Source organism: Schistocerca serialis, chromosome 9 (assembly GCF_023864345.2).
Source record: "Schistocerca serialis cubense isolate TAMUIC-IGC-003099 chromosome 9, iqSchSeri2.2, whole genome shotgun sequence".
Lineage (NCBI taxonomy): Eukaryota > Metazoa > Arthropoda > Insecta > Orthoptera > Acrididae > Schistocerca > Schistocerca serialis.
Window position 1 is genome coordinate 102,728,750 of NC_064646.1, and position 144,179 is coordinate 102,872,928.

General features: G+C 40.4%; 2 protein-coding genes and 1 non-coding gene across 5 annotated transcripts; 2 read left to right on the forward strand and 1 right to left on the reverse strand.

Moving 5' to 3' along the window:
• Positions 1–2,951: 2,951 nt before the first annotated feature.
• Positions 2,952–8,338, forward strand: LOC126418507 (deoxyuridine 5'-triphosphate nucleotidohydrolase-like). 2 transcript variants are annotated; one of them, XM_050085301.1, is made up of 4 exons: positions 2,952–3,425; positions 3,570–3,706; positions 3,860–4,002; positions 8,148–8,338. In XM_050085301.1, the coding sequence occupies exons 1-4, from the start codon at positions 3,322–3,324 to the stop codon at positions 8,202–8,204; spliced, it is 441 nt and encodes a 146-aa protein (XP_049941258.1). In that variant the 5' UTR covers positions 2,952–3,321; the 3' UTR covers positions 8,205–8,338. The 2 variants fall into 2 exon arrangements, with proteins under 2 accessions (XP_049941258.1, XP_049941257.1); XM_050085300.1 differs by having other exon boundaries at positions 2,953–3,425; positions 3,857–4,002.
• Positions 8,339–28,268: 19,930 nt separating this feature from the next.
• LOC126418505 (CD2 antigen cytoplasmic tail-binding protein 2 homolog) lies at positions 28,269–119,237 on the reverse strand. 2 transcript variants are annotated; one of them, XM_050085297.1, is made up of 8 exons: positions 119,035–119,237; positions 116,417–116,545; positions 84,430–84,644; positions 83,714–83,880; positions 57,785–57,932; positions 45,499–45,674; positions 42,552–42,801; positions 28,269–29,295 (listed from the first exon to the last, which is right to left on the reverse strand). In XM_050085297.1, exons 3-8 carry the CDS (start codon positions 84,581–84,583, stop codon positions 29,108–29,110), a joined length of 1,083 nt encoding a protein of 360 aa, XP_049941254.1. In that variant the 5' UTR covers positions 84,584–84,644; positions 116,417–116,545; positions 119,035–119,237; the 3' UTR covers positions 28,269–29,107. The 2 variants fall into 2 exon arrangements, with proteins under 2 accessions (XP_049941254.1, XP_049941253.1); XM_050085296.1 differs by lacking the exon at positions 116,417–116,545.
• On the forward strand, positions 39,044–39,118 carry Trnal-caa (transfer RNA leucine (anticodon CAA)). Its single transcript has one exon. It is a non-coding gene; the product is annotated as a tRNA-Leu (tRNA).
• Positions 119,238–144,179: the final 24,942 nt, after the last annotated feature.

Sequence of the window (144,179 nt, forward strand, 5' to 3'; positions counted from 1 at the left end):
TATATATATATATATATATATAAACATATATATATATACTCTATGATAATATGGTATAGATTGTATTAGCACTGCTCGCAGACAAATGAATATCTTTCAAATAGTCCTTATTTTCATGGGGGTGAAAGCTTTATGGACGAAGAGGCAACAAGCCACGTAGTTCCATTCCAGACCACTAGAGGCACTAGGGGTCAAACGAAGCTGGCATTGACCAATGAGAGCCACGGAACAAGAAAAAAGAGAAACACAACTCCCGTCTTAAAAGTGGGAAACACAGATCGACAGCAGTGCCTCAAGTGGTATTGAGATGGACTAAATGGTTCAAATGTCTCTGAGCACTATGGGACTTAACTATTGAGGTCATCAGTCCCCTAGAACTTAGAACTACTTAAACCTAACCAACCTAAGGACATCACACACATCCATGTCCAAGGCAGGATTCGAACCTGCGACTGTAGCGTTCGCGTGGTTCCAGACTGTAGTGCCTAGAACTGCTCGGACCGAGGGAGGTGGCGTAGTGGTTAGCACACTGGACTCGCATTCGGGAGGACGACGGTTCAATCCCGCATCCGGTCGTCCTGATTTAGGTTTTCCGTGATTTCCCTAAATCGCTCCAGGCAAATTCCGGGTTGATTCCTTTGAAAGGGCATGGCTAACTTCCTTCCCTAATCCGATGAGACCACAGACATCAGTGCAGAGCAATACGATAGAATATTTCAAAACAACCACCATTGGAGTTTAGACAGCTCTCACCACGGGGGTGAAAGTTTTATGGGCGAAGAGGCAACAAGACACGTAGTTCCATTCCAGACCACTAGAGGCGCTAGAGGTCAAACGAAGCTGTCATTGACCAATGAGAGCTGTCTAAACTTCAGTGGTGGTAATCCGATGAGACCACAGACGTCAGTGCAGAGCAAGACGATAGAATATTTCAAAACAACCACCATTGGAGTTTAGACAGCTCTCACCACGGGGGTGAAAGTTTTATGGGCGAAGAGGCAACAAGCCACGTAGTTCCATTCCAGACCACTAGAGGCGCTAGAGGTCAAACGAACCTGTCATTGACCAATGAGAGCCGTCTAAACTTCAGTGGTGGTTGTTTTGAAATATTCTATCGTCTTGCTCTGCACTGACGTCTGTGGTCCTCAGTTACAGTCGTCTTTGTATTTGTTTCATATTTACATACTACTCATATTCATTGTAAACTAATTTTGTAATTGAAATTCATAAAGTTCACTATGGAATTGAAGAGATTCCCTGTTGAAAAATGTCCACAATTAATTGTAAGGTAAGACATTTAATTTTTCATTAAGTAATCTCATAGCCTATAAATGAAATTTATTCTCTTCTATCGTGAATTAAGCAGTGTGGTGTCCGTTTGTTTATTTAAATAACTTTGATATGTCTGCAGTAGTTTTATTTAATGAAGACTTTTATGTTTTTTCAGAATATTCAACACAACAGATTGACATTGAAACACTCTTGCAAGTTCCCCGGCTGTTCATCTGGCTATTATGTGGGTTCAATGGAGGAAATTTGAAACAAGCATTTCTACAGGTTTCCAAAACAACCTCAAGAGTTGCTTCTAATGTCATCAGATGTGAACTGTGCCTCTTATTTTGTTTATGAATATCATTTTTTCGAAGAAGATCTTATGAATAAAAGTAGGCATAGGCTAAACAGGGGTGTGTTTCCAAAACATGTGACATGTGTTGCTTGTGAAATTGCCAAAATCGGTAGTGAATCAGGTGACACTGTTGTTAATAGTGAATTGGGCCTACTAAGCACTAGTGGTGCTATGGCAACTGTTCATTTTACAGCTGCTACTACCAGAAGTGAAATTGGTGTTAATGAACAGTTAAAAGCAAATTTTTGTTGTGTGCTTGAGAAATAAAAAGTAAGTTTTGTTTTTATTTCACTGTTTTTATCCACCTTTCCTGCTTTTGGTTCAAAATGGTTCAAATGGCTCTGAGCAGTATGCGACTTAACATTTGAGGTCATCAGTCGCCTAGAACTTAGAACTAATTAAACCTAACTAGCCTAAGGACATCACACACATCCATACCCGAGGCAGGATTCGAACCTGCGACCGTAGCGGTCACTCGGTTCCAGACTGTAGCGCCTAGAACCGCACGGCCACTCCCGCCGGCCCTGCTTTTGGTACTTGATATTGATGTCTTCTTTTTTGTGTTGAAGCATTTACAGTAGTAAGATGTAGCAACCTTTAAGAAACTGATGGTCAGTAGTGCAAGTTTGCTGGGCAGTTACTCAGAACTCATAGTCCTGAAACATAGTTGTAACAAATTTTAGAATTCTTCGTTAATTAATACTGTGATAAATATTTCTTAATTAAACCTCTTTAACTGCTGCTTATTCTCTTAATAATAGGCATTTTTTTCTCCATTGATACAGCATTTTGTATGACGTAAAAATTATGGCATTATTCAGGAATATTTGCAGTTCAGTTTAGCTGCTGCAATGTTATTTTTCTTTTGCTTCAATTATTTACACTACAAGCTTGTTTCGACTTACTCTCAGTTTCAAGTGTTGCATCTAGTTCTTATGAACCATAAAACATGCTGGAGCTTTTACATGTTGATAGATAACAATATAAGCATGTCAGTTTAAAAGTCTATTTTTGACGTTTGTGCCTGACAGTCGCCGCTCCTATCATGTTTTCTTGTCTGTCAGACGCAAACGTCAAAAATAGACTGAAAATATTACTGAATAGGTTTCTCTCTGTTGTAGTACAGTGTACTATAGCTGTGTTTCGATTATTTTATTATGATGCCAGCCAAAATAATTACATAGCACGCCCAGAAAAATAAGATAATAGAACTAAAAGAAAAATGAAAACCTACAACGTAAGTAAACTAGTGGTTGTTGGGAGGGGGGGGGGGGGGGAGTGGATGCAACCCGCAATGTTTTTTTCTATTTTAGTCCATCTCCATACCACTTGAGGCGCTGCTGTCGGTGTGTGTTTCCCACTTTTAAGACGGGAGTTGCGTTTCTCTTTTTTATTGTTCTGTGTTTATTTTATCCGCTTCTGGCAGCAGTAGCGAAATCGTGAGCTTATAGTATCCAAACACTCAAACAGTATGGGTTCGTTGTCGTAGTAGAATAATACACGCTGGGCTGTGACGTAAGAAGTCGGAGATGTGTGCATTAAATGCGATAGGAAGAAAGCTTTAAAAAGTTGGTTACGCATGAATATTCTTGCTGTTACATTCACGGAACATAAGCCCCTTTTTCTCAATGAATTCATAGCCGAACACACACCTACTGTTAATCGTTAACTGCTGACAATTGTTGGTATATAAAATGACAGGACGGAGGAATGCAATATTGAAATTTGTGAAACTGACAGAGAACGCATTTTCGCCGATAAAACTTTCACCCAAATCTGCGGGTTATGATCTCAGGAGGTGCATCTCTCACTTACTTGCTACCAATTAAAATCCTACACCGCACATTAGTTAAGCACCATTTGGCAGAGTAGTCTTTTATAAACAAATAAAGATTGTCACAGAAGAAGCGCCCTATACTTATTTTTATTATTTTAATTGCAGCGCTTACGATCTTTGTGTGTCACCGCACGGGAAGGAACTAGTGAAAATAGACATTAAGGTACAGCTTCCTGAGGGATGTTATGGTAGAATTGCACCGAGATCAGGCCTTGCACTAAACTATCACATTGATATCGGAGGTAAATGACTTTCTCTGATACTTATGAGAGTTTTGTAATGGAAGCAATGGAAAATTCTCGTGCATTTCAGTTTTCCCCACCTCTCCCAGGTTGATAAGTGATCTCTTACAATATGTATGCTATTTATGCTCTGTATTATTGCTTCCGCAGCAGGTGTTATTGATGAAGATTATCGTGGCAATATTGGTGTGCTACTGTTCAACCATTCTGACAAGGAATTTGTTGTGAGACGAGGTGATCGCATAGCACAGTTAATTTGTGAGCAGATACTATATCCAGAATTGGAGGAAGTACAGGTAGGTGAATGTTGCAGGTCACTGTAATGTCAGCCAGTGTGTTGTTGCTTCACCAGTAATTTCTCTCTGTTCTTTATTACCTTCCTGTTTCTACCATCTGAGTTATCTGCACAAATATTAACTGTTTTGTCCAATTCCAAACTTTCCTTGGTTTGTACCAGGATTTTTGGAATTTTCTTTCCTTTAATTCAGGTTTATTCACAATTTTCTTGTTAATTTATAAATTATATATTATTTTTTTGAATGTAGGTTGTGATGACAGGCTGATCAGTAATATATCCCGTGGTCTAGGTTAGTTTGAAAGGTGACAAAGTGGTAGTTTAAATGTGAGTTGTCATAGGCTTCGAATATGAATGCAAATACAAAATAAATATTGTGGTAACAGGTTGAACTGTAGTGTAGTCTGATATCTAAGTTCTCTCTGTATTTGGAACACTTCCTGTTATAAAAATTCAAACTGTGAGGTAAATTAAGAAAGGTCAATGGGAGTAAGCCACATTACTAGTGGATAGATGAGGAAAAAGCAAAATGAGGTAAACAGAAGCACACATTAGCATTACATGTGATGGGACCAAATATATGTTGGAGAGCAAGCTGCATCTAATAAAACAGGTATTGGAGGCCCTGCAAGTATATTTTCTGATACAATGTAGTATGTGCCATCAATGCACACATATTCCTGCACACTTTTGTTTGCTGAAAGCATTATGGTTGTCCTGCCAGTGTAAAAAGCATCATGTAATATATTACTCAGATAGTTGTAAAAATCTGCACAAATCAATGTGGTCATTTTGTTAAACCCTGTAATGGTTGTGTGATACATGAGTGTAGTTACGTAGGTGTGGTCCATTTGGGAAAAGTTGGACTGTGGTACTGTAAGATGTGACATGATATAGAGTTGCTGCCTAATGTTTACTGTCAGGAGGCAAAATGTATAGTATCACAGATACACTCACGAAAACTAAAAGTCATAACACTGCCTAGATTTTATAGTTCCTTTGTCAATTTTTTTGTTTGTTTGTTTTTTATGGGTATCATAAGTTTTTCCCGTTTCATATTTGGCTCGTTAACTGCCACCTATCCCACAAATCTGTTTAAAATTTTGTCTGTTGCAGTTCTTTGTTATAGAAAAGATCTAGTAGAACTAAATACCTTTGGATTGAAGAAGACCAGTCACAGAAAGTGAAAGTGTTGAGTTGCTGAAAGGCACACACAAAAGAAAGAAAACTTGCTTGCTTTTGCTGTTGTTATTTGTCGAACTAAAGTAAAAATACACACAGAAACACATGGTGCCAAAGCTGTATTTCAGCAGGTGGACTGGTTGTGGTGGGGATAGTGTCAGGTGGGGTGGATGGAAGGAGAGAGAAGCAGGAAGAGGGACTAAGAGAGAGGAGGTAGGAATGCAGGAGAGCTCCGTCAGAGCTTTGATAATCTCTCATCCTGCCCTATAATAAGGGGCATCCTATCCAAGATCCTTCCCATCCTATTCAAGTTGTGCGCCGTCACCCTCCCAACATACAAAACATCCTAGTCCATCCCTATGCAACTCCTACTACCAGCCCCATTGCCACAGGGATCAGAGACCCAAGGTTCAAGATGTGCCCAATCCACTCACCCAGCACCTCCTACTTCAGTCCCGTCATAGGCTTATACTGCCCCTGTCAAAGCAGCCATGTCATATACCAATTCTGCTGAAAACACTGCACAGCTCTTTATGTCAGCATTACAACCAACAGCTGTCCACCAAGATGAACTGCCATAACCACACTATCGCCAAAAACAAAATTGGCGACCCAGTCGGCACAACGTGCAGCTGAGCACAACATGCTCAATTTCAATGGCTGTTTCACAACCTGGGCCATCTGCATCCTTCCCTCCACCACCAGCTTCTCTAAACTACGCAGATGGGAGTTATCCTTACAACACATCTTCCACTCCCATAATCATCCTGGCCTCAGTCTCAGATAACACACTGTGTCTGCAGCCTCCACTCAACAGTTTCTCCTTCCTTAGTCCTGTCACCCCATACCAGTTCACATCACCTTCAGTGTGAGTCACTCCCCACCAGCTACTGTGATACATGCCTAGCACATATTCCTGCTACCCTCCCTCTCACATTCTTAGTAGGCTTACCGATTGTCTCCCTCCGAGCTGTTAGCCACCCACCCCCCAGTCCCTCTCTGTCCACCCCCGCCATCAGACACTACTCCACCACAACTGGTCCACCAGCCGAAATACAACATTGACACTGTTAGTCCAGACGGCATGAATTTCCATGGCATGCCTCCTTCCTTGATCCAAATTCTCACTGCTGCCGTAGTCTACTTTAAATTCCCTCTTACAAAGGGGGAATTAAAAGTAGAGTGGGGCAGCAGTGAGAATTTGGATCGAAGAGGCAGGTGTGCCAGAGTAATCTGCACAGTTGGTGAACTGCTTTGCCCAGATGTCTTAGATGGTGGAAACCAGAGTTCGATTCCTGGCTGTGATACAAATTTTCACTCACCATTTCAGTCTGTATGCATAAAATCATATGAGACCAGTCACATCTCTGAAATTGTCTCATTTGGCGTGCACGTGTGTGTGTGTGTGTGTGTGGGGGGGGGGGGGGGGGTTGCATCTACTTTAAAAGATATTGTATGGTTCACATTAATGTCTGTTATCTGAAATAAAATATTTTTTTTAAAAAATAGTAATTAATTTAAATGTTGGACTTTTTTTTTTTTTTTATAACTTGTTTTCATGTTCACAATTTGCCAACAGAATCTGAATAAATAAAATAAATTTACTGGTGCTGACAGTTCACACCTTTTCCACTGCCAGATGTGTGCATGTATTAATTTTACTTTTGTCACGAGTATGTATCTGCAACAGCTGGTCTGTCTACAACAGCTAAATTTTTACAAATAATGTTTCCGATCGCAGACACTGCAAAGATGTGTGGAAACAATAAAAAATTCCACTGTACTCATTCCTTACAACGAGCAATTTTTCAGCAGCTGAAACATCCATGAACCAAAATACACAGCAGATGTCTATTCCCAATATTAATAAAGGAAGAAAACTCGTTTAATCACCATCTAAATTGAGTGAACCAACTCATTGCTGAAAGTTACGTACAACAGTTGAGACTATTGCAGCTTAATCTTATAGTATAGTGTCTCCTTCACAAGAAAACTGGAAAAAAAATTATATATATATATATATATATATATATATATATATATATATATATATATATATATATATATGAAGGTAACACGTATCAAGCAGACGAATATGCCCCTGGGTTATGATTTAGAAGCCACAGAAGGTAAATGATAAAACCAGTCAAAAAAGCAACTGAGTATCTCCTACTCTAAATTATTGTAATGGTGCCATTTTACTAAAATATTCATAATCAACGTTTTCTTTTATACACACTTTCATAAGAGATAACATTTCAGGTTTACTGTTGATACCAGTTCCTCCAGAACCATGCTCCCATGCATAAAACTATCTCTAATGTTTTATTGCTTTACAGGTGAGTTAAATATATTGTGTTAAGCATGTAGGATGTTTGGTTGAAGACATCATTTCCCCCTAACAGTGTGTTGTGCAATTATATAATTTTGCAGGTATATTCAGTGATATCTGTGAATAGTGTCTGCAAAATGTATTATGAATAGAGCTTGTAGTAAAGAAAAAATAAATTAAAACTTCATGCCTAATTGTGAAGTTTTACTGCATGAACAATAAAAATTTAGTAAGCAATAAACTCGTATATGATTGAAATTGTGTAAAGATTGTTGGAAAATGCTCTCATTCTGAAATACTTGATGAATATAATCTGTGTAATTTGCACGATGTGAATTGCACTGCCTCAAGATGTAGTACACAGTTTGTAATTTGTCTTATTATGTTAAACCTTTAACATAAGATTATAACTCTTAATGACTAGATTTGGCAGCATTTTACATTTGGTCAGTAGTTATATGAAATACTGAAAATCAGATGTTTGTTTCCCCTTGAATCTGTCATCTGGACAGCCTGCAAATGGTGTTGGGTGACCTATTTAGTTGGATAATTACCACCAGGATTACACAATCTCTGTTCATACTATATTAAACTGGGAGTAAATGTATTTTTTTTTTCTTTCTTTTCTGTAGGAGCTGGATGACACACAGCGAGGATCCATGGGTTTGGGCTCAACAGGTATAAAGTAATTGTTATGAATAAAAATTATTTCTTATTGTTTTCAGTATTATTGCATTAGGGTATAGTCAGTACACAGTACAGGATGACAGTCTCTTGTATATTGTTTATCATTCTGTAATTAAAGAAACTGATGCAAAACTAACTCAAGTTCTTTTACCCCCACTGCCTTCACTTATTAACACTAACTTCTGCAAAAAATTGTAGCCAGATTCCAGTATATATAATACTTTCCATTAGGACTGCAACTGTGCTAAAACTCCACATGAGGCTTCCAGATGCAAACTGCTGTAAATCCACTTTTTCTCAAAAATGTGTTGGTGCCCCCATTTTGTTCTCTGTGCTGCCATCTATTGATTACGCTCTTAAAACACGAACAAAGCAGCTTCTTTGTGCCCTAAAATGTACCTCGAAAACTGTCGACAGATGCAAAACTCTGTCTTTCCACTTCTGGTTGCAAAGCAAAACTGAGTGAATCCATTGTATGATAAAGAAGCAGAACTTGGTGTATCATTAGCAAGCACCATTATTAAAAATGTTTGAAGATGCAAAACTCGCTTTGTACACATTGCGTATTTTGTTCGAATAACACAGCCTTCCCAGCTTATTACTTCATAAACTTTACTTTTGAGCCTATGGGTGGCAATTTGTCCGTGCTGCAGACTAATGTGAAACAAAAATCAGTAGCTTGTCAACTGTTACCTAGCCATATTGGCACATTTTTCTTGGCTTGACTTGTTTGTCAGTGCATGGAGAGCATTTGTGGTATTGTTGTTGGATAAAATACGAAGAGTGCTTTATCATTTCCTCCATAATCATGGATGTTATTGATGGAAGACATGTACAATCAGTTCCAAAAGGAAAAGGCTGTTTAAAATCGGCCAATTCGTCTGACTGGAGGAGGAACAAAGCAAAACGCATGAGGTAAGATTTAGTCCTCAACCCTAGTATTTTGTGCTATTTCACTGCCTGGACGTAACAACAACTTCATTAACAACATTTCTGAAAACAGTAAGTTACACCGTGATGTTTTAGGTGTATGTTAATATAAATTACGGTGATTTCATATGGCTGCAGTCAGGAACGATTTCCTTGAACGAGCAGTGCATCATTGATTTTATAATCATTTGTTTAGGAAAACATAGTACAGCATATGATTTTTAAGTGCGTTATCCTAGCTTTCTCCTTATTAGTACTGTTCTTTGATAGATATTCCACAAGTGGGTTTTCAGTTCGTCCCCACTTCAAGCATGCGTCATCAGTACACCAGTGTGCAAGAGCATCAATGCAGGATATAAGGAGATCATATCAGGCCTTTTATAAAGTTGCAGACAAAATTAAACAGGACGAGTTTATAATAATACACACATCAGCTGAATCTCCAAGGAGGCATCGGATTGAAGCAGCAGATCCCAGGGAAAACATAAATACTTCAGTCAGATATTATTTACCCCATCTGAAAGCCGTAAACCAAACTCAGCAATCGCGCATGGGCCAAAAGGTGTTTACTAGTGTTCTTGGCATATCAACAGCGAGAATACAAAGAATCTGTAGGCGGTACTTACAGACAGGAGAAGCTCCAATTGAAAGACGAGGTGGAGACCGAATGGCGAATATTCATCAAGGAAAACGAGGTGCAGTTAAGGAGTTTATTAAGAGGGCTGAAACCAGTGCAATCACACTACTGTCATGGAAAAAAACATCAGTAGACACTTTATGTCCAGTGAATTATCGATTGCAAAGCTTTGGAAAATATTTAATGCAGATTCAGAAAAAACTGTGGATAAAGTTACATAAGAGTTTTTTCAGATCTAGTTTTGTATCTGATTATAATATCAGTTTTGCTTCCCCAGCAACCGACTGTTGCTCAGTGTGCGTCAGTTTCGAACAAAAAATAAAGCAATTAACTCATACAACTGAAGAAGAGGTGAAGAAACAAGAACTGACATCACAACTTGCTTTACACAAAGCTAAGGCAAATGCTTTTTATGATATACTGAAAGTTGAGGACAATGGTGAAATAACCCTGACATTTGACTGCCAGAAAAACCTTCCACTGCCTAGACTGCAAGATCAAAGTGCTTATTGTACACTTCAAATGTACAGGGTTATTACAAATGATTGAAGCGATTTCACAGCTCTACAATAACTTTATTATTTGAGTTATTTTCGCAATGCTTTGCACACACATACAAAAACTCAAAAAGTTTTTTTAGGCATTCACAAATGTTCGATATGTGCCCCTTTAGTGATTCGGCAGACATCAAGCCGATAATCAAGTTCCTCCCACACTCAGCGCAGCATGTCCCCATCAATGAGTTCGAAAGCATCGTTGATGCAAGCTAGCAGTTCTGGCACGTTTCTTGGTAGAGGAGGTTTAAACACTGAATCTTTCACATAACCCCACAGAAAGAAATCGCATGGGGTTAAGTCGGGAGAGCGTGGAGGCCATGGAATGAATTGCTGATCATGATCTCCACCACGACCGATCCATCGGTTTTCCAATCTCCTGTTTAAGAAATGCCAAACATAGTGATGGAAGTGCGGTGGAGCACCATCCTGTTGAAAGATGAAGTCGGCGCTGTCGGTCTCCAGTTGTGGCATGAGCCAATTTTCCAGCATGTCCAGATACACGTGTCCTGTAACGTTTTTTTCACAGAAGAAAAAGGGCCGTAAACTTTAAACCGTTAGATTGCACAAAACACGTTAACTTTTGGTGAATTGCGAATTCTCTGCACGAATGTGTGAGGATTCTCTACCGCCCAGATTCGCACATTGTGTCTGTTCACATCACCATTAAGAAAAAATGTTGCTTCATCACTGAAAACGAGTTTCGCACTGAACGCATCCTCTTCCATGAGCTGTTGCAACCGCGCCGAAAATTCAAAGCGTTTGACTTTGTCATCGGGCGTCAGGGCTTGTAGCAATTGTAAACGGTAAAGCTTCTGCTTTAGCCTTTTCCGTAAGATTTTCCAAACCGTCGGCTGTAGTACACTTAGCTCCCTGCTTGCTTTATTCGTCGACTTCCGCGGGCTACGCGTAAAACTTGCCCGCACGCGTTCAACCGTTTCTTCGCTCACTGCAGGCCAACCCGTTGATTTCCCCTTACAGAGGCATCCAGAAGCTTTAAACTGCGGCATACCATCGCCGAATGGAGGTAGCAGTTGGTGGATCTTTGTTGAACTTCGTCCTGAAGTGTCGTAGCACTGTTATGACTGACTGATGTGAGTGCATTTCAAGCACGACATACGCTTTCTCGGCTCCTGTCGCCATTTTGTCTCACTGCGCTCTCGAGCGCTCTGGCAGCAGAAACCTGAAGTGCGGCTTCAGCCGAACAAAACTTTGAGTTTTTCTACGTATCTGTAGTGTGTCGTGACCATATGTCAATGAATGGAGCTACAGTGAATTTATGAAATCGCTTCAATCATTTGTAATAGCCCTGTATGTGTATAAGTTTACTATCTGTCAAGGACTGTCTGGTTCACAGCAAAACAAGGGGAACACATTTTTATACACATGGAAAGAAACAGACTTTGCAAAGGGATCCAATGAAATTGTCTTGTGTACATCACAGGTTAACATCTACAGACCTAACTGACATCCATACCATCCGACTGATGTCAGAGAGTTGTGGAGGGCAAAACAAAAACGAGACATGTTGGGTATGCTGTGCTATTGGCTAACACAAGAAGCTCCTGTCAACGTGAAACGAGTGAAGATATTCTATCCAACGGTCGGACATTCGTTTCTACCACCCGACAGAATTTTTGGCCGAATAGAAAAGGTTCTCAGGTCTAAAGTCACAATACCTCACCAACTGTGTACAATGGAGTGTTTGAGGATCACGTAATAGTTTTGCAATTAGGAGCAGATGTCAACAATCTGTGTTGGAAAGATGCAGTTGCTGATGCCATTAAGCCACCTCGTCAATGGCACTTCAGATTTGCCCCTGTAAAACGGGTTTGTGATCACCAGAAGTAAACAAAGAAATGCACTAGTAAGAGGTGAAGTGGTTTATAGAATGGCTGCTGGAGAAGGAAGAGGGATATGCAGATAAGGCTAAGCCTACTCGTCCATGGAGCCAAACATTATCAGAATCGGAAGAGCCTTAAAGGAAGTTAAAGTGAGGGATATTGAATTCCTGCTCAAAAAGCATTTCGGGTGCACTTGGAAAGAAAACAAAAATCTTGCTTTCTACAAGAATGTAATCCATTTTCAGACAGTTGGGAACAGTGCGGATGAAGATTCAGACTTTGAAATTCATCCATAGTACAATGAGTTGCTAGTGTAATTTAGAGGGGACGGAACAGGACTTGAAAGCTTGTAACGTCTTAACTACTTTCAAACTGTTGTTTAATGTCACATACTTTGTAATCACATTCAGTTTTAGTCATTAAATCTTTTATTAAGATGTGTCTTTATTTTTATGTTATGATAATATATGCACATTGATCTCTACAGAAGCAAACTCTGTGATCCCTGGGAACAGAGGCAAAACTCGGTGAATCCAAATTATTTTAGGTAATAACTACCAAAATAAAAGCCAAATATTTCAAGAATTGTCAGAAATATACTCCTTAGGTAAACATAAATCTCTGCTGAAAAGGAATTTCGAATATCTGCCATATGAAGTAAGTAAGAAGTGTTTCGTATCCTGAAAAAAATTTTCTAGTGCACTCACTGCATTTAGCTTCTGGATGCCCCACATAAAATTTGAACAAAATTGAATTGGTAGATTCATTGTGTATGCGTAGTGTACTGACAACTCTCTCATTACAGGTCAAAGTATAGTGCAGCACAATTTTACAAGACCCAAAATGTATACATGTTAGTAGCTGTTGTTCAAACTGTTTAGGATTTTCATAATATATATCATCAGGTGCCCAGTAACTATCTGTGGTGGAAATATTATAATTACCAGTACAAAGCAAAAATAATCAGACATGTACCTGGCATGCATGGTGTGGTATACCCAATCAAACCAGTCAGAGATATAGTTTTAAAAATGTTCATTTTCTCAAATTCCCTTATGCTTTCCAGCACTGGGGTAACCTCACTCAATCCAATTCAATGTATCCTTACACAATCTCTTCATTTCCACAATTGTTTTTCCACAGCTTTATCCCAATTTCTCTACTCTGCCCTCCTAAGTGATGTCTAGTGTTCCTCGCCCAGCTCCTCCCTGTACACACATTTCACATACTTGTTTAGCTTTTCTTTCTTCTCCCATTCTCTCATCATGCGCATAGCACTTCAAATGATGCTCCTCAACTACCACACTTACCTACTGCTCTCCTCATAAACTTCATTTCTGTGCCAGTACAGATATACAGCTCCAAGACATAAGTTTTGGCAAGCATCACCTATTTTTCATGCGCTCAAAAAAGAGAGAGAGAGAGAGAGAGAGAGAGAGAGAGAGACAGAGAGAGAGAGAGACTGTTGAGACACTGAAAACCATGGAAACTTTTAGTTCTCACACACACACACACACACACACACACACACACACACACACTCTTCTTTTGTGAATGTTTGTGTGTTTGTACATACGTAAAAGACAGAGTGGAAGCTACAATCCTAGTGTGATTTTCTGATCTCTTAAAACTAATAGTTACAAACGCCATTTTCCAGAGGGATTTGAGCTGGAAAAACTGTCAGAAATAGAACTGCAATTTTTAAGTGAGGCTGGCCCCACACCACTGGAATATATACCACTGCTGCACTGGCACACCGCTCGAGGTTACCCCTAGCAGAACATGCATCGGGCTATTTCTCTGCAGGAATTCCAGCTGCTTAAGTGGTTACATGAGCAGTTTTTCACACAATGCTCAATCCGTCACATAGTCCTGACCAGGCCATTTCAGTAATGGTGTCCAACATAGATTATGTGGACAGTGAGCTGTAAATTATGTATGTGCAAAAATATTGTGTACGTGTGGCATAAGATGCTCAGACTATAAAAACAGGAGTCTGATGAGCAAGTCATGGCAAGCAATTGCCATAGCACTTGTTGGGGGAAAATGTAAGAATTAAGTTGTTAAGCACAAAAACTATGTAAAAAAAGTTTAATTTTTTAGTTCACACATATTTACAGGAAACTTCTTCAGTTACCAGTCAGAACAACGATTTATGATTTGCTCTGTGCACCAGTTTAGTCAAGACATTGAACCATGATGGACAGAAAAAGACTGCAAAGTGATCTCTGACAAATTATCCACTTGTTTTGCCTCTAGTTCTGCATGCAGGCATACTTGTCAACTGACATGTTAGTGTGTCCTCAAAGTTGTGATGAGCAACAATCCTCAAATAATTTTGGCATACACATGTTCAAACAATAGTGTTAATAAAGTCAACATTCACATGTTAGCCAGTGCAAAATCCTCCATTTATTGGCTAAAATGCCAAATTCTGTAGTTGAAAACATTTCTTCTTCCTTTTTTTTTTTTTTAAAAAAAAAAAAAAAAAAAGGTCAAGCCTTTTGCTGAAAAAAATCTTACGAGATTTCCACATAGGCAGAGTCTCTCATCAGCCACAAATACAATGTAAGGGGTGTATCACTAGGACAGCTTGGAACAGATTTCGACTCTGGTAAATTTAATGACAGCGGGTAAATTCTTTTCCCTGGGCCAGTTGTTTCAAACAAATTTGAATCCACTTCATGCATGTAACCTCCCACATCAATGTATCTGAAACAGTATTTGTTATGTGCCACAATTACTACAACAATCAGAAAGAACTTTTCGTAGTTGAAAAATTCACTCACCCTAAATGGTCTGTAATTCTGAAGTTTTTACCATCAATAAGCTCCGCACAATGAGGAAAATTGGCCTTAATCTCTAACATTTGATTGACTTCTATCCAGTCTTCAGTTGTTGGTTGTCTCATGAACTCTTCTGAGTATCACACATGTCAACCCTCATATCATGAACAACACTTACAACTGATGAACAGCCGAGTACAAACTCGAAATGGAGTACACGGAATGAGTTTCAGGAGTCTAGATACCCAAAAATTAATTGGGAATTATAAGAAGTGTACTGTAATTGATATATATGTTATTTTAGGTAAGAAGATACAGAAATGTTGGAAAAGCAAAAAAGATAGCTACCTGCAAACCTTAAAAATACAGAAATGTAGAAGTGGAGATGTCGCAAAAATTAAAAAGCCTTATCCAAATTACAAGCAAATACCGTTTCTTGGGACATGTCTTCAATTGAGAGAGTGAGTAAGTCAGACATATTAAAAATGTATCTCTAACGTTCCAGTACTTTCAATCTCTGCAACACCGAAAAAAGATTTTTGCAGGGCACTGAGAAGCAAGGGTGCCCACATCTGGGGCCAAGGGGGGCTGGGGTGTCTGTGGCCCCTCCCTCCCCTAGCTCTTAGGGAAAGGAATATATATATATATATATATATATATATATATATATATATATAATAGAGGGAAACATTCCACGTGGGAAAAATATATCTAAAAAGAAAGATGATGAAACTTACCAAACAAAAGCGCTGGCAGGTCGATAGACACACAAACAAACACAAACATACACACAAAATTCTAGCTTTCGCAACCCATGGTTGCCTCGTCAGGAAAGAGGGAAGGAGAAGGAAAGACAAAAGGATATGGGTTTTAAGGGAGAGGGTAAGGAGTCATTCCAATCCCGGGAGCGGAAAGACTTACCTTAGGGGGAAAAAAGGACAGGTATACACTCGCACACACACACATATCCATCCACACATACACAGACACAAGCAGACATTTGTAAAGGCCTAGAGATGTCAGTCGGGGCAGATGTACAGAGGCAAAGATGAAGTTGAAAGACAGGTGAGGTATGAGCGGCGGCAAATTGAAATTAGAAATTAGCGGAGATTGAGGCCTGGCGGATAGCGAGAAGAAAGGATATGCTGAAGGGCAAGTTCCCATCTCCGGAGTTCTGACAGGTTGGTGTTAGTGGGAAGTATCCAGATAACCCGGACGGTGTAACACTGTGCCAAGATGTGCTGGCCGTGCACCAAGGCATGTTTAGCCACAGGGTGATCCTCATTACCAACAAACACTGTCTGCCTGTGTCCATTCATGCGAATGGACAGTTTGTTGCTGGTCATTCCCACATAGAACGCTTCACAGTGTAGGCAGGTCAGTTGGTAAATCACGTGGGTGCTTTCACACGTGGCTCTGCCTTTGATCGTGTACACCTTCTGGGTTACAGGACTGGAATAGGTGGTGGTGGGAGGGTGCATGGGACAGGTTTTACACCGGGGGCGGTTACAGGGGTAGGAGCCAGAGGGTAGGGAAGGTGGTTTGGGGATTTCATAGGGATGAACTAAGAGGTTGCGAAGGTTAGGTGGACGGCGGAAAGACACTCTTGGTGGAGTGGGGAGGATTTCATGAAGGATGGATCTCATTTCAGGGCAGGATTTGAGGAAGTCGTATCCCTGCTGGAGAGCCACATTCAGAATATGATCCAGTCCCGGAAAGTATCCCGTCACAAGTGGGGCACTTTTGGGGTTCTTCTGTGGAAGGTTCCGGGTTTGAGGAGATGAGGATGTGGCTCTGGTTATTTGCTTCTGTACCAGGTCGGGAGGGTAGTTACGGGATGCAAAAGCTGTTTTCAGGTTGTTGGTGTAATGGTTCAAGGATTCCGGACTGGAGCAGATTCGTTTGCCACGAAGACCAAGGCTGTAGGGAAGGGACCGTTTGATGTGGAATGGGTGGCAGCTGTCATAATGGAGGTACTGTTGCTTGTTGGTGGGTTTAATGTGGACGGACGTGTGAAGCTGGCCATTGGACAGGTGGAGGTCAACGTCAAGGAAAGTGGCATGGGATTTGGAGTAGGACCAGGTGAATCTGATGGAACCAAAGGAGTTAAGGTTGGAGAGGAAATTCTGGAGTTCTTCTTCACTGTGAGTCCAGATCACGAAAATGTCATCAATAAATCTGTACCAAACTTCGGGTTGGCAGGCCTGGGTAACCAGGAAGGCTTCCTCTAAGCGACCCATGAATAGGTTGGCATACGAGGGGGCCATCCTGGTACCCATGGCTGTTCCCTTTAATTGTTGGTATGTCTGGCCTTCAAAAGTGAAGAAGTTGTGGGTCAGGATGAAGCTGGCCAAGGTAATGAGGAAAGAGGTTTTAGGTAGGGCGGCGGGTGATCGGCGTGAAAGGAAGTGCTCCATCGCAGCGAGGCCCTGGACATGCGGAATATTTGTGTATAAGGAAGTGGCATCAATGGTTACAAGGATGGTTTCCGGGGGTAACAGACTGGGTAGGGATTCCAGGCGTTTGAGAAAGTGGTTGGTGTCTTTGATGAAGGATGGGAGACTGCATGTAATGGGTTGAAGGTGTTGATCTACGTAGGCAGAGATGCGTTCGGTGGGGGCTTGGTAACCAGCTACAATGGGACGGCCGGGATGATTGGGTTTGTGAATTTTGGGAAGAAGGTAGGGGTGCGGGGTGTTGGTGGGGTCAGGAGGTTGATGGAGTCGGGTGAAAGGTTTTGTAGGGGGCCTAAGGTTCTGAGGATTCCTTGAAGCTCCGCCTGGACATCAGGAATGGGATTGCCTTGGCAAACTTTGTAAGTAGTGTTGTCTGAAAGCTGACGCAGTCCCTCAGCCACATACTCCCGACGATCAAGTACCACAGTTGTGGAACCCTTGTCCGCTGGAAGAATGACGATGGATCGGTCAGCCTTCAGATCACGGATAGCCTGGGCTTCAGCAGTGGTGATGTTGGGAGTAGGATTAAGGTTTTTTAAGAAGGATTGAGAGGCAAGGCTGGAAGTCAGAAATTCCTGGAAGGTTAGGAGAGGGTGATTTTGAGGAAGAGGAGGTGGGTCCCGCTGTGACGGAGGACGGAACTGTTCCAGGCATGGTTCAATTTGGATAGTGTCTTGGGGAATTGGATCATTAGGAGTAGGATTAGGATCATTTTTCTTCGTGGCAAAGTGATATTTCCAGCAGAGAGTACGGGTGTAGGACAGTAAATCTTTGACGAGGGCTGTTTGGTTAAATCTGGGAGTGGGGCTGAAGGTGAGGCCTTTGGATAGGACAGAGGTTTCGGATTGGGAGAGAGGTTTGGAGGAAAGGTTAACTACTGAATTGGGGTGTTGTGGTTCCAGATTGCGTTGATTGGAATTTTGAGGTTTTGGAGGGAGTGGAGCTGGAAGTGGGAGATTGAGTAGATGGGAGAGACTGGGTTTGTGTGCAATGAGAGGAGGTTGAGGTTTGCTGGAAAGGTTGTGAAGGGTGAGTGAGTTGCCTTTCCGGAGGTGGGAAACCAGGAGATTGGATAGTTTTTTAAGGTGGAGGGTGGCATGCTGTTCTAATTTGCGGTTGGCCTGTAGGAGGATGCTCTGAACAACAGGTGTGGATGTGGGAGAGGAAAGATTGAGGATTTTTATAAAGGATAGGAGTTGATGGGCGTGGTGATTGGCTGAGTGGATGTGTAGGTGAAGGATTAGGTGGGTGAGGGCAATGGATTGTTTGGTTTGGAACTGGTATAGGGACTGATGGAAAGAAGGGTTGCAGCCAGAGATGGGAACTTTAAGTGTGAGGCCTTTGGGGGTGATGCCAAATGTCAGACAAGCCTGAGAAAATATAATATGGGAGTGTAATCTGGCTAGGGCGAAGGCATGTTTGCGGAGGGAATGTATATAAAACTTAATGGGGTCGTTGTGAAGGTGTTGTGAGGGTGACATGGTACTAGAAGGTGGAAAGTGGAACACGAGGCTGAAATGAAAATGAAAATAAATATGAAAAAATATATGGGGAGAGATAAAGGTAAAATTAGAAAGCAAATGGAGATCTGGTGTGAAAAAAGGCGAAAAAGGGTTGGTTAGGGCTGGGCTATGTTGATCCTGTGGTGAACTTGTGTAGGTAGATAATGATGTGCATAAAGGTTAGGTGGTTGTGTTGCCGCCAAAACACGTTAAAGGGTGGAGAAATTCGGGAAAATTTCGAAAAAACTACGTGAGGATGTATTAGTGGTGGCAGATTATGGAAATGAAGCTAACAATTGTTTGATGAAGAAATAATGACGTTAAAACCTGTGGGAAGCGGCTAAAAATGATCGGTGATGTGAGAAAAACGGAAATGAGCAAAAGTTATTAAAACTGCCGAAAGGGTTGTTTAATAGCTAAAAGGAACTGTTTGTGGACTGGAAACGGTGGATTTTATAGCAGCAAAGCGGGAAAAAAAAAAAAAAAAAAAATTTTTTTGGTTATGGTTTCGAAGTGATTTACGTATTATTACGTATTATTGAGTGTATATCGACGGGATAAAATTGTATACTGGATTACGGTAAAAAAGGGAGAAGGTGAATAGAAAGTGAAACTGCTGGCAAAAACAGAAGGAGGAAATAAGACGACAGAAAAGACTTCGAAATGTAACAGTGACAATAACAATAACGATAACAATAACAAACGTGATTGTTAGGAAACTTACTCAAGACCCTTTAGAACACGAAATCTCAATGTAATTAAAAATAATGTAGGACAATCTCACCAGAATGCAGATCTCGATGAAATGTTTCTACTGTCATACATTCCAGTGCCAAAGAAATTCAGACAAATTAGTTTTGAAATGAAATTTTTGCAATGGGTTCTATTTCAGAAAGATCCTCAAATGCCCGAGCACAACTTCATGTCACCTTTGTTAACCTTCTTTCATGTTTCAGTCAAACTCCAGTAAAAAAGAAAAAAAATCCACAGTTGAAAGTAATGTGGGATTTTCAGTTTTGTAATATGATAAATCTCAGTATAACAAATATTGTGATTAAATTCTTTCTAGAGTGTCAATAAAACTCAGTTTATAGTAATTGCTAGCGTACCTTCTGCACACACATTCCCTGTATTTGTTTTAGAAATGTCAGTTCTCACCAAAGAAAGCAGTTTTTTGAATGAACTGGTGGACATTTGACAACACTTCACAGGATATACCTTTAGTTCCTTAAATTGGAGAATAAACTTTAGTTGATTTGTCACTTGGTGTATGACAGATCCACCATTTCCTCTGGTATCTTTCACTTCACCGAAGACAACGGCAATGATGAATAAGTAATAAATACGATACAAATACTGAATTAACATTGCTGTTCTCGCAAAGTTGCCTCTCTGCCATGTACACTAGGCTGACTGCCAATACCTAGCAGTTTTCCCTGCTCTGTGGGGTTGCCACACTTGTTAAAATTCCTGCTGTATTTTTCCCTGCTCAAATCCCACACAATATATTACACGTGTGGCCCTACACTGTATACCTATGCATTGTGAGGTTCCAACCAAGTATGCTGCAGCATCTTTGGAGGCCTTTATTTACACCCAGCATTTGCTCATTCATAGTCCTGTCAAGTAATGTTAAAATTTCTAAAGCTTCATTGGTACACATTGTTTACAGTTTATTTGTATAGTTTTGTTCCTCTTACAGTTATTGAGGCAGATCTGAATACACTGGATGGTGGCAAGGTGTAAACTAAAAGAACTACATTGCTGTTCAGTTTGTTTTGAGGCTGTTGTTTTAAGGGTCATTATAAGCTGTTGAATTATGGAGATGCCATGCTGAACAAGTATATAGCTAGTACATATACTGAAGGTGATGTATGTATCATTTTATGGATTCAGTTTGTAATCTACTAAGTCAAGTACACTAAGTACACTAGTTTGACTGGTGGTAACACCTGAAGTTTCTTTTGCTGCATAAGTGTAACTTATTAATTTAAGTATACTTAGTTTGAAGATTTGCATGGTAAATATTTGAAATGACTCAGTCACTTTAATACTGATATCAGTGACCATGACACAGTTTTAGCAACAATTATTACTGAACTACAAAAAAGTGTTTGAAACACAAAAATTGCGCAAAGGCAATAACAAATCTGTGTACTCAATGCTCTGGTACCACATGGTTGTGGATTGTTGAAAGGTCTCTCTACACACTGCATAATGCAACATAGGACTCAGCTGTGGAATCTAGAACAAAGAAATACATACATCTGTCTGTCGGCTAAAGTTCAAAAGTTGGTATGATCGTTTAACTTAACTTCCGGAAGACAAAAACCAAATTTCAGGAACAGTTTTCTGCTGTCACGTTTAATGTTAAGGGCTGAAATGGTTTAGCTAGATCAGTCAAATATTACGTTACGTTTGGAAATCATCTGTTATGCTTTCTGAATGAGTCAGCATAATGGATGATTCTCTTAAATTAAATATTAGAGGTAGACAATTTCATACTCAGTGTAATATACCTACTGCTTCACTGTACAGAGTGTCACTCCATCTACATTAGTCGAAAATTTTTACCAACAAGATGTAACCTGAGAACCCAAACATTTTTCAAAAATGGTTACATGCAATTACACGAGAGCGAAAATTTACTGTGGAAATCTAAGTTCAACAACTAGAAAAATCATTAGAAAATCATTAGATGAACGTCGGCCGAAGAACCCGAGACAGAAGCCAATAGGCAGTTTGTCAACAAGTGGCCACGAAAGCCTTAACAATTTTGTATTACGCCTCTTCGGGGAGGAGATTTGCAGATTGTACCGACGCCTTGACCAACGACGGAAGAAGAAAGCGTGACTGATGTCCTCTCTCGCCTTTCTGTCACGGTGCTGAGATGAATGTGCTACACCGAAGTCCTTGAGGTGTAAGCGCCTATTCACTACCGCCCAAGCACATCGTATCTACGACAGAATGGAACGAGCTTTTCTTCGTGAGTGAATACATACAACACGGAGAGACTTGGCAAGAACGGATCAGGAACTTCTGGACATTTTCTATCAACTAAGTAGCAGAATGCATCGAGACGACTGGGACAAGATCGACAGCATCACTCACAGGAGCATGCAGAACGAACTCTAGCGCTGCACCAAGCGACAGAAGAAAAAGTTTGAAAGATGCCAGAAGCATACCGACAAGGCGATTCCCGACATGTCACACACAGTGGCCAACCTCACTGAACGACAATTGACCGAAGAGGAAGTGTGTGTACTTCAAAAAGGAGGGAATTTCGCTATCATCCCGAGACCTATACCTATGGAGGATATCATTGCCAACATCGAAGCAGCCATTCAGACCCTTCCTTGTGAAAGGGCAGAGGAAATACGCACGGAAACAGCCAGGATACTGCGCCGAGCAAAACCACCAGCTTGCAACTTGAAGAAAGAAGAGGTACAAGCCATTAAGAATCTCAACGCCGACAAGAGTATATTGGTACTGCCTGCCGATAAGGGGAATGCGACCGTCGTAATGAATACCGAAGATTATGAGCAAAAGATCGGAGACCTATTAGATCCGACGACGTACCAAAAACTAAGCGCAGATCCGACGCAGCGTATCACAGGGAATACGAATCGATTAATCAAGGCGTCTTCTCTGCCAGCGGACATACAGAGAAACCTGTGCAACACAGAAGCCCTACCACCTCGGCTGTATGGATTACCCAAGATCCATAAGAACAACGTTCCACTGAGACCGATCGTTAGTGCTCCTGGATCACCGACATATAAACTGGCAAAACACTTGGCCTCTCTGCTCCAGCCACACGTGGGGAAGACCGACACATACATTAAGGACTCGGGACATTTCATTGAGAAACTGAAGAAACTGAAACTTGCACCAAACGACATCTTGGTCAGCTTTGATGTTGTTTCGTTATTTATGAAAGTGCCACTCAGTGACGATCTGGAGCACATCGGTTCCATTTTCCCGCAGGACATCAGAAAGCTCTTCCATGCATGTCTCACCACGAGCTATTTCACGTGGAATGGAGATTTCTACAAACAGCTGGAAGGCGTGGCCATGGGTAGTCCTGTCAGTCCAGTGGTGGCCAACTTCTTCATGGAACAATTCGAAGCACAGGCACTGGACTCGGCGACTTGCAAACCTAAAGTGTGGTACAGGTACGTCAATGATACTTTCGTGGTGTGGAGCCATGGTGAAGAACAGCTCGGTGACTTCCTAAGACACTTGAACAGCCTCCATGCCAACATAACATTTACCATGGAAGTAGAAAAGGACAAGAAACTGCCATTTCTAGATGTGCTGGTCACAAGGGACGGCGAAAACCTGGGACACAGCGTGTATCGAAAACCGACATGCACGGACCGATACCTGCACAAACTGTCAAACCACCACCCGAGCCAGAAAAGAGGCATGATTAGTACACTCTTAACGAGAGCAGGACGAATATGTGAGCCGCAACACCTCAAACGAGAAATGCAACACCTGGAAACTGTCCTGAGGAGCAATGGGTACTCCAAAAATTATATTAGAAGTGTAACGGCGCCAAACACTCGGCGAAGTAAGGAACCAGAAAAAGAAATGTCGGGTACAGCCTTTCTGCCATACATTCCCAGAGTGACGGACAGAATCGGCCGTATATTGCGCAAACATGGCATAAAGACGATTTTCAAACCGACAAGGAAGATCAAAGAGTGTCTTAGATCGGCGAAGGAGAAAAGAGACTCACTTGCAATGTCGGGAATATACCGTATACCATGCACATGCGGAAAAGTTTATGTCGGAATGACTGGACGATCCATCAACACCAGGATCAATGAGCATAAGCGACATTGTAGGTTGGGGCAGGTGGAGAAATTGGCCGTGGCAGAGCACGCACTCAATGAGACCGACCACGTAATAAAATTTGCTGACACGGAAGTTCTGGCTGTAGAGAAGCACTATCACATGCGCTTGTTCAGAGAAGCTGTAGAAATACAAATACACGCGAACAGTTTGAACAAGAAAGAGGAAAGCCTTAAGGTCAATGGATCCTGGCTTCCCGTACTGCAGCGAACGACCGTCGCAGGTAGCAAGAGGAGAACCGCACCGGAAATGACCGCGGAGAAGCCCTCGGACGTTGGCGCGCCAGGTACATATAGTCTGCGCCCGCGAGCTCGGCTCCAGTTCACCACCGGCAATGGAGGGTGAAGCTTTGACAATGCCAGCCACTCGTGCTGGCAAAACGTCAGAAAAATCATTAGATGAACGTCGGCCGAAGAACCCGAGACAGAAGCCAATAGGCAGTTTGTCAACAAGTGGCCACGAAAGCCTTAACAATTTTGTAGAACCGAATTTTCAGAATTGTGTGACCAACCACTAGAGGAACTAGGAAATCAGTTTACAAAATCCGGTTTTGGGAGCTCCGCATAAATATAGTGAACACGGACAAGATACACAGAGAGTTCGGGCTTAATCATGGTACCTCATTTACAACACTGCCAACCTCAGCAAGCAACTGCATGGCACCCGTTAGTGAATGCTTTGTGTTGTGCGTTGCTCATTGGTTTCTCTTCTCATTTTGGAATGAATGAAAAGGCTAATCCTGGTACATGAAAGAATTCAAATGTGGTCCTCAAAACACCAGAAGAGATCCAAATGTCCATCCCCTCTGGCAATCGTAGTTCTAGTTTACACTTGCAGCTGATTGCCAGTTTATAGTGTCTGCACTCTGCACTATACCAACCGGAAAACAAAACCTGTCAACTTACTTTGACAACACCAAAATTCTTCCTGTAATGTGCAAACAGGGTTATTTTTGGTTCTACTTCTATGGTAAGTACTCTGTCAGGTCTGACTGTAGTCTTGTCAAGTAAGGTGGGGTGGCTGTGACTGGCCACGAAAGGTTGAAATCAATATTCTGCCAATTTTGTAATTACTGACTTGGGTGAGGAAAGAAAAATAATGTTGAAAAACACCTTAAATCAGAGAAGCACTTTCTTCAACAGCGTGAAAATGAGGTTTCTTTTTCATTATTATAAGTATTGGCTTTTGGGACATACAGCCATCTATACCGCGGAAAGACGAAACAACAGCGTGTTACGACAATTCAGAGCATTCATTAGGGTCAAGTCATACACTGGTACGAAGTTACAGAGGCTTAGACTTGTCAGTGACACTGTGCAGGCAATTTCCATGTCAGTTATGATGGTACGAAGATAAGGTCAACACCCAGTTGCTGAGCAGAGAAAATCTCCAACCCAGATAGGAATCAAACCAGGGACCTTTCAGTTAGCAATCTGATACACTGACGCCACAGCTACCAAGATGGACGAAAATGCTGTCGATTCTCAACATATCAGTCATTTGTTGGAAGCTTAAACAGAGCTAGAAGAAACCATGTGGGGGGGATTCTGTCAAAGGTTTGCAAAAGCAGACATTACAGTCAAGAAGCTCCTAATCACCATTTTTCTTTGATGTATAAAGAGTCAATTTCAATGCATTAAGGCTTTGTCTTCAGGCACATAGCATGAAAACCTTTTTAATTTGTACTTCTAATCATTGAAAAACAAAAAAATTAGATTTAATAAGGATGGTTTGAAAAGTTCTTGCAATCACCACGAGAGGTCAGTGCTAGCGCAACAAGTTGTTCGTGTGATATTCATTGGACTGTTGGCTGTAAACACGTGCCATGTCAGTTCTCTTGGAAGAGAGCTGTGGCGGTGACGTGGCTCTGTTGTTGTTCCCACATAGTGATTTGCAAAGATGGAAGGGGGGGGGGAATCAAGATTCGAGCAGTGATTGAGTAGTTCGTAAAGAAAGGTATGAAAGCAAAGGACGTTCATGCCGATTTCCAGAATACACTGGGGGACTGTGCTCCTTTATATTCCACTGTTGCCAAGTGGACAAATGAATTTAAATTTGGTTGGGAGAGTTTAGATGATGATCCACACACTGGTTGGCCAAGATGTGTCACTACTCCAGAAATCATTGCAAAAGTGCACAAAATGGTCATGGAGGATCACCGATTGAAAGTGCACGAAATTGCTCGTGCTTGCCAGGTGTCATCGGAAAGGGGATATCACATTATAAAATAAAAAAAAATTATCTTCAAGATGGGCACCCCAACTCTTGACACTGGATCAAAAACGCATGAGAATGAACATATCAGAACAATGTTTGGCCCATTTTAGGAGAAACGAAAAAGCTTTTTTGCACTGGTTTGTGACCACAGATGAAACTTGGGTGCCCTACTATACCCCAGAGATAAAACAGCAGTCAAAGTAGTGGAAACATGCTGATTCTCTGCCACCAAAGAAAGCAAAGACAATCCCTTTGGCGGGAAAGGTCTTGGCATCAGTGTTCTGGGATGTGAAAGGGATTCTGTTTGTACATTATCTCCCCACTGAGTAAACAATTGCTGGAGAATACTGTGCTAACCTCCTGGACAAATTGCAATAAAATATACGCGAAAATGGCGAGGTTTAGCAAGGAAGAAAGTCCTCTTCCATCAAGACAATGGGCGCCTGCACACACATGCCATCGCCATGGCAAAATTCCACTAACTAAGGTATTAATTGTTGCCACACCTGCTTTATTCACCTGATATGGCTCCATCAGACTTCCATCTCTTCCCAAGACTGAAAATTTTTCTTGGTGGTCAAAGATTCACTTCAAACGAAGAATTGATAGCCGGAGTTTACAATTATTTTGCAGGCCTGGAGGAAACTCATTTTCGAGATGGGATCAAGGTACTGGAACATCGGATCGAGTGCATTAATCTACAAGGAGACGACACTGAAAAATAAAAAAAGTTTCAGTGGTGTAAGTACTTTATTTCTATTCTGTATTAAAAACTTTTCAAACCACCCCTCCATTATTTCACCAAAAACAGATACTACATTTTCAGGTCCTGAATCACTGATTCGAAAATTATAAAGTGCACCAACATTATATCCTACTGTGGCTACAGCACAGCAATTCTGATCAACCGAATATGTTGATGATTTCAAATTCTGGCATTGTTAAACAATGACAAGTTGAAAAGCAAAGACATGTCACCCAGTGTCCAGGATGAAAGGACCCCGAGTCTTACAATATTGCAGCGCCTGTGTTCAGAAGTAGGATGCAAAGTTCCTTCAGACTGAAGGAACAGGCACTGCAGTTACTATAGCCATTAAGAAACACTTGAGATGTATTCACAGCTGCAAATATTGACAAAACATTAGTGGTATAATGGAATGACGACAATGAAAATCTGTGCTGGACTGGGACTTGAATCCGTATTTTCCAGTTACCCATGAGCAGTCACCTTGCCATTTGGCTATCCAAGCATGACTCATGGTCAGACCCAAACTTCCATATGCCTCACCCATGTGTCTACGACCTGCACTCATACATTCATTATGTATATTCCTGTATGGGGGACACATTTTAATTGAAAGTCACTTGCCCATTATTGATGGACAAATACGAAATTGTAGTGCCTGTGTGCTTGAGTAGTACAATGCAAAGTTCCTTCAGACGTGCAGGCATATCCGAAGGAACTTTGTATTGTACTCCTGAACCACACAGGCACTACAATATCATATTTATTCATCAATAATGGGTAAGTGACTTTCGATTAAAATGTCTCCCCCATACAGGAATATACATAATGAATGTACAAGTGCAGGTCGTAGACACATAGTTGATGGCATATGGAAGTTTAGATATGGCTGTGAGTTGTGCTTGGATAGCCCAATGGTAAAGTGACCACTTGCGATAAGTGGGAAACCCAGGTTCAAGTTTCAGTCCAGCACAGACTCGTCAATATCTGCAACTGCACATACATTCCATGTAGAGATGAGTCTTTCTCATCTTACGATTTGGGTGATGTGGCCTCCCTTTTCAACATTCCCCAACACATCCCTCTCTCCTTGCCAAGGAAGGAACCAACATTTCTGAAAGCTAGGGTAGTGTGTCACTTGGTAGGACTACACAAATTCTTCACAAAGTATCACTTTCTGGTTTGAAGCATTAATATTGGTACAAATATAAAATCCTTCAAATGTGGCATAAATTTCTTGCTGGTTGTTACTTTTTCTCTGTGGTTCTGCATACATGATGTTTTAAAAAATGCTGTGCACATTTGCAATTCTTGCTTTATCAAGTCAACAAACTGAAAAACTAACATAGTTTCAAAGAAATCTGAGTTGTATCTACCCACCAACTTGGTACTCTTATTGACAAAAGGAAATAATTCCCATCCAACATTAGCAAATGCCTGTTTATTTCATAAGTGAATCAAGTGTATTGTACACAATAAGTGCCTAAAATATTTTCTGAAAAGCAAGGAGTAGAGGCAGGTCACAAGCAGGAGTATTTCTAGATCTTAATTCATTTAATTAGTTTTTGAAGAATAAGTCCCATACAAATATGATAGAATCTGCTTGTATCATCAACAATTGTGTCACACTACATAGTGTCGTGCATAATATCACAGTCATCACAGCATGGATATGGCAGTAAAGGAAATAACATTACCACATCAGAAACATGACATTAGAAAGGCAGGCGCAATGCATAATAAAACATGTAATTGAGTAACAATGTACAGCTACCTATTAAATGGTTTCTAATTATAGTAAGATAACAGCAATCATTCAATTTTCTGTTACTATCATACATTTCAGTGTCTCAGAATTTCAAATCATACCCTACAGATTACATTAAGCAGCACAACAACTTTAATTAATTTCTCTGACTGTTGCAAAACTTATACTTAGAAGACAAAAATCAGCTGTAATGTAGCTTAATGTACATTTTGTACAATTTGTAAATATGCAATCGAATCAGTCCCACAGTAAAATGCATACAGGATATTTTTACTTTACAGAATCAAATTATATATAGTCTCCCTATATACAATAATTACATTAACTCAACAGAAAACAAAAGTTTTCCAAAAATATTACATAATTTTATGAAACAATATCAATCTGTTTCATGATCGCAAAAAATTCAGTGTAACCTGAATTCGTCGTCTTCACAGTACTTTACTCAGTGTTTCAGAAACGAAAAAATAAGTATACAGTAATTAAAAACCCACTGCTGTTTACTAAATGTAGTAATACATTAAAGCCTATGCAATGAACTTCTTGACTGATTATGTAACAGTGTTTGAACTAATAAAATTATGTACTGTGTTATACAAGAAACTATTATAGATACAGTTCAAAGTCCACCCGCCTCGAAGTGTAAAATTGTCCATCCTGGCCACACTTGCGCACCCACACGTCACCTTTAAAATGCCCACTTTTAATCCACTGCAGCATCTGAGATGTGGTGTGAGGGCCATTGATCTCTGTGGCATTCTCTTCCAATTTGTACTCCCACATCAGTTCACCACCTGAAAAATCATTTCATTTCTTGAGTGTATTTCACATTAGTGGTGACACCATCACTGAACAGAAAGTAAAAGAAATATATAAATAACGTTGGAGATTAATTCGTCCTCTCTTCACTTTCCAAGGGCCTAAATCCAATTAATGCAAAAGAGAGAATGTAGCTCTCCAGCATCAGTTATCAGCTGTATCTGCTGTGCCAACCACATGGACTTCTCTTCTGAAAATGGAGATGCACTGAAGAACTGAAGTAACTATTAAAAGTAGTTACAAAGTGGTTGAGGTGGAAATGCCCCCAAAATGAAATTCCCCACTGCAATTGACTATGTCTGAAATGTAATTCCAATAAAGGATTCCACATTATCCCTATCAAGGCCAGATCTTACACAGTACTTAGTAGTAAACGGCCTAAACACCTGGGCATTCCAAGAACCACAGCTACTCACTCTATAACTACTAGCACAACTGATGCATTTTTCTTCATACATTCTCCACGCATCCAAAATCACACTAACCTAATCCTGCTCCAGTCTGTTTCCTTACTGGTACTCAGAAGATACCAGTATTCTTAGTAAAATGTTACTGGCTTGCGATACACAATGGTGGAGGAAAATAAATCATCAAAAGATTAACTTGTTTCAACTCTCCTGCCTGTTTTTTACAGTAATGTCCGAGTTAAAAGATAATTTATGGAAAAAGGAAACACACACACACACACACACACACACACACACACACACACAGAGCCAGCATTGAGACAAAAATATGGAAACACAAGAAATACATGCCTGAACATAGATGCAGATACTAACCAAGCCTGCAGGTTGCGCTGCTGCATTTGACAATGAATGGCACGTGTGCAATATCCTCAATACATTGCAAGAGTCGGTCATGGTCAGAACACTGTTCTGTGTATTGTGAGTGCATTATGTTGGAGCTAAGTTAAGATGAATGTGAGCAGGTTGTTGGTGCTCGTATGGAGGTTGCTTCTGTGGCTGAGGCAGTCAATGTATCTGGTGTTTTGAGAGGCAATGTACCACAGATTTATACTGCATACAAGGAAAGTCACAACACAGACCAAAGTGTGATGAGAGAACGTGATGGACGGTCGCTGAAGAGGGTTCAGATGAAAAATACGAGGATAACATCTGCAACAGTCAGTGCAGAACTGAATGTCACACTCATGAACACTGTCAGCACCAAAACAAGAAGAAAAAAGCTACACATGCACAGCAAGCTGGAAGTCCAAAACCACACATGATGATACAAATACCTGTAACAAGAAAACGGGGTGCTGAAGCCACAAAACATGGACTATGGAGCAACGGAAGAAATTCCTGTGGGCAAATGGGTCTTGTTTCACACTAATTCAAACTTCTGGCTGCGTTTTTGTCCCAAGAGTGGAACATGGCAGGGTTCGGTGATGATTTAGGCAACATATTGTGGTTTTCCATGGGGGCCCCTAATTGCTCTGCAAGGTCACATTACTGCCAAGGATTATGTGACTATTTTGGCTGACGAGGTCCATTCCTCGATACAATGTTTGTTGTGCAGGGGTGATGCTGTGTTCCAAGGCGACAGGGCTCCTGTTCACGCAGCTCACATTGTCCAGGACTTTCATGTGAGTACAAGGATCAATTATTCACACATCTCCCCTGACCCCACAGTCACCAGATCTCAATATCATCGAATCTTTGTGGTCTACTTTGCAGAGAGGGTGCGTGATTGCTATCTGCCTCTATTGTCGTTACCTGAACTTGCCACTATTTTGCAGGAAGAATGGTACAAGATGCCCTTGAAAACCAAACAAGACCAGTATTTATCCATTCTGAGATGGGTGCTTTTCCTAAACCATATTAGGCATTGCAGTTTGTCATGTTTTTGGTGTTGCCATATTTTTGTCCAGCCCCCTTACTTCCATCGTACTTTGTAATAAATATTGTCTCCTAACCTTACAGTACATTGCTAGCTGGATGTTATCGTGGCACTGAATTTTTCTCCTACAACTACTAAAAAAAAATTTAGGCACTTGACTTACCTCTCCCTTTGTAATGACAGTCAACAATACATAGTAGAAGCACTAAAGGGCCTATATAGAATTCATAATTCTAGGTCACAGAGTCTTCTTGAGAACCGATATATGAAGATGACTCAAATATAAACAGCAATTGCTCCAATGTATTGTACAAGCAGTTCCGAGAAGGATGGTGGAGTGGAGGGCTGAAGGTCAGAAATTGGAAACAGGTTCGGTTTGCTGCTGCACTCTATTCTGGCCTCAGTACAGCCATGTGCTGGGCTTAGTACAGCCATGAGTGAACAAGAGATACCTCTGTCTGTGACAAAGCAAGCTGGGATATTTTTACTTCTCCTCTTGTTATGCCATCTGCCTCCTTAAAATTCATTTTTTAATTAATTACCATTAACATATGTGAGTTAATCTGCATTTTTTAAAAAGAGAAAGGTCGGCCCTCAGTTTTAAAGAATATAACACAAGATCTAATTTTGTGCTTAGTTTTATGTACGTAATTGATTTTCTAATTTATTTTGACTATTCCTAGATAGTATCTTTTGTTATAGGGTGAAATTGGTAACTGTTTCGTAACTCAAATTCTATTTCAACGAAGAAATAAAGAAGGTGAACCAACACACGTTTCGCAATGTATTACCACAAAATTTTAAACCTATGATGGGTTAAACCCTCAGAGATATTCAATCTTTTGAAGGCATAGTTTGAGGGTGCTGCGCACTGTCCCCCAACTTTGTGTTTATTTAAGCCAGACAATTTAAGGGCAATTATAGAAAATGAAGTCAGACTCACCATCTAGGATCAAGTATCACAAATGACAACATCTGATAGCTTACTGAAAGTGATCGCTGGTACACTGTTGAAGAAATCACAGCAAAAGTGGGTATCAGCACTGAGAGTGCTCAGATCATTAACAGTTAACAGCTTGGCTTTAGAAAAATCAGAGCTTAATGAGTTCCAAATTTGTTAACAGAACAGTAAATCAGGTCAAGTTGGAGATCTGCGAGACTTCTGAATTAGTTACAGCAAGAAGGGGAGGATTTTTTGAAGTGTACTGTCACATGATGACACACGGGACCATCATTATGCACCAGAACCCAAAAAGACAAGTAAAGAGTGGTACCCAATAAAGATCATCTGGAAAAGTTCTTATGGCTGCATTTCTTTTACTACTGTGTAACTCATTGATTCTCTGTAACTCATTGATTCTCTTCATGAATGACATTGGTGAATGCAGCTTACTATAACCAGTTGTTTATGTCAGAAAATGCCACTGACAGAAACAAAAGTTGAGGTACATGCAGATGTCACCCTTCTCCATGACAATACTAAGCCCCACACCACAAATTTGACAAGGGGAATGTGGAGGGCATCCACTAAGAAACCCTTAACACCCTCCCTAAAGTCCCGCCTGACTATTTTCTGTTTGCATCCATTAAAGAATCACTTGGAGGGAAATGATTTGTAAACAATGAAGACATCAAGGAGTGTGTGCACAACTGGTTGAGGACGTACCCCACACTTTTTGTGAACAAGGAATGTTCAAGCTTCTGACTTACTGGTAAAAGTGTGTAGAGCATGCCGAAGGATTTAGAGAAAAACCGAACTTATCAATTGTGACAATGATTAGTAAATAAACAAATAAAAATTATCACCACTTACATTTTAGTCATTCTCATGTAAACATGAAAACACAATGTTACTTACAGAACTGATTCACATTTTGTATTCTGCAGGTTCTTGAAACTCTTTTAGTAGGCTTTCTTGGGATAGTTTACGTCTACCTTCAACAGTTTGCCACTTCAGTTTCTTCAGCATCTCTGTGACACTCTCCCACAGGCCAAACAAACCAGTGACCATTTGTGCTGCCATTATCTGTATATGTTCAACATCCCCTGTTAGTCCTATTTGGTACAGGTTCCACATACTTAAGCAATATTCTAGAATGGGTTGCACAAGTGATTGTAAGCAATTTCCTTTGTAGGTTGATTGCACTTCTCCAGTATTGTACCAGTACTGTACCGAGTGAGGTGGCACAGTGGTTAGCATATGGGACTCGGATTTGGGAGGACTATGGTTCAAACCCTTGCCTGGCCTTCCAGATTTAGGTTTTCTGTGATTTCCCTAAATCCCTCCAGGCAAATGTTGAGATGGTTCCTTTCAAAGGGCATGACCGATTTCCTGCTCCTTTCTTGGCACAATCTGAGCATGTGCTTCATCTCTAATGACCTCGATGTTGACATTAAATTCAATGTTCGTTCCTTTCTTGCAGTATTCTACCAATAAAATGAAAGACTACCACCTGTTTTATCCACGACTGAGTCTACGTGATCATTCCATTTTATTTTCCTACAAAGTGCTACACCCAGGTATTCGTAAGAGTTGGCTGATTCCAACTGTGTCTATTGATACTAAAGTCATAGGATATTTTTGCATATTTTTGTTTGTTAAATGCACAATTTTACATTTATGAATGTTTAAAGCAAACTGCCAATCTTTGCACCCCTCTGAAATGTTATCAAGTTCTGACTGAACATTTATGCAGCTTCTTTCAGACAGTACTTCATTACAGATAACTGTCATCATCTGCAAAAAGTCTGAAAGTTACTAGTAATATAGTCCACATCATTAATATATAACATGACAGCAAGGGACCTAACACTCTTCCCTGGAGCACACTCAAAGTTACTTTTACAATTGATGATGACTCCCCACCCAATGTGACATGCTGCGCCCTCCCTATCAAAAAATCTTCAATCCAGTCTCCCTTAAAACCCACATCCTTTAGTCTTTCCCTCTCCTTCCCTCTTTCCTGATGAAGCAACCATTGGTTGCGAAAGCTTGAATTTTGTGTGTATGTTTGTGTTTGTTTATGTGTCTATCGACATGCCAGCGCTTTCTTTTGGTAAGTCACATCATCTTTGTTTTTAGATATACAGTCATAAATTTGATACACCATATGATCATACTTTTGACAATAAGTTTAGATCTACTGACTCAAACACTTTTTGGAAATCAAGAAATACTGCCTATCCAAAGCTCTCAGTGTGTCATGACAGAAGTGTAAGTTGAGTTTTGAGTGATCGATGTTTTCACGGGCTAAGCTTGTTGGCAGAGAGAAGTCACAAGATACCTCACTATGTTTGAGCTCTCAGAGTATGTTCTACTATTGTACAACAAACTGACATCAAGGATCTAACGCCATCTTCAGATCAGTATTGCAGTATAAGAAATCCTGTAACATAGATGTGCATTCACTGTCTTGACAATGCACGAAATTTTGTGTTACAGGGCTTCTTATGTTGCAACAATGAATAGAATATTTCTGTAGGTCACAGATGAAATCAGCATTTGTAAAAATAAAACCCACTATTGTCACCTGATTACATAAAAAATGGGAAAAAGTTTAAACAGTGGCATAGTTTTGGACAAATTTGCAACACATTACTTCATTACTGTGACTTGTTACAATTGTGATCAGTCCTCACTTGAATTATAATTTTTTGCACTTCTTCCACTTTTTTTTTCTAATTGTCAATGCATATGCAGTAATGGAAACTTGTTCATTTTTAGCCCTGAGAGTAGAGACCCGGAACACACTGATACAGAACAATACAGAAAACAAAGTACGAAGAATGTAAAAGACAACTGACATAACATTTTACATCTCAATTTCAATCCATTCTCCTGCATTATACCTCCATTATGAGAGAGGAACTACTTAAGACACACTTTATACTCTGAAATCAAGGAAGTTTCTGCACAGAGTACATGAAGCTGTTGGAAACTGGTGTCTGCACTGTTGTATTCTAGTTTTCAATTGACCAATAATTAAAATGTGAAACAAATACTAACAAAGAGATAGAGGGGCTGGCCAGTACTTACCTCAGCTCAGTACAGCCGATAGATACACACAAAACAGAACTGAAAATTTACATTCCTAGCTTTCGGAACTTTGTTCCTTCATCAGGGAGGAGAGAGGGGAAAAAAGGGAAGAAGGGAAAGTGGATTCAGTTACTCACAACCCAGGTTATGAAGCAACAGGGAAAGGTAAACAGGGAGGGTAGCAAGGATGGAGGCATGGTTGTCAGAGGGAAGCCAAAGATATTCTACTGTAAGTACTGTGCCAGCTTCAAACCAGAGAGGATGCATACAGAAGTAAAGAGGTATATAGTATAAAGATAAACACAACTATGTAGGATAAGAAGATGCGTGAATGGCTAAAGAGGAAAGGGAAAGAGGAGAAGACTGAAGAGTGAATGGGAGTGAGGTTGTTTAACGTAGGTTCAGTCCAGGGGGATGGCGGGATGAAAGGATGTGTTGGAGTGCAAGAACTATGTAGGATAAGAAGATGCGTGAATGGCTAAAGAGGAAAGGGAAAGAGGAGAAGAAGAAGAACCTCACTCCCATTCACTCTTCAGTCTTCTCCTCTTTCCCTTTCCTCTTTAGCCATTCACGCATCTTCTTATCCTACAATAATTAAAATGCATATTTCAAAAGTGTTGGCGAAGTCAGGGGGATCAAACAGCACAAAACAAAGACTCAATCATAAGACAATTAAAGAAATTCCAGCAGCTTTCAATTTTCACATCCTCAGTGCTGTGATAGTGTTGACAGCACTGAGTCAGTTGAACAAGAGGGATGTGGGCCATCTCTGCCCACGTTGCCTGAAGTGCTTGATGGTAATTAAAATAGAATGATTCAACACTATTCCTTTCTGGCCTCAAATTGGTCAATAAAAAATACGAGGAAAATAAATAAAAAAGCTTGCAACATTGAAAGCACAGGAACTGCCATAAATAAGTATTTTAAAAGTTTAAAGTATACACCTTGCAAAAAGAGCAACAATGTAATGTTTTATGCTTTGTTCCATCCATACTTCTTTCCATATGAAGCCCACTAACCATTAACAGATTTGCGTTTTGGCAGCCATCGTCCCTTATAATATTACCATTCCGCGGACAACGCATCTGCAGTGATGACAATTCAAGAATTCCCTGGCCCAGTATGGTCATAGTCTCACTAGGAGCATTGCAGAAAAGCACTATCCCCCAAACCTAGTCCGCAAACGATTTTCCATTCCATAGTCTGATACACCACTAATCTCGCATCACCCAATATCATCCTGTACTGGAACAAATGAACAATGTTCTTTGCCAGCATTTTGAATACCATCATGCTCAGTTATGAGGGACAGTCTACTCACAATCCTTCCTGCCCTTCCTAAAGTGGTATTCCACTGCCCACCCAACCTACATGATATCCCAGTCCTTCCCTAAGCCATGACCAGTCCCAACCCCTGCCACATTGATAAAATACCTATGTAGAAAGGTGGTGGTGCCACAAGCAGACAATATAGAGCCTCCAGGGCTTGGTTAAAGAATGGGAGGAATATTGGGGTAGAAGTCCCACCAATGACAAGACAACTGGAGAGGGAATATAACTTAATTGGACAGGAAGAAGAGTTGAAATCACATATTTAGTGAAACCAAGGAAACTCAAATCTCTCTCACTGGATGAGGATTCGAGCTACACTCTCACAAACATAACATTACTATCTTAACAATTGTTATACCTTGCTCAAAATTAGCAGTGGTGCATATGTAATAACCTAAAAAACTGCTGCTCATAAAACTACACATCTAATGCTTAAGAGGACATTACCACACAACAGGAATCTGACAATCCTACTAGGTTGTTATACAATAACTTAACCTTTCAGAAATAACAAAGACTGGAGCACAGAATAGCAGCAAAATTGTGCACAAGGCTACTGCAGGTAGCTGGGACACCTGAATGTTATCATGGTCAGTATTTGGGCACATAACTAAGTAGCACCAGATTACCTTACAGTTAGTGAAAAGGTATGCTTCCAGGGCTTATCAGAAGTTCTGAAAGTACCCCAGTAAAAGTACTACTGCCAATGCCTGGGATTAACATTTTAGACATATTGGTAGAATACCATGACACAATATAGTGGCCCCAGTGTGCCACATCAACCGATGTGAAGTCTTAAGTCTGATAATGATTAATAAACAACTGAGATCTTGTGGGTGGAAGAATAACAGCGAGATTACAGAGTACACTACATCATAAAGCATCTGAGAATTAAACAACACTAACCTCACAGAGAGTTGGGGAGAGGCTTCAGGACAGTGTAAAATAATGTTATTGACACAGTTCATGTACGTACCTATTGTATAGGACTACGCTACACTTAGCTAGTATAAAAAGAGAGATTGTAAAATACTTCCTTTCTTATTCCTGCTTAGATTACCTGAGGACGCACCTAAACCGGTGTGAAACTGGTCTTGATTTAAATAAAAAGATTTCTCCAGCCAGAGCAGTGTTTCTTGCCTTCTTGTAAAAATGTAATCAGACTAAACCCAAGAATGGCACAATTCACTATCTCATGGGTCACAATCTCCACCTGTAATATTTATATCAAAATGAAAGAGTGAAATCTGTTATCTAAAGTACACTGTACAGAGAGAGACTTTCCCACAGAGCTGGGACACACCAAGACTAATATGGGACGTACCAACAGTTTTTTTATTCTACAACTTCTTGTCTTTATCACTTTCCTCTCTGTCTCCAAACCCACCCCCCACCCCACCCCCAAAAAAAGGAAAAAAATCTGCTTTTCTGCTCTCCTCACAATTCTCAATTGCATAAATCACTCCATTTATCCTTTATCTCACTCTTGTTGTTGTGGTCTTCAGTCCTGAGACTGGTTTGATGCAGCTCTCCATGCTACTCTAACCTGTGCAAGCTTCTTCATCTCCCAGTAACTACTACAACCTACATCCTTCTAAATCTGCTTAGTGTACTCATCTCTTGGTCTCCCTCTACGATTTTTACCCTCCACGCTGCCCTCCAATACTAAATTGGTGATCCCTTGATGCCTCAGAGCATGTCCTACCAACCAATCCCTTCTTCTAGTCAAGTTGTGCCACAAACTCCTCTTCTCCCCAATCCTATTCAATACCTCCTCATTAGTTATGTGTTCTACCCATCTAATCTTCAGCATTCTTCTGTAGCACCACATTTCGAAAGCTTCAATTCTCTTCTTGTCTAAACTATTTATCATCCACGTTTCACTTCCATACATGGCTACACTCCATACAAATACTTTCAGAAGCGACTTCCTGACACTTAAATCTATACTCGATGTTAACAAATTTCTCTTCTTCAGAAACGCTTTCCGTGCCATTGCCAGTCTACATTTTATATCCTCTCTACTTCAGCCATCATCAGTTATTTTGTTCCCCAAATAGCAAAACTCCTTTACTACTTTAAGTGTCTCATTTCCTAATCTAATCCCCTCAGCATCACCCGATTTAATCTGACTACATTCCATTATCCTCGTTTTGCTTTTGTTGATGTTCATCTTATACCCTCCTTTCAAGACACTGTCCATTCCAGAATGAGATTTTCACTCTGCAGCGGAGTGTGCGCTGATATGAAACTTCCTGGCAGATTAAAACTGTGTGCCCGACCGAGACTCGAACTCGGGACCTCTGCCTTTCGCGGGCAAGTGCTCTACCAACTGAGCTACCGAAGCACGACTCATGCCCGGTACTCACAGCTTTACTTCTGCCAGTACCTCGTCTCCTACCTTCCAAACTTTACAGAAGCTCTTCTGCGCAGGAGAGCTTCTGTAAAGTTTGGAAGGTAGGAGACGAGGTACTGGCAGAAGTAAAGCTGTGAGTACCGGGCGTGAGTCGTGCTTCGGTAGCTCAGTTGGTAGAGCACTTGCCCGCAAAAGGCAAAGGTCCCGAGTTCGAGTCTCGGTCGGGCACACAGTTTTAATCTGCCAGGAAGTTTCACTGTCCATTCCGTTCAACTGCTCTTCCAAGTCCTTTGCTGTCTCTGACAGAATTACAATATCATCGGCAAACCTCAAAGTTTTTATTTCCTCTCCATGAATTTTAATACCAACTCCGAATTTTTCTTCTGTTTCCTTCACTGCTTGCTCAATGTACAGATTGAACAACATCGGGGAGAGGCTACAACCCTCCCTCACTCCCTTCCCAACCACTGCTTCCCTTTCACGCCCCTCAACTCTTATAACTGCCATTTGGTTTCTATACACATTGTAAATAGCCTTTCGCTCCCTATATTTTACCCCTGCCACCTTCAGAATTTGAAAGAGGGTATTCCAGTCAACATTGTCAAAAGCTTTCTCTAAGTCTACAAATGCTAGAAACATAGGTCTGCCTTTCCTTAATCTAGCTTCTAAGATAAGTCGCAGGGTCAGTATTGCCTCACGTGTTCCAATATTTCTACGGAATCCAAACTGATCTTCCCCTAGGTCGGCTTCTACTAGTTTTTCCATTCATCTATAAAGAATTCGCGTTAGTATTTTGCAGCTGTGACTTATTAAACTGATAGTTTGGTAATTTTCACGTCTGTCAACACCTGCTTTCTTTGGGATTGGAATTATTACGTTCTTCATGAAGTCTGAGGGTATTTCGCCTGTCTCATACATCTTGCTCACCAGATGGTACACCAGATGGTAGAGTTTTGTCAGGACTGGCTCTGCCAGGCCGTCAATAGTTCTAACGGAGTGTTGTCTACTCCCGGGGCCTTGTTTCGACTCAGGTCTTTCAGTGCTCTGTCAAACTCTTCACGCAGTATCGTATCTCCCATTTCATCTTCATCTACATCCTCTTCCATTTCCATAATATTGTCCTCAAGTACATTGCCCTTGTATAGACCCTCTAATACTCCTTCCATCTTTCTGCTTTCCCTTCTTTGCTTAGAACTGGGTTTCCATCTGAGCTCTTTATATTCATACAAGTGGTTCTCCTTCCTCCAAAGGTCTCTTTAATTTTCCTGTAAGCAGTATCTATCTTACCACTAGTGAGATAAGCCTTTACATCCTTACATTTATCCTCTAGCCATCCTGCTTAGCCATTTTGCACTTCCTGTCAATCTCATTTTTGAGACATTTGTATTCCTTTTTGCCTGCTTCATTTACAGCATTTTTATATTTTCTCCTTTCATCAATTAAATTCAATATTTCTTCTGTTACCCAAGGATTTCTACTAGCCCTCGTCTTTTTATCTACTTGATCCTCTGCTGCCTTCACTACTTCATCCCTGAAAGCTACCCATTCTTCTTCTACTGTATTTCTTTCCCCCATTCCTGCCATTTGTTCCCTTACGCTCTCCCTGAAACTCTGTACAACCTCTGGTTCAGTCAGTTTATCCAGGTCCCATCTCCTTAAATTCCCACCTTTTTAGTGTTTCTTCAGTTTTAATCTACAGTTCATAACCAATAGATTGTGGTCAGAGTCCACATCTGCTCCTGGAAATGTCTTACAATTTAAGACCTTGTTCCTAAATCTCTGTCTTACTATTATATAATCTATCTGAAATCTGTCAGTATCTCCAGGCTTCTTCCATGTATACAACCTTCTTTTATGATTCTTGAACGAAGTGTTAGCTATGATTAAGTTGTGCTCTGTGCAAAATTCTACCAGGCGCCTTCCTCTTTCATTTCTTTCCCCCAATCCATATTCACCTACTACGTTTCCTTCTCTCTCTTTTCCTACTCTCGAATTCCAGTCACCCATGAGTATTAAATTTTCGTCTCCCTTCACTACCTGAATAATTTCTTTTATCTCATCATACATTTCATCAATTTCTTCGTCATCTGCAGAGCTAGTTGGCATATAAACTTGTACTACTGTAGTAGGCATGGGCTTCGTGTCTATCTTGGCCACAATAATGCGTTCACTATGCGGTTTGTAGTAGCTTACCCGCATTCCTATTTTTTTTTTTATTCATTATTAAACCTACTCCTGCATTACCCCTATTTGACTTTGTATTTATAAACCTGTATTCGCATGACCAAAAGTCTTGTTCCTCCTGCCACCAAACTTCACTAATTCCCATTATATCTAACTTTAACCTATCTATTTCCCTTTTTAAATTTTCTAACCCACCTGCCCAATTAAGGGATCTGCATTCCACGCTCCGATCCATAGAACACCAGTTTTCTTTCTCCTGATAATGACGTCCTCTTGAGTAGTCCCCGCCCGGAGACCCGAATGGGGGACTATTTTACCTCCGGAATATTTTACCCAAGAGGACGCCATCGTCATTAACCATACAGTACAGCTGCATGCCTTCGGGAAAAATTACGTCTGTAGTTTCCCCTTGCTTTCAACCGTTCACAGTACCAGCACAGCAAGGCCATTTTGGTTAGTGTTACGAGGCCAGATCAGTCACTCATCGAGACTGTTGCCCCTGTAACTACCGCAAAGACTGCTGCCCCTCTTCAGGAACCACGCATTTGTCTGGCCTCTCAACAGATACCCCTCCGTTGTGGTTGCACCTACGGTACGGCTATCTGTATCATTGAGGTACGCAAGCCTCCCCACCAACGGCAAGGTCCATGGTTCATGGACCTTCTTAATTTTTCTTTATTTCTCACCCTGTCCTATCATCTCTGGACTTCTCTCTCCCTCATGCTTTCCCCTTCATATGTGCTTCCCTCTTCATTACTAAGGGGAAGTCCCTCTCAACCAGAGGTCTAAGCGATCTATCGCTACTATACAACTTCTCCAAACCTATCCCCTTTTCCTATAGAGGAAGAAACTATCAGTTCCAAAAGCTATATATCATTTTTCTGTACTTTTATGTGTGTCTAATGGCAGTATTTGGAATTTTGTCTCCTGAAGCTAAGTACTGGCCGTGTTGTTCTTTTACAGTTCACAAAAGTATTTTTTTTTTCCTTTTTATATACAATTTTTCTTTCACATAAAATCAGCCTGTTTTATAACATTCTCATACTATCGTGCTATCGTCCATGAGACCTAAGTGGATTTCTCCTCTAATTCTTTCTCTCTCCTTTTCCAAGTACAGTCTGGGTGATCTATCACTGCTGCAAATCAACAGTATTTCTCTTTTATATTTGTCATAGTCTCACTGTAGGCTACTCTTCCCAATGTTTTATCTCATAATCAATAAATGTAGCAATTAAACTTCACACAGCATACACAAACTAAACTTTATAAACACTGTGAAAAGGCTGCCAGTGATTTTGTGAGCAGGTTTAATATTTGTAAAATATTTCTAGCTGTGAGGATTTTTTTATGGGAGGGTGGGTGGTGATGGGGTGCCTCTGACTAACAGAGAAGGGAAATTGTTTCACTCAGTGTTTGCTCATGTCAAACTATTATCAAGCTTGAACATTCCCTCCTTAACAATTTTTAGACTGTTTTACCTGAAATAACACCAGAAGATGAGCTACTGTTTCCATTTGATCCTTCCTGAGAATCTTGAGTCTTTTGTCTTTTGGATGCAGGTTCTCCAGTTTCACTTCCATCATCATGTTTCTGCTTCTTTTCGTCAAGTCTTGCTTTCTCTTTCTCATCAAAATCATCAGCATACATGTCCAGTGCATCATCATATGCCCGTGCAGCTGACTTCTTGGCAGATTCCTCAGCCTTTGCCTTCATATCTGCTGCTTCAACCTGACCAAGAGTAAAAAATGTTGGCTGAGTAGATACATTTCACTTTATTTAGCTCATAACAAATAGTGACAAAAGTCTACAACTGTGTAAATATAGATTCAAAAGATGGAAAGATTACTACACCTTTTTTTCAAATTTTATATCCATTTTCAAGCATTGAGGTGACTCCCTCATGTTGAACATTATGCCTGTGTGTGAAGATCTGCATTTTTATTGAATTTTCTTTTAATTAATAGCGAATAGCAGAAAGATTTTATATAACACAATAGTAGTGCTACTGATAGTGAGGATACAAATTTTTATTTTTTAAAAAAATTTAATGACTATATTCATAATGAAAGAATTGGGTTTAGTAGGAACGTGATATTCACTAAACTTAATGTAAGCTGAAGCACAATGACACCATGGTCGGATACACAGTCATAATATCTATGTATTGTGTTTGTCATAAGACATTGTGAACGTTTTACTGCCTGTACGCAAATTTCTGTATGGATGGGAAGGCACAAAGAAAATGTATCAGCAGATTTACAATACAACACAAATTCAGTGTTCTCACTAATTTTTCTGTAATATTTCACCATTTTTCTGATCCTAAGGTGATTATGAACTGTGAAATAAAATGTAGAATTCTCCAGATGCAAAAATAAACCAAAAATTAGGTAGATTCTATACCATTTAAAAAGATGAATAAATTATTGAAACATACTGTTTTAACTGCCATACATTAAATTGCTGTGGATGTAACATTTACATCCAAACTATGAGTAATAATATCAATAAATTATTAATACTCATTTCATGTCACAAGCTCTTACTACTCCCACAACTTAAGAATTTTGTACCATTGTACCAATGAACCAAAAAAAAGAATTAAAATGAATTTTTCAGACAGGGCTCCATAATATCAGCCATACACATTCACTTTCTAGGATGTCTAGGGAAAGAAGATGAAAGAAAAAGAAGCAACTATGAATTGTGGACAACAAGTGCTTGAGAATCATCTAGTCATGCAGTATCAGAAGTATGCTGCAGAATCTGTGCAGCTTTCAGTCTCCACACCTTCCTTTCAGTGTCAGGTATTGCTGAGCAGTCAAAATTTGTAGCAACTGATACTGTCATTGCATCAACATGCATGCACTACACTGGAGTTCATCACTACAAGTGTTGGAACAAAAGGAGTACTGATGACTCTAGCTGTCGTGTAGAGTCAATAAAGAAAGTGACTCTTCAGGCTTTCGTGGCTGATCTGTTCAATACATGACTCTCAGTAGAGAAGGATAAGGATGGGGAGGAAATTAATTGTGACCTAAATGAAGAAAAAGAAGCATAAAGGCCAACTGTATAAATGTCACTGACTGAAGATAAATTTTGATCTTAATTCAGAAACTAAACCAGTTCATGAATTTAGTATGTTATATTGCAACACTAAGATTAGAACAGAAAAAAAAACAGTGTTGAACTCAATTAGCACAAGATATGCTTGGCAATAATAGTGAATCAGCAAAGGACAGGATTATCACAATTCAAACACAGATATTAATCATACTTTGTAGTGTAGACTTCACTTGCCATCCTGGGTCGTAGTGTCAAAATATGATGGACAGATCCGAAGTGTTACAAGTTCCCCAGAAAAGAAGTGTTGATGAATTTCCATTTTACATTCTATCTGACATCACTAAATAGGAAAGCAGCCAATTAAGAACTTGTTAATAATGTTTATAGCGCTTGTGTTTCAGTCTGTTTTCTCACAAAACTATTTTGCCCACTGTCCATTATCTCACAAATTTACGTTTAGTATAGGATGATGTAATCTGATGTAATTTCAATTGCTTCATCCTAATCATCTAACATACACACAGATACTTTGTGGCCTTTCATCAGTAAAGCCTTACATGTTAAACACCAGAGTAAGTCCCACCCCATCATTGAAAGCTGTCTCCATTGTTTTCTCATGTATTTGCATTTGGCCTGACTGTCTTATCACCCTGGCAGGGAACTGCATCTAACAACATTACAGAAGCTGTGCTATTGGATAACTATTTTTCAGCTGTACAGATATCCCTAATAAGGCCAAACACTTCAGAAGTGATTCTTCAGCTTCATTCTGTCAAGACCACAGGATTTTCGTTTGATATCTACTGACATGTCTCAGTATTTCCTTTATTTCAGTGTCACATAATCCTCATTGATTTCAATCAGTTTATCATCACTTTCTGCATTCATTGTATGCTGAGAATAAGGGCACTGATTTAGTACAAGCTGTATTACTGCTTGCACAAGTTTCTCACTAGAACTGACTTGAGCACAAATATCTGTGGATGCAAGTGTTTACGTGTGGGATACAACAGCTTGGCAACCATTTCAACACTTAAGATAGTGACCATCATGAGTATGTTTGAAAAGCTAGTGTCTGCTAAAAAGAGTACTCCAGTCATTTTCATTACACGTATTGCAATCTCAGTTTCTAAAGCAAAGGGGTGACTCAAATGTTGCAGTATGAATGTTGGTTTTAGCACAAAGACAAATTTTACATACATTACCCTCTAAAGACTCAGTATTTCCTAACGCACTAAACCCCAGCAATATATTAAAAAAAAGTATGCTGTAAGATTTGATATACTGAAGCATCTTAGTAAACTGAGAGGGGCAAATAAAGCCATTTTATTACATAAAGGAGACAACATTTATCCTTACAATGGAGGTTATGTGCTCATAGCTCTCTTGGTAGATATCCATGTTGCCTGTCTCTGACAACAGTTGATTGGCCATTGCTGTGAGATCTGTCACATGCTGACTGTTGCCAGAATCATCCTGCAGACCTGCTTTTTTCCGGCGCCACCGCTCAGATGCCGACATTGTCTTATTGCCTCCTGTAAAGCAAAATACAACACACTTTATATAACATTAAATATTTCGAAAATAAGTTAGTAGTCACCATTTCTTTCAAACTAAATGCACAAATTAAAAATCAATAAAAGAAAAGTGAGAGGGGGGGGGGGGTGATATTAAAAGATCTTGGGTACACTGTCCCCTACGACACTAAAGTATGGGCATACTAAACTGTGAGTAACTTCAAAATTATGCTACTGTCTGCAAAAATAAAACACTCAAGTTTAGATAATGATTTCAAAATTGGTGCCAGATAATGTTGTACCTGAAAAAGGTTGTGATAAAATTGAAGCTAAAAGTGGTAATAAGTGCAAAGTATTTTACAAAGAAGACTGGCATTAAAATGCAACTGCAAAAAAAGGTAAAATTGTTTGGTTTTAATAATGCATGAAACATTTCTAATCTGATGACTAGTTGTACCAGAAACAATGTACGTGTTTAACTCTGCCATGAAGAAGTCATTTCACTAAACATGACATGACCCTATATCAGCATCAAAATAGGGGGCTTTCCTCAGACATAAATCAGGTTCTACAGAAAATATTCCAAGAAAATGAAACTAAAAGCAAGTCTGTACTTATGCTAGGTGGTCCTCCAATGGGAAACTACTAAAGCACATGAATTCCTGCAGGAACAGACCCAACAATGACAGAAGCCTCATGAACAAAATACAGACATATAAATCTATATATGAGGTAAAAAACCGCTGTCTGTAACAAGAGAGAGAGCTGATAATATTACGAGGACAAATGTAAATAACAATGTAGTAAACACCAACTCACATTAAATGAAGTGAGTACTAGTGTGCTTAGAATGTCAAACCAAAATGAAAGCACAAACCTGTCTCAAAAAGAAACTTACAATTTAAATTACCTAAACTAACATTTCCGCATGTCTGACTCAGCTTTCATTACATGTTATCAGAATATACAGTCAACACATAACAAGCAATTGGAAGCTGAAGCCTACTTGTCAGCCACTAGTTTCAAGATTGATGTTATTTGTTTCTCTCAGTACTGACTCCCAACTGAAAACGTATTGCTCATTAACTTTTCAAATTATGCAGTTGGAGGCAGTTTTTAAAGCTCTAATAGGAGGAGTAGGGACGTTGTTTCCTAAAAGTTATCTAGGAGGGCACAGAATTCAGCACATGCAACAAAACTGGCCACTTACATATTGATAAACACTTTTAATATTGTGCTCTGAGATCAAGCAGCCCAATGTACTAACTGTCTGTATGTACTGCATGACTGATGTCAACATATACCAGTTTCCAAATGGGCTAGAGAGTGTAACGATTTTTACAAATACAAAGGTAGGGAGATCATACTGTGTGGTGATTTTAATATAAATTTTGCAAATATTTCATGCACAATGTGTAATGTCATAAATCTCTTCTCCATCACTATGGAAAATGTGGTGAAGAATTCAGTGTGGATAACATGCAATTCAAGCACTTGTACAGATGCAGTTTACCTGGAGTCAGAACCTTTCTTTTATAAATGCCCTGAAATGTTTCAATTATCACACTGACCAGGGTATTCTTTTATGGGTTTGTTTAGGACAACAAATGGCAAGTCACCATCTGCTTCCATCTCAAGAATGCAAATCCAAGACTCTATCAGTAGCAACACGTTTAAAAATGTACTTCAGTCTAAGTTCTGGGATATTGTTATGAAGGAACACAATGGTCAGTAAATTTTACTATTCCTTGAAATGAAGTGACATCATTTCCATACTACGTTCACTGCAAAATGAGTCAAGGTACAACATTCAGGCAAGATAACTTGTAATGGCTGAATTAGGAAGGGTATAAGAATATCACATAAGACTAGTAGGTCATTCTAAACAAAGTGTTACTGCAGAGGGTCCTGCTTTCTGCATGTATTTTAAACAGTACAAAAAAGGCCTCCATAAATTAATATCTAAAGCAAAAATCTACCAAATAAAGCCTGTATAGATAATTCAAATAACAATTGTGAAGCATGTACGTTACTGCAACGAAAACTTTGCAAACCAATGTCAAACAGAAAACACCAGAATCTCTCCAATATAATGGTCAACAAATAATGAACATCAAACCTGTTCACGTCATATTTAATAAATATTTTTGAAGTATAGTTAGCAGTCTTTCAGTTGGTTGCTCTCAACAGACAAAATCTCTCTCTACAACATGCATAAGATTTTTCAAATTACTTTCTCTACTACCCAATTATTTGGGAATGGCTAATAATTAGGAACACAAAAAATTACTCCACACGTGGCCTTAATGGTTTACCCAGATACACAACAAAACAGCTTCACGATGAAACAGTAAACCACTACGTAATATAACCAGACTCGTTAAGAACCCTGGCACAGTCGCTTAGCCAATCAAAACCTACAAGACAGTTCCATTACACTAGGAGGTAAATATGATGTCAATAACCATCAACCAATTTTCCTCCATCCAACTGCATCCAAACCAATAGAAAATAATATGTATACTTGATTTATGTTTTTTCCTGAAGGGACTCCCTATTTACAACACAACAGTTTGGCTTCTAGAGAAAAAAATCCACCAACGAGGCTCTCAATTCATTTACTGATCATATAATACTGCATTCAATGAAACACATGTTGCAACTGGATCTTTTATTGATACTGGAAAGGCCTTTGATCTAATTTATCACATCCCACTCATATGCAAATAGGATGCTTATGGTATAAGAGAAATCTGCAATCAGTGGTTTCACTCATATCTAAGCAGATGGCAGCTGGTAACAATAATAATATATGATAGATGAACACCTCATTCAGATATAGTATCAAAACAAATAATTAAAGACATAAAGGTAACAAATCACAGAGTAACAGAGGAGCTGAGTCGTCTGACTAGACTCTGCAGCTTAGCTAGACTATGGCGAGAGGTCGTGTAAGGTGGGGTGGGAAAAGGGAGAAAGGAGAGAGGGAGCACAAGAGATGGTCAGTGAAGGGCGGCTGATGGGTGAGAGGGAGAGGCAGTAAGTTAATGGGACAGGAGTGTGGGACGGAGAAGCAGCAGGTGCATGGGACAGGACTGCTGTGCAGGCACTGTACAGGTGAGCTCGTGCAGTGCACAGTGCCACGGAGGAGCGGATTTGGAAGGGCAGACAGAACTGAAGAAGGGTGTGGGTGCAGGATGGGTGAAGTTAGAGACTTGAGGTAGGGGTGCAGAGATGGGGCTAGGGGGCTAATGGAGATTTAGATTTACGCCCAGAGGATTACAGGATCGATGTGTTGCAACGACAATGCCTATTTATATAACTCTTCACAGAAAAACAACTGCCCAAAGAAGGGCAGCATTAATGGTCACAAGTTTTGTTTTATCGGAGGTGAGTGTACAGAAATACTGAAAAACCTGAAATGGCATACACTCTCAGATAGTCATCAATTATCTCATAAAAACCTACTTACAGAGCTATAAGAACCCAAATTAAACAAAGAATTTAGCGATATCCTTCATCACCCTGTGCATTACTCTTGCAGGGACCATGAAGACAAGATTAGATTAATAGCAGCATGCAGAGTGGCATTTTAGCAGTCACTCTTCCCATGCTCCATATCTGACTGGAACAGAAGACCCTAAAGTGTAATACAATGCCAAGTACCCACTGCCATGACCTTCACAGAGGTTTCCACAGTATGTATGTAGATTTAATTTCAAGCACATCCGTGAGCAATACAATCACCACAACTGCTACTAATACAGCAGAAGTTTCCCAAAAACAATGTATACTCTGGCTAATGCTGAATGTATCCCACAATATTATGTTCATAATTTTTTATTTATATATATGATAAGTATACACAAATTAGTGCTGATGCTGCCAATGCCTCATCAGAACCACATGCACATAGAAACTTGCTGATGGTTTTAATGGCTAGTAGGGGGACCTTTGCAATACCTATCTCAGTCCCAACATTACTAGTGATAGAGCACTACAGGAAACCTATATGACCCTACAAAGAATATGTGAAAGAACTTGCTCCTCTTCCAGCAGCAATGTACCTTTATGTCTGGAGGAACAAATCATTCCCAGTGATTGGAAAAATGCATAGGTCATTCCCATTTGCAAGGAGCATCACCGAACATACACAAAAACCTGAAATCACTGATCAGTCTGCTGTATTTTCTTGAACACATTTCATGATAATGTATTATTATATTTCTAGAGAGCAAAAATATCCTCTGTAAGAAACAACATGGATCAAGTGAAATTCGGCTTGCTCGGCTTGTCCACAAGACCAAGAAGACAGTAAATACTGACACACAGGTTGACACTAGAAGGCATTCAGTACAGTTTCCTTCTCATCCCACCCAATAAGTTTCCACTAGCCTAAGTTTCTGGGTAACTTTTCTAAACTCTCCCCATTTCCTAAACCCCACCAGTCATTTTAATTCATCCTTCTTCCTTCCCTTCAACCCCCATCCCAGAAAAAGGAGCCAGTGGCACCAAAAGCTTGCACATTTCTTTAACCTGTATGTACCACGGCTTGGTGAGAAGATATTTTTATTTATCCAGTTATACTACATTTTCAAAAATTAATAGATATTCACACATTTTTATGTTGATGAGAGGCCACAAAATATAACATGTAACCTGGGGAGAAACAAGTTCTTATACCGGCCACTGGGAGAGACAGTTCCTGTGTTCTAACACAGTGGCTGTCTCAGCTGCATGTTGTCTGCGAGCTGCACACTTTGCCTGTGTTGTGGCTGCCTCAATTGGCAATGCCGCTGTCAGCCCACATACTTTCAGCTGTTCTACACAGCATGATGTGCGGTCTCCACACACCGTAGGTGCAGGAAGAACTATGTATCATGCCTGGTAGATTGTGTGTAGTGTAAAAAAAATTTATGTTGGAAGAGCTAGACAAGAGTGTAAAATTCCCATCAAAAAGTGCGTAACAACAATGGAAATTTCTGGGTGGAATAATAAGTAAAATGAAGTAAAGGCAACCACTTACCTATAGCTGACTGACATGTGGCACACAGAAACACACAGCAGTAAACAGTTTTTATACTAGCAAACCTGCTGCCTCCTTCCGAGCCACTAGTCACTTGCTCCCAGCCCCTCTCCCTGCCTACTCTTCTGTCTCCCTCTACCTACCCCACCGGACACTACCCCCACCACAATTAGTCAGAGTGCCAAAAAATAACAATGGTACTGTTAATCAAGCCAGGAGTGGAGAGTGGAGTGGACGGGGAGGGAGGGGGTGGGGGTTTACTCTAGCTCATTAAAGGATAATTCTAAAAACAAGCAAGTTTCCTTTCTTTTGTACATGCCCATTGACAACTCAACACTTCTACTTTTCAGTGAGTGACATTCTTTAATCCAAAAGCATTTACATTCTACAAGAACTTTCATGCAATGTTTATGTTTAAATGTTCATTCGATGTATGAAATAAACATATTTACTTTCTGAATAATGTGGAAATTACTGTAATGAGGGCAGGTCCATTATATATGTCAATGAAAGATACAAGTGCGGATTAAAGAGGGGCGGGTAGTGGTGGTGGAGGGGGTGATCGCCCCCTTCCCCACCCACCCAAGAGTTGAAGCTAAATTAAAAATCAAATGGTCTTGGTCAGTGGATTTAGTCATTCAATTCGGTACTCCTCAAGCCGCATTACTTTGTGTGCCCAAGAGAATGTACCAGTGACTTGTGCTCCCCTTCCTGTTCAAATTGTGAGTGCCAAATACCAGCAAGGCTTCCAGATCTGCCACAGCAGCACATGCTTCGCATTTCTCTAAGGACGCTATCAGGTTTGCCCCCAATGTTGTCATTGCTACTATTGTTAGACTGCTTGCCCAGAATTCAGGAGCATATCTAAAGAGTTTGCTGTGTGTTAACAATTATATAAAAGAAATTACTCGATTGGGTTGTAAATGCTACACATTTCAAGAAATTTAAAACCTTTTTTCTCTACAATAAAACACATTTTTGCAAATGTTTTATATTTTAAAGTATCAAAACAGCTTAAAACAGTAGTTTTTTTGTAGACGTTCAAGGGGAGCACCCCTGGGTCTTCTTTCTCTTCTAAGCAACTGCCCCCACCCACAAAACTTCATTAATTCACCCCTGCAAAGACATATTCAGAATTCACATATTACACACAACAAGTGGTGATATGGATCAAGGAAAGGAAAAAAGCGGCACTTTCAAAAGGATAGCTACTCACTGTAGGTAAAAATCAAATATCATGTAAATGTATAGTTGTGCAGAATACAATAAATTTATTTGTATCTCGAAAATAAGTTAATGATTCTTCTACAAAAGGAAAATCTCATTTTGTTCCAAAAGTGCTTTTAATGTTCAAGTCGGGGAGTAAAACGGCAGATAAGCATGAAGAGATGACTAATGGAAATTTTTCATGGTAATTATTTGAGCTATTACTGCTCGCTTCAGATGCATGCATAATGCAGTACTGCAGTTTGTCTGAATTATTGTCTTTTTTATGTCAAGAGGCTGTGACAGAAATCAATATCCAGGCTTCACAGCAGCTCTGTTACTCCGCTTGATATTGCTATTTTGAAATTTTATAGTTTTCAAACTACTTGTCATGCTGATGTAATCTTTAATACAGCCTTTTGCACCCTGGCTAGCTATAGTTTACAACATACGTGAGATACATGTCAGCTGTCTCAACTGCACCTGAACCATCACACGAGGCCATTCACAACTGAAACCGCTCCACTGGCACTGGCTCCTCTCCTACATCTATATCTAAACTCAGCAAACCACCGTGAAGTGCATGGCAGAGGGTATGTCCCATTGTACCCAGTTGCAGTATATTCCTCGAGTCATCATTTAAAGCTGGTTCTTGAAACTTTGTTAGTAGACCTTCTCAAGATAGTTTACATCTATCTTCAAGAGTCGGCCACTTCAGTTTCTCCGGCATCTCTGTGACACACACTCACAGATCAAATAAATCTGTGACCATTCATGCTCCCCTTACCTGTACGTGTTCAATATCTCCTGCTAGTCCTATCTGGTAGGGGTTCCACACAGTTGAGCTATAATATAGAATGGGTCACAGGAGCAATTTGTAAGCAATCTCCTTTGGAGGCTGATCGCACTTCCCGCGTGGTCTACTAACAAACCGAAGTCTACCACACGATTCATCCACAACTGAGCCTATGTGATCATTCCCTTTCAAATCCCTACCAAGTGGTACATCCAAGTATTCATATGACTCACTGATATTATAGTCATAGGATACTATGTTTTTTCGTTTTGTGAAGTGCACAATTTCTACACATTTACAGCACACTGCCAATCTTTGCACCTCTCTGAAATATTATCAGGATGTGACTGAAAATTTATGCAGTCTCTTTCAGATAGTGGTTCATTATCGATAACTGCACCATCTGAAAAAAGTTTGATGCTATTACCAATATTGTACGCAAGGTCATCAATAAATAACATGAACAGCAAGGGTCCTAATGCACTTCCAAGGGGCACACCCAAAGTTACTTCTATGTCTGACAATGACTCTCTGTCCCAGATAACGTGCTGTCTCCTTCCTACCAAAATGTTCTCAATCCAGACACAAATTTCATTTCATATCCCGTATGATCGTAGTTTCAACAATATGCGTAGGTGTGGTAATGAGTCAAATACTTTTCAGAAATGAAGAAATACTGCATCTACCTGACTGCCTTGATCAAAAGCTTTCAGTATGTGAGAAAAGTGACAGTTGGGTTCCACATGATCAATACTTACAGAATCCAAGCTGGTTGTTATGGAGGAGGTCATTCTGTTCGAGATACCTCATTATGTTTGAGATCAGAATATGTTCTAAGATTCTACAACAAATCAATGTCAAGGATATCGGACATTAGGTTTATGGATCACTTCTACTATCTTCTTGTAGATGGGTGTGACTTGTGCTTTCATCCAAGAAATGGGCACAATTTTTTGTTCGAGGGATCTATGAAAGATTATAGTCAGAAGAAGGGCGTACTCAGCTGCAAATTAAGTATAGAATCTGACAGGGATTCCACTGGGCCCTGGAGCTATGTTCAATTTTAATGATTTCAGCTTTTTCTCAACACCACTGACAGTAATAGTTATTTCACTCATCTTTTCAGTGGCAGGAGTATTAAACTGGGACAATTCCCCTGTGTATTCCTTTGTAAAAGAACATTTGAAAACAAAATTAACATTTCACCTTCTGCTTTCCTACTCTCAATTGCAGTTCCTGTCTGATTAGCTTGGGACTGGATATTAACTTTGGTGCCACCAACAGCCTTTACATACAACCAGAATACAGTGTCATCTGCACTGATAGGGGTCATCATTTTGCATGACTCTATTATCATTGATCTTCATGTATCGCAGTCATTCAAATCATTATTTAAATTGATAAACTAGTCTGACTCCAGTTTGTTTCCCGCACTTGGTCACTTGCGAAATCAGTTTCATTTTCAGAGACAGCTGCGAGCAAATATGTAATAGTGTGTGACCCACCTCAAACATAAAATATATAAGCTAGTGTAAATCACGAACACACATTAACCTATCCAGCCTTAACAGATAGCTGGTTGCTCTCCTCAGTAAGAGGTGACACAGTAGCAAAAGTAAATACATGAGACCATACATATCCTGAACCAAGATGTCAACTTGACAATCATTGCAAACTCTCTCCTACAGCTGTTACTGCAGGAACCTATTATAAATCACATTTTAAAATACTGAGTGGACAGACTGAGTGAAATCCCACTGGATGGTCCATAGCTGCTTTTACTGCCTTACCACATTAATTCACATGCTACTGTCAACACTTAACCAAAACTAACACTGAATATGTATCACAATGTTCGTACAGATTGACTCTTGCCCTTTACAAGTCTTTTCTTTCTTCATCCACTATGTAGAAAGCCTACTGAATCACAGGAGACCATTCTGTTGAAGGCAGCAGTTTCAGAAAATGAACATCATATCTCCCTCGTTTGGTGAACACACAATTTGATACAAACTACTGTAACATGTAGACCTTAGTAGATGTGTCACTCCTTTCCAAAGTCCTCTTTTTGCCCCACTTCCAAATTCCATCATGCAGGACTTGTTAAAGGCCTTCTCTCCTTCTCCCAGTCCCAAAAGTGGAAACACTTTTTCACCACCGACCCTACCGATCAGACTCAACCAAAGACCAGTGTTGACCCATGCCTGACTCAGTTCACTCCTTCATCCAACTGTGATCCACTCCCAAATCTCCCCCTGTTAACTTTCCAGAATTTCTTAACCTCGAACCTTGCCTCAGCCTCAGTCTCAGTCTCAGCATCATTCCCCAAATCCCTCAACATGCAAACTAGCCTTATATTCGCAGAAAGAAATGCAATCCACCACTTAAACTGATCCCGACCTTTTAATGCTATCTTCTGACAAAACTCCACAACTGTTGTTTTGAACCACAAGGCTTACCTGGCAGTAGGACTCCACCAGCTGTCAGATTCATCCACCTACAAACCCTGCCACACTGACCCCATTACAGAGGTCAAGCAGGATCTCCAGTCTCTCCTCAAATCCTTACGCTCATCCCAAAACCTCTCCCCAGAGACTATCTCTCTCCTCACTCCAACCACTGCCTGCACTGCTGCCTTCTACATGCTTCCTAAAGTCCTTAAACCCAACCACCCAGGACACCCCATTTGTGGCTGGTTACTGTGCCCCCACAGAGAGAATCTCTGCTCTTGTAGACCAACACCTTCAGCCTATGAGCCACAATCTACCTTAAACCATTTTCTCAACTGATTCTCCACAGTTCCTGTTCCTTTAACACAGGATGCTCCGCTTGTCACTATTGATGGCACCTCTCTCTACACTGACATCCCTAATACTCATCGCCTTACTGCTATTGAACACTGCCTTTCAAACACCCGGTGGATTCCAAACCAACAATCTCCTCCCTAATCACCGTTACCAACTATATTCTCACCCACAATTACCTCTCCTTTGAAGACATTACCTATCAACAAATCCGGGGTACATCTATGGGCACTCGTATTGCACCATCCTATGCCAATTTATTCTTGGGCCATCTGGAGGAATCCTTCCTAAACACCCACAACTCCAAACCCGTAACCTGATTCACATTCATTAATGACATCTTCATGATCTGGATCGAGGGTGAGAACATCCAATCCACATTCCCCCATTCACTTGGTCCTACTCAACCAAACAAGCCACCATCCTCGATATTGAACTCCACCTCAAAGATGGTCAAATCAGTATCTCTGTCCATATCAAACCTACCAACCACCAGCAATGCATCCACTTGTGGCTGTCGCATCTGCAGTGACAAGCAGTTCCTCTCAAAACATACCAAGGGCATCAGTGAGGCCTTCACAGACTGTAATAACCCTCCCAACCTTGTACAAAAGCAGATCTCCCATGCCTTATCTCTCCAGCCACCCATTACCTACCAAATTACCACTGTCCGGCCATAGAGGAGCATTCCCCTCATGACTCATTCCCACCCACAATTGGAGCAACTGAATCACATTCTCCATCGGGGTTTCAACACCCTCTCGTTGTGCCCTCATATGAAGAGCATCATACCCACTACCTTTCCCACCCCTCCCACAGTGATATTTGCTGCCCATCAGACTGACACAATATCCTTGCCCATCTCTACACAACTCCTGGTCCCAACCCCTTGCAGCAGAGCTCATATCCCTGTAATAGACCTGGATGCAAGATCTATCCCATACACCTTCCACCACCACCATCTACAACAGTCCAGTCACAATCAACTATCCCATCGAAGGCAAGGCACCTGTGGAACCAGTTATATGATCTATAGCCTAATCTCCAACCAATGTGTTGCATTTTATGGGGGCATGACAACCAACAAGCTGTCTGTCCACAAGAATGGCCTCTGGCAGACTGTGGCCAAGGAACAACTGGACCACCATGTGGCTGAGCACACTGCCCAACGCAACTTTCTTCATTTCCATGTCATTTTGATCCTTCCAACCAACACCAGCTTTTCTGAGTTGCGCAGGTGGGAAGTCTCCCTGCAATATACATCCTATGTTCCTGTAACCCTCCTGGCCTCAACCTTCATTAGTCATTAGTCATTGTCTTTACCCGTCTAGCCCCTTCCTTGTTCCCTTTCCAGCACTACAAAGTCACCCAATGCACCCCCAGTCTTTTTACTTCTGTCCTTTTCTGCTAACCCCCCGCCCTCTGCCTAACCTCCCAACCATCCCAACTGCACCTAGCTGCCCTTCCTCTCCCCACCTGTATGCTCCCACAAACAGCACTTTACTATCCCCCCCCCCCCCTATCTCTCTCTCTCTCTCTCTCTCTCTCTCTCTCTCTCTCTCTCTCTCTCTCTCTCTCTCTCCCCCCACCCCACCCCCACCACACAGCTTCCTCCTTACTCCATCACCCTGTTGCCTCTCCTACCATGCACTGCTGCTCACAGTCTGGCTTCAACAGCCAGAGACTGTGGTCATGTGTGTTTGTGTTTGCGCGCGCGCGCGCGTGGGTGTGTGTGTGTGTGTGTGTGTGTGTGTGTGTGTGTGTGTGTGTACTGTTTATTTTCGACAAAGGTCTAGTTGGGCGAATGCTCACTTCTGACACTTTGTTGTGCCTATCTGAGACTCAGCCTCTCCACTATATGGTGAGTAGCAAATACCCTTTTTGTAATATTGTTACATTCCATCCTGGATTTTCCATTGTTTGATTAGACCTTACCTTAAAAATTCTGTACGTAAAATAACTGTTTCAAAATTCAATGGGTCATCACAATACTTAACACTGCACAAACACACAAATATGGTAAAAAGCTTATATTTCTTGCGTATTATGTTTAAAAAAATGCTTTCTTACATTAAGCAAACAAACTGCTATTCTTAACTGTTGCTAATGTGAACAAGAAATCGGTAAAATATACCAACACACTAAACAGTTCATGGTTTTGATCTAGACTTCTTTGAAGTTCACGTTAATTGGCTAAGTTATACTACCTCATAACATAAACTCCAGAATAATACAAATTACATTTAAATAAACTTGTCTTCATTCTTACAAACCTATGTTTCGGAGCTTCACTTACCCAATCTTCTCAGTGACTTGGCAACTGTCTCTCCAGGTTTCATATACTCTAGCATTTTCCGATAAACTGGAATCTGATCAAATGCTACACTGGATACATCACTGTCACTCTCAGGCTCTGCTTCTGCAGGCTTGTCTGCCTCTTTTATCTGCAAGTAGGATGATTATCAAAACTAAGACAAAGGGGACTATTTTTTCTGATAGAAAAAAAAGAAACATATAATTTATGTTTCAGTCTAGTTGCTCATTTTAATTAAATTGTAAACATGTAATTAAAATGTGCAACTGAACCTGAAAAAAATGAGAATTATTTTAAATCTGAATACACCTGCTGATTCTCTCAGGACGAATATGTCGGCTATAGGGACAAAACACAAAGTTGGTAAAACGACGGTTATTATACACTGTATGGCAATGAAAAATCACTTTATAAAAGTTATGTTGATTTTAAATAATGGAAACTCCAGACAGGAATCTCAACCAACGTAGGGAAAGACAGACTGCTACTTACTGTGAAGAAGACACGTTAAGTTGCAGACAGGCACAATTGAAAGACATTTACATAACGCTTTTTGCCACAGCCTTCATCGGCAAAAGAGAAACACACACCAGTCATACACACAAGCAAGCAAATCTCATGCAAACAAGACTGCCAATTTCGGCAGCTCAGACTGGAATGCCCAATTTGATTTTAGTATTAATTAATTAATTGTTTTAAATTTTTTGAAAAACTGTTAAACTGTCCAGAACCAGTGAATAAATTCCAAGCACAGCAAACTAATAACACCAAACCTAACTCTAAAGAACCTGACGAAACTGAAATGACTAAACAAATTAAGAAACTTAAAACAATAAAGTATCTGGAGAAGATGGCATAATTGCAGAACTACTAAAATCAGCTGGTCCTAACGCTATAATAGAGATCACTCAACTAATAGGACATACCTGGCAAACTGAGAAAATACATGAGGACTGGAAAACTAGCCTAATTAATCCATAGCATAAGAAAAGGGGATAGAACCGATGTTAATAATTACCAAGGAAATTCTCTCTCCCGATCACATACAAAATTCTCACAATGTTTACTTGATCGAACCCAAGCACAGTTAGAACCTAAAACTGGTGAATACCAAGCAGGCTTTAGACCAAACGGATACTGTTCAGAACAAATTCTTAATTTAAAACTAATCCTTAGGCGCCAAAGGACTTCTAGTAACAATATTGTACATACGTTTGTGGATTTTAGAAGAGCCTACGGCTTAGTTGATCATTAATCTCTTTTCCAAATTTTAGAGGAACAAGAACTAGATATTAAAACTATAACACTGATTAAGGAAACGTTAACCAAAACTAGCTCTGAAGTTAAATTCATGGGGGAAATTTCTGAACCATTTGATATAAAGAATGGTGTTAGACAGAGAGAGGGACACTCCCCATTGCTGTTCAACTGTGTTTTGGAAAAGGCAATTACAGAATGGTGAGAGCAAAAGTCGAGTCAAAATATAGTTCAATCAATCAAGTTAGTTAGAAGTGATATTAGAGTAGACAGCCTCACCTTAACAGATGACCTGGCAATTTTAACTAGTGATATTACCACAGCTCAAAATCAAATTGAAATTCTTAAAGAAGTTACAGAAAAAGTAGGGCTACAAATTTCATTATAAGAAACGGAATATATGACATGAAACAAACAAGCACCAATGTTTTTGAACATGTAATATGGAAAAATGAAAAGGGTTTCTCAATTTAAATACTTGGGAGAAATCGTACAAGAAAACGGTCTGGAAAAAGCTGCAAACAAAGTTCGCTGTCAAAAAATGGCAACTGCGTTAAGATTGACACAAGATATTTATAATACAAAATTAACTTTCTAAATTCAATAAACCTGGGCATTACAGCACTGTATTCAAACCTGGATGTCTTTATGGAGTGTAAACTTTAATTTTAAATAGAAAGTGGGATATTGAAGACATTCAAAAGAAAGAAAGGAAGAAAGATTATTAGGAAAGTATAAGGCCCAAAAATTACTGGTGGAGAAACTAATAGGCTGAAAAGTAATAAGGAAACAGAAGAATACACAGATATACAAGGTGACATGAGACAACAAAGACTTAAATTTTACGGGCACATTAAAAGAATGGCACCCACTAGGTTGACAAAACAAATAGTAGAATTCTATGAAAACAGAAGAAAGGCCAAAACTGAGCCAATTAAATGGATTCCTGTAATTAAGGAGGATTGTAAAGTAGCCAGTGTAACTCAGGCAGACATTAGAGACAGAAAAACATTCAGACAAAAGATATGTGATCGGAAACTTGGTAAGTGGGAAATTAGAAAACGGACTGGAACACCTTGGTCTGATGAAAGATACTTCATTCTGAAAGGATGAAACAAAATTGGACACAAAGGAAAGCCAACCACCAAAGCAACACTGACTGATTGTACCTCACCCATTTGTGAATAATAATAATAAACTAATTTTAGAATTACAAGTTGTATGTGTCAGATACTGCTTGCCAACGTCAAAAAGTAAGTTCCTTTAACAATGAAGCCAATTTTCGGGTATTTGAAACTGACTGTTTTGTACTTATTATCTTAACAACGAAAATAATTTGAATGCTAAGTAATTTATTCAATAACAGCAGCAGTAAATGAGAAAATATAGTTTTCTATGCCTACAATGGAATGATCACATAGGCTCTGCCATTTGTAAAGAATGTGGAAGACTTTAATTCATTGGTAGAATACTACAGAAATGCAGTTGGTATACAAAGACGACTGCTTACAAAATCCTCATGTAAGCCACCGTAAAATAGTGAAAATAGTGGGGGAGTGGGAGGGGGAATTCTCAAAATAAATGGTCACAGGTTTATTTGACAAATGGGAGAGCGTCACAGAGACACTCAAATAACTGAACTGGTAAATGGTTGAACGTAGGTACAAACTATCCCGTGAAAGCCTAATCAGGACCAGTATTAAGTGATAAGTCAAAGAATGCACTATATCCCTCAATGTATCGCTCCCATATGGATTCTGAAAATAAGATTAGATTAATTACAACATGCCTAGAGGAGTTTAAGCAATAATTCTTTCTGCACTAAACACATGAATGGAGCGGGGAAAAAGCTCTAATTACTGGGACAACTGAAAGTACCCTCTGCCATATACTTCACAGGGTTTTGCAGAGTACGGATGTAGATGTAAATGTATTGCTTTACGGAGCAAAGTGGCACAACACAAATAGATTCTGAATTCTTTGTGTAATGCAGTTGATGTGTGGCAGAGGTATGTCCATCCACTAGCCACGCTCATGGTACACTTTGTCCACAATTGGATAAATTAAAATAATTAAAGAAAGAACTGAGCAAGTATAAGCATGTCTAGCTGTACAGAGTAGTCAATTAGAATAATTGTGGTGAAAACTGCAATGTGATCAGAGTAGTGGATCATGACATATTGAAGTGTTAATTCACCTGATCGATCTCAATTCATGTGTGACAAAAGTGAACAGTCTCTATCATTGTCGCAGAGTGGAGCAGTATTGGCAGAGATAATACAAGTCATTAAGGCAGAGATGAGCCGCCAGCCTTGCCGCAGTGGTAGCACCGGTTACCGTCAGACCACCAAACTTAATCGCTGTCGGGCTTGGATAGCGGTTGGATAGGTGTTCATCATACAAAACTCAAATGGTCTTCCAACCTGTCTCATTTGTTAAGAAAAACTGGCACATAAGAAGAATCAAATTTGGAGAGGCACTTAACAACCAAACATTTGTAGTTTGGAAGTAAATATTCCGCTAGTGATATAAGAAAAAGCTGTTCAGGAACTTCAAATGAATAAAGAAAAATCAAGTTCGATATTTAATAACTGAGCACAATCTTCCAAGAATACTAATCTTGCAACTTTGTTATAAGTCAAGAGATTGGTAAGAGAGGAAAACCATACACAGGCAGTAAATACATAAAAAGTTGTTTTTTAAGTGCATCCAAAGAGTTGTTCCATAATTGTAAGAATAAGGAAAAATTTCATGTTATGTGTAGTTTATTTCACCTGTGGATCCTAAATAATAGCTTTTAGGATTGCTGCTACTCAAAGGTCAAACGTGGTGAGGATATTGCAAATAGTGTCATTGTATGCTTGAACTTCGATAAAATTGTTTCAATTGCAACAGGCGGGGCAAAAAGTATACGGGAGTGAGAAAATGATTTGCTTCTCTTTTCAAGGAAGGAATAAGCCACAAGATATTAGTTTATCATTGCATCATTTGTCAATAAGTTGTTTGTGCCCAGACATTCCCAGAAGAAATTGGCAGTGTTATGGACCTAGTCATTCAGATCGTCAACACAATAATGGAAGGTATGCTGGTTTACAAGAGGATACATTTTAGTGTTTCACTTCCTATTACCAGAACTTAAAATATTCTCCTAGAAAAGGGAATTGACTATCCTGTATTAACACAAGCGCATTGGATCCAAAAATTCTGTTTTATGATAGACATTACAGCTCATCTAAATGAGCTGAATCATAAACTACAAGGGAATGAAAAAACAGTCTTTTCAGAGTTAGAAGACATAACTTAATATGAAAATAAATTGTCTCTCTGGCACAAGATTTGGAGAGAGGAACGTTAATTCATTTCCCAAGTATTCTGAAATATCGGCAAGAAAATGACTTAAACATGAGAGAGACTTTCCTGCAGAGGTTTCAGGAGTTCAGCAAAAACAAAGGGTCATTAGCCTTTGTTAAAAATCCACTCAGTGCTCCCTTTGATACTGAAATTGGCACTTTTGAAATCCAACTGCTAGAGCTAAAAAGCAAGAAATAATTGAGCTCCAAATCTGAGTGTCTTAATGCTGATTTGGCACAGTTAGAGAGACAAAAATGTAATATTAGTTTACGGTACAAATGGTCTGCTCTGACAGACTTAGAGAAGGAAGACATGGCAAGAAGTGTTATAGACTCATTCCATCTGTTAAAAAAAACTAGCATTTGCTGTTCTGTCACATTTCAGCTACACAAACTCATGTGAACAATCATTTTCAATCATGAACATCATAAAAAGTAAACTGACAAACCACCTTATTGATAAGAACCTGGAATCCTGCCTGACGTTAAAAACAACAACATACAAAGCAAACATAGCCAAACTTTCCAAGGAAATGGTTTCTGTACAAATTGTAAATAGCCTTTCGCTCCCTGTATTTTACCCCTGCCACCTTTAGAATTTGAAAGAGAGTATTCCAGTCAACATTGTCAAAAGCTTTCTCTAAGTCTACAAATGCTAGAAATGTAGATTTGCCTTTCCTTAATCTTTCTTCTAAGGTAAGTCGTAAGGTCAGTACTGCCTCACATGTTCCAATATTTCTATGGAATCCGAACTGATCTTCATCGAGATCGGCTTCTACCAGTTTTTCCATTCATCTATAAAGAATTCACGTTAGTATTTTGCAGCTCTGACTTATTAAACTGATAGTTCGGTAATTTTCACGTCTGTCAACACCTGCTTTCTTTGGAATTGGAATTATTATATTCTTCATGAAGTCTGAGGGTATTTCGCCTGTCTCATACATCTTGCTCACCAGATGGTAGAGTTTTGTCAGGACTGGCTCTGCCAAGGCCGTCAATAGTTCTAATGGAGTGTCGTCTACTCCCGGGGCCTTTTTTCGACTCAGGTCTTTCAGTGCTCTGTCAAACTCTTCACGCAGTATCGTATCTTCCATTTCATCTTCATCTACATCCTCTTCCATTATATTGTCCTCAAGTACATCGCCCTTGTATAGACCCTCTATATATTCCTTCCATCTTTCTGCTTTCCCTTCTTTGCTTAGAACTGGGTTTCCATCTGAGCTCTTTATATTCATACAAGTGGTTCTCCTTTCTCCAAAGGTCTCATTAATTTTCCTGTAGGCAGTATCTATCTTACCACTAGTGAGATAAGCCTCTACATCCTTACATTTATCCTCTAGCCATCCCTTATTAGCCATTTTGCACTTCCTGTCAATCTCATTTTTGAGACGTTTGTATTCCTTTTTGCCTGCTTCATTTACTGCATTTTTATATTTTCTCCTTTCATCAATTAAATTCAATATTTCTTCTGTTACCCAAGGATTTCTACTAGCCCTCGTCTTCTTACCTACTTGATCCTCTGCTGCCTTCACTACTTCATCCCTGAAAGCTACTCATTCTTCTTCTACTGTATTTCTTTCCCCTATTCCTGCCATTTGTTCCCTTACGCTCTCCCTGAAACTCTGTACAACCTCTGGTTCAGTCAGTTTATCCAGGTCCCATCTCCTTAAATTCCCACCTATTTAGTGTTTCTTCAGTTTTAATTTACAGTTCATAACCAATAGATTGTGGTCAGAGTCCACATCTGCTCCTGGAAATGTCTTACAATTTAAGACCTTGTTCCTAAATCTCTGTCTTACTATTATATAATCTATCTGAAATCTGTCAGTATCTCCAGGCTTCTTCCATGTATACAACCTTCTTTTATGATTCTTGAACCAAGTGTTAGCTATGATTAAGTTGTGCTCTGTGCAAAATTCTACCAGGCGGCTTCCTCTTCCATTTCTTTCCCCCAATCCATATTCACCTACTACGTTTCCTTCTCTCCCTTTTCCTACTCTCGAATTCCAGTCACCCATGAGTATTAAATTTTCGTCTCCCTTCACTACCTGAATAATTTCTTTTATCTCATCATACATTTCATCAATTTCTTCTTCATCTGCAGAGCTAGTTGGCATATAAACTTGTACTACTGTAGTAGGCGTGGGCTTCGTGTTATCTTGGCCACAATAATGCGTTCACTATGCTGTTTGTAGTAGCTTACCTGTACTCCGATTTTTTTTATTCATTATTAAACCTACTCCTGCATTACCCCTATTTGAGTTTGTATTTATAACCCTGTATTCACCTGCCCAAAGTCTCGTTCCTCCTGCTACCGAACTTCACTAATTCGCACTATATCTAACTTTAACCTATCCACTTCCCTTTTTAAATTTTGTAACCCACCTGCCCGATTAAGGGATCTGACATTTCACGCTCCGATCCGTAGAACGCCAGTTTTCTTTCTCCTGATAACGACATCCTCTTGAGTAGTTCCCGCCCGGAGATCCGAATGGAGGACTATTTTACCCAAGAGGACTCTCCTCTATACAAAGATAAAGGCAATCATGGTGATTGCAATCGCTACCATGGAATTTCACTGCTCAAAATCATTTGGAAAAGCATTTGACCATGTGATGCTGGGCAGAATGGAGGAGCTTGCCAAGCATGTGTACCCAAATTTTCAATGTGGGTTTTGAGCCACACCAATCTACTACTGGTATGGTCTTCACACACTGGCAAATTCAGGAAAAATGCCACAAACATAAGGTCTCACTGTTCATTGCTTTTATCGAGCTAAATAAGGGATTTGACACAGTCAGTAGGGAGGGACTGAATCTTTACTAGTGAAGGCAGGGTGTCCTCCAAAACTCTTGAAGATAATCAGGGCTTTTCACAACAATATGGGCGTATCAGATCCTTTTCTTATGCAAAGAGGGGTTCGTCAAGGCTGTGCACTCGCCCGTACCTTGTTTGGCACATTCTTCCCATTACTCCTCTAAGTTGCTTTCAGCAAAACAAACCTGGGCATCCATCTACATACCAGGTCTGATGGTGAACCTGACAGCATCTCGTTGCTCAGATCCAAGCGCTATCATGAGGACTTATTTATAAGTAACCCTTTATCCACTGACAATGCAGCATTCATAGTGCGTATTCAAGACAACCTTCAAAGGCTTAGGGACAAATCTGCTGCTGCGTGCAAGCTCTTTCCCATGTTTGAGACTATAAAGAAGACAGTGATTATGGTGCAAGAATACACAATATGCCTGCCATAAGATTAGAAGGCTCCTTGTTGAATGAAGTTGACCAATTCTGCTACCTCGGTGTCTGAAGATCTTTCTCCAGACTATGAAATAAATGCAAACACGTGCAAAGCGGTGAAAACTTTCAAAAAGCTCCACACAAGAGTATGGGACACCAAACACCTTATGGTGACCATAAAAAATGCTCAACTATAGGACATGTGCTGAGCAGTCTCATGCTGAAACCAGGACACTGTACGACAAGCAAGAGCAGAAGTTCAACACCTTCCATCTACGGTGCTTACAAAACATTCTAGGCATAACACGGAGGGACCATGTGATAAATAATATTGTCCTGCATGCTGCAGATCTACTGTATATCACCACCACACCCAAGGAACGTCACGTGTGGTGGCTAGGACACTTATATCATATGGACCACTCCCATCTTCCTCGACGCACACTACGTAGTGATATAGCACGTGCCAAGAGATGATCTGCTTTGCACTTTAAAGACTGCATCAAGTGCAATACGAACACATTTAACATTGGCTGTGAAAATGGGTGGAGCTTGCCAAAGAACACAGCAGATGGAAGAAACTCATCAAGGATGTCAGCAAGTTCCACGGCAGAGCCCATCTCAATAAATTAGCTGGGAATTGAGCATGTAGACAGGTACCTCTGATGAACCACTCTTTTAGCGTGGTATACACTTGCCCCACCACATCTTGGCGACATGTGGACTCTCCCACTGGACTTCTGAGTCGCCAAAGAAAATGCCTGTGTGATGCTACTTGAATCTTCTGTTAGGAAGTATAGGCCACTAATGATGATAAGAATTTCTGAGCACTGACAAAGTTGCAGACTTAAACATTGAGAAAGTGGCAGCATCTACTAAACTATCCTGGCAGTGTAGTAACAACACCCATGTGGCAGGCACAGGAGTCAAAGCATAGTAGAACTATGGGAGACTCTGACTGTGCATTCTCCTGCATGTAACTTTCTTTCGAAAGTCAGTAGTGTTGAGTCGAGAGTCAACAGTTATATTCGCAACAACACAGTGAATTCTGATTGAAGCATCTGTATTGCTGTAATGAAAGTACATCTAAAAAATGGAGGACAGTGGGCCTCCAAAATATATTAAGCTTTTACCAGAAATATCTGTGATTTACAGGTGTAACAACTTCCCCAGATAATTATTTTTGTAGCACATTAATTTTCATAAGTTACGCTGGTGTGTGTGTTGTTAGCTGTTCTGTAGATACAATCAGATAAGTCCGAAAGGTGTGGATGCTGCAGTGGGACTTCAAAGATGCAAAACCAAGAAGGTAGGTCTGCTGCACACTAGATCCATACACCCCTGCCCAGTTAAAACTACAGCTTTCTGATACAGAAAGTTTACATGTGATACATTGCTGGTTAGGTTTGGACTATCATTATTTCCGATCATAGCATATTAATATGTTTTAATTCATTTGATATGAAAGAAAGGAACATGTCAAATTCAAGTACAATGCAAGAAGGCAGATCAAGTAGGTTACACAGTCAAAAGAGATATGCAATTCATGTTTTGCATCTTGTAAGAAGCACCCACAAAGGGAAATGAAGGAGAAATTGGGCCAAAATGTAGTGAACTGACTAAAGAAGCATTGGGAATGGCTAACACTATGTACATATACAACGATATGTCGAACTAAGGAATGATAGACTTCATTAGCCACACTACAACTGCATTAGAAAATGATGATGAAACAAAAATAAAAACTTAATATCTACTAGGTAATTCAAAATACTTGATCTTTTTACAAACATTAATACACTATGTGATCAAAAGTATCTGGACACCCCCAAAAACATATGTTTTTTCATATTAGCTGCATTGTGATGCCACCTACTGCCAGGTACTCCATATCAGTGACCTCAGTAGTCATTATACATCATGAGAGAGCAGAATGGGGCACCCCGCAGAACTCAAGGACTTCGGACGTGGTCAGGTGATTGGGTGTCACTCGTGTCATATGTCTGTACACAAGATTTCTACACTCCTGAACATCCCTAGGCCCACTGTTTCCAACGTGATAGTGAAGTGGAGACGTGAAGGAACACGTACAGCATGAAAGTGTACAGGCCGACCGCGTCTGTTGACTAATAGAGACCTTTGACAGTTGAAGAGGGTCGTAATGTGTAATAGGCAGATATCTATCCAGACCATCACACAGCAATTCCAAACTGCATCAGGATCCATTTCAAGTACTATGACAGTGAGGCGGGAGGTGAGAAAACTTGAATTTCACGGTCGAGCGGTTGCTCATAAGCCACACATCAGGCTGGTAAATGCCAAACAATGCCTCGTTTTGTGTAAGGAGCATAAACATTGGACAATTGAACAGTGCAAAAACACTGTGTGGAGTAACGAATCACGGTGCACGATGTGGCGATCCGATGGCAACATGTGGGTATGGCGAGTGCCCGGTGAACGTCATCTGCCAGTGCGTGTAGTGCCAACAGTAAAATTTGGAGGCGGTAGTGTTGTGGTGTGGTCGTCTTTTTCATGGAGGGGGCTTGCAACCCTTGTTGTTTTGTGTGGCACTATCACAGCATAGGCCTACATTGATGTTTTAAGCACCCTCTTGTTTCTCACTGTTGAAGAGCAATTCGGGGATGGCAACTGCATCTTTCAACACGATCGAGCATCTGATCATAACGCACGGCCTGTGGCGAGTAGTTACATGATAACAACATCCCTGTAATGGACTGGCCTGCACAGAGTCCTGACCTGAATCCTATAGAACACCTTAGGGATGTTTTGGAGTGCTGACTTCGTGCCAGGCCTCACCAACTGACATCGATACCACTCCTCAGTGCAGCACTCCGTGAAGAATGGGCTGCCACTTCCCAAGAAACCTTCCAGCAACTGATTGAATGTTTGCCTGTGAGAGTGGAAGCTGTCATCAAGGTGAAGGGTGGACCAACACCATATTGAATTCCAGCATTACCGATGGAGGGCGCCACGAACTTTTAAGTCATTTTCAGCCATGTGTCCGGATACTTTCGATCACGTAGTGTATAAGAATGACATTACTTAAATTTGACTATTCACATGAAAGTTTATATATTTTACATGCATTCTCCAAGAACTGCACAGTTAATAATCACAAGATAGCTGAATACATTCCACAAAAATGCAAGATGTCCTGTGTCACCTAGTTTACCACAACTGTAACTTCGTTTTTTAGTTCATCTAGTGTTGTTGATCAATGGGGCATATAAAAAGCTGTGTCTATTTCATGTTACTTTGAATGTTACACCTAGATATTTAACAGAAATGACTACCAAGCAGCACGTCACTAATACTGTATTCCAAAATTACATGAACAATCTCCCTACAGTAACTCAACGCTAACACTTTCCTGTACACTACAGCACAGTCAGCAAACAGACGCAAATTGCTGCTCACCAAATCCATTAAATTATTTTAGTACATGGAGAATAGCATTTAAATACTTCCAGAAGCCAATAAACTCTCATTAGTAAAACTTTAAATCTTAGTAACAATGAAGGAAAACGATAGGCTGCTACTTACTGTAGAGATGACATATTAAGCTGCAGACAGGTATGATCAAAAGACACTTACACATTAGCTTTCGGTCACACCCTTGATCAGAAAAAGAGAAAAACACACACACACACACACACACACACACACACACACACACACACACACACACACACACACACACATTCACACAAGCATGCACACCTCATGCACACATGTCCGCCATCTCTGGCAGTCGGACCAAAATACCGGCAAGATGTCATTTTTACTCTCAGGTAATGGATGTGAAAAAGTTTCCAAAGTGATTATGGCCACATGATGGGAACCAACAGACTTTGAACAGAGAATGGTACTTGGAGCTGGACACATGGGACATTCCATTTCGGAAATCTTTACAGAACTCAATGTTCCGAGATCCACAGAGTCAAGAGTGCACAGAGGACACCGAATTTCAGGGATTGCCTCTCACAATGGACAATGTAGTAGCCAAAGGCCTTCACTTAACGACTGAGAGCAGTGGCATTTGTGCAGAATTGTCAGTGCTAACAGACAAGTAACACTGCATGAAATAACTACAGAAATCAATGTGGGACAAATGACAAACATATCAGTTAGGATAGTGTGGCGAAATTCAGTGCTAATGGGCTATGGCAGCATACAACCGATGCAAGTGGCTTTGCTATCAGCACAACATTGTCTGCAGCACCTCTCCCGGGCTCATGACCATGTCGGTAGGGACCCTAGAAGACAGAAAAGCTGTGATATGGTCAGATGAGTCCTGATTTCCATTGGTGAGAGCTGACGGCAGGGTTCGAGTGTGGCACAGATGCCCACAAAGCCATGAATCCAATTCGTCAACAATGCACTGTGCAAGCTGGTGCTGGTTCCATAATGGTGTGGGCTGTGTTTACGTGATATGGATTGAGGCCACAGGTCCAACTGAACCAATCATTAACAGGAAATGGTTGTGTTCGGCTACTTGGAACCATTTGCAGCTACGTTTCCTGATATCATGTCACAAGGCTACAACTGTTCGTGAATGGTTTGAAGAACATTCTGGACAGTTCGAGCAAATGATGTGGCCACCCATATGACCCAACATGAATTCCATCGATCATTTATGGGACATAATCGAGAGGTCGGTTCCTGCACTGGCAACACTTTCACACTTATGGACGGCTACAGAGGCAACATAGCTCAATATTTCTGCATGGCACTTGCAACAACTTGTTGAGTCCACGACACATCGAGCTGCTGCACTATGCCAGGCAAAAGTGAATCCAATACAATATTAGGAGGTATCCCATGACTTTTGTCACCTCAGTTTATCAAACACAAATGCGGCAATAAAATTTTAAATAATGGTTGGTCTTCTGGGCCCGAAAGTTTTCAAAGTGGCTGCATAGTCTTCGTCCTAATGCCTTTGACACATTTTGTTGTCGGCAGACACTTGTTTGTGCACTGTATTTTGTTGTTATAAATGGTGCATCCTCTTTGCAACTTAAGTTTTATTTTGGTGTTATTTTCTCATTTGTAGTGGGCTAAAGTAAAATTTTTTGTTAGAGTGTCTGTTCTTACCAGTCAAAACTACAAAAAATTAACTGAAAACTAAAACAATACAAAAGTTCCCAGAATACTAAAAAATTCCCAGGTTTTCCCCAGATTTCCCAGTTATCCCTCGGCATATACACCTTGAAACTGCGTGCAGCGCTAAGAAAACAGAATGAAACAGAAGGCAAAAAAAATTTGTGTTTGCGTATAAGATTTGTTCAAAGGAACAAAAAGCCAGTTCTGTAAGAAGAGCAGTAAACAATTTAAAAACGTTAGGTGATTACTGTCTTCCAATTACAATTAGCCAGAATAACGAGAAATGGGATAATCTAGTATGCTACTGTATTTACGCAACCAGTAACAACTGAAAAACCAAGGAATAAACAACAAAAGCTGTTCATCAAATATACAAGTTCCTTGACACTGTAATGTACTACTATCACTTCTTTGATAGCTACTTTGTGGTGAAACACCAATGTCGTCACACCAGCTGACCCCCCCCCCCCATTTTTCAAAGCCCAGTGCCCCAGGAATGATGTTGGGGTACTGGTGCTTGATTTGGTGTCCAACCCTCGTAACAACAGCCCAAAGGGGTTCTGGCATGGTAACACTTCTGGAGTCAATGCGAAACCCTCTGCGTCACTCGGTGCTGTCGGATTGTCTTGTGTCAGCGTTGAATTGATGAATCGGTGTTGTGGCAGTTCCTCCATGCTAGATACGACAGCTTCAATTGGTCTACACAGACTTGTCGTGTCGACTGTCCTGGTCAACTTGAAGTGTTTGTGTCCCTCAAAAGTACCTTGTAGTCCCAGTATATGGTTGGTGTAATGGCAGGCGAACTGTATCATCTCAGAGATTGGTGTGTGATGCAGTATGTATATCCATGGGAATGAAAATCCATCTTTATCCGTGTCCGACTTGTGCGTTTGCACGCAAACATCTCATGTATGTGCTGAGCTGCCATTTGTTAATTCTGGTGTTGAGGTCTGAACTGTTGGCAGGCTTATGAGCTTCCCCAGCATTCTCAACTGCTCCCCGTGGACAATTTGAGCTGCCGAGCACTGTAAATAACCATTGATTGTATGTGCACAACCAGCAATACCAGCGGTAGTGCCTCCAACATGTAGATGAAGAAAACATCAGTGCAGACTTTCCACCATCCCATTACTCTCCAGGTGACAGCTAGTAGTGCGCAGATGGTTGCAATCACATAGCTGTAGCATTTCTGCAAAAAGATATGATTCAAACTGATGTCCATGATCCGTTGTAACTGAGTGAGAAATACCAAATCTCAAAACCGTCCAGTCACTAACGCCTTCCCCAGTGTCTCCCCTGAGATGTCTGGTACAGAAGTAGCCTCTGGCATATCAAGACCTGATCTATAACTAATCAGATACCAATAGCCATGTGTATGTGGGAAAATCTGATCAATGGTGTTGGTAACAGTGTAATTGGTGTAAAAGCTTGTCGACAAACTTTGCTGCGACAGCACTCGAGCCATGAGCATGCTCAAAGTCTCCAGTCCTTCTGTAGATATAAGTTCCCTGGTGCATAAGTCATTTAGAACTGTATCATCTCACTGCTCTCCACCCAAGGTACTGCTTGTAGACTAGCACAAATCCAAGATAGACAACCCGCTACAATCCTTGCTGGAAAGATGCAAATCGGTTGTACGAGGGTTTTTTTTTTTTTTTTTTTTTTCATGAGAATATGCATCCTAAGTACCTGAAACCGTCCACCTGTTCTAACTTTGTTCCTCCTATTTGGCACTCAATCCGTTTATATTTCTTTCCCACTGACATTACTTTCGTTTTGGAGATGCTAATCTTCATACCATAGTCCTTACATTTCTGATCTAGCTCTGAAATATTACTTTGCAAACTTTCAATTGAATCTGCCATCACAACTACGTCATCCGCATATGCAAGACTGCTTATTTTGTGTTCACATATCTTAATCTCACCCAGCCAGTCTATTGTTTTCAACATATGATCCATAAATAATATGAACAACAGTGGAGACAGGTTGCAGCCTTGTCTTACCCCTGAAACTACTCTGAACCATGAACTCAATTTACAGTCATCTCTAACTGCTGCCTGACTATCCATGTAAAGACCTTTAATTGCTTGCAAAAGTTTGCCTCCTATTCCATAATCTCGTAGAACAGACAATAACTTCCTCCTAGAAACCCGGTCATATGCCTTTTCTAGATCTATAAAGCAAAGATACAATTCCCTGTTCCACTCATAACACTTCTCCATTATTTGCCGTAAGCTAAAGATCTGGTCCTGACAACCTCTAAGAGGCCTAAACCCACACTGATTTTCATCCAATTGGTCCTCAACTAATACTCGCACTTTTCTTTCAACAATGCCTGAGAATATTTTACCCACAACGCTGACTAAAGAGATACCTCTGTAGTTGTTACAATCTTTTCTGTTTCCATGTTTAAAGATTGGTGTGATTACTGCTTTTGTCCAGTCTGATGGAACCTGTCCCGACTCCCAGGCCATTTCAATTATCCTGTGTAGCCATTTAAGACCTGACATTCCACTGTATTTGATGAGTTTCGACTCAATTTCATCCACCCCAGCTGCTTTATAGCACTGCAATCTGTTGACCATTTTCTCCACTTCCTCAAATGTGATCCTATTTCCACCATCATTCCTATCCCATTCTACCTCGAAATCTGAAACGTTACTGATCGTATTTTCATCTACATTGAGCAACTCTTCAAAATATTCCCTCCATCTGCCCAAGGCATCCACAGGATTCACCAGCAGTTTTCCTGACCTGTCCAAAATACTTGTCATTTCCTTCTTATCTCCCTTTCGAAGACTGCTAATTACACTCCAGAATGGTTTTCCAGCAGCTTGACCCATAGTCTCCAACCTGTTTCCAAAATCTTCCCAAGATTTCTTCTTGGATGCTGCAATTATCTGTTTGGTTTTGTTTCTTTCTTCAACATAACTTTCTCTGTCTACCCGAGTTCTAGTATGTAGCCATTTTTGATACGCCTTCTTTTTCCTTTTACAGGCTCCCTTGACTGTGTCATTCCACCAAGCTGTTTACTTCATCCTACTTTTACACACTACTGTTCCAAGACAAGTACTGTGTCCCTGTATCTTGTCCATTCCTTTTCCAATGACTGTAATTGACTACATTCAACTAACTGGTACCTTTCTGAGATCGCTGTTATGTACTTGTGCCTGATTTCCTTATCCTGAAGTTTCTCCACTCTTATCCTCCTACATATGGCCCTGACCTCCTGCACTTTCGGCCTCACAATCCCAATTTCACTGCAGATTAAATAATGATCAGTGTCATCAAAGAATCCCCTGAATACACGTGTGTCCCTCTCAGCCTTCCTGAATTCCTGATCTGTTATTATATAGTCAATGACAGATCTGGTTCCCCTACCTTCCCAAGTATACCGGTGAATGTTCTTATGTTTAAAAAAAGGAGTTAGTGATTACTAAGCCCATACTGGCACAGAAATCCAAGAGTTGTTCCCCGTTCCTGTTGGCCTCCATATCCTCTCCAAATTTACCCATAACCTTTTCATACCCTTCTGTTTGATTTCCAATCCTGGCGTTAAAATCACCCATGAGCAGAACACTGTCTTTGTCCTTTACTCTAACAACTACATCACTGAGTGCCTCATAAAAACTATCCATCTTATCTTGATCTGTCCCTTCACAATGCGAATATACTGACACAATCCTAATTTTCTTACTAGGCACTGTCAAATCTATCCACATCAGTCGTTCGTTTACATACCTTATTGCAACTACGCTGGGTTCCATTTCTTTCCTGATGTAAAGCCCTACACCCCATTGTGCTATTCCTGCTTTGACTCCTGACAGGTAGACCTTGTATTCTCCCACTTCCTCTTCTTTCTCACCCCTTACCCGAATGTCACTAACAGCTAAAACGTCCAGCCCCATCTAACTTGCAGCCTCTGCCAGCTGTACCTTCTTCCCAGAGTAGCCCCCATTGATATTAATAGCTCCCCATCTCATTACCATTTGTTTGCCAAGTCGTATCTTAGGAGTCCTTGGTTTGTCAGTTAGAGGTGGGACTCCGTCACCTCCAAAGGTCCAAGGCATTTTGCTCTGATTGTTGCCAGCATCATATTTAAAGTACCAGGGAAGCAGGTTGCTAGTCTTACTTGCCCCGAGTCCCATTGGGTTTTAACCCTAACGGTTGAGGGACTAACCGGTGGATTTGGTAGTCTTTGCCGTATGAGCACAAAGGTGACCACTACTCAGAATATGTCAGAGATGCCCAGCCTTATTCCAAAGTAACTGGTATCCCGACTGTCGGCACCACTTACTTGGCCACTCATACGTTGCCCGTGGTTCATGAACTAGGACATGACTACAGAAACCGACACCATGAACCATGATGGCCAATGGAGTGTTAATTCATGGATGAGCCAATTGTGCCACTTGCGCCATACAATGCTCGATTGTGAGAAACTTCACTTGCCGGCAAGCAAGATACTTTCCAATGCCAGCCATGTGTTTGCCTGCAAGCAACATGGTAAACAATTTCTGCTATCTTGCCAGCCCCAGAACGTGTCATCAATAGAATTTTACCATCCCTAAAAATCGATGTAATTCCTTATAAGTTGTCGGTAGGGGCATATTCTTTACTGCCTTGACCCATACCGGCAGCAGTGCCATCCCAGCTGAAGAGATGACGTACCCTAGGAAGTGCACTTCTCATTTCTGAATACACACTTATCAGGATTAACTATTATGCCAAATTCTTGCAGAGGCTGAAAAAGCTGCCACAAAGGGAACGCATGTTCTTTGGCTGTTGACGCAAATGTGATAATATCATCCACGTAACAGTAGAGAAATGGCAGTCCCTTTAATACTTTGTGTATAAAATGCTGCCATGTTTGTGCAGCGTTTCTCAACCCAAAAGGGAAAAACCTGTACTGAACAAGGTTGAAATGTTTTTTACTTTGATTTTTGGTATATCACCAGCTGATATCAGAATTTGCAAATAGGCCTTTGTACAGTCAACTACACTAAACAACTGATCTTGGGCGACAGCACTGTTAAAAGTCTGTTATGTTTTGCACCAGGCAAGAACCAGGTATTGTCCACATACTGAGTGCTCTATAGTATCTGCACAATCGTCATGCTCCATCTTTCTTTCCCATCATGTATAAGGGAGATATTCAAGGCCTGTCTGATCTACCTACTTTCTATCTGCTTTCGGAGCTCTTCAAACCCGGCCTGTGCCACCGTTAATTTGTCTGGCGGATGTCTCCTTGGAATATCTGCAATGGGCTGGTCTGGCGTCATGCGGATGTAGTGCCTTGCTGACTGTCTGAATCCCCTCTTGGTAGTGAATTTGCAGGCGAGTGATGGGAACTCTTGTATTATCCCATCAAAGTGCTCATCCGCATATGCTGCAGTATGCAAAAAGCTTTCAATCTGTCAGACATCATATTGTGTCAACATGTTTGCTGGATCTGAACTGCGATTCAGTGTACTCATAATTAACCACCTGTTGACTAGATCTGGCAACAGGTCAAAATGTGACAAAGTATGGGGTCAGTGACATTTGCAACAAAGAATGTCCACGTGGGCTTGAATGAAAAGCTGAAGTCCAGTATCTATCTCTATTCTCCACAGGTTTTGATGGCCGTCTCATTTACTGTTGTGTGTCCATATTGCGTCATATGAGAGGCCCGACATTTAGTACTTTTAGACAGACATCCACATCGGAACCAGAATCCACCAAAAAATTCTTGCTGGAAATGTGGTCGTTTACAAATAATGTCTGTGATTTACCCCTGCGTCAATGCTGCATTTGTCAACAGTCTCTGCACCTTCTTCTGTGGACGCCCAACCTGCTGGTGTCTGACATTGGCATCATTTAACATACGCCCATGGCGTTTGGGGAACTACAGTTTGTAGTACAGTAATCTGAGACTTCCCCAAAATGCCTTTGATACCAACAATATTGATCCATAGCCATCTCGGATGTGCGTTGCTCATCTTTCTTGTGCACGGTCCGCTTCTCGAGTGTGTGCTCATAATGGCATTGTACCTTGTACCGCTATTCCAATAATTTTAGATTCATGAGTGCCATTTGTTCCTCCAACTGTTCTACTCTTTGTTTTTGCATCGGCTCCTCTGTATGCTGTCCGCATGACTTGCTGATGGCTTGTGTCAATTCTGTGCCTCTTCCTCGATCATTATTACTTTTGTTTCTGATAGTGGCGGATGGGGAAACTTCCATCAGGCTACTCACTATGACATCTGCCTTCTCCGCTAGCTCTCATAACAACAAACTTTGATATGTGACTATTGATGAGTGAATGTTCACAGTCAACTTGCATAGCTGAAGCATGCACAATGACTGTTCAGGTAACAAATCTGGCCCTGCAAATGCATGTAAGGCCCACATCACTTGAAACGGAGATCGGTTGCTCACTGGTTCATCGTTAAAGGCTTCTGTAGTCTGAGTTCCGGCAACAACGTATATCATTGCATGAGTGCCTCCTTTGATGCTGTGTGTCAATGCTGCAATACGACATCATCTATTTCCTCTATCACGGTGCCTTCTAAATGTCTCATCGTGATGATGCACTTATTTTTGTTTGTAAGTACGCCATGCTGTTGGAAGAGATGCTCAACATGCATAAACCCAGTTGTTGGGCAGTCAGTCCACAATGGCGGAAGCTTGACATGCCCCAGATGATTCATCGAACTTTCAGCTTGACGAATAAGTTCCACTTTGACTATTATTGCAGTTGTTTGTGCAATGCATCATTCATTCATTCTCTTGGAGAAAAAATATATAGGTTGAATAGGTAAATTGTGCCGTTTTTTAGCAACTGTAATAGAAGTCTTTTATTACAGTTGCTAAATATGGCAATTAGCCTATTCAACTTGTATGTGTGCAACTACAGAACATCCAAAAAAGAAAAGGGGAAAAAAAGAGGCAAAAAATATATATATATATATATATATATATATATATATATATATATATATATATGAGGGAAACATTCCACGTGGGAAAAATATGTCTAAAAAGAAAGATGATGAAACTTACCAAACAAAAGCGCTGGCAGGTCGATAGACACACAAACAAACACAAACATACACACAAAATTCTAGCTTTCGCAACCAATGGTTGCCTCGTCAGGAAAGAGGGAAGGAGAAGGAAAGACAAAAGGATATGGGTTTTAAGGGAGAGGGTAAGGAGTCATTCCAATCCCGGGAGCGGAAAGACTTACCTTAGGGGGAAAAAAGGACAGGTATACACTCGCACACACACACATATCCATCCACACACATGTGTGGATGGATATGTGTGTGTGTGCGAGTGTATACCTGTCCTTTTTTCCCCCTAAGGTAAGTCTTTCCGCTCCCGGGATTGGAATGACTCCTTACCCTCTCCCTTAAAACCCATATCCTTTTGTCTTTCCTTCTCCTTCCCTCTTTCCTGACGAGGCAACCATTGGTTGCGAAAGCTAGAATTTTGTGTGTATGTTTGTGTTTGTTTGTGTGTCTATCGACCTGCCAGCGCTTTTGTTTGGTAAGTTTCATCATCTTTCTTTTTAGACATATATATATATATATATATATATATATATATCTAAAAACAAAGATGATGTGACTTACCAAATGAAAGTGCTGGCAGGTCGACAGACACACAAACATACACACAAAATTCTAGCTTTCGCAACCAACGGTTGCCTCGTCAGGAAAGAGGGAAGGAGAGGGAAAGATGAAAGGATTTGGGTTTTAAGGGAGAGGGTAAGGAGTCATTCCAATCCCGGGAGCGGAAAGACTTACCTTAGGGGGAAAAAAGGACGGGTATACACTCGCACACACACACATATCCATCCACACATATACAGACACAAGCAGACATATTTAAAGACAAAGAGTTTGGGCAGAGATGTCAGTCGAGGCAGAAGTGCAGAGGCAAAGATGTTGTTGAATGACAGGTGAGGTATGAGTGGCGGCAACTTGAAATTAGCGGAGATTGAGGCCTGGTGTATAACGGGAAGAGAGGATATATTGAAGAGCAAGTTCCCATCTCCGGAGTTCGGATAGGTTGGTGTTAGTGGGAAGTATCCAGATAACCCGGACGGTGTAACACTGTGCCAAGATGTGCTGGCCGTGCACCAAGGCATGTTTAGCCACAGGGTGATCCTCATTACCAACAAACATTGTCTGCCTGTGTCCATTCATGCGAATGGACAGTTTGTTGCTGGTCATTCCCACATAGAATGCGTCACAGTGTAGGCAGGTCAGTTGGTAGATCACGTGGGTGCTTTCACACGTGGCTCTGCCTTTGATCGTGTACACCTTCCGGGTTACAGGACTGGAGTAGGTGGTGGTGGGAGGGTGCATGGGACAGGTTTTACACCGGGGGCGGTTACAAGGGTAGGAGCCAGAGGGTAGGGAAGGTGGTTTGGGGATTTCATAGGGATGAACTAAGAGGTTACGAAGGTTAGGTGGACGGCGGAAAGACACTCTTGGTGGAGTGGGGAGGATTTCATGAAGGATGGATCTCATTTCTGGGCAGGATTTTAGGAAGTCGTATCCCTGCTGGAGAGCCACATTCAGAATCTGATCCAGTCCCGGAAAGTATCCTGTCACAAGTGGGGCACTTTTGTGGTTCTTCTGTGGGAGGTTCTGGGTTTGAGAGGATGAGGAAGTTGCTCTGGTTATTTGCTTCTGTACCAGGTCGGGAGGGTAGTTGCGGGATGCGAAAGCTGTTGTCAGGTTGTTGGTGTAATGCTTCAGGGATTCCGGACTGGAGCAGATTCGTTTGCCACGAAGACCTAGGCTGTAGGGAAGGGACCGTTTGATGTGGAATGGGTGGCAGCTGTCGTAATGGAGGTACTGTTGCTTGTTGGTGGGTTTGATGTGGACGGACGTGTGAAGTTGGCCATTGGACAGGTGGAGGTCAACATCAAGGAAAGTGGCATGGGATTTGGAGTAGGACCAGGTGAATCTGATGGAACCAAAGGAGTTGAGGTTGGAGAGGAAATTCTGGAGTTCTTCTTCACTGTGAGTCCAGATCATGAAGATGTCATCAATAAATCTGTACCAAACTTTGGGTTGGCAGGCCTGGGTAACCAAGAAGGCTTCCTCTAAGCGACCCATGAATAGGTTGGCGTATGAAGGGGCCATCCTGGTACCCATGGCTGTTCCCTTTAATTGCTGGTATGTCTGGCCTTCAAAAGTGAAGAAGTTGTGGGTCAGGATGAAGCTGGCTAAGGTAATGAGGAAAGAGGTTTTAGGTAGGGTGGCAGGTGATCGGCGTGAAAGGAAGTGCTCCATCGCAGCGAGGCCCTGGACGTGCGGGATATTTGTGTATAAGGAAGTGGCATCAATGGTTACAAGGATGGTTTCTGGGGGTAACGGATTGGGTAAGGATTCCAGGCGTTCGAGAAAGTGGTTCCAGGAATTTCTGACTTCCAGCCTTGCCTCTCAATCCTTCTTAAAAAACCTTAATCCTACTCCCAACATCACCACTGCTGAAGCCCAGGCTATCCGTGATCTGAAGGCTGACCGGTCCATCATCATTCTTCCGGCGGACAAGGGTTCCACGACCGTGGTACTTGATCGTCGGGAGTATGTGGCTGAGGGACTGCGTCAGCTTTCAGACAACCCCACATACAAAGTTTGCCAAGGTAATCCCATTCCTGATGTCCAGGCGGAGCTTCAGGGAATCCTCAGAACCTTAGGCCCCCTACAAAACCTTTCACCTGACTCCATCAACCTCCTGACCCCACCGACACCCCGCACCCCTACCTTCTACCTTCTTCCTAAAATTCACAAACCCAATCATCCTGGCCGTCCCATTGTAGCTGGTTACCTAGCCCCCACAGAACGTATCTCTGCCTACGTAGATCAACACCTTCAACCCATTACGTGCAGTCTCCCACCCTTCATCAAAGACACCAACCACTTTCTCGAACGCCTGGAATCCTTACCCAATCCGTTACCCCCAGAAACCATCCTTGTAACCATTGATGCCACTTCCTTATACACAAATATCCCGCACGTCCAGGGCCTCGCTGCGATGGAGCACTTCCTTTCACGCCGATCACCTGCCACCCTACCTAAAACCTCTTTCCTCATTACCTTAGCCAGCTTCATCCTGACCCACAACTTCTTCACTTTTGAAGGCCAGACATACCAGCAATTAAAGGGAACAGCCATGGGTACCAGGATGGCCCCTTCATACGCCAACCTATTCATGGGTCGCTTAGAGGAAGCCTTCTTGGTTACCCAGGCCTGCCAACCCAAAGTTTGGTACAGATTTATTGATGACATCTTCATGATCTGGACTCACAGTGAAGAAGAACTCCAGAATTTCCTCTCCAACCTCAACTGCTTTGGTTCCATCAGATTCACCTGGTCCTACTCCAAATCCCATGCCACTTTCCTTGATGTTGACCTCCACCTGTCCAATGGCCAACTTCACACGTCCGTCCACATCAAACCCACCAACAAGCAACAGTACCTCCATTACGACAGCTGCCACCCATTCCACATCAAACGGTCCCTTCCCTACAGCCTAGGTCTTCGTGGCAAACGAATCTGCTCCAGTCCGGAATCCCTGAAGCATTACACCAACAACCTGACAACAGCTTTCGCATCCCGCAACTACCCTCCCGACCTGGTACAGAAGCAAATAACCAGAGCAACTTCCTCATCCTCTCAAACCCAGAACCTCCCACAGAAGAACCACAAAAGTGCCCCACTTGTGACAGGATACTTTCCGGGACTGGATCAGATTCTGAATGTGGCTCTCCAGCAGGGATACGACTTCCTAAAATCCTGCCCAGAAATGAGATCCATCCTTCATGAAATCCTCCCCACTCCACCAAGAGTGTCTTTCCGCCGTCCACCTAACCTTCGTAACCTCTTAGTTCATCCCTATGAAATCCCCAAACCACCTTCCCTACCCTCTGGCTCCTACCCTTGTAACCGCCCCCGGTGTAAAACCTGTCCCATGCACCCTCCCACCACCACCTACTCCAGTCCTGTAACCCGGAAGGTGTACACGATCAAAGGCAGAGCCACGTGTGAAAGCACCCACGTGATCTACCAACTGACCTGCCTACACTGTGACGCATTCTATGTGGGAATGACCAGCAACAAACTGTCCATTCGCATGAATGGACACAGGCAGACAGTGTTTGTTGGTAATGAGGATCACCCTGTGGCTAAACATGCCTTGGTGCACGGCCAGCACATCTTGGCACAGTGTTACACCGTCCGGGTTATCTGGATACTTCCCACTAACACCAACCTATCCGAACTCCGGAGATGGGAACTTGCTCTTCAATATATCCTCTCTTCCCGTTATCCACCAGGCCTCAATCTCCGCTAATTTCAAGTTGCCGCCACTCATACCTCACCTGTCATTCAACAACATCTTTGCCTCTGCACTTCTGCCTCGACTGACATCTCTGCCCAAACTCTTTGTCTTTAAATATGTCTGCTTGTGTCTGTATATGTGTGGATGGATATGTGTGTGTGTGCGAGTGTATACCCGTCCTTTTTTCCCCCTAAGGTAAGTCTTTCCGCTCCCGGGATTGGAATGACTCCTTACCCTCTCCCTTAAAACCCAAATCCTTTCATCTTTCCCTCTCCTTCCCTCTTTCCTGACGAGGCAACCGTTGGTTGCGAAAGCTAGAATTTTGTGTGTATGTTTGTGTGTCTGTCGACCTGCCAGCACTTTCATTTGGTAAGTCACATCATCTTTGTTTTTAGATATATATTTCCTACGTGGAATGTTTCCCTATATATATATATATATATATATATATATATATATATATATATATATATATATATATATATATATTCGTTTACGGCAAATCATGTCTGGGTCACCACTTTGGTTGTCACAATTAGTCAGAATAACCAGAATGAGATAATCTAGTATGGTACTTTCTTTAACGCATAGTAACAACTAAACAACCAAGGAATGAACAACAAAAGCTCTTCACCAAAAGTACAAGTTCCTTGACACCATAACACACTACTCTTACTTCTCTGGTTGTTGCTTTGCGGCGAAATACAAATGTCACCACAGTTGCAACATAGATAATAGTAAGGCATATGCATCTTTAGCTCTGGAAGTAAAAACTACCTTTTTTTTAGGAACACTTTCTGTACAGAACCCACAATAAAAATATAATCTTGTCTGCAGGTGATTGCTGCACCTATGTGTACATTAATAACCTAGTAAATGTTCAATGTTCCAAATAATGCCATAACAGTTTAGAGAATCATGCCAATGACATATAAATGTAAACTAATAAAAGCTGAAAGTTTTACCATGAATTACCGGACCTACTAACAGAAATACCACTGGTGATGCTACACCAGTGCTAAAACATGTTTTGTAAATAAAAAGAAAAATCAGGGTTCAACATGCCATCAACAATGAGGTCATTAGAGATGGAGCACAAGTTCGGTTTGTTTCAAATATGGGGAAGGAAATCAGGTGTGCCCTTTCAAATGCACTATCCCCAGTACTCGCCCAAAGTGACTTAGGGAAATCGCAGAAACTGTAAATTTGGATGCTTGGACGCAGATTTAAACTGTCATCCTCACAAATGCAAGTCTAGTGTTCTGGTTTTGGAAAACATAAAAAGTATTTTTCCGAAGTTGGCCATAACAGTCTACATTCATGCTCTTCATTATTATAGCCACAAAGCTAATTAAGAAATTTTATAATGCCCTTCCTGGCCATAAATAAATAAAAAATCATAAAAACACATACACATTGCAAAAGAAAGAGCAATACGTGGTACAGCTTTTTCTCTTTCAAAACAACACTGTAGTGGAAGAAGAGCTGCACTACACGTCACACTAATTTAAATGATTAGAACAAAACAGTGAGAAAATTTTTGGCAGAAAAATTTAAGAGATTTCAATTATTATTAACAACTTCATCACAATACCTTGACCCAGTCAATATTATCCAACCAGCTATCACGAATCACCTTTCCCTCCTTCTTCCAGTGATAATTTCCTTGTGTATCAAAATGTCCCTCTTCTAACTCTTCTTTCATGTTGAAAGGTGTAATGCGTACATCTCCATCAAATGTCGCTGTTCCTTCTTCCTGACCTGCACACAGTATTACATTCACAGACCACCATATTATTTGAAATTCTATGCTCAGGTAGTGATTTATAAACCATGTAACACATCAGTCAACGAAATATGACTTCAAGGAAAACTGCAGCATCCTTTACAAATAGTGAATTTGCTGCAACCAAAATTTCATTCTTAAGTGCACTTTTAGAGCCGACATTTGACATCATCTACAAACTTTAAGGGTATGAAACACTTAGCTTTTATTGAAAGATACTTTTAAGACATCATCACAGCATTTTGTTCTGTTAAACACATCAGTAAAGTAACATTTAATAAGTTATAGTAGTCAGAAAGGTTCAGTTCATTTAAGTATCAATTTTCATACTGACTTAGGGTGTTATTTAAAAAATGTTTTATGTAAGGTTTTTTAAAGAAGCAGAAAAATAAAATAACAGTGTGCCCCTCCCCTTTCTACTGAAATTAGTTTTATACCCAAAAAAACTACATACCACACAACATTTAAAAGTAAGCAACTAAACAAGCAAGCTATAGAGATATGTGAAACTATGTATACTCAACCTTCAATATCATCTTCTGCCATGACATCATAAGTACTTTCTTCAATGTCATCATCATCATCTTCATCAGAATCAAGTGTATGTTTCTTGTTTCCACTGTCTGGCTTATCTCTCCAGTCAGTTTCCAGTTCCTCTTCCAATTTCGGCTCTGACATTTTGCAGCAAGTCTCACAAGCAGGTATGAAACTAATGAAGGTTATAGTTCAGTACAGTAACCTGAAAAAACATCATTATTACTTAATCACTCTCATCATCATCAAAATATACCAAGTGTAGCAAGAAGCTAAATTTTTTACTAATAATACCAGAGATCGGGAGGGCTCGGTAGTCTTATTACACACTGTCAGTCTGCAAATGAGCTTCCAATATTATATATACCAAATATTGTCTTAGGAGAAGAAGTGGTTTCACACTGCTGTTAACTTTGTGAGTACAGTGGTAAGTGTACTCTGTCAAGAATTCACAAACAGAACAAAGTGCACTGTTCATTCCAAGAAGCTCCCACAGCACATGACAGATATGCCAAATAGATGATTTAACCGAACACCTAAAAATGGGTATTTTACTCCTAAAATGTATGACTTGTTTTTACATAAATTATTTCTCATCAGGAACAGTCGATTATATTATAGTAAACATATAAGTATGATGATAACTTTGTAGAAACAGACATTTGTTTTTCTTAGCAGGTCACAACACGCAGAATGCACCTCTGTTTTCTAATTCTGTGTTCTTTTTTATCTTTCTATGAAGATAGTTATTCATAACAAATAACTGCCCCCTTGCTTCATGCTACCCTTCATCCTCATAATAAGTAGTTTTCATGCATTACGGTGTAGATCATGAAATATTGTGTGAATACACAAATGTCATTGTATACTCATTCCTTCACTGAATTAAAGAGACTTCAACACACCTCACACTGTAACAATTTACAATTTATCTTTTGCAACAGACAAATCTGCTCTTTCCATAAAATGAGAGCAGAAATTGGCTACTTCTCAAGCTACATTTCATGCTGCTTCAATGACAAAGTGAAGGCATACAACTGAGTGGTCCCCATATACACTCCCTTGTTGCATAATAGATGGAGAAATTAAAAGATAAACAGCAAGCTTAGCTGAAAGTTATTTGTTTCTTGTTAAAAAAAAATACAGGTATGAGATGTTGTCTTCCACTGAATTCGAGCCAACGTAACATTTCATTTGACGGTAAACTTGCTTTGTCCCACAGCAAAGTTACCTCATGAACTGCCCTCTGCTATGGATACTGTCTCCTCTGCAAGAAGTACAGGATCTATCAACACACATCCATTTGACAGTGAGTGGTGTGTCACTGGGAGGCAGGGCAGACAAAATGAGTTCTTTATAGGTCTCGATTGTACGAGGCTCATGGAGAAATCATGATATTACACCCAACCACCTAACAAGTATGAGAAGATGTCTTACAATGAAACTGAGCCAGTGAAACACATTTCACTTGATGGTACACCTGCTATGTCCTGTGGCAAAGAAAGGTGACTGTCAGTTGTTCAAATGTATGGGGAATAAAGGTACCACTTAAGGCAATGGCAGCAGGCGATAGGAAGGATTATGCTGTACTATCTGTCCGTATGCCAGAGGCCTCATTTAACATGTTGAAGAGGCTGCTCCAGCAGCATCTAAGGGCACAACGTGCAATTAACAACAGATTGTGATACATACTGGGTGGGTGAGTGGGTAGATGGGTGGTCGGTTGGGACTAAACAGCAATGTCATCAGTCCATCTTTCAAGCAAGGTGTTGACCTTCTGGAGTTAGTAACATGAACCAGAAATTTTATCGAATTGTGGCAGTATTCAGGAGAGGTAAAACAAGGAACTGAAAGCAATATTGACACTGGATATGACGAATAATGTAAAGGGAGGTGAAAGTACAATAGTCAAGTCAGTTTGAAGGTCACAGAGCAAAGGTGAGACAAATAACCATGTCAATAAGAGAGTGTGCACAGTCGAGTGTCCCCTGGGGCTCAACATGTGGTGGAGGGCATCCCTTCCACAACTTTCTCACCCCCGATCCATTATATTCAAAGTGTTAAACATGGGAATAGAAACCAGGTGCCAAAAAAAGGGGTTAACTGCATCGAAAGTAAGTAAAACAGAGTAAAGGACAGTTGGCAGAAGTTCCAACAGCTGTTTAAATGCTAGATTTTAGAGTAGAAATCAATTTCTTGGAGTAAACAAAGGTCCCACTCAACTGTCCTTACTTTGTCCACCAACACTGTAAGCAAAGAATCCAAAAGACTATGCTTGGTGTGGAGAGCCAGGAGGAGGGGCATTCCATCATGACCTGAGCTACTGTCTGTAATGATTCACAATCACAATGTGAAGGTGGTTCATTATATACAATAAAACTGTAGATAACCAGTTATGACCAATGTGGAGGTAACAAAGAATGGTGAATACCTTCTGGGAGGAATGGAAGGAGTGCATTGCAGCCCTAGACTCTTTGATGGCACAGAGTTTATTAAAGACAGCAGTAACCCACAGGTGCTGTTTAATTTCTTCAGTGAACAGGTCCTATTTGCATCCTTTAACCTGCTCCTGAGATCGTTAAAGTGAATACTGTGTGATCAATCACTGCTGTAGTCATTTGTCAGTATATTCCCTGGGATACTCACAACTTGGAACCCAAAGAAAGACAACTCAGCAGATAGTACCACTAAGGTCAGAAGAAGATCACGAGTAGCAAATATCACATGGCGACAAGAGTAACATTGATCTATAGCATAGACATTGCTCACTGTGCCATTACAAATTTAAACACAGTTGAGAGAGGTCTGTGTAATACAACATAAGGTTCTGTCAATGGCTATCAGCTCTGCAGAAAAAACACTGTATGTTCCTAGCAAAAAATATTGTTTCTGATCAGCACGTGAAGTACGGGAATATCCTATACTATGCACAATTTTAGAATCATCAGTGTAAATGACAGGAGCTTCCTGATACTTCTGGAGAACTGAGAGGGACAGAGGATAAAAGTTCGTGCAGGTGACTGCCCCCTTTGATCCTTGGAGTAGATAATTCTAATTCATGGATGACATACTAAACAAAGAGAAGTGCATAACGATACATGGGGAGCTTATTTTAAGGGGGTACTGAGAGGGAGCATCAAAGGGTCGACACATCTGTATGAAAAAAGCATGAGGGCCAACATCCCTGTATGAAAAAAGCTATCAGTAAGTCATATGATACAGAAAATGTTGTGTGGCAATTGCACAAGTGAGAAGGAGTTAGTATCATCAGGAATGAAGAGGTAGAGATACTGTTTACAGGATTAGTCTGGAAGGAGCCAGTCACCAGTTTACTCCTTGATGTACCGTGTACAATAATTTCGAAGACAAAGGTGCCACTGAACAATAAACCTGGCAATGATGGTCCAGTCGGGATGAAATGAGGGCCCAGCAAATATTAGATAAAGTAGTGCAATTCACATCTCAAGAGGTGGGTGCAAGGAAGCAGAGAGATTTAGCTTTTGCATGCAGCTAGTTTTACATAGACAAATGTACGCAGCTATGTCAGAATTTTATCAAAGAGGAGCCCCAAAAAGCGGAATGGACTGCATAAAAACATCTATGCTCTGGGTACCCTGGAGTTTTGGGTCAATACGAACCACGGTACAACAAATACAGATTGGAAGCTATAAAAAAATGTGAAAGTTATCAACATACAGCTCGATAGTAATCATTAGTCCAGGGCCGGCCACAAGTGCAGCAGGGGCGGGTTGCGGGCGGGCCAAGACCCTGCCTGTTTCTCATGCACAAAAAGAGGCAGCTTAGCAATCTATCGTCACAGTCATTCAAAATGAATGGGAGTGTCAGAAGGGAGGTACGAGAGCAATTCGTCTAAGTGATGGGTACTGCTTATTTGCTACGAAAGGACATTATAGAACCATGCAGAATGAATGTAAACTTCTAGATGACAATGGAAGAGCAAAAAATTATGACGACTGACGACAGCATTCATTCATTGTTCTGTTTATCAAGAAGCACTCTGTGCCAAATTCGCAGGCTTGGAGTAGGTGAAGAAAATGGTTGTACTAATAGTAAAATTTCTGAATTCACACGCATTATTCCATTGTCAGCTGCAGTCACTTTCAGTGGAACTGAATGAAGAGTATGAAGACTTCATATATTGCTGCAAATTGAATGTCTGGAATGATTATGAATTTATGAAGGAAAAAGGAGTGAAGGAACGAAAACTAGGACATCCGAAATGGACTGCACATTTTGCATTTTAAGTGGACTTGACTGCGAATTGCCCACAGTAACACACTGCAAGGTAACTTCTTTCTGATTTGATGGGGGTGTATTTAAAAAGAAAATCACATAGTAGAAGGGACACATTCTGACAAAGAATCCCATAAAAGAAAACATGAGGTCTGAAGAATTCACAGTGGCCTTCAAAGAATCACAAGGATAGTTTCATAATGATTTTGAGGACAGTGTCAATCTTACATCTGTTTCCACGCTGTTTTTGAGATCGTTTGCCATTTCAGTTGAAAGTGGCCCTGTGCATATGCCAATGTAACTGATTCACCTGCAAGGTAATTCCAGTTTTAATAACAAATATTTTTACGTTAAAACTGTCCAGGACATCTACATCACTTTCCTCAGGTACAGTTTCGAAGTCTCCATAAAGAGGTTGCAAAATTGCTACAATATTTCAATTGACATATTTGTGTGAAAGACCTTTAACAGATTATGCAACTAAATAAGTCATGATTACGTGGTAACTCGAGTGTGAAACACACTGAAATTGTCAGTGTCTGCCCGTATGCCGACAGTCTGTACCTGAAAAAAATTATATTATGTCTTCAGCACACCAAAAATAACTCGCTTTATTTTTTGACCCATGTTGTTGGAAATGTGAAATATAAAAGCAAATAGCATGCAGTATGACTGCACAGCCATTTAGATGTGGCACATTCGCAGTTTTCCTCTCCCCCCCTCCTCGCACTCAGACAGCCAGGCATGGTGGTGAGGGAAATGTGAAGCAAGGCTGTGCAATTTGGCACTTGTGTCCAGGCAAGGCTCCCAAGCCGAAATCTTGGCCATCCCTGCATGAGTCCGAAAGAGGCACTAGCCCGTTGGTGGAGATGATGAAGTGTAATAATCAGCACACCCCCACGGAGCCAGGAGGGACATTGTTCTCCGGGATCCATTTGAAGCTGAACACAGTAGTACCAACTCTAACCTAAAAAAAGTGGGTGTCATAAAAACTGATGATGATTAAACATAGGATGGGAGCCTTGAAAATCCTAGTCATGGAGAATAAGTAAAATATGACGACACAGAGTCAAGTCATATGCCTTACATGTATTTTTTAAACCTGCAATGAAAAGGGGTATAGATAAAGTTTGTTGCACATTATTAGAAATACCACCATGAAGGAGGAGACCCAAAACAGCTGTTGATCTTTGGTGGCCCCATAGACTTTGTAACTTGGCCCTGGTATGAAGTGACACATATCCTCAAGGAGGAAGACTTAGTCCTTGCAGCATTCCCTTTTACTGCATTTTAATTACGTAGCAAGCCTGTGTGTGTGTGTGTGTGTGTGTGTGTGTGTGTGTGTGTGTGTGTGTGTGTGTGTGTGTGTGTGCGGGCGCGGGCGTGCGCGCGCGCGTGTGGGCGCGCATTTTGGGATCTTATGGGCACCCAACGGCGAGGTTATCGGCACCCTGACACTTATTAAAACAAATTACTGTAGAGAAGGACTAAAACTGTCATACATGCATGCACTCGAAATGACCACACAGTTACTCTGTCTCAAGTGCACTAAGACCAATGACGAGGGAAGATAGTTAATCAAGAAATTAAAATAGAGGGAAAATAAAACACAGAAGAGCTAAAAGAAAAGCACAGGAAAATGTAACTGGCTGACCACTTACAAAAAACTTGGGTGAGCCAGCCAGCCTGTTGACACATTAAAAACATCTCCCCAAAATCTTGTTAGAAATGTTGGACAATTCACAAAACTTTAAAACACGAACCACATTACATAAAATAAACTACAGATCCGCCTGCAAATAAAATGCAGTCCAATAAAATGGGCGCACCGTATCTGCACGTCACAACATCACACATTGGAAAGTCCTCTGGCTGGAGTAAAAATCCATGTGTCTTAGGGCTGTGACCTAAGTGAAGATGAGTAAGAAGGACCTCGTCCCATCGATATGGCTGGAAGGAAGTACTCCATGGCCGAGTTGTGGGCTTGACGACACGATGCTTGTTGTCGGCCACTTCTGGCCACTTGTCTTCCCACTGACACAGGACTTTATTCCTCAACAGCGAGGTGAGAGCATGCAGGGGGATAGCACACCGAAAGACCTGACGATCACAACACGCCTCCTTGGCTGCTCGATCTGCCCTTTCGTTCCCCGCAATTCCCGCATGCCCTGTTACCCAGCAGAAAGACAGCTCCTTCCCCAGTTGCTTTAGTTGGAGGAGAGAGTCCTGGATTACTTTATCTGCTGGGTACAAATGTTGAAGAGAGTAAAGGGCATACAAAGAATCTGAACAGACAAGAAATCTAACACTGGGAGAATTTCTCATCTGCTCCAGTGCCCGCAGGATTGCATATAATTCTGCGTTGAAGATGGTAAATTCAGGAGGCAGTCTGACTTCAGGACACGATCCGGAAAAACAAGAGAGCAACCAACGGAATCACCCTGGTTAGACCCATCCGTAAAAACAGCTACATGGTTGCAGTACTCAGATAAAACGGCAGAAAATACTGTATTAAAAACAAAAGCAGAAGTGCTATCTCTCCAGTACTGCACCAAATCTAAAATCACTCTGGGCCTTTTCAGTAACCAGGGCTGCAGACAGTCAAAACCCTGGATTTGAGGTCGGACTGGCACCACACCGAGTGACTCCAGCACACACTGCACACGGACCCCAATGGCATTGTGGCTTGTGGAAGGCGCTCCAGATGTGGACGAACAACAGCATGGTGTGCGGGTGAAGTTGGAGCTGCAAGGAACTTACACACTTGTCTCAGCATGAGGAGCTGGTGCCGGATGGTAAGTGGCAGTTCCCCTGCCTCAGCACAGAGACTGGGTATGGAACTGGTCTGATAAGCACCTGTGGCCAGCCGAATCCTCTCATTTTGGACAGCATCAATTATCCACAAATACACTCCTGGAAATGGAAAAAAGAACACATTGACACCGGTGTGTCAGACCCACCATACTTGCTCCGGACACTGCGAGAGGGCTGTACAAGCAATGATCACACGCACGGCACAGCGGACACACCAGGAACCGCGGTGTTGGCCGTCGAATGGCGCTAGCTGCGCAGCATTTGTGCACCGCCGGCCTCAGTGTCAGCCAGTTTGCCGTGGCATACGGAGCTCCATTGCAATCTTTAACACTGGTAGCATGCCGTGACAGCGTGGACGTGAACCGTATGTGCAGTTGACGGACTTTGAGCGAGGGCGTATAGTGGGCATGCGGGAGGCCGGGTGGACGTACCGCCGAATTGCTCAACACGTGGGGCGTGAGGTCTCCACAGTACATCGATGTTGTCGCCAGTGGTCGGCGGAAGGTGCACGTGCCCGTCGACCTGGGACCGCACCGCAGCGACGCACGGATGCACGCCAAGACCGTAGGATCCTACGCAGTGCCGTAGGGGACCGCACCGCCACTTCCCAGCAAATTAGGGACACTGTTGCTCCTGGGGTATCGGCGAGGACCATTCGCAACCGTCTCCATGAAGCTGGGCTACGGTCCCGCACACCGTTAGGCCGTCTTCCGCTCACGCCCCAACATCGTGCAGCCCGCCTCCAGTGGTGTCGCGACAGGCGTGAATGGAGGGACGAATGGAGACGTGTCGTCTTCAGCGATGAGAGTCGCTTCTGCCTTGGTGCCAATGATGGTCGTATGCGTGTTTGGCGCCGTGCAGGTGAGCGCCACAATCAGGACTGCATACGACCGAAGCACACAGGGCCAACACCCGGCATCATGGTGTGGGGAGCGATCTCCTACACTGGCCGTACACCACTGGTGATCGTCGAGGGGACACTGAATAGTGCACGGTACATCCAAACCGTCATCGAACCCATCGTTCTACCATTCCTAGACCGGCAAGGGAACTTGCTGTTCCAACAGGACAATGCACGTCCGCATGTATCCCGTGCCACCCAACGTGCTCTAGAAGGTGTAAGTCAACTACCCTGGCCAGCAAGATCTCCGGATCTGTCCCCCATTGAGCATGTTTGGGACTGGATGAAGCGTCGTCTCACGCGGTCTGCACGTCCAGCACAAACGCTGGTCCAACTGAGGCGCCAGGTGGAAATGGCATGGCAAGCCGTTCCACAGGACTACATCCAGCATCTCTACGATCGTCTCCATGGGAGAATAGCAGCCTGCATTGCTGCGAAAGGTGGATATACACTGTACTAGTGCAGACATTGTGCATGCTCTGTTGCCTGTGTCTAAGTGCCTGTGGTTCTGTCAGTGTGATCATATGATGTATCTGACCCCAGGAATGTGTCAATAAAGTTTCCCCTTCCTGGGACAATGAATTCACGGTGTTCTTATTTCAATTTCCAGGAGTGTAAGTAGGCCTCGCTGACCCATACACCGTACACCTGTAGTCCAGCAGCGAACGCACAAAAACCAGATAAAACTGTCCGCTCTAGAAGACCTGTGGCTAAGGCACTCCATGATGGTGGCTTCTGTTCCAACAACACACCATCCAGTAGGTGAATGCAGATGGGGAAGTGGTCACTGGAATGGAGGTCATCAATGAACTCGCAGTGAAAAGAGGCAGTGACGATCGGAGAGCAAAGGATAGGTCAATGGCTGAAAATGACCCAGTAGCAACACAGAAATGAGTCTGAATATTAGTGTAGACGCACAGCTCTCGAGATGTAAGGAGGCTCTCCAAGACTCGACCCTGAGGGCGAGTAGAGCTTGAGCCCCACAGGACATGATGGGGATTGAAGTCTCCCAAGTGGAGAAATGGCCAGAGGAATTGTTCCATGAGATCTGTGAGAGCCTCAGAGTGTACTGCATTAAGTGGAGGTAAGTAAAGAGACCAAACTGTAAGTCTCTGATGTGCATGAATTTCAACTGCAACTGTGTGCAGGTTAGTATCCGGGGGAGAGCAGAGGAGTGGTGCCTATTATTGACGAACATGCAACCCCTCCTTTGGCCCTTTCCCCAGTCATGTCATCCTTGCGATATAGTGTACAGCCCCTTAGTACAGAAGCATCAGATACTTTTAAATGTGTTTCCTCTAAACATAAGCACAGGTGATGCTGCTGTGTTAGGAGTTTCAGTTCCTTCATATGTGTCCTAAATCCATTCATGTTCCACTGTATAATGGGAGCCATCTATCAGGGTGGTAGTACTTTCATCCTGACTTTATGCCAGGGAGGGAGCCCACAATGGGTGGAGCCTCAGTTCTGGGGTGAGACGATTGCTCCAGTCCAACATCAACCTCTATCGCCTATGAAGAAGATTCGAGAGAGACGTCAGATAGAATGACATCGACATCATGCGGACTGTGTACTGCCTGTCTCCTTCAGCAGGTGATTCTTCGACTTCAATTTTGATTTTTTGGTCTGAGACAGCTTTGGAGCCAGTACCTAAGAAGTGGTAGGGGGTGTAGCCGTGCTGGGCAGTGGAGGGGCAGGAAGGTCCACAATGTCAACAACCACGGCCTTGCCTGACGTCTGGGGGAGAGGGGGGGGGGGGGGGGGGGGGGGAGGCTTCAAAGGAACTGCAGCAGCACATGTGCACTGACAAATGCAGGTGCTAAGGCTGATAGTAGCAACCTCTGTTTGTGTAGCAGCATCCGTTTTTAGGACTGGCTGGTTCAGAATGGAAGAAAAGGATGCAGCAAATGTGGGTGGCTACATGGATTTGTACAGCTTCTTGGCTTCACCATACGGAATGTGCTTTGTCGTTTTGATCTCCTGGATCTTCCTCTCCTCAAGGAAAACTCTGCAGTCCTTGCTCCACACAGGGTGATCCCCAGCGCAGTTGACATACTTTGGAGCAGAGGAGCAACCAACTCCCTCATTGGTGGCTTTACCACGTTTCCCGAAAATGGCTTCTCCTTTACAGCCCAGAGTAGTGTGTCCAAAGTGCTGGCATTTAAAAAACCGCATTGGATTTGGGTAATAAGGTCATACACTGAGATGTAGGAAAACTATCTTCACATGCTCTGGTAGTCAGACTCTTTTATCCTCACGATAAAAGAGTCTGACTTTACGAGATCGCCATCTACCCGTTTCATAAAGTGTTGCATGTCGACAATGCCTTCCTGGGCCATTCGGCTTTCGGTTATTTTCAGTAGTCAACTAAATCCCAGTAAGTCATAACACCTTTGCTGTAGTTCAAGGTGTTTTGCAATTCAGTTTCTATCGCATACTCTGAGGCGTTGGGCTTTCTGAAGGTTCTTGACTCGTTGGGAGATAGATGTTTCAACCAACAGGGTCCCATTGCGCAAGTACTTAACAGATTTTAAGGTGCCAGCAATGCCTTCTAACCTTTTCTGTATGTAAAATGGCAAAACTTTTTCAAAACTCCCCTCTTTTCTTTTAGCTATAAGAAACACATTCTGTAAAACAGCATGCATTCTGTTACTAGTGACTGAATCAGAAGGACTGGCTACATGAGTCCTCTTGTTAGACTGGGTGTCGGCACATTCCAGTGGCCCCCCCTTTCCACTGGGAGGGGGCAAAGAAAATTTCAGAGGATCCATTCTGGTCCCATGAGCAGCTAGGGAAAGGGTCCACTCAGACAGAGCCCCATGTGCCCGAGTAAGCATTATACAACTGAGGTGTGGCAGGTTTCCCAGATGTTGCCCATGACTGTTTCGCCTCAACAGCCATGCATCTCATCAGTGCGCAGCACACCTTGATGTTGAGGATTTTTTTATAGAGGTTTATTCCGTCCTCGCAATCTGGGCAGTCAAGCCTAGATCCCCATTCCCTGAGAAACACAATGTTCCATTGCAACGCCGCACAGCAGTAGCTGAAGCATGCCCAGAGCTTACGATGACAGAGGACTGGCAGTGCTTACCAGTCCCCAGTTCAGGAACCGCAGGGTTGCCAAGCCCGTACCCGGCAAATGAATGCCGAGCCCCTGACAGCAGCAAGCCATTGCACGGAGCTGCTTAAAAGTGATGATGGTGGTGTGTGAAGGATTTCACTTGAGATGTCGTGGGGTCTTTGATGGTTCTGAATAGCTGTTGCAATATCTTTGGGCCACCACGGTACCAACTGTTGATGTAGGGAGTCCGTAGAGAGGGACAGCAGTTTCAGTGGCACAAGGGATCACAATGAGAAGTCTCCCATGAAGTCATTGGTTGGAATTTATTGAATTAATGTGAATTCTTTGACATCAGCTGTATTAGATATAGAAGTACCACCTATTAGTGATATGAAAATTTATCATTGGTGCAATGTGAGAGAGGAGGGACCAAGACAATGGCAAAGGTACACAACTGCCAACTGGTCCTCAGGAGAGCCCAAAATGCCAACCAATCCATCGCACGGTGACAAGGAATTACAGGATCACCAGAAAGTGATCACTACCACAAAAACTGACATATAGTGACCACGAATCCTAAGGTTAATAGCTGAAATAGTGTCATGTGTAGCACTGAAGTGAGTAGGGGTACCATCGCTGAGGCAACAGAGATCAAGATAAAAAAGAAACAGGCCAAAAAGAAGGCCCCTACCAGACAAAATGGTACTTTCCCACAGGAGGGTGGCGGTGCAGTGAAGTACCAAAGCTGGAGAAAGGGAGGGAGGCAGGTGAGGCAGAGTGTTGTTGGATTCAAATTATCATCTCTAAAGTATGTCAGTGCTATGCCAGGAAGTAAATGAAGGTTGCAAACAATGACTGCTGGGATCGTTCACACTCTTACTGCTATTACTTCCATTGTGGTACAGAGGGGATTCCACTCACTAACAAAATCTGTGTGAACCAACACGTGCCCCTCCAGATGCTCTCTCAGGGCCACCACATTTCTGACACAATGCACAGTAACCTCAAAGGACTGGATGATAATCATCAGTAAAATGCATTTCTTGGAGAGCAACACTGACCACAGAACTCGAGGAGATTATTTGTTGCAGTTCTGGCAGGTGACGATAATATCTTTTGCAGTTCCATTGACTTGTATGTTACAAGTGTCCTGGTTAGGTATGAAGCAGCCAAGAGGACAGGTCACTTTCCAGGATCACTGTCTGTCACTACAGGTATGGAACAACATTGACAAACATACATTTAGGTTCCAAATGTGCGAGGGATTTGGTGTCTCAGAGGTCAATCTAACAGCCTTCTACATTCACAGCTACATGACTGTTCTGCAGTTCACACTTTCATGCCTGGCAGAGGATTCTTTGTACCACCTTCAGACAATTTTTCTACTGTCCCAATCTCTATCAGCGCATGGTTAAAATTAAAATTTAGGTCTTCCTGCACAAGCTCCGATTTTTATTATGATGATTGTTTCTCCCTATGTAGACTGGCAGCAATAAAGTATTAACAAATACAGAGAAGAAAGCTGGTGACTGAAATTTCGTGAAAAGATCTCATCACAATGAAAACAACTTTGTTTTAATGGTTGGCATCCCAACTAGCTTGCCATATCCGTGACACTCTCCCCCCTAGATCACAATAATACAAAATGGGCTGTCCTCCTTTGAACTTTTCAAATGTCCTCTGCCAATTCTATCTGGTAAAGATCCCAAACTGCAAAATAATACTCTTGTGGAAGAAGAACAAGTGTTGTATAACATCTCTTTAGCAGACCCATTGAGTTTTCTAAGTGCTCTGCTAATAAAACACAATCTTTGGCTTGCCTTCGCCACAACATTATCTATGTGACCATTACAACTTAAGTTGGTCATAAATGTACTTTCTAGGAACTTAGTCAAATTGACAGCCTTTAAATTTGTGAGATTTTATCATGTCCTGATATTTCTGCTTTTTCTCTTTAGCTCTTTAACTACTTGGACAGTAAGGAACCTTGCAAGGGCTTATCTGCTGCAGGGGTAGGAGCTAAAGAGGTGCGGCTTGCAGTGCATGACTCCTTCACCCACTGGCCGATGTACAGTTACTGGTCTGTAGATTTCTGATGCCACATACAGAAAAATTATTCTCCCTAAGTGTGTCTCTAAGACAGAGCCATGGCCACCTGGTCTTATGGTTACTGCCCGGAGTGATCCTAAATGGGCAGCATGTGCAAGGAAGTAAAAAGTCAGATATCAATCATGAGTTCCCCGTATAGTTACCGGGACTACTACTTTTGTAATGGGTACCTGAGAACACACCACATGGACTGGCTACCATTGTGGTTATTGGGTGACCTTCACCATATGGCCCATTTATTGAAAAGGAGATCAAACCTGAGTGTGGGACCCACACATTAGCTAAAACTGAAATAATACACAAACAAAATCAATAGAGATCAAGTGTAAGAACAGTTGGTTGGTTTAAAAGAGGGGGGGAGGGACCAAACTGCTAGGTCATCGGTCCCTCATTCCGATTAAAATAATTCCACAAGGGTGTAGTAAAATAATCGAGACACACAAAACACAGCTGGGAGAAAAGAGAAAACCACATGAATGGCAGAAGGGCAACAAACACTAAATTGGACAAAATCGGACAAGAAAACCAGAGAGGGAAGAAGGAAACATGTAGAAAAGATCAAAACAAGAGAGCAGATTACCATGGCTGTTTGAATAAAAAGGAGAAGCCAGCCACTCTGCAACACACTAAAACCTCCTCCCTAAAAGCACTAGGGGGTAGGACACAAAGAGGAGAAAGAACATGTGCTAAAACTTAGATCAAATGATAAAACCCACCCTCATGAGTAAAATGTAAAACAAAAGCTGCTGTTGAGGCATGGAAGACTTCCACACATTCCTAGTCTCCTTAATGACATGCAGTTTGTTGTGCGTGCTATTATGCCATTCCGTCTCCCAAAGCCGGAAAACCCTGTGGTGTAAGACAGAATGCAGGTCAGTTTTGGAGATGCCTATCTCCAAAAGCTGTTTCTGCGTCACCTGTTTGGCCAGCCTGTCGGCAAGTTTGTTGCCGAGGATTCCGACGTGTCCTGGGGTTCACACAAACACCACAGAATAGCAGGACTGTTGCAGGGCATAGATGGACTCCTTAATGGACGCTACCAGAGGGTGGCGAGGGTAGCACTGGTCGATAGCTTGTAGGCTGCTCAAGGAGTCAGTACACAGGGGAAATGACTCGCCAGGGCATAAACGGATGTACTCAAGAGCACGAGATATGACTGCCATCTCCGCAGTGATAACACTGCAGCCAACTGGCAAGGAGTGCTGCTCAATATGTCCTCCATGAACATATGAGAAGCCTACATGACCATCAGCCATTGAGCTGTCAGTGTAAACCACTTCAGAGCCCCGGAACACGTCAAGAATCGAGAGGAAGTGACAGCGAAGAGCGGCGGGGTTAACAGAGTCCTTAGGGCCATGCAAAAGGTCCAGACAAAGCTGTGGCCGAGGCATACACCATGGAGGCATACGTGAACAGACCGCAAGTAGAGGTGGTAAAGGGAAGGACTCCAGTTTGGAGAGAAGGGACCACATGCGAACCGCAATTGTTAGCCCCTATCTGGGCTGCCGATGTGGGAGATGGACTGCTGCAGGCGGGAAAAGGAGACTGTAATTTGGATGCTCAGGGGAACTATGACTGTGTGCTGCGTAACTGGCGGGCAGTTGCGCACGTCTGATCTGCAGTGGAGGGACAACAGCCTCCACCAGTACGCTGGTCACCGGACTCGTCCTAAAAGCTCCTGTCACTAATCGAACCCCACAGTGGTGCACAGGGTCAAGTAAATGCAATGAGAAGGTGCTGCCGAACCATAAACTACACTCCCATAGTCAATTCGGGATATGACAAGGGCTCTCTAGAGCTGCAGCAGCATTCAGCGATCTGCACCCCAATTGGTGTTGCTCAAGCAACGGAGATCATTGAGGTGCTGCCAGCACTTCTGCTTAAGCTGACAAAGGTGAGGCAGCCAAGTCTATCCAGTGTCGAAAACCAGTCCTAAGAATTGATATGTCTCCGCCACAGTGAAAGGATCGTCATTAAGGTACAGTTCTGGTTCTGGATGAACGGTGTGACACTGACAAAAATGCATGACACACAACTTCGCGGCTGAAAACTGGAAGCTGTGAGCTAGAGTCCATGACTGCACCTTGTGAATGGCTCCCAGTAGGTGCCGCTCAGCAACACTCGTACTGGAGGAGAATTACGAAATGCAGAAGTCATCAGCATACAGAGAAGGTGAGACCAACAGCCCTACAGCTCCTGTTAGACTGTTAATAGCCACAAAAAATAGAGAGAGACTCAATACAGAGCCCTGCGGAATGCCATTCTCCTGAATATGGGGGGAACTATGAGAGGCACCAACTTGGACACAGAGAGTACGGAGCAACAGGAAGTTTTTGATAAAAATCAGGAGTGGGCCCCGGAGACCCCACTCATACAATATGGCAAGTATACGATGTTGACAGGTTGTATTGTGTTCTTTACGCAAGTAAAAGAAGATGGCAACCAAATGTTGGTGTCTGAAAAAGGCTGTTTGGATGGCAGGCTCGAGGGACATAAGATTATCAGTGGTAGAGCGACCCAGGCGGAAGCCACCCTGACACGGAGCGAGTAGGCCACATGACTCCAGAACCCAACCCAACCGCCGACACATCATACATTCCAGCTGCTTGCAAAGAAAGTTGGTGAGGTTGATGGGCCGGTAGCTATCCACATCAAGTGGGTTTGAGCACCAGAAACCGCAGACCAGTTCCGGTTGAAGATGAAGAGGAGATGTCGCTTGTAGTCAGACAAGAGATGTTTAATCATCTGACTGTGGATCCGATCCGGCCCAGGAGCTGTGTTGGGGCAATGTGCAAGGGCGCTCAGGAGCTCCCACTCTGTAAATGGGGTGTTATAGGGTTCACTGTAGCATGTAGTGAATGAGAGGACTTTCATTTCCATCCACCGTTTGAGGATGCAAAAGGCTGGGGGGTAGTTCTCCGATGCAGAGACTCGAGCACAGTGCTCAGCAAAAAGCTCGGCAAGTGCGTTTGCATTGGTAGGTAACATGCCATTGATGTTAATGCCAGGGACACCTATTGGGGTGTGGTACCCAAAAAGACGTCTGATCTTCGTCCAGACATGGGTAGGTGACGTATGGCACGCAATGATCAACACATACCTCTCCCAACACTCCCTCCTGTTTCCATCGTTTTATTAGCTGGTGTACGCGGGCACAGAGCCGCTTAAAGGCTATTAGGTGCTCTAGGGAAGGCTGTCACTGTAGAGCTCACCAATGCTCTTTAATTGCCTCAGCGACTTCCGGCGACCACCAAGGAAGGGGCACCCTAAAGAATTCCGTCACAGAAACGATCATTGTAGTGAACGACAACATAGATGGCACCATGTGGGGGAGATTCAGCGGTGACAGCAGAGGATCAGGCTTCCCAGTCTGTCTTTTTAAAGCCCACCTGGGTAGTCGTCTGTGGGCAAGATGCCAGGGGAGTGACAGGAAGATTGGGAAGTGGTCACTACCACACAGGTCATCATGTCCTCTCCAGTGAGGCTATTAGGTGCTCTAGGGAAGGCTGTCGCTGTAGAGCTCACCAACGCTCTTTAATTGCCTCAGCGACTTCCGGCGACCACCAAGGAACTGTCTTAGGGAGTTGATCAATCAGTGGGAGAAGGCCAGCGCTACAAACCAAGAGATCAATGGCCAAATATGTGCCACACTGAAATGTGTGTGTGTGGGGGAGGGGGGGGGGGGGGGGGGCGCGCACCTGTATTTAAGAGGCAGATATCGAGTTGTGACAGTAAATTTTCGACCTCCCTACTTCGGCCAGTAAGCACGGTGCCACCCCACAAGGGGTTATGCGCATTAAAATCTCCCAAAAGTAGGAAAGATTTAGGGAGTTGATCAATCAGTGCAGCCAATACGTTCAGGGATACTGCACCATCTAGAGGAAGATATACATTGCAGACAGTCATTTCCTGCGTTGTCCTTATCCTGACAGCCACAGATTCAAAAGGGGTTTGAAGGGGCATAGATTCACTACATACATAGATGCACCTGACACTATTTTAGTCGCTACAGTTTATAGCCGTGAAGGGCAGGGGTCCACATTGCCGGGAACCAGGTTTTCTGGAGGGCAATGCTGAAAATAGGTGAAAATCTTAACAGTTGTCGTAGCTCAGCCAGGTGGTGGAAAAAACTGCTGCAATTCCACTGGAAGGTTACGTGATTGTGAGACTGGGGAGACATGACACATTCAATGAGGCAGTCTATGCCTCAGGGTCACCTGCTGCCACCAGATTAGTACCTGTGCAATCGACATCCATTGTGTCTGAGGGCCCAGCAAGATCTAGGTCCTCAGTGGACACCAGAATCCCCACCTCATCCTCAGACACAGAACTTTTAGGTAGTGGTGCTGTGGGTGCCACCGCAGAGCCTTGGTTCTTGGGGGTCTTTCTTTTTAGGTTTCTCTCGCTGCTCCTTAGGTTTGTTCAGCTGGGAGGGCTTCACTGAGTCAGTCTCATGGACTGAGGACCGTGAAGCCCTACGACTAGCTACCTGTGGTTGCTTCAGCCATTGGTGGGTGTCAGCTCTGCCACTGGTAGGAACCTGGGAAAGGAGTGACTCAAGGAATCCCTTCCTGGCGAGAAGATCTGAAGAAGACTTACACTACTCTGGCTGAGAAGTGGGGATCGACAACCCCGATGGTTGGGGGAGGGGGGTGAGGGGGGGAGGGGGGGTTGCTCCTGAAGTAAGTTGTGCAGAAGCAACAGGGAGGGAAGTGGCCCTCACCATCAAGGTGGCAGGTGGAGTCTGACAACTCTGATGGCCAACTGTACGCGGCAGAACAGAAGATGGTAGAACCGTTTTCATAGCGGCGGCGAAGGTTGATGTCATATGCACATGATGTAGCCTCTCATATTTTCTCTTAGCCTCAGTGTAGGTCAGTCGGTCCAGGGTCTTATATTCCATATTTTTTTTCTTTCTGATAAATCCTGCAGTCTGGTAAGCACGGCGAATGGCGCTCTCTGCAGATGACACAGATGGGAGGTGGGGCACAGGGAGTATTGGGATGTGAAGGACATCCACAATCCTGACAGGTGACACTGGAAGTACAACAGGAAGACATATGGCCAAACTTCCAGCACTTAACGAGTGGATCGGGGAAGGGATATATGGTTTTACGTCACAATGGTAGATCATCACCTTGACCTTCTCGGGTAATGTCACCCTCGAAGGCCAAGATGAAGACACCAGTGGCAACCTGGTTATCCCTCGGACCCCGGTGGATGCGCCGGACAAAATGGACACCTCACCACTCTAAATTGGCGCGCAGCTCATCGTCAGACTGCAAAAGAAGGTCCCTGTGAAATTATGATACCCTGGACAATATTTAAGCTCTGATGGAAACAGAAACATCACCCAGCTTACCACAGGCAAGTAGTGCAGAGGATGCTGTTTTGATCAAGACAGGCCCTGACCGCATTTTGGACAAGCTCTCTACCTCCCCAAACTTGTTCTCTAAATGCTTCACAAAAAAACTAAGGTTTCATTGACAAGAAAGATTCCTCATCAACTCTTGTACTTATGAGGTACCAAGGCGAATAAGCTTCACTGCCATACTTAGCCTGACGTTCCTCCCATGGTGTGGCCAGGCGGGGGAGAGGGGGGGAGTGATTTTGGGTCATATTCCTTAGCACTGAAGTTAAAACTTGACTGCTTAGAAACTGCTGGTGCTTGGCCACCAGCAAGAGATGATGTACTACGCTCCATGCCGTGTCATCCGCAGTGATGCGACCCACTCCAATCAGTGGCCCTCCTCACGGCGCCACCCAGCCACAGTGAAGGCCACCTGGCACTGGCAGGATGGCCATTGCCGGGAGTACCAATCCCCAGGGTGACGGGCATCTACTCCTTCGCATATGTGGGGAGTTTGTCAAGGGACTACAACCAACAGGGTACATGGCGGCCCCACCACAACAAACTGGCTATCGTGCTTGATATCAGGTGCAAACGTGCTAAGAAGTTCATTATTGTCGACAGCGCGAAATGCGATACTGCACAGAGGATGGAGGAAAATGAACCCACGAGGGTGACCTCGCTCAACAGCTGGAGAACTAGAAGAAGTGCAGATCCATGTCGACGAAGGATGCAAGGGGTCTCAGCACATGATGGAGACTATGCACCATGTAAGGCGCCCCTCACCAACTGGCTCGTTCTTCAGGAAAATTTTGAAAAATGGAGGGCAAACCCTACAGGGGACTATCACATAAAGGCAAAAATGTGTGAGACTCCTTTTAGTCATCTCTTACGACAGTCAGGAATACCTCGGGCCTATTCTAACCCCTGGGCCTGCAGGAAGAAGTACTGCATTGAACAGGTGGCCCATGCACATACAAAAGAGTTGTGAAGCTTGATGGGGCTGACACATGTTGGAGAGAATTATGCCTGTCATGTGGGCTTTGAGGTCATACTTTGATATTTCCAGCATCTGACAGTGGAGGTCAAACTGGCAAGCCTTGCTGCATAACCTTAACGAAGTTCACAATCTGCAGGATTATCCTCAAAACTGTGACCCCAGCTTCTGAGCCATGTAGAAGGACCAAACAAGAAAAGATTCAATGACAAACAAAGCTGTAACAGTCTAGGCTTCCACCAAAGGACTGATAACTCTAGGGTCTCCCTAACTGGATCAGGTGTGCACTACACATCACAGGTTGCTACTCAGGTAACTTTCTATGTGCGTGGAGTTAACACAAATTATTATTATTATTTCTTTCCTTTCTCAGACATTATGTCAGGTTAAAAATGGAAAGTGACGCGGACCTGGATCAAGCGTGACTTCCTTTTAACTGTACAGTATATGTTACGTTGCATTTAGGAACATTTGGGTAATTGAACATGTATCAAAAATTACAGATTTCTGTAGTTGTATATATACGTTTGGATGTAGCTGTATTGCATTAATGTACTGGTGGATATTGTGTGGTATGACTCCTGTAGTTGATAGTATAATTGGTATAATGTCAACTTTATCCTGATGCCACATGTCCTTGACTTCCTCAGCCAGTTGGATGTATTTTTCAGTTTTTTCTTCTGTTATCTTCTGTATATTTGTTGTATTGGGTATGTATATTTCGATTAGTTGTGTTAATTTCTTCTTTTTTTTTTGGTGAATATGATGTCAGGTTTGTTATGTGGTGTTATTGTATCTGTTATAGCGGTTCTGTTCCAGTATAATCTGTATTCATCATTCTCCAGTACATTTTGTGGCGCATACTTGTATGTGAGAACGTGTTGTTTTATTAGTTTATGTTGTATAGCAACATGTCTTCTGGTGTATTCTGTATTTGCTAGTATTGAACATCCACTTGTGATATGATCTACTGTTTCTATTTGTTGTTTGCAAAGTCTGCATTTATCTGTTGTGGTATTGGGATCTTTAATAATAAGCTTGCTGTAATATCTGGTGTTTATTGTTTGATCCTATACTGCAATCATGAATCCTTCCATCTCACTGTATACATTGCATTTTCTTAGTCATGTGTTGGATGCGTCTTGATCGATGTGTGGCTGTCTAAGCTATTTTTCTTACAGTTGTCTGTTCCAAATGAGCCATATTTATATCATTGCTGAATACTTCTGTTATCTTTAGTAATTGGTTGAGTTGTTGATTTGTTGCTGCCAGTAGTTTTAGATCATCCATGTATAGCAAATGTGTGATTTTGTGTGGGTATGTTCCAGTAATATTATATCCATAATTTGTATTATTTAGCATGTTGGATAGTGGGTTCAGAGCAAGGCAGAACCAGAAAGGACTTAATGAGTCTCCTTGGTATATTCCACACTTAACCTGTATTGGCTGTGATGTGATATTACTTGAATTTGTTTAGATATTAAGTGTGGTTTTCCAATTTTTCATTACTATGTTTAGGAACTGTATCAATTTAGGATCTACTTTGTATATTTCCAATTTGTAGTAACCATGAGTGGGGTACACTATCAAAAGCTTTTTGGTAATCAATGTATGCGCAGTGTAGCGACCTTTGTTTAGTTTTAGCGAGATATGTCACCTCTACATCTATTATCAGTTGCTCTTTACATCCTCGTGCTCCTTTGCAGTAGCCTTTTTGTTCTTCATTTATAATTTTGTTCTGTGTTGTATGTGTCATTAATTTCTGTGTAATGACTGAAGTTAATATTTTGCATATTGCTGGTAGGCATGTTATGGGGCGATATTTTGCTGGGTTTTCTGTGTCTGCTTGATCTTTAGGTTTCAGATAAGTTATTCCTTGTGTAAATGTATCAGGGACTTATTATTATTATTTCTTTACTTTCTCAGACGTTAAGTCTGGTTAAAAATGGGACGTGACGCGGACCTTGATCAAGAGTCACTTCCTTTTAACTGTACGGTATATGTTATATTGCACTTAGGAACTTTCGGGTAATTGAACATGTATAAATAATTACGGATTTCTGTAATTGTATATATAAGTTTGGATGTAGGTGTATTGTATTGATGTAATGGTGGATATTGTGTGGTATGACTCCTGTAGTTGATAGTATGATTGGTATGATGTCAACTTTATTCTGATGCCACATGTCCTTGACTTCCTCAGCCAGTTGGATGTATTTTTCAATTTTTTCTCCTGTTTTCTTTTGTATATTTGTTGTATTGGGTATGGATATTTCGATTAGTTGTGTTAATTTCTTCTTTTTATTGGTGAGTATGATGTCAGGTTTGTTATGTGGTGTTGTTTTATCTGTTGTAATGGTTCTGTTCCAGTATAATTTGTATTCATCATTCTCCAGTACATTTTGTGGTGCATACTTGTATGTGGGAACGTGTTGTTTTATAAGTTTATGTTGTAAGGCAAGCTGTTGATGTATTATTTTTGCTACATTGTCATGTCTTCTGGGGTATTCTGTATTTGCTAGTATTGTACATCCACTTTTGATGTGATCTACTGTTTCTATTTGTTGTTTGCAAAGTCTGCATTTATCTGTTGTGGTATTGGGATCTTTAATAATATGCTTGCTGTAATATCTGGTGTTTATTGTTTGATCCTGTATTGCAATCATGAATCCTTCCGTCTCACTGTATATATTGCCTTTTCTTAGCCATGTGTTGGATGCATCTTGATCGATGTGTGGCTGTGTGAGATGATACAGGTGCTTGCCATGCAGTGTTTTCTTTTTCCAATTTACTTTCTTCGTATCTGCTGATGTTACATGATCTAAAGGGTTGTAAAGGTGGTTATGAAATTGCAGTGGTGTAGCCGATGTATTTATATGAGTGATTGCTTTGTGTATTTTGCTAGTTTCTGCTCATTCTAGAAAGAATTTTCTTAAATTGTCTACCTGTCCATAATGTAGGTTTTTTATGTCGATGAATCCCCTTCCTCCTTCCTTTCTGCTTAATGTGAATCTTTCTGTTGCTGAATGTATGTGATGTATTCTATATTTGTGGCATTGTGAATGTGTAAGTGTATTGAGTGCTTCTAGGTCTGTGTTACTCCATTTCACTACTCCAAATGAGTAGGTCAATATTGGTATAGCGTAAGTATTTATAGCTTTTGTCTTGTTTCTTGCTGTCAATTCTGTTTTCAGTATTTTTGTTAGCCTTTGTCTATATTTTTCTTTTAGTTCTTCTTTAATATTTGTATTATCTATTCCTATTTTTTGTCTGTATCCTAGATATTTATAGGCATCTGTTTTTTCCATCGCTTCTATGGAGTCACTGTGGTTATTCAATATGTAATCTTCTTGTTTAGTGTGTTTTCCCTTGACTATGCTATTTTTCTTACATTTGTCTGTTCCAAAAGCCATATTTATATAATTGCTGAATACTTCTGTTATCTTTAGTAATTGGTTGAGTTGTTGATTGGTTGCTGCCAGTAGTTTTAGATCATCCATGTATAGCAAATGTGTGATTTTGTGTGGGTATGTTCCAGTAATATTATATCCATAATTTGTATTATTTAGCATGTTGGATAGTGGGTTCAGAGCAAGACAGAACCAGAAAGGACTTAATGAGTCTCCTTGGTATATTCCACGCTTCATCTGTATTGGCTGTGATGTGATGTTATCTGAATTTGTTTGAATATTAAGTGTGGTTTTCCAGTTTTTCATTACTATGTTTAGAAACTGTATCAATTTAGGATCTACTTTGTATATTTCCAATATCTGTAGTAACCATGAGTGGGGTACACTATCAAAGGCTTTTTCGTAATCAATGTATGTGTAGTGTAGCGACCTTTGTTTAGTTTTAGCTTGATATGTCACCTCTGTATCTATTATCAGTTGCTCTTTACATCCTCGTGCTCCTTTGCAGCAGCCTTTTTGTTCTTCATTTATAATTTTGTTTTGTGTTGTATGTGTCATTAATTTCTGTGTAATGACTGAAGTTAATATTTTGTAGATTGTTGGTAGGCATGTTATGGGGCGATATTTAGCTGGGTTTGCTGTGTCTGCTTGATCTTTAGGTTTCAGATAGGTTATTCCATGTGCAAGTGTATCAGGGAATGTGTATGGGTCTGCAATGTAACTGTTAAATAATTTAGTTAGATGTGAATGTGTTGAGGTGAACTTCTTTAGCCAGTAATTTGCTATTTTATCATTTCCAGGGGCTTTCCAATTGTGTGCAGAATTAATTGCTCGGGTGACTTCATGTTGCAAAATTATCACTTCAGGCATTTGTGGTATCATCTTGTATGTGTCTGTTTCTGCTTGTATCCACTGTGCATGACTGTTATGTTGTACCGGGTTTGACCATATGTTGCTCCAGAAGTGTTCCATGTCTGTTATGTTTGGTGGATTGTCTATTTTAATGTGTGTGTTATCTATTGTTTGGTAAAATCTCTTTTGGTTTGTGTTGAATGTTTGGTTTTGTTTCCTTCTATTTTCACTTTTTTTGTATCTTCTAAGTCGTTTGGCCAATGCTTGTAATTTCTGCTTCTTTTCATGTAATTGCTCTATTGCTTCTTGTTGTGAGATTTTACCTAACCTTTTTCATTTTTTGTCTGATATTTCATTTCTTATAAATTGTGTTAGCTGTCCGATGTCTTTTCTCAGTTTTTCTATTCTGATCTGTAGCCTGTGTTGCCATGCTGGTTTTGTGGGTTTCTTCTGTGTATTGGTTTGTTCTGATCTCTGCCTAGTGTGTATATTTAGTGTAGTGAGTGCTCCTATATAAACCAGTAGTTGTAACTCTTCCATAGTTGTATTTTCTTTTATTTTGTTGTGTATGATTGTGTTGATAGTTTTTATTGTTGTTTCGACTTGTGGGTTATTTGGCGGTCTATGCAAGAATGGTCTGATGTCTGTATTTGTGTCTTTGTATTCTATATATGTCAGCTGAAATTTCTCTTCTATATCTAACACGTGTGTCTCTTCGTGTTCTATTTGTGCTTGTTCTGGTGGCTGTCTTAAGATTTCGTTTTCCTCTGATTGTTTAATTGATGCGTGTTGGTCTTTGTTTGTTTGCTCTGGGATGTTTGAGTCCATTACTGCATTTTCTTCTTCTTCTGATTGCACATTATTTTGTTCCAGTATTTGTTGTTTGATGTTTTCTAATTCTGACTGGGGTATCCTGTTATTTTTTATTATTACACGGATCTGATCAGCTAGTCGTTGTTCTGTTAAAAATTTTAATTCCGGGTATCTGGTAATAAATGTTGTGTATACTTGTGATCTGTATCCAGTTGTGTTGGTTCCTAGGTTTGTTGCTTGGTAATAACAGAACATGAGGTGTCGATTAACTTCATCTGACCATCTCATCCTCTGTCTTTGTTTTCCTTCTAGGGTGGTTGCAGGAAGCATATCCTGCAAAACACCTCTATTTGGATTTAAATCATTTTCCAGTTGGCTAGCAGTGTCGTTACCATTGTGGGCGGGCATAGGGTTCAAGCGTCGTCCCCGACCATGACGGCGCTTGTCCGAGGCTTCTTTAGTTCTGTCCTGAACCAACTAATCACACTAAAAGGGGGGTTAGCCCTATTAGTGGTTTGTTCTTTTCGTCGCCTTTTACGACTGGCAGAACATACCGGAGGCCGATTCTTTTCCCGGGCCTCCACGGGGTTTATTATTATTATTATTATTATTAATAGACTTGTTCTCCATGCAGTCCAGAAAATGATAGTTGTATGAGACTCTAAAGTATTAGTGTGAGATCTAAAGAAATGTACTCACTCCTGGATTTTCATTTGTTAAGAAAAATTTTAAAATAAAAAGCAGTTCTGTGTTTCTGATTTTGTTAACTATCAGTTTTGTTCCCTGTACTATCTAGTGATCAACTGCCAGGGCATTTGCAACAAATGCCGTTGTTTGAAATGCTGCTAAAAAGCTATGAAGCTCACAAGGTGCTAGGTGCAGAAAGCTGGCTAAAGTGTGGAGATGAGAACACTGAGAGTTTGGATCAAATTTAACTGTGTGTCGAAAAATAGGCCAATGGGAAATTGAGGTGTTGTATTTGTCAAAGTGGGCAAGAACCTCGAAACTGTCAAAACTGAAGCAAGTTGCAAAATTAATTGGGCAATATCAAGGGTGGACACAAACTTAGTATGGCTCTTCCTATTAACCATTAGATTCACACCTAGTTTTAACTTGAAACTTCAGTAAAAACCTCAGGTATCTATACAATGTTCTCCAATCACACTGTTATCAATGGAGCAGACTTTAATCTTCCAACAACCAATTGCAATAATTACAGCTTTGTAAATGATGGGAGCAACAGGACATCCTGAGAAAGAATAGTATCTTCTCTTCGGCTTGCAATAGATGGTTCCAGTAGCCCACTCCTGGTGGAAATAAATTCCATCTAATGGCAACAAATACAACTGACCTCTTTGAAGATATCCATGTCTAATCTGATATCAGTGACAATGGGGGTAATAGCAACAATGACAACCAAGGTAGAAATGGAAACTAAACAAGTAGAAAGATTTAAGTGGTCAGTAAACTAGTTAAAGTGGCAGTTGTGTTTTATTTGAATGAGGAACTCTAAACATTTAACTCTGGAGAGTTGTCTGCATACAAAAAACTAACTTCAGATGTGCCCTAGGGGAGTGTTCAGAACTACTGCTCTTCATGTTGTATATTAATCATCTTATAAGCACCAGTATTGGGGTCTCAGACTTTTTGCAGATGATCTATAATGAACTGCTGCCTGGGAAAAAAAATTACACAAATATCAAACCAAGTCTTGATAAGATTTCAAAGTTGTGCCAAGATCGGGAAATTGTTTTAAACGTGCAGGCAAAGGAATGTAAAATCATGCATTTCACTAAACACAAAAACAGAACAGCCTATGCCTAAAATATCAATAGTTCACAATTGGAATCAACCCATTCATACAAATACCTGGGTTAACAGCTGTTGGGATATGAAATGAAATGATAATATAGGCTCAAATATAAGTAAAGCACGTGACATACTTCTGTTCATTAGCAGAATACTAGGGAAATACAATCAGTCTACAAAAAAATTCCTTACAAAACACTCATGCAACTCATTCTACAACATTGTCTAAATATGCGAGACCAGTACAAAATAAGATTAACAGTAAATACTGAATGAAAAACAAATCTCAGCATGAAAGGTTACACATTTGTTTGACCCACAAGAGAGTGACAGAGAGATGTTGAATGAACTTAACTGGCAAATTCTTGAATACAGCTGTAAGCTAGCCCATGAAAGCAGTCTATTTAGTAAGCTTTAAGAACCAGTATTAAGTTATGACTCGAGGAATATACTACAACGTACTATATATTATTCCCATAGGGATTGCAAAAGACAAGATCAGAATAGATACAGTGCGCACAGAAGTGTTTAAGCAATCATTCTGCCCGCACTTCACTTCATACACGAGCGGAATGGGAAGAAGCCTTAAAAGTGTGGTACAACGAGAAATAACCTCTGCCATTACTTCACAGTGGTATGCAGAGTATAGATGTAAATATTCCAGAATCTTAGTCGACACTTGCTAAGATACAGGTACATTGTGCCCATATTTGGTAAGAGTTACACAGTCCCCCCCTTCCTTGCCATTTTCATACATACATTTCACATGCATAATGTGCAGCAAAATTCTCAATGGCTTTCTTTTGTTTTTTTTTTATTTATTTTTTTTTAATTGAGTAATACAACTTTTAGGAGCCTACCTTGCAGTTTTCATTTTTGAAATGAAGCAGATGCTAAATATGACACAAATGTGGACATCAGACTATTCTACTGACCAAATTCTTAGCACAGCCTTCATTTTACATAAAACTTTGTTGGTTTCACCAACACACACCCAAACTGCCATCTTCGACCCTAACCATGTATGCTAAAGATCATCCGTTACCACAATCAATATTTCAGGGGAAGAAGGGAAACTATCATCTTTAGCCAGCATACCCACCTCACAGCTGCTTTGAGTACAAGTTTAAGTGTCAGTTGATATCCATGTCACAAGAGGCACAATTTATAAGAGCTCTGTCTTTGTACTACTGCATAAAATGTAAACTATGGCTGCAGTTTTATATATTCCATTCTTTCGATATGTACCAGTAGGTAACACGCAAAGAATAAAGGTCATTCCCTGTGAAATTCACCAATAAAAAATAAATTTGAGCCTTGATGGTTTAGAATTTTCCAATTTTTTTGTCATTTTATTCTACCTATCAAACTAAGATAAAAAGCAAAATTAAAAACATTTTGGGCACTTCATTTCTGTGCTACTAATTTTTAAAGTTCCTGAAATAGTGGGATTTTTACCAAGTTCTGAAACCTCAAAAAGTATTTGATGTACAGTCCTGAAATTTATACCATTTTATTCAGTTTATCAAATGTTTTAAAGATATGCGCTGTTTGACCAAATTTACTGAAATGCTAAATTTTATCAAACCAAAACATTTTTAAATTTTGAAAAATTCAAAATAAGAGTTGTTTTCTTTTGAAAAAGATGTGTGTTAGTCATACACAATCTGTTAATGTGTATGCCGAATTTCATGATATTATTCCACTGGGAACATACAGAAAACAATTTTATTTTACTGCTATTTGTATTGTCAACTGCATCTCAACTGCACTTGGTTTGTAAGCTGGCTCCATTGAACTATTGTTAAAATGAAATTATTGAACACTAATTAACACACTTTTCTGTATCATTTATCATTTAAAAATTGTACTAAACTATGCCATATAACAATTAACATAAATAATATAAGGGATAGTGCACATTTTCCATTTAATATAACTTTTAATTTACAATGGTGGTAGCTCATATTTATAGAACTCTGTGTGTGTGTGTGTGTGTGTGTGTGTGTGTGTGTGTGTGTGTGTGTGTGTGTGTGTGTTCAGCAGAAATGAGGTGATAAAATTAGCAAAGCACTGGTGTGAATTAGTCACCTCTGTGCATGTATTACCCATCAAGCATATGCACTCAGGGGACAAAGCATCAGAAAAATGCTGGTGTCATTACTTAAAATGCTTAATCACCCAATAAAATCTGGAAAGGCACGTGCTGGAATACGATGTAAGTACCAAGCGCAGCCAATGAAATGGAATATTGTACCCATCATATTCTGACATGAGTGGTTCAATGTTGTACTGGGAAATCAAGCATTTTAAATCATGACACTGGCACATTTGTGCCACTCTGTCACCTGAGGATGTTCATATAGAATGAAGCCAGTGGCCTAATACATGCAAGTAAAATAATAGTCAAAGTGGTTTTCTTAACACTCATGTTAGTCAGTTATCGAAGCACAACATGGTTAACTTCATTCCAGTTGTTTGAGTGCGATCAAGCATATATGCCATTGGTCACTTCGTGCGACAAACGACGAGCATGCAGTATAAAAAAAAAAAGAAAGGAGATTGGCAAAATATTTTCATAAAGCAACAACAGTCACAGGGACACATAAGTATCATGTATTTATTCTAATGAGTAAAGTCAAAGGCAAATCACAAATTGTTTCTGATTGTAAGGATTCTGATGTTCATAAAATGCAAGTACATCCAGATGCTGCATGCTTTTGGACAGATTACAGGACTTGTTGCTTGCACCTATGACAAAAAAATGGTGGCTGGCTTCTGTGCTATCTAAAGATGAAAAAGGATATGTTGTTGTTGTTGTGGTCTTCAGTCCTGAGACTGGTTTGCTGCAGCTCTCCATGCTACTCTATCCTGTGCAAGCTGCTTCATCTCCCAGTACTTACTGCAACCTACATCCTTCTGAATCTGCTTAGTGTATTCATCTCTTGGTCTCCCTCTATGATTTTTACCCTCCATGCTGCCCTACAATGCTAAATTTGTGATCCCTTGATGCCTCAGAACATGTCCTACCAACCGGTCTGTTCTTCTTGTCAAGTTGTGCCACAAACTCCTCTTCTCCCCAATGCTATTCAATACCTCCTCATTAGTTATGTGATCTACCCATCTAATCTTCAGCATTCTTCTGTAGCATCACATTTCAAAAGCTTCTATTCTCTTCTTGTCCAAACTATTTATCGTCCATGTTTCACTTCCATACATGGCTACACTCCATACAAAATACTTTCCGAAACAACTTCCTGACACTTAAACCAATACTCGCTGTTAACAAATTTCTCTTCTTCAGAAACGCTTTCCTTGCCATTGCCAGTCTACATTTTATAGCCTCTCTATTTCGACCATCATCAGTTATTTTGCTCCCCAAATAGCAAAACTCCTTTACTAATTTAAGTGTATCATTTCCTAATCTAATTCCCTCAACGTCACCCGACTTAATTCCACTACATTCCATTATCCTCGTTTTGCTTTTGTTGATGTTCATCTTATATTCTCCTTTCAAGACACTGTCCATTCAGTTCAAGAAAAAGGATAAGTAAATCTTTATTTACACACCATCGTCGGCCAGCTTTTTCTTTCTTTATACTGGAAAAGGAGTAAAAAATTTCTCTTTGCACGGTGCTATGATAACACATTGTTAAACAATAACAGCTATACCTTTGTATAACTAATGATATTGATTAATATTAATGTATCTGTAAAATGAAGGTATAATTGTGTAAATTATTCATAGTCTGTTTCAAGCATAAGCTGCTATTGTGTATGTTATCTTCACAGTTAACATGGGAATGCCACATGTGAATTTAAGTTTAAGTCTATAATTCTAATAATGTAATAAACTGATTGGTACTAAATAAAAGATGACGACTTGACAGCATTATACGGTTTTAGAGATATATTCCATCTTAGTAACAAGCCCTACAGCTTCTGCATAAGGTGTTGCACTTACTAGCAAAATAAAATTTATTTTAATATGCTTTCACTGGAACACCATCATGAAATTTGGCGCGCGCACACACACACACACACACACACACACACACACACATTAACAAAAAATATACGAATAGGGAAAATTCAGCATTGTTATGAATATCGCGAATTAGCACAAAATTTTAAAGCTTATAAGAAACTAAATAAAATGGTACAACTTTTATGTCTTTAACTCACACAGTTTTTGAGATATGGTAATTTTAAGTTTTTGAATTGTAACAAAAATTGCATAATTTTGGAAGTTTTAAAAATTATTAGCTCAATAGTGAAAGGACCAAAAAAATTTAAACTGGGATTTTTCATGCAAACAACTGTTACTATACGTGTGCAAAAATGATCAAAATCTGGGATCACTGACTGACTGTACATGGACGGATCCATAAAGTAGGAAAAAGACAGTGGCAATGAAGATGAGCAGGACACCCACACCTTGTCACACCATACTGGAGGGGAAGAAGGTTGAATTTGTGAAAAGCTTCAATTATCTGGGTATCATCATATCACGCAATGCAATTTCCAAACTAGAATTCTTAAACAGAATAAAAAAATGATCTAGCTTCTTCCACCAAGTACGAACTCTAACCTGGGACAAGGAAGTGCCTCAACGAGCCGAACAGACCATGTATAAAACTTACCTCCTGCCAATCATGATGTATAGTCTACAGGCCTGTGTCACAAATAAGAAAGAAGTGTGTCAAATACAAGCATGTGAAATGAAGTTCCTTAGGTCATCTCTACAAAAAACTAGGGGAAACAAGAGTCAAGAATGATTATGTAAGGAGATACTTGCAGGTGACATTGAGTACAGAGGAGAGGATGAGTGCTTTCTGACTGAAGTGGTTTGGTCATGTGAAGTGAAGGGACTAGTGTAGCAGGGGATACAACCCGTCGGCTTTGGACGTGGACGTCACAAGTCGCCAATCAAGAAGCGATCCTTCTTAGTGTTTTAGCTCCCTTCAGTGGCTGATAAGTGTTTTTTGGCTTTTAAAAAAAAAAAATCTCACGAGATAGAATAAACAGATCCACTTTATTAAGCAATCAGTAAAAAAACGAAACTGGAACATAACAGCAAAAGCGAAAATGGTAAACTGCTATCTGGCGACTTGTGACGTCATTGTCCAAAGCCGACGGGTTGCATCCCCTGCTGCACTAGACCCGAAGTGAATGCACCTGACCCGAACTCCATGCCAGTATTTGGAGATGGAGGTACCAGGAAGAAGGCCAACTGGGTGGCCTAGAAAGATATGGACAGACCATGTTAATGAAGATCTCAAGAGAAGAGAAGTCACATGGGATGCAGTGGAGAGGGAAAAGCTATACCAGGACAGAAACCAATGGAGGCATATTGTTCACAAAGTTCCTACCGGGCTCGCTGGAAGGAAATCCTGATTATGATGATGATCCATAAACAATTTTCCAGATGAAAAAAGGTATAATCTTTACTGCCAAATATTCTTCTTTTCTTATAAAATTCCGATTTTGCCCTTGTTATTCTGGCTTTTATTTCTGTGCTGCTCTTCCAGTCTGTTTCTATATTGCTTACAAAGTATTTAAAGCCTCTCCGTGTTCTTATACTTCTACATTCAAAATTATCTTTACCATTTTATTTCCTCCCAGTGCCGTTATTCTTGTTTCCTTTGTATTTATTTTCACTCCATGAATCTTTCCTTTAGCTTCAGTGGTATCCAATAATTAAACATTTGGCATGGAGTGTCCTCCTATACGGTGCTGAAATGTGAAAAGATGATACAGCAAGGCTGGAGATTTATGAAATGTGGGCATGGCAGTAGGTGGAAAGGGTAAGCTGGATGGACAGATTGAAAAATGAAGAGGTACTGAGAAGAGTTGGAGATCAAAGACATGTACTGAATGTAATAAAAAGAAGGCAACAAAACTGGATTGGACTTATATTACAAAAGGAGGAGGGTCATATAAAAACAGTCTTAGAAGGGTACGTGGAAGGACAGAGGAGGTGAGGGAGAGAGAAAATTCAGGTCCTGGATGATGTGGTAGATGGCAGCACATGTAACGGCATTCAGAAGGAAGCAATAGATCGCATGAAATACCGGGTGATCAAAAAGTCAATATAAATTTGAAAACTGAATAAATCACGGAATAATGTAGATAGAGAGGTACACATGACACACATGCTTGGAATGACATGGGGTTTTATTAGAACCAAAAAAATACAAACATTCAAAAAATGTCCGACAGATGGCGCTTCATCTGATCAGAATAGCAATAATTAGCATAACAAAGTAAGACAAAGCAAATATGATGTTCTTTACAGGAAATGCTCAATATGTCCACCATCATTCCTCAATAATAGCTGTAGTCGAGGAATAATGTTGTGAACAGCACTGTAAAGCATGTCCGGAGTTATGGTGAGGCATTGGCGTCAGATATTGTATTTCAGCATCCCTAGAGATATCCGTCATCATGATACACTTGCGACTTCAGGTAACCCCAAAGCCAATAATCGCACGGACTGAGGTCTCGAGACCTGGGAGGCCAAGCATGACGAAAGTGGCAGCTGAGCACACGATCATCACCAAACAACACGCGCAATAGAGCTTTCACGTATCTAGCAATATGGGGTGGTTTTAATAAAAACCCATGTCATTCCAAGCATGTGTGTCAATTTTTACCTCTCTATCTACATTATTCCATGGTTTATTAAGTTTTCAAATTTATACTGATTTTTTTATCACCCGGTAGATATGCAAAGGACCTGCTAATGTACTAGAGACCAGATGATGATAAGAATATGATGGGACTTAAACTAAGTAAATCAAGTATAAACAACTTTATCCCCCATTTCTTCAGCATTTTGCTGTATTTCCCACTGAGATTGTCACTATAAATTATAATTGTAAAACTGGCTTGTTCCACATCAAAGTGAGCGATTCCAATTATGATCCACGGGATATGTAAATTAACTTCATATAATTCTACTACTATTTAATGGCAGTATAGTTGGCTCACTGTTCACCAAGAAAGATACAGACTGCTATGCTCCAAACTGTTACATAGTCGGTGATTACATCACAATTAGGTATTATTTAGAAGGAAGAACACAGACGAAACAAGATAAATCTGGCAGCAGGGAGTGAAATAAAGCGAGCCCTCAACATGGAAGAGTCGAACACTGTTCTCAAGGGGCTCACCTCACATGAAAGCCAGCCAGCGCACTTTAAAGTATTGCACTCACTAGCTATGTTCTATAAAGAGAATAGGATCACAGTGCACAGAGAGTATTTCAAACGTAGCGAGATTATGTAGCCCTAAAATGTAAAAAAAAATTACTTTGAAAGAGCCAAATGAGAGGCATCAGCACCTCTCCTAACGTAAGTTAGCATCTCACAGTGTAATCACCACCACCTGTCATATTTCCTTTCCTGTCCATCAGCCAATACAACAACAGAAAAAGTTATCATACATTACACAACGCCACTAAACACGAGTTTTAAAAAGGATTTAAAAAACTCTGTGACCATTATGCCACAGTATCACAGACCCAGATTTTTGTGATATTTTTTAAAAAGGATTTAGGAAACTCGGTGACCATTATGTCACAATATCAGAGACCCAGATTTTTGTGACATCCAGAACCAACTGCTTTCGCTTTCCTGAGCCCAACATCCCACTAACACTGACAACACTAATTTCGTATGTAATCAATTTACGAGGATGGTTGTTATTGTTTTCAGTGAAGAGAGTGGTTTGATGCAGCTCTTCATGGTACTCTATCCTGTGTAAACACAAGGACAGCAACAAGTAATAAATAACGAATGTGTCTGCGGCGATCGTTATAGTGGTTTCTTTCTCTGAGGATGTGTGGGCTATGTTCTTTAACACGATATGAATGACAATGGGTGTGAGGTGTTAATTTTTACAACGTATATTGCGTAGGTCAGAAAAAACTGTACCCTTAAAAATATTGAACTGTGTGTGATACTAAATATATTGATTTACAGTTAGCCTACATGCTCCTATTATCACGATCATTAAATTTGCTGACTGAAAAATTAGACCTAGTTGGTACGTTTCAGGCAAATAGAGGTCGCTGACACTGACAGGAAAAGAATCATTCCAACATGTTCCTTTGAAAAACAGCTGCGTCTGGAAAACATTTAAAAGCTTGCAACACACGACATAATTACAACTCATAATCACTGATGTGCCATTTTTCCTTCGATTGCAAATTTCGAACCCACCTAGACGATTACATGTGAAGCGTTGCATTTTTCATAGTTCCCGTGATTTCTGCTGCCTTTATCTACGGGTAATCACAATATTTCAACAATACCAATAATTAAACATGTATTCCACATCCAACCACTACATATACAGAACACTTCACTAAATTATCAACACCTCCAGATAAATCTTTACATTTAAAACAGTGACTGTGTTGTGTTTTACAGTGCAACCAACATTGACGTTTCGAGAGGCTGCTAGTGGCATACTGCAGTTGTAACGTATTTGCATGTGTGAACTCCCAGTTTCTACTGCGCAGGTTTAGAGACGCAACTTTTGTCATGTCACAAAAAGTTCAGCTTGGTTGTACTTTGTTACGCCGCTTTCCTTCCACCATTGATTGCCCCACTGTGGCAGTATTTCGAAGCACGAGCATTCTCTCCCAGACAACGTGGAGTAATTGTTGCTGTACTTTATTCGATTTCACTGCGTTTTCTTTTTATTAGTAAAAGAACTGAAATCAACAGTCGGCAGGTACACTTTCGCAATTTGTAGAACTAACAAAAAATTATGAATATCTGCATCAGTGTTTGTGTGTGTACACGATACTTGCAAACCAATGACGTATCCTAAATTTTTGATGAATAAATAAATAAACTTTATATGTGCAACCTAAAAAGCGAGTCGCATACGCTTCGTGATCAGTGAGACCAAGACCTATATAAATTGTGGATTACAAATAGGAAATAGCTCCTGAGAGTGATGTGGCAGCTGTTACACTAAAAATTAGTTGTTCGAAATGCATGTACCAACGAATTCCAAAATCTTGGAAGAGTGGCATGCCTGCAGATGGTATTCACCTGACAGCTGTTGGTTACTTTGGCATAGCTGACAGCATTTTCGTCTCGAGTGTTATTTCTTTTATAAATGTGTTCGTGGGCCCTGATTTATTCCTGCGCGAAAACCTTTTTCGGATCCAACATTTGGGTATCATCTTCCTTGCGTTTAACTCTTGTCAAAGTTTTAATGCCATAACTTGTGCTATAACATTCATAACACCCATATGATTTCCACTGACGCCATATTGAAAGCCGTGCAACTACACAGAATTTGTTGTGTCCTGTTTGAACGGCAGCTCACGATGGCACAAGCTGTGAAGCCACCTTAGTTGCTTGTGTGAAACCCGTATTATAAATTTACAACAAGAGTTATGGTCCATTAATACTTGACAGAATGGAATATTAAAACATTTCACAATGAATTTGAAACAATGGCATTCACATAGGCCGTCAATGTTATGGAATCATACAGGGCATCACCATCAAAATTTCTTAGGAAGAAAGTTTTGACATTGGCGGAGCAGACGGTGTCGTCGTCTGCTAACATCTAAAGTGTTTTAATGTGCAACATACCAACAGTTATCTGCGTACTTTGAAAATGCAGGAACAATTATAGAATCACAGTAATCGAACACATACGTCAAGTGTTTGAAGATAAAGGAATTGCTCAAGTCACCTTTTGTGATCTAAGTAAGGCGTTTGACTGTGTAGAGCATATATACTCCTAGAAAAAATGGCGTACTACAGCATTCGAGGTAACAGCCTTAAACTATTAAAATTTTTCCTATAGGATCGCAAGTGAGCCGTTTGTGTAGGTAAAGAAAAGTCCAGTACTGAATTGGTTAAAATAGGTGTACCACAGGAATCTGTACTGGGGCCTTTTATGTTCCTTATAATGATTAATGATCTGCCATCATTCATCGAGTCCATGACAGTACTATATGCAGATGATACAACTTTCCTTCATTGTAGTAATGATTTCAGTAGCCTCAAAGCTTGTGTTGCAGAGACCTATTGGTTTAAAGCAGCTGGCTTTCTGCTGAATGATAAAAAAATGCAGCAGATGGTTTTTAGTCGAAAAGACAAGATGATCTTACTGGTGTTAAGTTTTTAGGAGTGATGATAAATTATCCTGTGGGCAACATGTACAGTATATTAGTGGTAAATTGTTTAGATCGATGTATTTACTATGGCAACTTATGGACTGTGTACCTTAAAATTATGTTAGACATCGTATTTTGTATTTTTCCAAAGCATCCTAATCTATGATATTATTTTACGGGGGAACTCGAGTTCAGTGTGTGACATCCTAATACTACAAAAGAAAACCATTAGGATAATTACTGGTTCTCATATAAAATACACTGCAAATCATTGTTCTGTGAACAAAAAATCATGAGTGTAATAAACCTATATATTTGCTATGTTTTACTCCATACAAAAAAGAAGTTACCAGAAGCAAAATATAGAGAAAATATACATTTCTACAACACGAGGAGAAGCAGATGCATTTATACTCCTTACCACAGACTGTCAAAGTCACTTAACAGCTATGAACTGATGGGGCACAAATTATTTAATAAGCTTCCACAATATGTACAAGAACTACCTGAACAAGCATTCAAACAAAAACTATACGACTGGCTAGTTGCTCAACCATTCTATGACATAAATGATTATTTCAAATGTAATATAATTTCGTAGTGTTAATGACATGCCTCTTGTTTTCTTTGAATTAACAGTTATATTGTATTATATGACTGACATTGTCTATTGCTGTAATGGCCGAATGACAATAAAAAATATATTTTCGCCACACTCGCTCTTTTTATATTAGCTGATTCCATAATTGTCTGTACTTTCACTTTTTATTTCATTATTTTGCTTCTTTGTGACACACTGCAAAGGTTCTACAACAAATTTGGTATTTTTGCGGTTCAAAAATCTTCCACAAGGGAGACCAGATATCTGAAGGCGAAGAATGATTCAGGTCTTACAATAATTGGCCAGAGAAAATGATTACAAAAGATGATCAATCGTCAACACGCCACTTTCTTGGAGTGCGACTGGTCGATGAGGCTGGCTGCTGTGACAGGAGGTCTCTAGTAAATCAACTCACTAGGTGTTACCACGAACTCAATTGATGTTAATGAGCATGGTGAGTCAGATTGATAGGTGAACCATTTGTTTAATTTCAGTAAAAGTGATGTACCTATTGTAACATATACATGGCATTCTTACTAATTTTTAAAAACCTCTGGAACGATGTAGATACTGCTGAGACAAATGTCAGAAAATAACCCCGGAGTGGATGACAAATGTTGAACGTGTGACGCCATCAAATGCGCTACCTTGCTGCATGTGCAGCGGTTGAGCCTACTGCTCTGTCGAACCTGATCATTCCAACTCAAGTCAAGTATTCACATTGTTGTGGCTCTGGGTCCATGTCCATGGCTGTAGCGTGAGGATCTCAGGGTCCAAGTTTTGCATCTCACAAGCAATATTTGTTTTATTGCATTGAATGATTTTGTGTCTTAAATGAGTAAGATTTGTTATTAAAATCTTCCTGGAAGATTAAAACTATGTGTCGGAGAGAGACTCGAACTCGGGACGTTTGCCTTTCGCAGGCAACGGCTCAAGCGACTGAGCTACCCAAGCACGACACACAACACCTACTCACAGCTTTTATTCCGCCAGTACCTTGTCTCCTATCTCCCAAACTTCAAAGAAGGTGTTCTGCAAACCTTGCAGAACTAACACAGGCCATGTGTCCTGCTTGGGTAGCTCAGTCAGTAGAGCACTTGCCCACAAAATGCAGAGGTCTCGAGTTCGAGTCTCGGTCCGACACACTGTTTTAATATGCCAAGAAGTTTCATATCAGAGCACAATCCGCTGCAGAGTGAAAACCTCATTCAACATTTATTATTTACCACTGTTGCTGTTTCCGCTAGTTTATTGCAAAGTCTAGTACACCAAAAACCTACCATATTGTGTCACAAGGAATTACATCGTTACCACTAAATGACCTACATTTTCTTTACTAAATAACCTCTGCAGACAAACAAAAGAGCGGACAAAAGGAAATAAACACAAAATAAGAACAGTTTTCATTTGGTTACAGAGAAGACAATTATTTTGTAACTTTTATATTTACAAAACATTACATTTGTAATAGGTGTTCGAAATTGAGACCGTTTACTCGAATGCAAGTAGGGCCTATATTATCGCTCAGTCATCAGTTTGCACCCAAGCCCAACCACTGCACTTGTGGGAAGGTACGACATCTGATGACGTCATATCTTCGACATTTCTCGTCCAGTCTTGGGATATTTCCAGACATATGTGGCTCCATGTGCCTTATATTAAATTATTTGTCTCAGCACCATCTACGTCGCTTTGGAGGGAAGGGCGTTAAACGTTAATAAGAATCGCCCTATACAGACGAGGAGGTCAGAAAGAGTCTGCACAACTTCTAAGGGTGTTGCAGGGGACCTTTTACTTCGAAAAATTGTTAAAAAATTAGATAAGTTGTGCTATTTTCGAGATATTAATCATTGACATTAGCCAATCAGTTTGTCATGTGTTCAAATTCAAAGAGACTGCCAAAGGCAGCGTCACTAAACTTGTATTTCATTTGGTTTCTTCAAGCCGAACAAATGTAGCTTTTGCTCATCTAGCTTAATTTACATTTCCAAAGAAGGCATATTTTAATTGGTAACGATAATTTCAACAGGTGATAACTCATGGATCAAGAGACCTCTGTGCATTATCACATTTTTTAATGTTCAAGAGTTTGAATTTGCAAATGCAGTGACCTGATTGGCTAACTTTAATGCCAAACAACTCGGAAACGGCGCAATGTATCTTTTTTTCCTTAACAATTATTTCTCAGTACAACCTCCTCTGCAGCACCCTTACAATCTTTTCAGAATGTTTCTAACCACCCCATATATATTTGTAATATAGGAATAGAAGTGACAACAGAAAGTTATTGTCCAAAGTATTGGGAAATTGGGAAATAATAATTATATTTTGAGAATAAGTTAATTACTGTAATTTACAACATGGAAGTGCCAGGAGGTATGTCAAAATTTTACCAAATTATGAAAGCAATGTTGGACAGGAGTTTAACCTGCAAAAGAAACTCAGTGGCAGCTCTCCACTTGAAATGCACCTCTGTTACAGACGCTATTTTGAAAGCTATGTATGGCGCCACCACCAAACGGAATTTCATGAAACTATAGGAACTGAAGTGACAATTTTACTCTAAGTCCCACAGTAAAATTCCGCATTTTTCAACCGACATTGGCTGAGAAAAAAGGGTTATCTTACTTATTACACGCCCTTCGTAAAAGGCAAAAGTCATATGAAATGTCAGTTAAAATATAATTGTATTTTGCGAAGTATCCTTTAGTATATCACTAATTAAACTGCAATTGCGCAATCTTAACAAACTTCCAAATTACGCATCTTTCCTCTCAGTTTGAGTTCCAGAGATGCCCATTAAAATAATATGTAGTGATTCCTGAGTGTTTCCAGTGTTTCTGTTTGTCCATTAAAACACTGTGCCACAAATTGTGAGCTTCCCAGTTTTTCTATGCCATTTGACTGGCTAGGTGAACAATTCCGTCTCCACCCACTGTAAAAATAGCGAGGTGCCACCATCAACGACGAGTGTAAGGTGGTTTCCAGGGACATTCTTCCTGCAGAGTCTGACATCTGGGTATGGTTGTTCCCGTGGAACATTGTCTTACAAGGAATCATTCCAAAATCGGCCTCATATTTTAAGGAGATAAAAAGCACACTTAGAAGATATCAGTCGCAGAAATCGATTCCATGCGGAAATTTGGACCGCAATTGTGATAGGAAGCAGTTATGAGCTCCTTAATGTACAGCTTTCAAACTTTGTGCACACTGATTGCTTTCACTCACGCTGCCCCACAGCAGCTGCCTAATCCTCAAGAATGAAGTACTGTATAGTGAAGATCTTCAATTCAAGGGGTATTGAAGGCGAGGGAAGAAGAGGGTTGGCTGGACACTTCTCCCCAGTGTCTTATGAAATCTAATTTGAGAACAGTCATGTAATTCTACATGAAAAATAGTAGGTAATATGGATACATAATATGTCAACCTCATGTACACATACGTTCAATAATATTTTAACCAGCGATTGTTTTGTAAAAAGAAGTGGTTTTGGTACTTTGACTTTCCACAGGATGATCGTGAAATTTTCTTAAATTTCTTAAAACGTTATTTTAACACTTTTCAGAGTATTTTTAAAGTGTGGATATAACGTTTGTTTTACATTACTTCAACTACAGGCAAACATTCTACTGTACCACATCTCAAGATCTAATGTTCTAATATTTTTTTGTCAGAGGTACTGGTACAGTGTACCAGTGTGTACCATCACATATGAAGCACTAATTTTAACAATATCCTCGTATTGATATTCTGCAGCTATACATATACCTTTCAAAATTAAAATTAATTAACATCAGTAAATAAATAATTATTATTATGAAATGGAGTTTATGATCGATTTACAGTAATTTACTCATGACAGTTACATTGAAAAATAAAGCATCTCCTACAAATGTAATTCACTTTAACAGTGCCAGTCTTAAAATCCAAAGAAAATAACATACAATAGCGACATTAATAAAGACACACTAATTCATTTCATTTATTTACAGTGTGTTTGTGAATCGCAACACAAAAACGTTCGTGGGCACCACCTACAGATTAAGAACTGTGCACTTTGATACAATGGACAAAACCCATTACCAATGTCAAAATAATATTTCACAAGCCTCTTACTCACTCTGCTGTGCAGAATTTGGCACTTGGGCAATGGCCAGCTGCAGTGGGTCAAATCAAGTGACAAAGAATCATAACACACAAAAGTTTAAAAGCTGCACATTCAGAAAATCATAACCGCATCCTATCAGAATTACAGCCCAAATTTTTGCACATTACAATTGCTGGGGCTGATAACTTGCAAGTGTACTGTTTTCTCCTGAAAATATGAGGCCAAGTTGTTGACGCTACATTGCTACTATAAGTCGGGTAGCATTGTGTGTGTGAGGGTATTGATGGATTTGAAAGTATCAGTACTTTCATGTTCAATTACTGTTCACTTACGCTTTTTAAATAATATCAGCATGTGGATATCAAAAGATTCATGTGCAACTGAAGATCTTGTCCTCATAATTTTTTTCCATAGTATCTATCCATGTCATCATACGTGCTATCAGCTGATAAGTTTCACATTCTCCATATTGCCTTAATTAGCTAATGCTGTTAGCTTAGTAGGATATTGATTGGGCGAAATTCTTAAGAATAGCCCAGTTCTGGTAATGGAGCGGACTTGGTGTCTTTCGTGAATGATGGCCCCACATATGTTTCTTTGTAATCTTGAGTTCTGTTTATTATTTCTTCTTCCCACTGCCTTTACTATTACTATTCAAACACAGGCTGTCAGTTTTATTTCTCAGATCACACTCTTTTGTAGCATCATGTCCCATCCCTTGTGTGGTACTGGACACCATGTGGTGACACCCTGTTATCTATGGTCAATAACCCCTTTTACCAGAGAGAACTCGATTCTAAGAGCATAATGAATACACATGTCCTTTGCCGGCAGTGGTGGTCTAGCGGTTCTAGGCACGCAGTCTGGAACCGTGCGACTGCTGCAGTCGCAGGTTCGAATCCTGCTTCGGGCATGGATGTGTGTGATGTCCTTAGGTTAGTTAGGTTTAAGTAGTTCTAAGTTCTAAGGGACTGATGACCACAGTAGTTAAGTCCCATAGTGCTCAGAGTCATTTGAACCAATACACATGTCAATATGATCAAGCTCTTGTAATGAATTTTACTGGATTTAACGATCTTTGCTTCCATGAATTAGTCCTGTTTCTTTTATTCATTCAAAGCCTACAACCTAACTGCAGAATGTGATGGCACCTAGTGGTTACTGTTGAGTGCTTGCTCTTCTAAACAGCAGTCCATGTGAGCAAACTAGTTGTCTCTTTACATCACGTTACTCGTACTTTAGGTACTGGGGCTATACACGCCTCTGTAAAGAACAGCTCTATGTAGTCATAGGGTCGAGTCACACAAGTTTGCTTTCATGTCCCACAGCTAATTCGCTGCAAATAATAACCTGTAACCATGATCCTGCAGTCAAATAGTCTATGCATTGGGTAGAATTGCGAATTAATAAAAATACACAGAAATATAAAATAAAAGACAAATGAATAATTTAACAGCAAGTGCTCTTTTCTAACGTCTGCAGTTGATGTAGACAAGGGAGATTTATATTGAATAATGTTTATTCAAGAAAGAGCATCTCAAATAAATGGGAAATGGTTCTACAATATTCAGATAAAATACAGATAGAAAATATCCTTATTAGATGCGGTAAAGTTACCCAAAACATTTGAAATACCATATTTAATTAACTACTTGAAATTTCACTGCAACTATTGTGTATGGTACAGTTCATTCCTCTCTTTCACAAATAATGAAATAATTACATTCTGTCGACGTCCGCATGCCAAGAGTCATTCGGCCAATATCGACACTCTCCTTTCACTATGTTGAGCCTCCGTACTTTATTATTTACATGTGAAATATACCAAATTACCCTTTACACAGACTAGAGATAACCTCCCAAAATTCTTACATATTACACTTGAAATTATACACATATATTTATACACACCCAACTCTTCATCCACAAGGCGTAACTTTGCCACCATTGCCTCCTATACCACACTTCTCACTACTCTATCTTTTGAATTTCACTTTTCTACATTTTTTGAATTTTTCAAATTTGAGGCCTTTTCTTTGTTCACCAACAGGTTCTTACTTTTACTGATACAATTTGTGACTGCTGCTGGCACACCATTTCTATATTCGAGAAATGCACATTTCTTTTATTCATCAACATCGTTTATTTCACTTACAGACTGCACATTTTTAATTTCATCCCTATCAAAACAATGTTCCCTCAAAATATCATTTACATCATCCCTGCTTTTTTCCTCCATATTTATGGTACAGATTATAATTTCAGAACAACCCTCAGTTTCGTTACCCATTCCTAGAGTCTCCTGATCTACCTTCAGCTCATCTGTAGGATATTTAATCATCCTCAAAATCCATTGTTTCATAATCCTCGTAAGCATCAAATGTACAGTCTTCTTTCTCCGAACTAACAATATCAGTAGCTGCTACATTCTTTCAATTAGCCACACAACAAAAAACTTCATCTCCCTTACACAAATCCCCATTTAATTCTACCAAATCACTACAAACTTTATCATAATTAAATCCACTAACGCTGATAACTCATAAGATTCAGTACATAAAACATCCATTACATCCATCAATGCATTGTAGTAATCACCACCAATAACTTCGTCAACCTCCTACGATACACCATTCAAATAGCCGTTACTGCATCACACTACATCAGATTTCACAGTACACACAAATTCATTCAAATTCGGAACTGCCTCCACCTTTACTGCCATCTCAGACTTTTCCAACACTTCGCACTCTGATCCACTACCTAAAACATTACTTTCACATTCTTCCTTCCACATCTAATCATAATTCATAGTTTCATCAAGAGCCATTGGTTCACTTCCATCAACAGAAATAAATGCACAAACTCCTTCCTCCGAGATATCTAAATTAGTAGCCTCACCTTTAGGAACTTCAGTCACTAAAATATCACCTTTGCTTCTCTGCAATAATAAATCATGCACTTCCGCAGATGCATAACAAAATTCTTCACCATCTGACGAGAATACTGCTTCGCTACCTTCACAGATACCTTCTCCTATTTTCATTTACACAAAGTTGCCTTCATTACTTTCACCTTAAAATTCGTCATACATTACACCTCCACCAAATTCAGATCCACTTCTGTCTCTGTTTTGATCACAGAACCTTTCAACAAACACTCATTCAATCATTCACTTCCCTTTCACCAAATAAATTCTCCAATCTCATTTCATCATTACCATATCTCTCAACACATTTTACAATATATCTTGGGCCCTCTTTATGACTGCGCTGTTTAAAATTATTCCCCATTCTATTTTTATTTCTCGAAACCTCCATCTCCAATATTTGTGGCTTATTTGCCGAATTTTCGATGCCCACTGAATTTTTAAAATAATGTGTGCTTTTCAACGCCGGTTTATTTCGGCACCTCAGGACTTGGGGTGCGGCGATCTCTAGTTTCCAGATTTTATACCGCGGTGTTGCATTTCATTTGGCTCCTGCCCCTAAAATCTTACTTCCCAGTTTTAAGTTCCATTATGAAAGCTACTGTTTTCATTTTGCCTTTGAAAATTATTATTATGGTGATAATTATTTCTATTATGATGATTATAATTATTATGGATATTGCTACTGTACCCATTCTGGTACCCATTTCCCTGTCTATTATTCCCACTATGAGGCTTGAATTTCAAAGCCTGTTCTATATCTCAAGAAAATCTAAAAACTCGTCAATGGGTACTCATTCTTTAAATACTGGGCTATGCACAGCGCTGTTTAAAAGAATAGCTCGATGTAGTCATAGGATTGAACCACACAAGTCTGCTTTCATACTCTGCAGCTAAGTCACTGCAAATAATAACTTGTAGCTGTGATGCTGCAGTCAAATAGTCTATGCATTGGATATAATTGCGAATTTATAAGATATGCAGAAATATAAAATAAAAATTAAATGAATAGCTTAATAGTGAGTGTTCTTTTCTTTTTGATGTAGATGACAGAGAATCATGCAGAATAATTTTTAGTCAAGAAAGGACGTCTAAATAAACAGGAAGTGGTACTGCGATATTCAAATAAAATACAGACAGAAAATATCCTTATCAAATGCAGTAAAGTTATGTTTTGCGTCATGATTTCAGTCAGCACTCCCAGTGGACGATTTGTCAGCACAAAAATCCTGCATCTACCTACTTCCATGTTTAAAACTTGGTCCAGTCAGGAATTCATTCTGGAGTCGAGTTTGCTTCACTTCACTCGAGAATTTGTTAAGGAAACAATTCTCAAGCACTTCGTAGATAGTAAATGAAGCACTCAATAAATTTTGCCATGATTGTGCATTGCCCTTGACCCGTCTTTTAGTGAACCTAATTTTCTTCTCTTGCCACACATCTCTCACAAAACTATCTCTACATGCAGCAATAAAATCAAATGCGTGGTATTTCCCATCATCTCCAAAACACTTCGCCATTCCTGAATTACTCCACGGAACACCCATAACATTAGTAGCCTGATTCGGTGCTAAAGCATTTCATTCTGCCCATACATCTTTAATCTGCTGTTCTCGCTGCAAAACTTCATTATTAATCTCTGCTTCCAACTGTTGTCTATTGTTCACCTCCCCTTGTTTACGATCTACCATTATACCAGACAAACAGTTAGCAGACTCATTGGTCACTTACCCAAGTGTGTTTTTCCTCACCACACAATTCTTTACCTCGCCAGCCAGCTCTTAATGTCTTTTCCAGCCTAACCCTGTAATTTTTTTCCACTGTGTCCACTATGTTGTTAAGCTGGCTAACCTCCTCTATAATTTTGTCTTTATCTGTCCTTATAAGTTTTAATTTTGAATCAATCATCCATTATATATTAGATTCAATTTTCCTCACCTCAGCTTCTACTGTTTCTGCTTCACTTGTCTCTACTGAACCTATCTCTGCTTTCATCGAATCTATCTCTGTTCCCAGTACCCCATTTTAGAGTTCAAATTTGTCAGAATTTACTTTAATCATGCCTCTAAATCATTTGCAATAACATATCGTTCGCTGATTTTGGATTATCTGCCCTATTAATATCGTATCTATCAACACCACCAAGTTCAGATTTATGACTAACTGGCTGACTCACGTTATATGAACCACACATGTTGAGTGAATGCTTAATTGTTGGAAGTTCCATCACTGCAATGATCTTGCACGTTCACATATTTTAACACTATCAGTGCAAACACTTAACTTGTTGGTTATGCTGGCTGCTTCTGCTTAAGTGTCGATGCTGATGAATTCTATGTTGCTGCTGGTGGTCCATGTTGCAGTGGCCGCCAATGCTGCTGCGCCACTGTCGAGGTCTCCGCTGCTGCTGGGAGCAGCAGTCTCGAACTCCACATGCCTCTCCATAGCTTTCTTCTTTCTTGAAGTTCCGTGGCGAACTTCCTCACATCTGGCTTATGCCAACAATTCTCAGGCATGCAACTGCTGCAAAATCTTATACTCAGAGCCCCCATGCAAACTGCCTATCATACAATAGATTTGGCAGCTGGATCACAGGATATTGTTACATGTTAGAACTATAAGGGACGTTCAAAAGAAACGAGCCAGAGGCATAATTACAGAATCCCGTACCTGTATGTTAGAAGTATTGACCCTGGCTGTTGAGACTTTGTCCTACTGTGACACAATGCAGTGAATGGCTGTCTCATAAACTTCCAGGGGCTGCAATGTTAACCATTTCCGCACATACAGCTAGACATTGTCGTCCACATGAGTGCAGGAAAGGTTATGCTGACGTTATTCTTCGAACAAGATGGCACCCATCTGATTCACTTCCTGTAGCACGGGACAACAGTGAATGCCAAGCATTACTCACAAACCTTGACCATCATTCGACAAGTGATCAAATCAAAACGACCAGGCAACCTCTCCCATAGGGTCATTCTGCTCTGTGACAATGCAAAGCCTCACACGACCAACACAGTCGCGGCACTCCTGCAGAAATTCAAATGGAAGGTTCTCGGCTACCCTCTGTACACTCCAGACCTCTCTCCCTGTGATTTGCCATTTTTGGTCCCCTTAAAAAAAGCTGTGAGGGGCAAACGGTTCACTTCAGACGAAGACGTCCAGCTGTACATGCAGAACTGGTTAACATCGCAGCCCTGGGAATTTTAGGAGACAGCTCTTCACCGCCTTGTGTCACAGTGGGACAAATGTCTCAACAGCCAGGGTCAATACTTCTAACACACAGGTACTGGTTACTATAATTATGTCTCCGGCTCGTTTCTTTTTGAACATCCCTTATACAATTGCAATTGCAAAGGGATTAGACTCACATCCCAGACGAGAAAATCCAAAGTGCGACGGTACATAATGGTTAATGCTGAGTGGTTGCCCTCCTGCACTGCTGGCTGCAGTGGCCAAGCGGTTCTAGGCGCTTCAGTCCGGAACCACGCGACTGCTACGGTCGCAGGTTCGAATCCTGCCTTGGGCATGGATGTGTGTGATGTCCTTAGGTTAGTTAGGTTTAAGTAGTTCTGAGTTCTAGGGGACTGATGACCTCAGATGTTAAGTCCCATAGAGCTCAGAGACATTTGATCCCTCCTGCACTGCAGTCCTTATGAGCAAACCAGTTGCGTCTTTACCTCCAGTTACTCGTAGTTTAGGTACTTGTGCTATATGAAGGGCTTATTTCAATAGTGGTACAAGCCAATTTTTGTTTATTCTGAGATACAGAGTCCTAAAGTTAAAAGAGCGCTGAAAAATCTGCAGTTATATTGTGACCTCCCAGCGGAAATTGATTAAATGGAAATGGACCCAAGTGTAACCTCCTCACACAAAAAATGTTAAATAATAATGAAAAATGGAGACAAGTGTAACCTCCCCACAAAAATTAAAAAAAATGGTAATTGACCATAAACCTCACAATAATATTGATTAAATAATGAACCATAAATCAAATGTAACCTCCTAACAGAAATAATAATATCTGGTAAATTTTACAAGGACAGCAGCGCTGACCTTCGGCCCTGTATTCTGAATAAAAAAGCAAAAATTCTTACCTCAATAAAAGACTGCAAATATATCTGCTCTTAATTATACATTCTTCGACACAGCTTCGTGCAATGCTGGTGTATATATATATTTTTTTATTCTTGGAAGTAATGATAATGCATTGGAGATTGAAATGAATGCTTTTCTTTAAAAGAGTTACTTTATATTATAAAAATTATTATTGGGGCATTTTCTCTGAACAAATTAAATTACAATTAACATAAATTATTAATTATGTGCAAGGCTGCTTCTTTACCTTCTACAACAATACTTATCCTCCAGAACCCTGACCAGAGTCGCGCGCAGATCACACAGCCGATGCATGCCGACTCCCGCAGACTACCACTGTCCACTCGCTACTGTATCTGACCGACTACTACTGTCGACTCGCGCAGACTAGTGCAGACTCGCGACAAGCAACAACTAACAATAAACTACTCTCTGGTCAAAGATTCTGTCATGCTTCGCCCATCACTGGCGAAGCATACTCCTTACATAACCCTCCACTGGGGGGGCAAAAATTTGGCAGTGATGGTGAGTCAATTGGACTTGCCATGAGCAACAAATTTTTCATAATTCACTAACTTTACAATCACAGAATATATACATATATATATAGGTGCAGAACATGAAATAAAATATAGTACACATGCACTGAGTACAGACATATCAAGCAATGACAAAATGTATACACAATGAGTACAAAACATATTAACAAATGGCAAAAGTGCACACGCACTGTAGTTTAGAACATACCAAGTAAAGACAAAATGCAATGAATACAAATCATATTAACAAAATGACGAAAGTGCACACGCACTGTAATACAGAACATATCTGGGAATCACAAAAAAAATGTATATGTAATGAGTACAAATGGCATAAAGTGCACATGCACTGTAAAACTCTCTAATATTTTTACAACAAATAAACATAATGAGTACAAATCATACTGACAAATGACAAAAGTGCACACGCACTGAAGTTCGGAACATATCAAGTAAAGACAAAATTATACACAATGAGTACAAAACATATTAACAAATGGCAAAAGTGCACATGCACTGTAAAACTCTTTAGCATTTCTTTTACAACAAATAAACATAATGAGTACAAATCATATTGACAAATGACAAAAGTGCACACGCACTGAAGTTCAGAACATATCAGCAAATCACAAAAATGTATATGCAATGAATACAAATCGTGTTAACAAAATGACGAAAGTGCACACGCACTGTAATACAGAACATATCTGGGAATCACAAAAAAAATGTATACGTAATGAGTACAAATCATATTAACAAATGGCATAGAGTGCACACGCACTGTATATGTCTCTATCATTTTACAAGAATTAGGAAAGGAATGGGAAGGATTGGGTCATGGTTGTAGCACTTTAGGTTGCACGCAGCTGCACTGGAAGTCCATATCTTTCTACAGAAGCACAACACCAAGTGAGACAATCTGAAGCTCTTTTCCTTGAAGTATTAATTAGTGTAGCCAAGACACTGAAATGTCGTAATAATATTCCATGCTATCATTTTGGTAGTACACTAGGTACACCAAACAGTGGGACCATAATAACATCTCCATCGCTCAAGTTGGTGGACAGCATGTCGTGTCGACACCATCTTCTTGTAAAGTAGACCAACGTAGAATTAGTGCAAAAACCAAATATTGTGCTCCATGATCATGAGGATAGACAGGACAAATGGATATTGCAGTAATTTCTGGTAATTAGGTCAGAAGGTGAAGGACATTAAGTCACATAGTAGTCTTCATTGAGAATTACACTAGTCTAACAACTGATTTGAGTAATTGGTGGCACTCATCGCCCAGTTACTGAACATTTCTGTACCATGTATGTAGTATTACAGAATAATGTTCATAAATTATCTGAATATAGTAATTATTGGCACTCATTGCCCAGTTACAAACCATCAGAAGTCATCATTCAAAACAGAAGCTAATGAATGGCATAGTATTAACATAATTCACTTAATTATAGTAATCATTGGCATCATAGGTCATCTTAACACAGTAATCCGTGGCATTCATTGGCCAGCTACAAAGCATTTTTTTTTTGTATTTTTCAGAAGTCATTATTCAAAATGAGTTAATTATTGGCATACCATTTATACATAATTAATCTAATTATAGTAATCATTGGCATCATAGGTCATCTTATTACAATAATCAATGGCATTCATTGGCCAGTTACAAAGCATTTTTTTATATTCTTTAGAAGTCATTATTCAAAATGAGTTAATTATTGGCATACCATTTATACATAATTAATCTAATTATAGTAATCATTGGCATCATAGGTCATCTTAGTACAATAATCAATGGCATTCATTGGCCAGTTACAAAACATTTTTTTCGTATGTATTTTTCAGAAGTCATTTTTAAAAATGAGTTAATTATTGACATAGCATTTATACATAATTTATCTAATTATAGTAATCATTGGCATCATAGCTCATCTTATTACAATAATCAGTGGCATTCATTAGCCAGTTACAAAACATTTTTTTTTTTGGTATGTGTTATTCAGAAGTCATTATTGAAGTGACATACTATTCAGAGCTGATCAGTATTACTCAGAACTCTCTTAAACTAGTAGCATTATTTGGGACTGGTAATTACTTTGTTTGCTTTTGAGTTATTGCTGCAAATGAAGATGTATAACATCATTCGTCATGAGTCAGCTGTAGCAAGGTTATGAAACAAGTAGAGTATATGTGATCACATTCATAAACGACATAGGTTTAATAAACAACTATTTATACCACATTAATTTTATGAATAATTTCTCCTGAAAAATACAAAATGGATTATGAAACTGAAAGAAGAAACGCATATTATGCTGAAAAGTAGTGAACTTCGAATTAACAGGTAGTGAAATGTGTATAAAAATATATATGTTCTCTAGCTGTCCTTTCCAAAACCTTCAGTCATCATACCATGTGATATAAGACATACTATCAAAACGACCTGCAACAAATACTTAAATAACTACATAGCATCTCTTAACTAACAGTAAATATATAAACTTCATCATTATTCTCATCTGCAAAGAAAAAACTTCATTATCCATACTATGGTAACTCCATTATTATCATCACCTGTAAAGAAAAACTTCGTTATCCATAGTAGCATATTCTTCATCATTATTCATCACCATTCATTATCATCTGCAAAAAAAATCACTTCATTATTCATTATACAACTATTCCTTATTTCTAGCATATTTCATCACTAAAACTAAGATGTGTAGTTCTGTCTGACAGCCTGCATCAATCGCCTTGTATTCTGAAAGAAAAAATTAGTTAAGACTGCTATCATACGATGTGTATACTATATTCTTGTTAATGCTTGTTAATTATGATCCATTTACTCTTCATCACGAGGTATTGCATCCTCTTTCGTTCATTCTGAAGGTGAAATTCCCATTTCTGTTTAATTTATTTCGTTTACACGTTATTTCTTTCTGAAAATAATGAACAAGGATTAATGTCTTGCATTTAATTCATATACTCATTAGATAAAAACTGGTTTATAGTAACATAATTGAGCATACAGCATAGCATGACAGAAAACGTAATATGTCAAAAACATCGACAGTGTTCAGAAGCAAAAATGTACACAGTGTATCACAATGTAGCAGCAAAAAAATGTAAACTAGTCACGATGTTTCAACTGGTGTTTGTTATATCTTAAATATTTCATAGTACATACAAACAAAACAGGAAAACAATCATACATACATAAAAAATGGAAAATATGCACGGTCTGATGTGTAACGACAACAAAAGCAACCTGCCAACCTTACCTTGCCGGGCACTTGCCAAGAAAAATACGACAAACATTAGTAAGTAGTCACATAAATACAATTGTATCAGTGGTCATAAAATGTGTAAGTTCATCTGAAAAATATGCACAGTCTGATGTGTAACGACAAGAAAAGCGACCTGCTAACCTTAGCTTGCTGGGCACTTGCCAAGAAAAAATTGCGATAATCATCAGTAGGTGTTCATGTGAATATAATTGCATAATCCGTCATAAAAAAATTAGGAAATGGCATTACAGTGTGATAAATCATAAAGAATCTTCATTCAATAAAAGGTTTGATGTTGGATATGTGGTGGTTCCCTTTGGTTTTTCTGGTTCTCAAAGTTTCGACGTGTACTACATTGGGGTGAGGAATGCTACGAATCCGATATGGACCTGCGTATAGAAGTTCAAATTTACTGCATCTACCTTTTCCTCTATTGGATAAATAGTGTGTATGTACTAATATCTTCTGTCCAATGTGAAAGTCACGGCGTGTACAAACCTGTTTTTGCTGTCTTCTCCGGCGCTCTGCGGCACGTTTGATGTTGTTCAGCGCAATGTCAATTATTTCATGGTGTCGAAGTCGACAAGATGTAGGAAAGGTTACTAATTCTTTAATTTTGTTAGGTGGTTCAACATTTTTCAGTATAACAGACGGAGATAGCATAGTAGATTCATTCGGTATGGAATTAATTACATCTTGGAATGTGGGTGTCCCAATCAATATGTTTTTTATGGCAGTAAATTCTACACAGTTTACCAATTTCTTTCATTAATCGTTCACAAGGGTTCGAAGAAGCGTGGTACCTGGATATATAGACCGGAGAAATGTTTCTAGCTCGTAACATACTTGTCCATATAGCAGATCGAAACTGTGATCCATTGTCGGAAATTACTTTCAACACATGCCCTACATAAAATAGAAAATGTTTTACAAATGCTTTCGAAACAGTTTTAGCAGTAGCTTTGCATAACGGAGTGAAGGTAATAAATTTTGAAGTGAATTCAACAGCGACAAAGATGTAGCAAAAACCTCTATTAGTTCTGGGAATCGGACCAAAAATGTCTACAGCGGCCATGTGTCTCAATTTAACAGGTGCAATGGGATGTAATGGAGGAATATGCGAAGTCGTATCTGATTTAGCTTTCTGGCAGATTTTACATGACGCTAAAACTCGTCGAATACGTTTCTCCATGTTGGTAAAATAACAGTTCTGTCTCAGTATAAGAAAACATTTTCTGGCTCCGTAATGTGCGTAACTTAATGAGTATACCAGATTAATTTGTTAACAAGATCGTCAGGAATGCATAATAACCAATTATTGCTGTCAGGATGAGAGCGGCGAAACAGAATGTCATTACGTACAGCGTAATGGTTTCTAATGGTAACATTATTCCTACCTTGCCAAAGGTGTTTAATTGCTTTCCACACGTTGTCTTTACTCTGCTCTTGTGCTGTCTTGTAATGACAACGAAATGAAATTTTCAGATGCAACTTGCTGAATGTACATGACGCTGAAATTTGTTTTGCAGAAGTTGGTTGCAATGTCTTGCTGCTTGTTGCTGAGAGAACGGGATAGTGCATCTGCTACAATATTTTGTGTACCAGTAATGTGAACAATTGTAAAATTAAATTCCTGCAAATAAAGTTTCCATCAACTCAATCTGTCGTGTGTAAATTTAGCCGAAAGTACAAATTGTATCGCTGTGTGGTCTGTGTAAACTGTAGTGTGTCTTCCATAAAGAAAATGCCTAAATCTGGTAAAAGCCCATACAACACATAATGTTTCAAGTTCTGTAACAGATTAATTTAGTTCAGCAGGTGACAGAATGCGACTTGCAAAAGCAATGTTTTTAATTACTGTACAACCATCTTCTTCAATTTCCTAAAAAATATGTACGCCTAAAGCGGTGTTAGAACTGTCGGTGGCAATAGAAAAATTTCTAGTAAGATCTGGGTGCGATAAAAGTGGTGCATTCAACCAAGCATGTTTCAAATAACATTCTCGTGAACAAGATTCTGCGTGTCAAAAGTATTGCTTGGGTTACTGGAATATGCAACCTGTACTGTATCTAGTCAAATTCCATATGACATGTCATTATTTGCGGGAGGATGCTATGGCATTTCCACTATTTGTACTGTTCTATTATTTCTTCCTGACGTCTACGTTCTGGATGATACCTACTGTCTGGTTCATTCATGATAATATGTTGTTGCTGATGTTCTTGCTGCTGATAAGACCGACTGTTATTAAATGTACGCTGAAAATTGTGCTCATTATTTTTACGTCTGTCATGATAGTCATTTCTATACGGCGCATTGCGATAGGAATTGAAGTAGTGTGTCTTCTGTACGTACTTATTTCCTTGTTGCTGTGCGTTACTATTTGTTGGAGCTGACGCTATATGCGTACGCAGCGAAACATTAAAGCTTGGTTGACCTTGTAGACTGCATTGTTGGTTAGGTATGCTAAACGGCTGGTTTTGTTGCTATTGCGGTGAAAAACGTCTATTGTTACCAAAATGCGTTTGCTGTTGCTGATAATTTTGCACATACTGATGATTACAATTTTATCTGTTATTAAAATTACGGCGATAGTTGTCATTTCGGAAGTGTCTAAAGAGAACTGTCACTTTCGGTAAAATTTGTCATATCGGGTTTTCTTTACACGTTTCTTAATCCTAGGTAGAGCAATAGTTGAAGAGTTGTTTTGATAGATATGAAAGATAGTAGAAGAGAAGGCAGCAGTGCAGAAAACTAAAGATGAAACAGCACTATTACGGCTCAGGGCCCTGTGCACGCTACAGCACATATTCATTAAAGCGTAATGAATCCCCTGAGGTCAGTTACGCTCTGCAAATAAATTTTAGTTTTTGCGTTACAGGCAATGCCGTTGAAAATTCAGAAGCAAATTGCTGTATCCATTTCTGCATTACGGGCAATGCTGTTGAAAATGCAAAGGCAAATTGTCGTATCCAGTTCAATGCGTGTACCTGTGCTTTGTCATTTTTAAATACCTTAGATTTTCTTACGGATAAAAATTGCTCGTAATCAACGTTATCGTCACTGAATGTGTGAACAGGTTCAGAATTGCATAAGAATCTGTTTGTCTGTGTCTTTTCGGATTTTAAGTCACATAGTTTCTGTAAATTACTTAAGTTATACTGGCTGTACGAGTGTGAGAAATGTTCGGAATGTGCCATATGCTGTGACGTGTTATTAACTGAAATATTTTTTATCTCTGTCACTTCTTGCTGTAAAGTTGACAATTTTCTACGTAATGTATTATTAGATGAATCTATCTCACCGATTGTCTGCTGTAGATTTTGGAATTCAGGTGTTTGATTAAACGAAATCGGTGAAGTATCGTCTGATTTGCTGTCGTTATTACTTTCAATAACGTCAATACGACTGGTCAATTCATCATATTTTTCAGTCAGTATTTTTACCTGATCATCGTTTTTAGTGTCAGAAGCATTAATTTGTTTTTGTATTTTACGTGTGGTTTCGTTCAATTTTTTAACATCAGCTTTAATGACATCGGAATCCTGTGTTAGTTCTAATTGTTCGAGTCTGTCGGTTACTGTCTGAAAGTCTACTGTGTGTGCATGGGTTTTTGATTTTAGATCGGAAATTTCATCAAGCAATTCGGTGTTCAACTGTTTGATAGTGTTAATTTCGTCTGATACTGTAGCAATATTGTTGTCTACGTATGTTTTTGCTTTTGCAAACAATTTACGTTTATCTTCCTGTCTCTGTACGGTAATTGTTTCCATGACTTGTCGTTTTACTTTATTTTGTCCCTGTATAAATTTACGGAAACGCTTTTCACTGTTTTGCAGGTGGTGATTAAAACGTTCGTCAATTTGACTATTCTGTTGGTCGAATTACGCGTCTATTTTTGCATCCAGTGTGCACGAAAGTTCTACTGTCATTAATTTAAACTCGTCGCGTAACTGTGTTGCTTTTTCAGAGCATTGTTTACCGACTGCACTAATTTCGCCTCTAAGTGATTATGTTGTAGCTGTTTGCATATCCCTTAATTCTTGAGCAACAGATCTAATTTCTTCACTACTTTTCCTAGCACAAGCCTCAATTTCCTCACGTAATTGTTCTTTAGTATCATGACACTGCGCGGCAATGGCTGTAATCTGTTCACTAAGCTGTCTGGAATTTTTGTCTAATTTTTCATTAAGGTTGTCTTGTTTTTCATTAAGCTGTTTGATCTGTTCACTAAGTTGTTTGGAATTGTTGTCTAATTTTTCATTGTTTGTGATTGTTCTCTTGTCTTTCATTTTGTTGTAACGCATTTTCATTAAGTTGTTGTTTGAAATTTTCACTAAGTTGTACCAATAATGCCATAACTTGATCCATGCCAATATTACCTACTGTATTCTCTGTGCTGTGTGCTGGTGTACCTGCAATTGTCACGTTTAGTGTAACCATTCGGTCCTTCTGTGATTCTCGAAAAGGTTTCCCAGTCGGATGTGAACTGTTAGTCACTACCTCGGAATCAAATAAATCTGCCGTACTTTGACTAAACTGTTCATTTTCGTTAGAAAAATTTGTCTGTTCGTTACGTAAATTTTGCAAACCGGGTGTGTCAAGCTGGGCAGCGTTCATTGTAACAGAACGTCCCACGTCATCAATTGTCGTCAAATTAACAGAGAACACAATTGAATTCGTTTGTTCATCATTAAGATAAAAATCATTATTAGTGGTCGGTACGCACTGATTGTCTGTAAATGGAGGATTGTCATCGTTACACTGAGTGTCGCAAATATTATCGATCAAGTTATTAGAATCGGCTATTTCACTCATTGTACATCGCAATGTACTGTTAACAGTTTTTCACGGCATTTTTCACTAATCAAAATTATTCACAAATGAAACAAAGACAATGCAAAATGCAACAAACACAAATACAACAAAGAGCAAGAAATTGCCGAAGATCTGTGGAAGAAAGAGTGACAAATTAGTAAATGCGTTGCGCCAGATGCAAACTACGTTTAAGTAAATAATAGCAGATATGTGACTACTTATCAGAAGATTCACAAAGAAATACGATCCTGGCCGGATGTCGCCAAGTGTAACCTCCCAGCAGAAACTGATTAAATGGAAATGGACCCAAGTGTAACCTCCTCACACAAAAAATGTTAAATAATAATGAAAAATGGAGCCAAGCGTAACCTCCCCACAAAAATTTAAAAAAAAATGATAATTGACCATAAACCTCGCAATAATATTGATTAAATAATGAACCATGAATCAAATGTAACCTCCTAACAGAAATAATAATATCTGGTAAATTTTATAAGAACAGCAGCGCTGACCTTCGGCCCTGTATTCTGAATAAAAAGCAAAAATTCTTACCTCAATAAAATACTGCAAATATATCTGCTCTTAATTATACATTCTTCGACACAGCTTCGTGCAATGCTGGCGTATATATATATTTTTTTATTCTTGGAAGTAATGATAATGCATTGGAGATTGAAATGAATGCTTTTCTTTAAAAGAGTTACTTTATATTATAAAAATTATTATTGGGGCATTTTTTCTGAACAAATTAAATTACAATTAACATACATTATTAATTATGCGCAAGGCTGCTTCTTTACCTTCTACAACAATACTCATCCTCCAGAACCCTGACCAGAGTCGCGTGCAGAGCACACAGCCGATGCATGCCGACTCCCGCAGACTACCACTGTCCACTCGCTACTGTATCCGACCGACTACTACTGTCGACTCGCGCAGACTAGCGCAGACTCGCGACAAGCAACAAGCAACAACTAACAATAAACTACTCTCTGGTCAGAGATTCTGTCATGCTTCGCCCATCGCCGGCGAAGCATGCTCCTTACAATATACTTAAATATTTCTGGTATCTCAACTGCAGATTTTTCAGCGCTCTTTTAACTTTAGGTCTCTGTATCTCAGAATGAACAAAAAGAGCGCTGTAAAATCTGCAGTTATATGCTTGAATATTTCTGGTATCTCAACTGCAGATTTTTCAGCGCTCTTTTAACTTTAGGACTCTGTATCTCAGAATGAACAAAAATGGACTTGCACCACTATTGAAATAAGCCCTTCATGTGTGGCTGTGTAAAAGAACAGCTCGATGTAGTCACAGGATCGAACCACACATCTCCTTTCATTCCGTGCAGCTAATTTGCTGCAAATAATCACCTGTAGCTGTGATCCTGCAGTAAAATAATCTTTGCATTGGTTAGAATTAGAATTAATAAAATACACAGAAATATAAAATAAAAGTTAAATGAATACTTTAATAGCGAGTGTTCTTTTCTAACATCAATAATTGATGTAGATGAATTACACTGAATAATGATTATTCAGGAAAGTGCATCTCAAACAAATGAAAAATAGTTCTATAATATTCAGATAAAATACAGACAGAAAATACTTTCATCAAATGCAGTAAAGTTATGTTGAGTATGTTAAGAGAATGACAGCAAAACCTTCAAACTAAATAGTCATCAAAGATACATGAAAATTTCATAATCACAATACACGAAGTACTCACGAACTCAAAACAGATCAGAGTTCAAGATGATGGTTTACAAATTAACACACACGATGCACAGAATACTATCTCATGCTCTGCCTATTCTCAGTTCTGCAGTACAAGTGGAAGTGGTTACAGTCCTGTTCTGGAGCACATTCTACCCTCTCAAAATATTAAGTCCCCTCAAAAGTTAAACTATGGTAGCAACCATTCACCACCCAGAACCAATCACTTATTCGACCGAATCACGCATGTTACTGTAGGCAGGTCTGCCTTCTACAAGAACTCGACAGCAACTCAAAGTCTCTAGCGGCTGTTCATCGCCCACAATCCATCACCTGCACGACCGAATGAAGCACTACATCACAGGCGGGTCTGCCTTATTCGAGAACGAATGTAAAAGTGTCCACAATAGCTCCTTTGAGTTCTTCACTTGAAAAGTCCCAGTCTCTACTTGACTCCAGAAGTTTTCTGCTACTATCTACTTTTCCATTGGCTGAAGGCTATCCCCACCAAAGATACTTCGTCTTTAAGCTCTGCAACATTATTTGATTCAAGCTGACCGCTTCCTGAATTAAACTAATATGTTACAATAACATTTTCATAAAGAAATATCACAAATATCCAGTTGCACTCAGATCGTTCACAATATTTATAAATAAAGGTTTGATCATTAATAAATAAGCCAGCATTCTTGCGGAAGTGTGCTTACAGTAAATAACAACAGGTTGTCGCTAAAAAGGGCTTAAACAATTACTTATGCCTGCTTGGTAGAAGCGTCTTCTGGCACTCTGCTCAATTATGGTGTCCGCTAATACACGCGACTGACCACACAGCACAGTTTTTTAATAGCACTGTCAGTGAACATTTAAATAAAGTTACTGGCAAAGTAATAAACCATTCATTAAATAAAAACGCATGTATGACAGTGTATTAGGTACTGATGCCATGTTCATTTGCTCTGTAAATGTGGAGAATATGATGTTCTGAGAAATATTTGCGTAACAAAAAAGATATAAAAGACCTCAAATCAATAAATACAATAGATACACAAACGTAGCTTTCAGGGATGATAGCTGTTGTGCAATGCTATCATGTGAGATGTCGTTTGTTGAAATCG

Coding starts and splice junctions, on each gene's coding strand:
- LOC126418505 (XM_050085296.1), bottom strand. CDS start 84,583: ATGTCAGAGCCGAAATTGGAAGAGGAACTGGAAACTGACTGGAGAGAT. Junction 83,881..84,429: donor GGCAGAAGATGATATTGAAG/GTTGAGTATACA, acceptor TACTGTGTGCAG/GTCAGGAAGAAGGAACAGCG. Junction 57,933..83,713: donor ATAATATTGACTGGGTCAAG/GTATTGTGATGA, acceptor TCCTACTTGCAG/ATAAAAGAGGCAGACAAGCC.
- LOC126418507 (XM_050085300.1), top strand. CDS start 3,322: ATGACAGGACGGAGGAATGCAATATTGAAATTTGTGAAACTGACAGAG. Junction 3,426..3,569: donor GCGGGTTATGATCTCAGGAG/GTGCATCTCTCA, acceptor TTTTAATTGCAG/CGCTTACGATCTTTGTGTGT. Junction 3,707..3,856: donor CTATCACATTGATATCGGAG/GTAAATGACTTT, acceptor TTGCTTCCGCAG/CAGGTGTTATTGATGAAGAT.